At 45.2% G+C, this 105,000-nt stretch overlaps 1 protein-coding gene, 1 long non-coding RNA gene and 1 pseudogene across 6 annotated transcripts; 2 read left to right on the top strand and 1 right to left on the bottom strand.

Moving 5' to 3' along the window:
* The first annotated feature begins 2,237 nt into the window (after nt 1-2,237).
* On the top strand, nt 2,238-15,237 carry LOC146202261 (uncharacterized). 5 transcript variants are annotated; one of them, XR_014703674.1, is made up of 6 exons: nt 2,238-2,440; nt 4,100-4,180; nt 4,615-4,695; nt 8,783-8,855; nt 14,398-14,505; nt 15,154-15,237. It is a non-coding gene; the product is annotated as an uncharacterized LOC146202261 (long non-coding RNA). The 5 variants fall into 5 exon arrangements; XR_014703676.1 differs by having other exon boundaries at nt 2,238-2,456; XR_014703675.1 differs by having other exon boundaries at nt 15,157-15,236.
* A 5,449-nt stretch (nt 15,238-20,686) lies between these two features.
* Nucleotides 20,687-21,770, top strand: LOC146202260 (uncharacterized). The gene is made up of 2 exons (XM_084584323.1): nt 20,687-20,918; nt 21,003-21,770. Exons 1-2 carry the CDS (start codon nt 20,753-20,755, stop codon nt 21,527-21,529), a joined length of 693 nt encoding a protein of 230 aa, XP_084440449.1. The 5' UTR covers nt 20,687-20,752; the 3' UTR covers nt 21,530-21,770.
* A 13,881-nt stretch (nt 21,771-35,651) lies between these two features.
* On the bottom strand, nt 35,652-40,391 carry LOC146202259 (kinesin-like protein KIF18B; annotated as a pseudogene).
* Nucleotides 40,392-105,000: the final 64,609 nt, after the last annotated feature.

Below are 105,000 nucleotides of genomic sequence, written 5' to 3'. Positions count from 1 at the left end.
ACTACACGGCTGCAGTTCTTTCAACTTTTACGCAAAATGAAGGAAAAAGAAAAGAACTGGTTAGGTAAGAGGGCATGTATGAAACATCCTGCGCTATAGCTCGAAAGCACTCAAACTCACCAACACAGGTTAAGAATCTTGTCCGAACTTGTCTGTGTCATAGATAAGCATAATGTTCATTTTGTCTAGTTGGTAAACATTCTTAAAAGGAACAAAATGTAGGGCACCAAGACAGGGACTGAGAAAGAAGACACACACAAAACGCTGTGTGTGTCTTCTTTCTCGGCCCTTGTGCGTGTGCATTACATTTTGTTCGCTTCAGTAGTATACCAACAAGACCAAACATCCGCCCTTCTGGTAAACAATCATAATTGTAAAACAGCGCGAACAACGGTGGACAAGAAGAAGACACGGGACGAGCGCTGACCGTCAACTAGATTTTTAATGTAATCACCTGGCGCTTATAAAGAAGAAACACAATGTACGTCATACGTCACACTATAAATTGATAAAAACAAAACGCAGAGAAACACGCGACTCTCAACGTTGGAAGTCTGTAATGTGATTGGAGCAGCGCTGTTTCGTGAGGTCACAATCACGTAACCTTGCGCGGGTAATTCACACTCCGGTATAGCGGGTCCATCGTGCGAGCCTCCCCTACGGGTCTTCCAATGCCGGTCATCCAAAAGGGCTGGATGGAGCCTACGACCGAACATATTGACTCACTATGACCTTTAATCTCTTTTACACTTGAAGAAAAGAAACATCAGCGCATGTTTGAACCAGTCGGGTTTGAACCCCACCTCTCCTTTTGGTAGCCCAGAGTGATAACCACTCAGCCACCGCGGTGCCTGATCGCGCCCTTTATGCCAGATGGCGACACAAGTAGGGTCAAACTATAGAGTGCCTCGATCGATGCCTTAATCGAGACATCCTGAGTAAAATTAGAGTTCCAGCTCAAACTCCTGCCTCCGAGACCACGCTGGCGGTTGCACCGCAGCTGATCGCAGCATGATGCCGTTTCTCAATCGATTGGATGGGTGGATATATAAGAGCGTCCCCTTTGAAACGATATGCTTGCAGTTTTCAGCATGCTCGGCTTTTTTTTCCCTTTTTTTCATATATCTGAATGCTATTTTAAACGGCTCCCCTATTGCGTCATATCTGTCACTAAATTGTTACTCCTACAATCCCGTCATTTTTCTTCCTTTCAGCCACCAATCCTCTAATCGTATCGTGTGTGTGTGTGTGTGTGTGTGTGTGTGTGTGTGTGTGTGTGTGTGTGTGTGTGTGTGTGTGTGTGTGTGTGTGTGTGTGTGTGTGTGTGTGTGTGTGTGTGTGTGTGTGTGTGTGTGTGTGTGTGTGTGTGTGTGTGTGTGTGTGTGTGTGTGTGTGTGTGTGTGCGTGTGCGTGCGTGCGTGCGTGTGTGTGTGTGTGTGTGTGTGTGTGTGTGTGTGTGCGTGTGTGTGTGTGTGTGTGTGTGTCGCGGGACGCATTTTTTTCGCTGATAATATGTGTCGCGCAAGAAATTTGTTTCACAAAAACATTTAACTGAGTGTCTCCGAACAGGCGCTGTCGGACTCAGACGGTCATTATACATTCAAAACTAATGCACCACAGTGTACCCAGGGTAACATAACCATTACATTTACCGCCGTTCCCAACCTCGGAGGAGAAAACTTTATTGAGGAGAATTTGGTGTGTTTTTTCTTCGTGAGAGGACGCTTCCCCTCAAGCCGCCCCAGGGGTGGTCGTCGTTCGGTGGCTCTCGGCGACCTCCTGGGCCCAGGCAGTGATGGCGTGTTACCGGCTTGGATCAGAGCTAAGCAATGCAGCCTCCCACTGTTCCGAATCGGTAGTGTACAGGCCCTCCGAGGGTTTCAAGATTTCACATTTAAACAATATGTGCTATAGGTCTGCCCTCTGATCTCCGCAAAGGGAGCATGATGGGCAGTACTCACCAGGATACCATTGTGCTAATTTATGCGGACAAAAGCACGCATACTGCAACAATCCACAATTTCAAACTTCCCGCGGAAGGTCTGCCAATGCTTGCCATTGGTTAAAAATTAAGAAAACTAAAGCTTTATTTTGGCTCTCAGAAACCTTTCAGAAACCAGTTTAATTTTTGTTTTAATATTAAAATAGCCTCAAATAATTATTGGTGCGTTTGTATTTATATATATTGTCTGCGCCTTCTCACGAGTCACTGCTCCACAGTTACCGAACTACGCAGCTGTTTGCAAATGGCCGTTTGCTTGGTTGAATCTCGGTGGGCTAGTTCGCGCTTTGTGTTCTCTGCCGTATTTTACTTCTACCTGCGTGTCAAGTCGGCATCAGCTTCTTTCCTAGTCCCAGCGAGCGTCGTTAACTAACAGCGGTGGATCCGTCGTCGTCTCGAGTGTTTCTGTGTCGTCTCGATATGCGGTCGGTGGCAGGGGTGAGTACATCGACAGGTAAGCCTTTCTCTACTTCTGTATGCATTCAAACGGCTCTTATTTAGACATGTTACCGTTGTGAATTCAGTTATTTATATTTGAGGTTTGAAAATCAGTGGAAGTAAATATGCAGACACATAATCCACGACTAGCGCGGATAACAAAGATTCATGAGAAACTTACAGGACAAAGTGTGCAATAGAACCACCGCGGACCCCAAGGGTCCATCATGAAATTTGCGGGGCTCGTTCACGCGATAGCTGTAAAAAACAAAAAAAAAAGTCATGCGTAACTACGGCACAAAGTGTGCAATATAAACACTGCGGACCCCAAGGGTCCAGCTAGAGATTTGTAGGCCCGTTTGCGCGATACCTGTGAAAAAAAAAAAAAATCATGGGCAACTACGGGACAAATTGTGCGCAATATAAACAACCCAACAAGCTATTTGCGGAGTCTGCGACCCCCCCCCCCCCCCTTTTACACACAAAAAAGGGTTGCGCGATAGCTGTGGTCCGGCTAGACGCAGTTCTGGGTTTTGCAGTGAGTTTCATAGCCTACTTTAGTTTCACAAAGTCAAAGAACCGCAAGTGGAGTGCAGATGGAGGGAGTGCACGCAAGAGAGAGGAAAGATCGCCCTACGCCCTATAGAAGCACGAGCTCTGGCTGCACTGTCTCACGGGGCTGCAGTGCAAATCGTCTTGGTGGTCCGACGAGCGTACGGCGAGGTTTTGGAGGTTGTCGAATCCCTGTAGCGGCACGCATACTAGCGCCGACGCGACACGATGCTTTAATTTTTTTTTTATCAATTGACTGATTTTTCGCCTGACAATTCTTTTCAAAACACAATTGTTTCATTATTCATTTTTAGCAACTGACTAGCCTTTTGCCTGACAATGATGCTTTCATTAATTTTTTTTTAGGAATTAATGGCCTTTTGCTTGACAACGATGCTTTCTTAATTTTTTTAGCAATTGACTGGCCTTTTGCCTGACAACGATGCTTTATTTTTTTTTGGCAATTGACTGGCCATTTGCCTGACAACAATGCTTTCATACGATTGTTATGGTGACTAATTAATCTGCAGAAACTAAGCTCTTGTGTAGCTGCTAAGCAGCAGAGAAGTGCCACGGCTTTACTTGCTTTAACAAGGTGCAGAGGTGCAAACTGAATTCTTTTCTTGAATTGCTGCTCTACTGTCCTTATATTTCAATAGCTGTTTCCCACTGACAAGGTTAAAGTTGTTCCTTGAGAGCTGTCATGTTTATGTCATTCATGACCGCTTTGAGAAATGTGCCTCTAATGGTGCCGCAGGTTTTTGCCTTAATACAAATATCTTGGTTATAAAAGTGAATATTTGGTACAGAGCATATTTGCGGTCATCTGATGTATGGCAATCAGTGAAAACCGGACTCACCATTTCCTTTCAGTGCCCTTTTCAATTTAGTTTTCAGTCCCTCTAAGGTGCCCGCTTACTTTGGAGGAGTGTAAAATTGTCCCAGTAGTTTTCAAAAATTGCAAGTACTCAAGCCATGGGAATTAAAAAGCAAATGTAAGAAGCCAGATAGCATAAACCTAAGTTGCAAAAGAGTGAATAATTTAGAATGCTGTGTCAGAGATAGTTGCTGGAAATGAAACCATCTTATGTGCTCTTTAACTTTCAGTCCCAAGCCAGCCTTCAGCTGATGCAAGCCATAGTTCCCCCAGCAGCACTGCACTGGTCACACTTCCACTATAGCCACCAGGTGTGAGCTTTTTCTTTTACAGATATTCTCATGTTCTTCACAAATATGCATAACGTTCGTAAAGTACCTTCCTGCTGTAAATCTAAGTATTCAAATGCATGAACCGACTGCATGCTAAACAGGGTGGTATGTACTATAAACTGTAAATGAATAACCACTCAGACTAGCGTAGTGGCTTTAGGGACATGCTAGTGTAACCTAACTTTTCAGTGTCCTTTAAAACTCATTTGTCAGTGTCTGAAGTTTCCTCTTACAGAGGTGGAGGGTAAAATAGTACCAGTGGTATTCAGAAATAAAAAAAAATTAAGATGAGGGAAATTTACTTCCTTCCCGCTTGAGTTGCATAAACCTTAGTTGCAGAGTGGCAAAATTTCGAAAGTGTCAGAGGTATCTATTAGAAATTAAAGAATTCACTGTATTTCTTTAACTTTCAGTCCCGAACAAGCCTTCAGCTAGTACAAACCATAGATCCCACAGCAGCACTGTACCACTTCTACCTCTGCCACAGCCATCAGGTAGGAAATGTTTATGCTTTTCAGATATTTGCATGCTCTCACAGGCACAGAATTGTTATTAATCTTGCTAAAATCATAAGAGCATAAATTCTTCAGCCTTGTACATACTATCTAGTATATGGTATGTATTGTCAGCTGGAAAACTAAATTGGCCACCACTCATTGCCACAGAGCATCAGTAGGGCTACACTGTTTTATAGTGCCACTTGCTTGTGGCCAAAGTGCCATGAGTTATGAAAAATTTCGCTCTCACTCTTGCATGGGTGATTGCCAGACATAAGTTTCTAGTATGGCATTTGGCAGCTCTGCTGTTCATGGTTGTAATGAAGAGGAGTGTATATTGCACTGTGGCAAAGCAGTTGGACTGCCACGATCAATCAAACCGCCAAAAGAACGAGGTACTGCTGCCAGGTATGCTGGAAAACTACCCGAGACGCAACATCGGTGGCTACCGTAATGTGCACTTCAACCCTGTACAGCAAGAGATGGTGTGCTTTGCTGCAGTGCTGCTTTTTAGATACTGTCTTTATTACTGCCTCTGCAAATGGGCTTGATATTCTGTTCAGTGAGTCCTCTTAGCACTATTTAAATTAGGTACCGTGGCATATTTTTAGGAGCATGTAGATCTCATGTGGTAAGTTATAAAGTTGTTGGATGAAACCAGATAGAGAATCTTATCTGTTATCATAAGAGTCCCCTCAGTCCAGTAAAAAGTTACCGTCAGACTCAATGCCAAGTCTGCTGAAACAAGTCTTTGTTTTTGATAGAAGCATATTGTTACACTAAGTAAACTGTTATGCCTGGTTCACACTGCAGAAACATTTGGTCAACCTTTGTCTGGCAACAGCACATTTGTATAGCTTTGGCAACCATCTTGCCACTTTAACAATAATTGTCTGGAAATATGTACCTGTCACCCAGCTGCACAGTGGAAATTTCTACGAGAATACTTGACGAGCTCCTTGTCTCACTGAAAAAAAAAACTAACAATGCTCTCTTACTGCTCCTCAAGCATAGCCACTCGTATGATCCCATACTGCCTGCGTGCTCATTTCTGAGGTCAAATACTGTGCATGGAGGAGAAAGGGAAACGTGGCATCTTTGGCACAGCTGGTTTCATTGGCAGCCTGTCTGACTGCTTACAAGGCGCCATACTACGGCATGCAACAAAGCGATGAAGAGTTTTCTTTAAGTGCTGTCTTGATGCATGGAAACTGTTAAAAAATGGTCAGTTACCTTTAAGTACATGCTGTGGTAGTGTGTTGTTGCCAGAAGTTTTGCTCAGCTGGCGAAAAAGTCAAATAACGCTGACGGACGCTGTCTGCATTTAGTTTTCGTTGCCCGAGGCAACATCCAGGCAACGTGCCTTGTTTCTCAGCTCTTTGGAAGCAAGTTTGTTGTGAAAAAATTTCTGGCTTGCTGGTAAATGTGTTTTGTTCATGCCGCTGTTGTGTTCCTCCAGTGTGAACTGGATTTTTGGTAGCAGATACTGTTATCACCTGTCATTTTTCATGATGATTATGTTTGTGATTCATATTCTTAACAATCTGCTCATGACGTTTGCATAAGGGACAATGTATCCAGCCATTAAACTAAAGCTGTTGTCAGGGGACTCACTGAAAAAAATGTCGAACCCATTGCAGAAACAATGCTGAAGAGAGTATTAAAGAACAAGTGAGCATGTTAATGGCTGATGCAATGCCTTAGGTCATGTTGCCCAAACTGGCAGGATGGGATGTATGTGACAGAATAACTTCAAGATAATAAAAAAAATAAACAGGAAAAACATCACCTAATTTCGGCCGTCCGATTGCTCTGCGACAGCACGATGCGCTTGCTCACTGGTGGTGTGCGCTCTTCTATGTCATGACCATCAACATCAGGACAGCTGGGTAGCACTATAAATTTATCAAACTTGGCAGGCGGCCTCTAGAGGGAAGGTGAAGTTTGTCATTACTTTTTTTTTTATCGAAAGCTTGCCATAAGGCATATTACAGAAACTGATGTAAATTATTTTCCGTAAGGAACCAGAGCAGGCTCCCGCTCTTATTGTTGTCGGTGAGCCATTTAGAAAAGTGCTCTTCCCTTGTTGTGGTTAGTCCCACTTCCCGCAGAATCTGTGTCCGTGTTGCCTTTGTCCCTGCACAAGTCTGCAGCAGGTGGCGAATGCTCACTTCTTCAGCTGATGTGGAACACTTCGGGCATGTGGTTGGTCCGATGTCTGCTTGAGATTGCCATCAGCATGTTACCGACGGGGTAAGGGCCACCCTAGCTCTTATCCCTCTAAGGGAAACCTCAATCTCGTTAAGTTGAGAGGGAGGGGGAATGTACACGGGGTTATGAGGGCAGGTGTACTTCTCCTTAAAGATGCTAAGATGGGAACTTGAGTACACTGGCACAAGCCAGTGGTGCGATGTAATAGTGTCGAGTTGCAGTCTCACTGCTTTAAGCAATAGTTCTTTACTTTTCTGGCTGTTGCTACTGTTTCACCAATACACTGTCATAAATTTGTTCAGGAGCAGCTGTTCTGGACATGGTGAAACGAATTTTCCACAAAACGATTGAAGATTTTTCATAATATTCTCAAATTAAGGTACATTTTACAGGAATGCATTTGTTTCTTTTAGCACTGGCGTCTCTAGGGTTATCCGCATTGGTGCAAAGGAGCGGGACCCTTTTCCCCTCCCCATGTTTTAAGCACCAAACCGTAACTTCCTCCTCTGTCCTCATGGTTTTCTTTCAAGTCAAGTTTGCTTTTGCACCCAACCACGCAGAGCAAGTAAAGTGTTTTTTTTTTCTTTTTAACCCTTAGATGCAGCGATATTGCCCCACGAATGACAATTCATTAAAACATTACGTCAAAAGAACATATTTCCAAAAAAAGGCAGAAACACTAGCATGTGTAAGTGGCGAGGACATTCACTGACATAACTAAGCAGCTTAATTAAGACAGGTGATTGCCCAGTATGAGAAGTATTGGAAGAGTCCACTTGTACCTCGAAAAGATGCAGACTGATTTCCGCATCTAGACTGCAAAGTTACCAATGCTCATTGGTGCCATACCAACAGAAAATGTTGAGCGCCAAATGGCCTTTTGGAGCTGGGAGACAGTGGGCATCCCCAGGCTAAATCTTGTTAATGCTTTCAGTTGAATTTCTCATTTTAACAATGACTTTGCCTTTTTCAGAGAGAATAATGCACTATGTGAGCACCCTTGGGTACATTCACTCTCAATTCTCCTTTTAAAGCACCTGGCCTTTCTAAAATTGCCCTCCTTCTCATTTTTTTTTTTTAGTTAGCACGTCATGATCTGACTTGCCATTCCACTCAACAACAGGCATTCTGTGCCTTTCAGCGTTTTGAAATTGTGAGGCGGATGGGACTGGATCAAGGAGCGAGAAAGGCACAGGAGATAAATGAAAAAGACAACTGCTGGAGAGATACTGCCAGCAATGCCCGCTTGGGAAAGGAGACTGAACTGCATATAAAAAAAAGAGGCATGGCAGTATGCTGCTGACTGGTGTCATCTAACATGCTTTTGTGCAGGGGTTTCTGATGGGTATCGAATTAATGCTGGTGTTTGCAGGGTGCACCCATGTGCACAGGCCCAGTTCAACATTAATTTGGCATGTAGTCTCTGGCAAAAAGTAAGGCCTGTGTTTTCAAGAACTCCAAACAGAGCAATTATTTTACGAGAAGGTCGCATTCTCCAGTCAGTGTCTCAGCCGTACCAATATGCACTTTTACACAATAATTCATTTTGCTACCCCCACTTCCTTTCTCTCACTGCCCTGCACCCTCTGAGCGCTGCACTCTGTGCAGACCACACCTCACGCACCCCTCTCATGAGCCACTGTCTTTTAGTATATCATAATTGATGTTATGCCGGATCTTGAATATTTCCTTCAAACTTGTTCTGTTCATGCTAGCTGTTCTCTCACTGCTTAAATTTCCTTTTACTGCAGCTTAAGAAAAACTTTTTTTTATACTAAAATGTGCTGGTGCTGTTGTTGCACATTAAAAAAAACCTTTTATGGGTAGAGCATTTGTGTATGCAAAACACTAATTGTTTTTGTTTCAATAACAGTGAACCACCGTGAGTGCCAAGGCCTCTTTGGGTTATGTTGCAGTCTCACAACAGGCAGGAAAGCAGTCAAAAGGTGTGTTTCTGCCCATTATACCAAAAAAAATATTGAAGACGTTTTATGGTAATCTTGGATAATCTTCAGCACTTTAGCACCAGTTTTTATTCCTTAGGAGTGAAAAATAAACATAACTCGAAGTGTAACTTAATGAGTTTGAGCGTTCAATACAAATGCAGTCTTCCTGATTCATGTAGCTTTGGCAGCCCACTGACCACAAGTCACTCCTGCTGAGAGGCAGTGTGATGGTGATATGGGCAGCCTTTCGAGCTCCACATTCTGTCTTCAAGGCTAGCTCTCCGGGCAGTCAATGTAGTTCTCTACTGCACTGTGCAGCTGTCTCATTGATATTTATTTTACATATTTATTGTCGTTTGACAAGATTGTCAATCATATACATGCACCTTCATCATCATCAGCCTGACTACACCCACCGCAGGGTGAAGGCCTCTCCCATATTCCTCCAATTAACCCGGACCTGTGCTAGCAGCATCCATTTGACCCTTGCGAACTTCTTAACCTCTCCACCCACCTAACTTTCTGCTGCCCCTGCTAAGCTTTCCTTCCCTTGGAATCCAGTTTGTTATGCTAAGCGTCCATTGGTTATTCTCCCCTCACACTACATGTCCTGCCCATGCTCATTTGTTCTGGGCACTTTGCTATTTGCTAAATCACTAATTTCTTATTTTTGCCTCTATCATCTGGCACATATGCATCAGCATGCAGCCCTTTTTAACAACCCCTCCTAATTACTCGGCTTAGGGATGGCAGCTGTGATGTCGCTCTGTTCCAAGGGTCAACTTGATGGGCTTATTGCGATCTCACCCTCCCATTCCAGATGAGCTACTCTAGGTTGTAGAAGGGCTTGGCTGCTATAATTAGTTCACAACTAGCAGTTTATGATTCTTATCATTTGTTCAATTATTTTTGCTGCTAAACATTTCTCATATTTCTCAAGTAAGAAGCCAGCAACAGGAACACTAGCTACTGCAATGCAGTCAGCAAAGTATGTGCCAGTAGGCAGGACAAAACTCCCAACACCTCTCGTCTATCCTTTGCACCACTGAGCTGCCGAGCATTGCACCGCTTAAAGCTAGGTTTTATGAATGCCCAAGGCTGTATTGACTGGTGTGGAACTAAATGTCTCTTTTGAGCACCATTGAGTTATATACACCTTTGCTAGAAACATGCCGAGTCCAAGCTGACTGAATTTCTGAGTTAACATGATCAGTATAAATGAGAGCTCACTACCTGACCTCAAGGATGTGTGGTGCAACAAAGACAAACACTATGAATGAAACACAACACAGGCATACACTACCAACTGTAATACAAAACAGAATGCAAACTTCGTCTTTATCGCCCAAGCACAACTTCCTTCTCTACACACAAGTATACTTCACATTCACACACCTCTTCTTTCCTAAGCAGATATGTCTGGCCACCAGTAAATGTTTGCAACCTTCACATCCCAGGTATCGTTCAAGCAGCGAATACAAGACCAAGTCCATCACTCACATCATCCAAACAGAACTGTCATAACTTCTGCCACTGAGACAAACTAAAAAAACCACCACTCATCTGGAGCTGCCACAAATTGTGTTCACTCACAATACATCTAAAAGGCAAATCCAGTTTGTGAGTCTTAACAGGGAAAGAATGCATCAAGGCAAACCTTGCAATCACTGATCACCTTGGCCGATCTGGTCAGCTGCAGTTCATTACATACTGCGATGGCTTTTGATCTACTAGCTTTGTTCTATACAAGCACACAATTCTTAATTGCCTGGGTCACCTTCTGTTAGTATTGGCTAGCCGGAACTACTGCAAAGCCCCCCGGGTTGTGTGTGAGGGGAATATTGGATAAGCTGGATGGTACCCCAAGGACTTCTCGGAAGATGGATCTAGCACTGCAGTCTAAATAATGTTTTTAGTTGATAACCTTCGGTTTCTTCAAACGAAAAAATGGGGCTTCAAAGCGGTTCTGGCTGGCCTATAGGAAGAGAAGGCGACCCTGAAGAATTTTAGGAGGAATTAAGAATTTTCTGCTTGTGCAGAAGAAAGCTAGTAGAGCAAATGTCATCATGTTATGTAATGAACTACAGCTGAGCCGATTGGCCAAAGCGATCAGCGACTGCAAGAAGGGTTGCCTTGATGTGTTTTTTTCCTTTTAAGACTCATGAACTGAACTCTCCTTTTAGATGTATTGTGAGTGAACGTGGTTCATGGCAGCTTCAGATGTGTGGTGATCTTTTAGTTTGCTTCTCAGTAGCAGAAGTTGTAACTGTCTTGCCCGGACAATGTGAGGGGTGAACTTTTTTATTTAGCAAACTTTATTTCTAAAATTATGTAAAGCATTTTCGATAGTATGCCTTATGGCAAGTTTGGGAAATAAAAAAAAGTCCACCCCTCACCTTGGATGGAGGGGTTACTAACATCTATTGTTGGCCAGGTATATCTGCATAATTGGGAAAGAAGAGTTGTTTTAGTGTGATGTACTTGGGTGTGAAAGTGAAAGCTAGGGTTCCGTTTTGTGTTATAATTGGTAGTTCGTGCTTGTGTAGTGTTTCTCTTTTCATGTTTGTCATCATTGCACAGCTGTTCTGGGTATCATGCACCATTTTGTTCCACAAGCTGTTCAAGGAAGTGCATTTTGCTTATAACAAAGGGTGCAGTTTTCTTTATAACTGAACATTACAGCAGTACAGTGCACGCGAAATGTGTTCTATCTTAGAGTAAACAGATGGCTCCCTAATTCTACAGAGGTCTGCAGAGCTAGATGCCATTTTACTCACACTTTTGGTACTATATAGACAAGCGTCAGCCAGTGACGTCAGTGGAGATGCAGTGGCACTGGTGACAGCAGTGACTTTCGGGGTGTAGGCAAAAACCGGAGCCGTCTGTTTTGTTTTCAAGCATAGTTCTGGATATTCCTGCAAGCTGTGGTGCGGTCAGTTACACCACGAGGCATAAGAAAGAAAATGGCACCTGTCTTTATATGTTTCTTACTATCTGATAACGATGATCGAGTGCAAATGCAGCGTGAGCGCTACAAGTAGACCCTTCAGCTACGAATTGCCTTTGCAGCTAACGTGCGTTGCACATCTGCACTGCAACTTGATCAGGTAGTTCACAACTTTTAATATCCGCACCTACTTTTTGGCCACACAACGAAGAGCGCAATAGCAAACACCTGCAGTTTGTGGACGTTTTGTTTTATATACTGTCTATTTATAAGAAGTTTAATCAAAACTCCTTTACAACCCATTCACCTGCAGTGCCCATGTGTTCGTACAGAAAAGGACACAAAAGCTGCTGTGAAGGTAACTGTACTTATCTTAAGCGGTCACTCTAGCCCGATATTGCCGAAACAGGCGTGGTCTTCTGATGTAGCTTTTCTGTTTTCACTTTCACGAGTTTCATTGAGTGACTTCATAACCAGTCCTGTAAAGCGAGTGAACATCATTAGTATCCCGGCAGTTATGCAGTGCTATTTTTCAGATCAATAAATTTACTTCTAAAGGCCATCAGGAACCTGCAGAACGAATTAAATATTCACGTAAAACCTAGCTCTGATCGAGCAATATATTTAAGTATGGTACATATGGGGAGGTATATGGAGTTTAATGCCCAAAAGTGGATTCGGCTATGAGGGTTGCAAAATAAGTAGTATAAGATGACTTGAATTTGATTAAAAATGTTCCAAGTATAATAAAAAAAAATAGCAGATCGCTCAAATTTTGCTGCAAGCACTCATGGAGAACATTGCAGTTGTGTTCATGCACCTCTCCTATATAGCGAAAAGTACAAAATAAGAGCAATCCTAAAAGCCTTCATGTGTATATTAACCTGTGAATGACATTGATGCATCTATACGAGGAAACATGCGTGACGCTTTTTTTATCGACCAGGGTGAAAGCTTGGCAGTGCACTATAAGAGAATGTTACAAAAAACTATACAATGAATTTGTCTCTTAAGTTTCAGATACATAGGGTTAGAAATATGATTCCTAGTTCCCTATTAGTTGCCGGTAATAATTGTTCTTTAGAGTGAATTGGTGCTTGGAGCACTGGAAAGTCTATCAAAAGGAGTCGTCATATGAAAAGCACACTTCCAGTCATTCATATCATTGTCCTCCTTTCATGCGCTAGTAATAGACCCAGACGTTTTACAGTGTTGATCTGTTTCTTATACATTTTTACTTAATCGGTTACTACAGCCACCCATGTACTGTAGCCACACACTGTTGAAGCCACGGCGAAGGATGTCAATGCAGCTCTTTGCCGGGTAATTCCAGCAGTAATCAGCTTCAGAAGTGCTGAACTACTCTCCAGGCATAAACCAAACCATTTCTAAGCACAAGCGGCGGTCGGCGCTTTGGAACTGAGCGACGCTTTCATAATTGGTCTACTCATGAAACTGCCTTTGTGAATCCTAATCTGCCATAGTAAAAGAATGATATGGTTAACTTTTGAAAAGCATTAATCGCAGAGCTAGTACAAGCAGGGCGATTGAGCCCAATTTGCACCGGCAGCAGCTGGCTTGGCTTGAGTAGAAACTTGATTGTCGTGGTTATCGCTGGCAGCAATTTGCCACTGGTCAGCGATTCTCAAGAGTGATTCAATTTTGGTAATCTGCTCAGTATTCCAGACACCAACAAATTTTTCTCTCTTCATTTCTGACATTGGCACTAGCGATACGCTGTTTTGTTCGCGTACGTTTTGTGGGAGGAGGGGCCACCGCAATGATGTTTATGGTGGTCTAGGAGGTGCTGCCCTTGTGTGGTGCTTGACTACGCTGTTGATGCCTCGTCGGACGACACTCCGGGAACCATTTACAAATAGGATATTTGTAAATGCAGCTTCATTCCTCCAATCACTGCGTCGCTTCGGCTGTTGTACTTAATGGGCTGCTGTAACCGAGAATGGCAGTGAGCTGTGTAACAACAGCGAACCATGATTGGCGGTTAACCATGGTTGCGTTCAGTAACCGTGATTAAGCCAGCCGAGTATTTAGGGTATAAGAGAAACTTGTGGTCAGTTTGAGTAGCAGAACAGTTTCAGAGAGGAGGAAATTGTAAGCTGTGAATAGAAAAGAATTTGGTTGGGAGATATGGTTAGTATGCTTGAAGCAGGGCAGATGGCTGCAAGTAAAGCAAAACAGTGATAATTGAAAATCAGTGGGGCAGTACTTTGTCCTACAGTGGAAGTAACCAGCCTTATGATGTCGATAATTGATGCAGACTTACCTTTCAATCCATATTGCACTAGGTTCTGTAGTATATAGTGCAAACAGTGTCACAATTTCTAATTGCATTAAATTATTTGTTGTCCAAATGGTTATAATTCCCCATCCCCTTACAGTATTTGTGCAAATAGTCAAGTTGTATTGGTCATTGACACTGCATGCATTGTTCTTGCTTTCACTTCGTTCCTATATTACTTTGCAGGTTTTATTTGTGCTGTGATATTATGGATGAGTGTTTGTAGCTTTGTACCAAGTCAGATTGTAATATTGATATTTAACCACACTGATATTATGTATTACCTAATTTTGCAGATTCCTTGTGGCACTACCTCAAGGTGAAGGCCTGCCCTGCCGATGAGCTGCAGAAGCGCCACAAAAAGGTGGCAAGGTACCTGGCGAGAAGTGCTGTGACCTGCGGCGGTAAATATCTTCTCATGGCCACATTTAATTCTTCTGTCCAGTTTAGGCAGAATTAAATGGTTGGCTGGTAGGATTTGTTCAGCATCACAGTAGCAGGTAATGATTGTCATCATGGGTATGGTGATTGTCTTCCTCGTCGAGCTCTTCTGATATGTTGCCAGTGAGAGGAGAGCAAAAGGAACATCACCTGTTGCAATCCAGTCAGCAAACTACAAGCCAGCAGGCAGGAAAAAACTCCTAATGCTTCTCATCCATTGCATAGCTTAAATCTAGGAGTTGCGAATACCTGAGGACTGTATTAATTGGTGCACAAATAAGTGCCTCCAATTAACAAGCTTTGGACATCATTGGAGCTGTGCACTTTTTCTAGCACTAAGTTGACAAGCTCAGGATAGGTGAGAGTTCACTATCTGTTATCAAGGAAGCACATTGTGGTTACAAAAATGGTGTAGTTTTCTTCATAATTGGTCATTCGAACTATGCAGTGCATGCAAAATGTGTTGTCGCAGTCGACAGATGTCTTCTAAATTCTGCAGCGGTCTGCACAACTAGGTGACATTTTGTTGACACGTTGCATATATATGAGCTCTGCAATGCTTACGTATATTTCTTATGGGCATGCAGTCTCACAGTCTTTCTCTTCATCAGCAGGGCATGCTGAACTCACACAAGCAGAAGGAAAAGGAACGTCATCAGCCGGGAGTATTGTGCTAATAAATTGTTTTGCCCCAAGTAAGATTTTTTTGATGTGCATGGCCATACTTAAGAATGAATGGAATGCAGAGCTAGACTGGTGCTCCACAGCTGATTGTTAATTTATCAGTAGCAACTACTTGATGAGGCAGACTACAGAAATGCACCTCATTACACAAATGCTACACACGAGGAGACAGACTACAGAAGGACAACACTACAAAAGACGGACTACAGACATGCGACACACTACATAATGCAGACTACAGAAATACTACACAAGAAGAACAACACAATTACGACATGCTGAAAATACGACAAACTACAGGTATTTTTTCTGTAGTATTTCTGTAGTACGTTTTCACTGGGGTGTGTGTGTGTTTGGCACATCATAGCCACAGTTGCTTTTGTGCCATAAAACCCCATATAACTAGCTAACTCAAATCAGGTTATTGCTAATTTACACCACAGATTCATTCACCGACCACTGGTGTCTCTAAACCCTAAGGACTATGGGAGAGTGACTGCCCTTTCATCGAGATCCAATACAATCGCATTGGAGTATAAGTTCAGTTGTTTCTGCGCATGAACCACAGACTACGCATGTGTCAAATTCTTGGTTAAATTTCTTTTTGTAGCGGCGTGTTCTAAGAGCAGCCATTCCTCATGCCCGCTCACAGGCGATGAGATTAATGGATGCCGATCATCCCCTTGAAAGCCATAAGAACTGAAGCAGTTCCATCGACGCGCCCGCGCTTTCCGCCGAATCTGCGGGAACCACGAGCGCTTATATTGCGTGATCCAGTAGGCAATAAACCCCTGCAACGTATAAGCCAGGTTTGCTTACCTACCCATCAAAGTCTAGAGCTTCCGTGCCACTTCTGACTATCCAAACCACTTAATTTTCTGACTTGCGGCACCTGCTGGGGCAATTATGGAGACAGCACCGCAGAAGATTCAAGTGATAGGCTGCTTCTCGTTTTACAAACCGCCATTTAGTCCAATTTGTGTGAGCAACAACAATCTCTGATATAGCACGGTTGCCAGGGTGTGACACGTGCCAGATGCTTCATACCTCCCTTGGCTTTTGCAGCTTTGGCCGTGAAATGCAGCTTTCGTTCTGAAAAGAAGATAGGAACAATGAGTGTTCCCTTCCCCGCATTCTGTTCCAGATTATACCGCCAAGAAAAAGCAAAATAAATAATGGGGCGCGCAGCGACATTGAAAGCACAAGGTATGGTGCATGAGTATTCATGACGCGTGACCATGAACGAACGACGTCCAGAAAGTATCCAAATATGGCTAGCCAGAAAACCGCGAGAGAGGAAATCGGGAGGCGTGAGGGAGACAGAACCGATGGCAGCAGGGTGCCCTAACAATACGATATGCAGAATAAGGAAGCTACACGACAAGAAACGAAAAATCAGCGAGCATGAGCGGAAAGTGGGCCCGCTCTGACCATGAGCAACAAGCAGCACCTTTAAGGGGGCTTCAGGCCCCACAAGAACAACGAAAGATTCTAAAACCAGAAAGGAGTCGATAGCAGGGGAAAAGCGGCTGTGTAACGATCACGGCTTAAACGAAGTTCACGAGGCCGTTATAGTAGGTGATAGCCGAGCCACAGCAGAGGCCGCTGTAGTATAGCACTGGCTACCAAACTCTTTTCATACCATTTATACTCCTTTCGACACTGTCACCGACCCTCAACACGGCTACCGCGATTACACGACAGGCTGGCTACAACTGCACTCCACCTCACTGAACACCATCACATTACGAGGACTCCAGGTCACGAGGGGAACAAGCTGTCAATCTTACCAACTTACCTTAGCGACTTATCCCGAACCTCGTCCCCTTAACCCACCCGTAAGGTTGCGCACTTGTGACGGATAGAGGTGTGCATTCGACCTGAAAAATCCAGCCTCACCTCAACCTCAATTAGATTTTACTGACCTCACTACACCTCACGCATAGAGAGGTTTGTTCGGGTGCCCTCACCTCAATTTTTCAGGGCCCACCATCGATGTCACTCAACCTCGCCTCAAACATAATGTGCGAGACAGGTCAGTTGGTCAACCTGGGGAAACAAAAAAAAAGAGATAGAATTTTTTTTTTTTCAATTGAGAACTGTAACTACAAAATTCCATGGCATGGATTCCGTGCGGACACGTCATAATCTGATGACAAATTTAAAAAACAAATTGAATATGATGAGAATTACTGGTGAAATAAAAAATTTCTATGAGCTACTGATTTGTGGCATACTGATTTAATAACGGTAGTATAAGTGATCACTTTCAACTGCACAAATCTTATTGATATAATTGATATTTTGTTATGGCGACCTTTCATAGGCGTAACCACCCTGTCAAGCTTGTATGTTTTTGTAGCTGCTGGATACGAACCCCTGCGCTAGTCCTGTTTCTATATGTTCCTTGTGTCCTGGTTTTTTTGCGCTCCTGTTCTGCACGACCCTGAAAGTAATTTAGTTTGCATGGGAACTCCGGCAATATTTGTAACCGTCACACTGCGTTTCGGCATGACGAGATAGCATATTAATTTCTTGGTGGAAACCTTTTTCCCGAGAGTTAAAATCTAATCGCAGTACAAAATCACAAGCATTTTAATGTTTTATTTAATTTTTTTAAAATTTACATCTCTTCGTTAAGAAAAGAGATCATTTGCGTAATGATAGATGGAAGATGTAATATTGTATCGACTGGCTTGTCAATTGACTTATCATGTGGAGCGGATGGAGCACAGCTTTACCATGTGCTGAGAGGCATCATTACGAAGAGGTAAAGCGTGCAGTGCAAGAGGCGACTCGCTCTGCAACCGCCATTTCCCATGCTTCCCATGGCCCGTATTGTCATACTTACTGATGCCCTCCCGGTGGCAAAACTACTTAGACGCGTTAGTGGTAGAACAGAAATCTGCCAAAACGTACACAGTCTAGTGGCATGCATACAGCCAGATCGTATTGAATGGACTTCGCATGACCTTTTAAGTGCTCAAAGCCTGGTGGATTCTGCGACCCACCTTGCACCCTCAACCTCGACATCGCCAAATCTGAAAAAACTGGGCAATGCTGCCCTACTTTTAACAAGAAAGGAGCTCCTCTGACGACGTACACGTGCTGTCATACCTCCATGTACGCTAAGCCTCCCCCGCGGTCTAACCCGCGCAGAGGAGGTGGCACTTGCGAGGATTAGAGTTGGGGTGGCCCTAACACCAGCAGTGATTCGAAATTGGCCTCACTACAGAAGCTGACATAAATCACCTAGTGTGGGAATGTCTAGCAATGAAAATGACGCAGATTCGGCACCTGACAACAGCTGGCCTCTTCCTCCATAATCCATAGTCATAGGCCGTTTCTACGCAGGAGCCACAATTCATTGTTCACTCCTCGACTTCAATGCATCGGCCAACCTTTTTCATTTATTTGAACTCCTTGGTAGCATTCTTTTGATGGCCTGAGGCAATAAACATCTAAAAAAAAAAAGAAATGCGTGCATGCTCTGTTCCCTTAACGCTACATTACACATTCCGAAACGTTCCTAACTACGTGAATCTTTGTAGCTATGTTTGGCCTTTCATTCCACACGATTTAGGTGGCCCTACAATGTCTTTAATTAATCTCTGAAGCCGTTTCAAGTGGACTTTCATAAAGATTTTGTAGACTTCATTAGCATTTAAGTCTAGCCTTGCTAGGCACGTGAGAAACAAAGTTTATTTCGCGTTGTTTAGCATACCTGCTGCCTCCATGACAGCCTAGGGGGCGCCACTGAGCCACGGCGCATTTACTTTTGGAAATGCGGTTTTGTACCTAAGATCAGAGGTACAGTCGACATTAGAAATAAATCAGAGATCCGTTGGACGATTAGCACTAGGTGCTCACGGCAAAACTACAAATGAGGCGGTACAGGGAGATAAGGGCTGGGCATCTTTCGAAGTACGGGAAGCTCAGAGTAAAATATATGAGAAACGCCTGAGGAAATTGGACACTAACAGATGGGCAGCTAAAGTATTTAAATACCTGTACTTAAAAAGCGTTGACTCACAATAGAAGAAAAGAACTAGGAAACTAACTAGTAAGTATGCTAGTCACAATGTCGGAGAAATAAAGAGCATTAAGCAACAGGTGAAAAACACAATGTAAAAATTGGATAAATTTGATGGAAAAGAAAGTGTGGAATTATACGGAAAGTGGAAAATGCAGATCAGGAAGGAAGATTTCTTTGATAACTCATGAGGCAGTGCCCTAATTTTTGAAGATAGATCAGGGTGCCTTAGAACACGCAGCTACAAATAAATTTAACAATGGAGATGACGCATGTGCTGTATGTGGTAACTCCAGTGAAACAATTCACCATATTATACTCGAATGTAATGGTATCCATCCGGAAGCTGTTGCAGGCGCAATCACTGTTCCTGAAGCTCTGTGGTTTAGAGAACAGTGGCCGGGTGAATAAACCGGCGGTGGAAACTAGCAAAAAACGACTGGAAGATTGATGGCTTAAAAGCAGAGAAGGGACATAATGTTAGTAATGTAGGAACAAAAATGTAATAAATAGAATGACAGTTTAGTTAACCATTCTAAATCAATAATTAGGATATAGGGAGAAAAATGAGCATGATAGCTACTGCTGCCACCCCGTTTCAAAGGGGACGCTCCTATATTCCATCCATCCATCCATTCCATCCAGCATGTTATGAGAGGATGTCTGAAAGCAGTAGCTAGCGGACGCGCGACGACGACGGCTTCACTAGCTTCACCCCCGCCTCCAGCAGGGAGCGTGACCGGCTGCAGCCGCGCTGATGGTGACGACGATGGGGCCCTTCCTTTTGCATTGGTCGGTCACAATGAATGTGTCTTAGTGCGTTGACTATAGTAACTCTAGCCTCGACCACCACCGCACGCCATCTGCCGGATGCTCTGAAGACCAAGCAGCAAAACGAGCGCACACCATCGCCGCTTTGAAGCTACTGACTTCGAATCCGGTACCGATCGCCCTCTTGCCTTGTGTCATCTGTGGGCTACTGTCAAATAACCACTCAAGAAACTTGCCTCAAAGGCTTTCGCCTTCTTACGCTCAAGGCGTTATAAGTGCCGCCTAGAATTTTTTCATTAACAACTTTGTATCTGCAATGCACCTTGTTCCATCCCCGCCGTGGGTACGCGTCACTTTAATTGAGGACATCGTCGACCATCATCATAGAAAAAAGGATCAGGGACTGCGTCGCGTGTCGGTGCTTGGTGGGAGTGCCAGAGAATTTGTGTTGCCAGAAATGTGTGAATACTTCCACAACTACACCAGAGCTACGGGCAAATTCCCTTGCTAATTGTATTCGAATTTCACAAACTTAAAAACTTCGCTTAGCGCTTTTTCTCATTTATTCAATGCTCTTATCTTGAATCATATGATTTTTTTCTTTTAGTACATCACTAAACTATTAATCTAATCCACTTTATGTAGCACATTAGGAGGTCCTCACTGGACTCTGGCAAATCCCCTCTCGTGGGCATGTGCCATACGAACCGAGGAAGAAAAAGATGGCAGGGGACCTACGTTCGGTCAGCTGCGTTGGCCCGACACTCGAGCCTGCGAGTTCCCAACTTGAGAGCTCACTTTACGGGGCTATACTGCAAGCAAAGGGTGCGAGCATGGAGACGTCGGCTGCTGGAGCGATCGACAACCAGGGCGGGACTCCTCCAGCAGGTACGCCTCATGACATCTCGGTTTCTAGGCATGTCGGAGAACGAGCTACACTGTCGCGTTTAATTTCTGAACTTCATTTTTCAGTCAAACAGCCTGATGTGAAGGAAATTCCAACCGCCGTGGAGTCCGGGGGCGACACGGCTCGCTCCGTCGATCCAGTTCCCGACCATGCACGCTGCATTCGGTGTCGTGTGCTAATGGATCTTGAAAAGATAGCACCGGGACGTATCGTAGTAGTGCCGCTTGAGATGTGTTTCGAGAAGGCATTGGTTATAACGAACAAAAGCCCTCCGCCAGAAGATGACCCAAGAGTAGGTCTGCCACCAGTTCAACCGTCACAGTATTTGCAGAGAGCCGACCATTTGACTGCCACTAACTCATGCATCGAGTGTGGAGGCCCGTTATCCAACCGATCAAATAATGTGAGTCTTGGAAGTGACGAAGATGAAGGACCTCAAAAGAAGAAGTTCAAGGCCTCATCCGAAATTCCTGCTGAAAAAGAGAAAGGAGGAGGAATAGACGGACGACAGGAAGCAGAACCAAGAGACACCGAATTTGACATGACTCGTGACAGGAGCGAGAACAAAACGCTGAGCCATGAACAGCAGTAGACAGTTCAGGATACACAAAAGGAAAACATCAGGAAGAGATTCAGACTCTGCAGTGCAAGCAGACAGTCCACGACAAGACAGACTTTAAGGAAGAATGGAAGCCCTGAAGTGACAAGCACTTTTAATTTTGAATTCCAGCAAGAGTCTTGACTTTATTTCCAGAAAGGGCGTCCTAGTCAAGAGAGTTATCATCGCCATCTGAATGCGGAAAAGTCATTGGCAGAGGTGATTTTTTTTTTTTTTTTTTACTGTAAATAAATGGCACTTACAAAACTGAGGTCTTTTAATCGTCCCTGCGCTGGCATGGAGGTCTTGACACGGTTGCCACATAAGTTCGACACTGAAGGGTCGGCTTTATGTGATACAGCCGCGTTTAGACGACAGGGAGAAATTCGAGTAACTCGTAAAAAAAAAATAAAAAGTACAGTTCAGATTTGGGACGCCATGCTACGCAGGCACTGACAAAAGCCTGTGTTTTCGAATCGCCAATTAACCAGTGCACAACCTCCCTGCTTTTTTTCAGAAATTGCTTCAAACGTCGATTTTTGCTGTAAAACGCGTCAGAATGCAGCCTAGATGCATAGATATGTTTATTGAAAGGAAAGGCAGAGAGGTTAGCCGGAATGATCAAAATATAGCCTGCTACTCTGCACTAGAGATGCGGATCGGGTCAACAACCCTCCTGGTTGGAACAAGTAATTCGAATGCTGCTAGGTATTTAAAAAAAATAAAAAATGTCGAAAAAGAAAATGTTTCAAAGGTATATTTAGCTGAAAACTTCATAAAAACATCCTAAAATCGAATGCACGTTTACCAATGATTGACCAGTCGTTTTTGTGAAGCTAATAAGTAAAAGCGTAAAAGGAAGAAGTTAAAGATTACTGGAAGAACCGTGATTCGAACTGCTCACTCACCGCCGGACACCTACCTATAAAAATGGGCAAAAAAAAATTTCCCCGGCCTGGAGCCCGGCATTCCCACGGCTGTAAGCTTGAAAAAGGTTCTGCAAATCTTCATGAGCTCTTTACCATGTGTCACAGGTTTGAGGACATTTAGTGTCTATGCTTCTTTCACGACGTTAAAAAAGATAGAAAGCCTTGAAATTTCTAGTGCGAAAAATGTTCTGATCGTGCTTGAAAGTCATAAAGCCTTGTGTGCTGTCACTGACGAAGTTCAACTCTCATACAAGTGCTGGCATCGGCGTTCGAAAGTAGGTCCACGGCCCGGTATGATCGGGCACAACTTTTTGGTCCCATACCCTCCTTTCCCAAGAATTCCCCCCCGGAAGAGCCGAGCGCGGGGGAAATCTTGTAGCCATTGAAAAGCGGTGGGTTGCCGGCAACAGTATGGGATGGAACCTGGAAACTCTCGAATGGGAGGCGGATGCCCCACCACAAGGCAAGAACTTCTAAGCAACCCGTATCTACCTTCACGAAATAAAGAACTGCCTGCTGAGTCATCAAAAAAAAAAAAAAAATCTCTGATTTTTCCTTTCCAGTTTCGATATATTTCTACACTCTGCATCTTTTCCAAAAATATTATCGAATGTTTTACCTTCTGTTTCTTTTACCTGATGTTTTACGCTCTTGATTTCTCCGCCCTTGTGCCCTGCATGCTCACTAGTTAGTTTCCTACTTCTTTTTCTTCCTTACAAGTCAATGCTTTTTAGGTGCAGATATTTAAATACGCGCTAGCTGCCGACCTGTTATTGTTCAGTTTTGCTTGCATTCCTTATGTAGTATATTACCCTGAGTTTCCCGCACTTCAAAAGACAGCAAGCCCATATCTCCCTGTACCGCCTCGTTTTTGGTTTAGCCGTCGGAACCTAATGCTAATCGTCCAAAAACACTGATTTATTTCGAGCCTTTCGAGCCTTTAGGCCCAAAAACGCATTCCTGAAAGTAAGCTCTGATAGGTAGCTGCGTGCCGCTGCGTGTTTTGCACTGGCACCGTAACACTTTTTCAAATACCCCTCAGCACTTAATATACCCTTGTATTATCACAATGCTCTATGTTTCATTATTCAGCCACCTCTTCACCCTTTTGTGATAACACACTGTTCGTGCCTTTGCATGTGTCAGTCCTTCGCTTATTCATACCCTGAGATATTTATACTCTGTCGCTGTGGGCATTTCATTGTCTTCTATTTTAAGCTGTGGGGAACCTTCTCCCATCGTCCCCTATGGAGTCGGCTTTCCCCTGCGGTAGTTACTCTAGCTATCGCTGAATGGCGCCAGCATTGGTGGTTAACATTAACTATCGAGAGATGGCACCAGAGTTGCGGCACCTGTAGGCAGCTGGGAAGCCACGGGAGCCTTCCCCCCTGCGCCCGCCGGAAAGCCAGCTCCCTTCGAGCGGACGCATCCTCGCGCGACTCCGCGGTCGTCGCCGAGGCGAAGGCCTCGCGGGACTTTTCGCGCCTTGTCGCCCTGTCCGTCCTCGGAGTTTATCCCCTGCCCTAGCATGAGCGAACATTAGCCTGTAGCCTTGCTGGCGAGTCGGACGACCCATATCAATAGCATGTTTTATTGCCAGCTGGCGTTGTTATTGCAGCAATCAATGCCAAAAAAAAAAAACAATGACAGAGGCAACGGAAATCCCGCAGAGTTCATATGCTAAAGCAGTACATTGCATGCACTGTGACACACCACGAAACACATGCACACACGCATAGCTATGTGTATGGCATATAGCCGTGTTAAAAAAAAAACAGATCTGGATGGATTAACTGATTCCGAGTGTTTGGACCTCTAAGGCCCTTTATCGGCGGCACCAGCTTGCAGACGGCTACCCGGGGGTACCCCCCGGGGAAAATCGGCTGTCGTCTTTTCCTATCCTCCCCTTGGTCTTTCGCTCTACAATTTTCTCCCTTATAACTAACCTGTCTTCTCTTCCCTTCTTTATTGTTCTTTTTTTTTTCCAGACGGGGAATATTATTCAGTTGTGTCTAACAGCCCTCAGTTACGTCAATTGGTTAAACTTATGGTATAGATCTGGTGTTGGCAGGGCTTGCTTTCAAACTGTCGTACCGTCCCAATGTAGGGCTCTATGGTGGGTAGCTCGCAGCTTGGCCCAGCAGGATGTTGTTTTCATGGTTTCCTGTTAAAAACAAACTTATTCTTATAGGATGCGGACCGAAGTGCATCTGAATTATTTTAGAGAATGACAGAAGTTTCCCTCAAATTCTACAGCATTCAGAGTGAAGAATTAGAAAAATCAGCCCGCAATGTATCTCCCTTCCTTGTGCTTGGAAGAACTCTAGGACCTGTACAAAAAGTATCTGAATTGGTCAGCGGAGACCTCTTTCTGGAAGTATCCAGCAAAGTACAATGCCGCAACACTCCAAAGCTTGAGTCATTTGGGCGCGTCTCCATCACTGTATCTACACATACATAGATCCATGCATACTGTCTTCAGAGGTATATTTGGAAATGACTTCATGAATCTCAATGGGAAAAAAATGCACGAAAGACTCTAGAAACAACATGCGACAAATCTCCATAGAATTCAAATAAGAAAAGACGGCAAGAAAGTATGTACATACGAAACATCTTGTCTTTACATTTGCCACATTCGCCCGCCACGAATCGTTAGAAGTTGAGTACAGTGTCAGTCACACTTAGCGAGAACACGGCTCCGCATGGCTGTACACGTGCGGAGAATCTTTTCGCCCTAGCAACTAGCAAATTCACGCAAAATGGCGGACGATAAGAAGCACCACTTGCAGTCCTCGTATTCGTACGCCACTCTGTAATAATTTGTGACTGGGTTATGTGTAGTGGCGCAAACCACGTGCGTGGACACGCAGAGCTGTGCTCCCGCTAAGTGCGATTGACACTACATAAAAATAACTGTTCGATACTATTTTTCCAGCCGCAGGCGTCGGTTTAAGTGCCATCGTGTTCGGCTATATGGTTTTCTGAGTTGACGGGCCCGTAAAACGTGTGCAAGATATGTGGAAAATGATCACATAACCGATAACCGGGCTCCTGTGCCACACTGTTCGAATGTGAGGGGGATCATTCCGTTTACTCCAGGTCGTGTCAATTCCGTAAAAAAAAAAAAAAAAAAAAAAAATTAAAAATAAAGCTTGAACAAAAGGGAACAGTCTCAAGGAAGGATATGAAAACGACTTCACCGGAACAAGAGCATCCTCGTATTCACAGCTAAAACAAATACGCCAGTGGAGTGCGTGGGGGCGGCACACCACACTGGGACCTGGCTTATACCCAGGTAAAGCCTCAGGTAGGACCACACCCTCTCCAGGCTGGGAGAACAAAATTTACCATCGCATGTATGAAAAAGGATCCTTCGACCATTCTCGATTCTTCACTCGCAGCTCGTCTGTGAACTTCCATAGCCTCTGAGCATGGGATGGATACAATCCGCCATCCTCCCCTTCTCAGCGGCGGCATAACTTTTCTGAACGAAATAAAGCGCGAAATTGAATAACGGTAACGAAAAAACCGCAAATATGAGTTTTAGTGACATCCTCTCACGTGGCTAAGCATGGCATTTCCAATACATTTGAACTGCCGCGAACTTATTGCAAACTATACCGATGTAACCGATATTTTAAATTCACTTTCTCCGGTAACTTCATGCCGACAGGCAATATACGCAGGAACTAAACACAGAAACACTCTAAAAGTACGTAAAATAATTCAATGCGATCGAGAGCAAGCTAGTAGGCTTTCTGAAGGTGTTTCTGTCGTAGTTTAAAGTGGTCCTGCAACTCGTAAAGCCGACCTTAAACCAATTATGAAGCTTTTGATGCTGGCATTCTTCATTTTTAAAAAAGTAGCAATATGTTACATAGACTTTGTACCTCATTTACCTTTAAAAATGAATTTTAGAGAACCACTTCTAAAACAGCAGTCACAGCCTTATCTGGTATTTGGGAAGGTTAATGCGCGCTTCAGTTTTCGTTTAAATGAACCAACGGATAAAAGAGGCCATATTATAAAAGGTTTTATCTTGTGATGCAGTACATCCTTCCTCAATGTCGGAAAGCACACGTTCTGCTCTACAGGCACTGAAAAGATGAACTGGCTGGATTTATGTTTTAATAGCTCTAGATTTGTTTTTAATCACAATAATTAGGCTGTCCACTACTGTCCATGTGGCATGGAGCATTTTCTGGTTATATATAATTCAACATCTTCGCCATTCAGCACCCTAAACAAACCCAGGAGGGGGAAACTTCACTTAGCTTATTGGCCTTGATTCAGTTCCTAAGCTAGATTAAAAAATAAATAAATAAATTACGAGGGACTTTAGCGACTAAAGTAGTGAAAGGCGAAAGCCTGATAAGCCTCATCTTGTCTATAGTTCCAGCCATCTGCAATTTCACACTTGAACGCGCGCCAAGAAACGCCACGCGACAGCCGCCGCAGAAGCGGGACACACTTTGATCACGACAGTATGAGCCATTAAAGGCCTTTTGCCTTGAAAAATATTTTCGGATAACATTTCAGCGTAGCTGTGCAAAACGAGCAGTTTACGGCCTTGATTTTTGCTTCAAGACACCTATAGCTACTGTAGAGCCCTGGGGGTTGTGCCAAAATGTAATGCTTTCTATTCGGGAAGATGCGAGGAAGAAAAAAAAAAACAAAATAAAGCCTTAGGAACATTTCGCAAATACACAAAGACAACACCAACAATAACACCATAAACTTCACACAGACAGGAGGTAAAGCACGATATGTCTGTGACGATGTCAAAGAGGCTTCCTGGGAAAATTAAATGTCATCCATAAACAGTTCAGTCGCATAAAAAAATACTCGTGAGAGTAATTGGCTGCTTACATGCGAGAACACAAAAGAATCCGTTTTTGCGGGCCCGACGTTTCGCTGAAATATTTCTAAAACCATTAACGTTTTTCTTACGATGTGTTTGTTGCATGTCAGGGAATATTCGGACCCTGTCGCTACAAAGCGACGAGAGTTTCTGGGTTTGGACAACCTGGTAGTTGGCGTCTAAGTGCATTCGAGATTTGATCTGTATTTCATGCAATGTTTCAGCCGAGACCTGCCATATCATCAGTAACTGCGTAGGCGCAGCCAACACGCTCCCCAGTTGCATTTTACGACTGTTATTCTTGGGACATGAGTACGCATCCCTGACGCACGTTTGCGCCGCCATGGTGGTGGAGTGATTAGGGCGCTCGACTACTGTGCCCAAGGATGCGGGCTCGAATCCCGGCCGTGGGGACTGCTTTTGGATGGAGGCGAAAAGCAAGGTTCCCGTGTGCTGTGCGAGGTAAGGGATAGTTAAAGAACCGGAGGTGGTCAAAATTTCCAGAGTCCTCCACAATAACGTCTCACATAGCCTGAGTCGCTTTGAGACTTAAACCCCATAAGCCAAATCAAACCAAAACAAACACTGATTAGTAAATTATACGTGTCCCAACATGTTCACGAAATTCCCCTCTAAACCCCCTTCCCCCCTCCCTCCTCCAATCCCCCAACCCACCACCCCTCGTGGTCTATGAGCTGCGTGCCCTCCTGGCGCTGTCGTGACGCTGGGGCTATGTCGACCCGGCCTTCACTTGGTAGCGTGCAGAGACTCGGGGTTGAAGAAGGATTGAATCTTCGAAGTTGGTGAAATATATACAAGCAGGTGTAATGGCACTTTAAGAAAACTTATTTACAAGAAAAAGAAGGGTACATCAGCAAAATGGCAAGCGTTAAGAGTTCATAGCGAGAAGCGACTGGATGAGCCGTTTACCCAGGGCTCAGAGCGACATTTCGTGCTCTGCAGCGTCCTTAAAACCCCCTATGTCCAGCCCCTCTCTGAAGATGCTGACCAACCAAATCCAGGGCACGCCCCTCAGATATCGGCATCCAATCGAACACATCACTGCACTGATGGTCTGAAGCTCTGACTGGTCCGGCATTGTTTCGTTGGGCGTGGTCACTAGTTGGCGGGAAAAGCTTGGGAACGGCGAGGAGGTACATTTCTATTCTTCAGCCAAGAATCGGTAGGCTGGTTCCGGCAAGTGGATTTACTTCTCAGAAACCCAAGTGCACGTGCGCGCCGCATACGGCTCCCAGCATTGTCCCTTTCCAACAATTGCAAATCTTTCCTGCATTCCCAGAAAATCCTCTAATGGCCGTATGCGTCATGCTCCTTTCTTGTCCTGCACGTCAGCGGACGTGTCACTCTGTCGTCTCCTTTGTACAGTAGGCATTCCTCACTGGACGATAGGGCTTCTCGACGGGAAGGTGAACAATTGAACCAAAGCACTTCCTGCTATTTCCCGCAGGGGGACATTTCTTTGTGTTTTTCTAGGTTCTCTTGACAGGGTCAATTTGGCATTTGCAGGGTGTCCACAAAGCAAAACAGGCTTACACAAAAGGATTCCTGGAAACAGGCTCGCTTAGCGCCCTTGTACCAACAGCACATATCCACAGCACTTATCCTATGCCCACAGGCGAACAATAGAGCGCGCAAGTGCGGATGATGCACGGTCGTAACAGCGCGCATATGATGGATCTGAACCCAATCACTGGCCGAATATAATACTTCCTTTTTCCGGACGTGGTACTTGCCGCTATTTTTATAAGTATCATTGAGTGTTGCCCACACCAGCAATGATGGCGACGCCGTAAAGATTTTTTGCGCAATGGCGCTAGTAATGCTTTCGCATAAAGAAAATGTGGGAACGAATTCTTAGATTCAAAGGCGTCTCCGCCCCTTTCGCAATTCAATTTCCAGCAGCCCTATCCATGCAAACAAGTATACAGAAACAGGCAGACCTTTTAGGGGAACATTTTCACACAATTTAGAGTTTTTATGTTGCATAAGATCTTTATGGTGTATAATAATAATAATTGTTTCACAGGAAGGGAAAGGCACAGTATCTGTCGCACTTGTGTCTGTGGACACCTGAACCGCGCCGTAAGGGAGGGAGGAAGATGGGAGTGAAATTGGAAAGAGAAAGGGGAGCCGTAGTGGAGGGCTGCGGAGCAATTTCGACCACCTGGGGATCTTTAACGTGCGCTGACATCGCACAGCACACGGACGCCTCTTCGTTTCGTCTCCATCGAAACGCAGCCGCCGTGGTTGGGCTCGAACCCGGGAACTCCGGACAGTGGTCGGGCGTCTTACCACTGCACCACCCCGGCGGGCTTTATCGTGTATATAAAGAGAAATTGCGAAGTGCAAGATGTGCAAATCAATTTAACCGCTGATATTCAGGTTCCCCGACCTAGCCACTTGAGAGTTGACTATAAATGAAAAATGCCCTCCGGAAGCAGATTGGCAAGTAGGCAAGGCCAAGTAGGTAATGTAACACCGGAATCCTGTCCCTTTTCAAGAAAGGTGTCTGCACCGAACCTGTTTGAGGTGCTGACTAACCATCCACCCCGCACTGTAGCTTTTCCTGGGGCTGCCGCTTTTTATTTCTTCTTCAGGCCACAGGATCACCGCTTCCAGGCTGAGAAATATATACTGAAGAAAAAAGGTTTTCACTCCTTGACTTACCTTCTTATCCCCCTCCCTCTCGGCCAGCGAACTGAGGCTCCCCCCCCCCCCCCCTATTCCATGTTCTTTCATATAGACAAAATTAGGAGATAAGGTCTGGTAAAGTAGGTAGGTATTGGTATGTAGGTAGGTAGGAGTTAGCTAGGTAGGCAAGGTGGTAGTAGATAGGTCGGTGAGTAGGTAGGTAGATAGGTGCCATCTTTGTTAAAAACACCCGAGCAGCCTCCAATCGACGGAGCAGGCACGGTGCAGAGCGGTGGCTCTAAGATCACCATGGCTGGTCGCTGCTCTCCGGCTGCGAGTGTAAGCCGGCTGCCAAAAGAACGCTCCCTCGCTCTCTTTCGTGGGATATAATACGTAAGCGAGCATCACGTGCGGCGTCCGATTTTGCGCCTTCAGTGTGCTGGGATACTGAGGAAGGGCGCCCTGCATATAGTATATAGCTCGCACAACAATCATTCGTTTTTTGGTGGCGCTCTTTAATAGAATGCATTCAACACGAAGCTGCCGTATCTGCAACCATAGGGCAAACATTTGCTTTTCTGCTCATTTCCAATTCAGTAAAGCAAAACGAGGACCGGATTTTAAATATTCGATGCTGGTTTTTCGGCAGTGGATAGTCTGCTTGCGTGATCACTACTGACTTTGTTGTGACGCTTCGTTCATCGCGAGGAAGGGTAAAATGAGGCTAGGTTTCCAGCTGTTTCAGTTGCGCCTGTTATACATACTCTATTTCGCGCCATTTGGCAGTGCGAAAAAATGCGTAATGCTTTTCGCGTTGGTTGTTCCGTTTTCGTGCTTGCTTGTGTGTTTACTGTTCGCTTTATTTGCCCTGTGTTATTTCATAAACGACGGTTCAAAATCTGCGATCAGAACAGCGTGGTCTGAGACGGTTTAGCACTGAACCATTTCTCCACCCGTTCTCTATTCCCCTGAGGAAATCAGAGAACAAAAATGTTCAGTTCGCTTGGTGTCATCGCTTCCGGAGGCCTTGCAGTCCGTAGTGCACGCATATCGCTCTCGATGTGGAAATTAAAACGTGCGATGAAGCTTGCCGAAGGAATTTCAATCAAGTAAATTTACTCTCAAGTGTGTGAGGCGATAGGTGGGATCCTTTCGGAGCTCTTGATTTGCATACAATGCACGAAAGTTTCATATAAATTCATGAGAGCGCAAGCGGCGTGTTGTTACAAAAAGCTTCTTAATTAAAGCGCTTCGACCTTGCAACTGCCAACTGAAATGACAGCAGAAAATTGTAATTTCAAACTGAAGCTCAAAGAGCACGTGCTCACAAATGTGATTTACAGACATCCTACATGAGATTCATACGTCGGAGACAGTGCCTGAAATATCACAAAAGCATTTCGAAACTTGGAAAAAAAAAATCTTGACATTTGTAGATGATATGGTAACTAGCGCTGGTTTTAAATCTCCCTTCTACATCTTGATCATTTTTTACTTAGTGAGCAAGAGCTATGCTGGTCACAGTGATTAGTTTGACCATAGCGGTGAAGATGGCGGAACTCTATTGATAACACTTTTCCTAAGCTTATTACCCCTTTTGCAGAGGGCGCCGACGGCGACCCCTGCGCAGTTGCTCTACACCGTGCTTCTTCTACCGGCGGGCGGGGCTCCATCGAGTAACATAACCTACAAGAAGGTTTGGCTTGTGGAGTTTATAGTCACAAAGTAACTCAGGCTATGAGAGACGCCATAGTGGATGGCTACAAAAATTTAGACCGCCTGGGGTCCTTTAACGTGCATTAACATCGCTCAGCACACGGGCGCCTTGCTTGTCGGCTCAAGCGAAAAGCGGCCGCCTAGGCCGTAATTCGACTCCGCACTATCGGATACAGTTGTCGGGCGCCCTAACTAATGCCATGTCATGGCGAGTCTCTTACAAGAAAATACACTTTGGACCCTTTCATACCCGAGCGAGGCGTTTTAAGCCTAAGCCAGACGACGGTGCTTATACTTGGCCACCGATATTTGGCGCCAAGCACTCTTATCTCTATGGGTTCTGTAGGTTGGTACGCTTCACTATCTCCGTTAGGTGCGCAGTGAGCCAAAATCAGCCGCAGATGGCCTATGCTAGTGTCCCTTCTTGTCGGTTATGTTACTCTATGGGGGCTGCTGGGTCAATTTTGTCAAATATGATAGCTAAATAGGTTTGGTAGGGCGGTAACTGTGTAGGCAGGGAAGGTATAGGTAATTAGCCCTGCGAAGGGCATTGCTGCGTAACAAGGGCCTCCGACTTAACGGCTGGGTATAAGTGCGACATTTGCGGAAAGCTCCCCGCACTGGCAGTAGCGGCAGTGTCACAACCTTTCCAATGCGCGCAGCATTCTTCAGGCAACACAATCGCACATTCTTCAAGGCACTTTGCTGCCCTGGACCAGTTGTCAACACTAGGTGGCAATGTCCAAACAGTTTTCACGTACGTCTGCGGAGGGAGGCGATATGTGTGTGGTCACGGCCGCTCTCGTCGCAGGACGGATCCAATGGAAATTGTCGTCTCTCCCCAGCATACTGAGTAGCCGCCTCGGTGGCATTCCCAACGCTACTTTGTTTTTCGTGTATACGAAAGCCATCACTCATCCAGCGCTCTCCCGACGCGAGATGATCGGCCGCATAGCGACAGGGAGGGAAACAGGTTTCAAACAGATTACAAAGCGTATATAGAAACGCAATTGTCGCGAATATAATCGTACGTGAATATTATAAGTCACATTAAGAACGATTCCTACCGCTATCTAGGACCGTAAATTTGTATGACATCAGCGCATCTCCTCGTTTTCATGCTCTGGCCGAAAGCGAAGCGAAAGCTGTGCTTTTGGTCGCTAACTCAGCCAGTGACATCATAGAGGGTGTAATGTGCCAATGCAAACACGAGCCAGGAGGTCATCGCTATCATATGCTACTATCAAACCTGACTGTGCAGCGAACAGGGAGGCACATCAGAAATGTGTGAGAGGTTCACAACCGTGCAAGTTCCACTTAAGGCATACAGACAAGGAAGAATTCAAAAGCATTTATTAATCCTGCGTTCTCAAAACGAACACCTGCCTACAATGGGACGCAGCGCGTGCGCACACAAGCAAAACGCCCGGCCTTCATGATATTGTCCCAATGGTTGCAGACAGGTGGCGTGGACGATGCTTCAATTCTTGCGTCCTCCGCCAGCCAATTCGTTATACGTCGTCACTGGGGCCGTAACATTGACGCCACTGGCAGGAAGAAACAGAAAATCAGAAAACCTGAATTACATTGAATAAGCGGCCCAGCGCAAGCAGCCCTAATATCGTAAATAATATTGCACTCCGTGATCTACTGAAGCTTTATTTCACTCCAGTCGAATGTACGACGGCCTGAAGGTCAACAAGAGAATGTGCTCATATCATATGCTTAATACATACAAATGAGCCTGCTCTTAAATGCATTCGCTTTCTTTGACTCACGGGTATTTTGATGAAAAAAAAATTGTTCCGTTTTTCTGCGTTTATTGTATCATCGGTTAAAGCCCCATGCATTCAATAACTACCCATAAGAATCGCCCGTCCTATTCATCATTGTTAGCGCACCTTTCATGGTAAGCCGCTGGCACTTCGGCCTGTTTCAAAAATAAAATAGAAAAACGAAGAGAGGTTTTCAACCATTGCACAATTTCGAAGTCTAAAAGACGGACATTGCGCAACACCCTCGCAATAGCATTATTAGTGTCGCATTGGCTGTGAGATTTGTACTTGTTGACCTCTGAGTTTGGAGAACAAGATGCTTAAAAAATACAGGTCGCCGTATAAGCGATTAGGTAACGTAAATATATTTGCACATAGGGAGTTTTTAGCATTTCTGGAGGCATGCAATGTCCATCACGCTGTCACGAGTGCAGTCGGCTGACAATGCGTGTTTCGTCAAAATTCTTTGAACAACAATGTGTTGCGCCTATAGCGGCTCCTCAAGACTAAACACACCCTCTTCCACCACTCCATCACCATGCCCTTCTCATCATCCACCACCATCATCCATCATGGGCAAAGCTAACAATGAGGACAGAAAGAGCGGTGTCAGAACCGAATCAAAATCTTAACTTGTTAACCTCAGCCAGAGGAAACACTAAGCAAACAGCGCGAAATCAACGTTAATACACCATTCCACAAACAACGTCTAGCTTAGTAACAGAGAGAAGTGACTGCACTGCGATTGACGGTTATACAGTTTGGATATAACATATCTTCAAAGTCAAGGGGCACAGTTCCATCGCTTCAATTATCAAATGCCAAACGCTTAGAAGTAAACGGGGCTATATGATATTGAGAATTAGGCACCTGAACGTTACCCAACGCGGTCATTCTAATTTCGCAAATATAAAAAGCATGACGAGAAAGACTACGATCAAAATAATCCCTGAACGTCGCTTACCGCAATCAGCAAGGCGGACATGCCTTAGAGAATAAGTGCACTTTTTAACAGAGGAATATTTTGGGTGGCGCTTATAAGACACCATTCACTAGGGTGGTCGCATTTGAACCATGTATTTCAATGACGTTCCTCGTAGACAAAGCGTGGATGAACACGCTCTATCTACGATAAATTCCTTGCATGGGGAGGGGACGGGAGGATTGCACCGCCTCACCGCCTCCATCGCCTAGTCCCCTACGCCTTATACATGCTCCTCTGATTCTTACTCGTGAAGGAAAGGGAAGTGAAGTCAAAGTCGTCTTACCGGATGATGATAGGGCTGGGCGTATTTCGGATCACCTGGTGCCGTTGAAGTCCGCATGGTCCGGTACCGTATACTGTCAACAGCGTCCGCAGCTGCGACGAATTGAAAGAATTCTCTGTTACAGTTGGCACTGAATAACATGCCTATAGACGATCGCTCAGCATCTCCTCTATCATCAGGCAAAGGGAGTAGGGAACTCACAAGCCTTAGAAGCACCCGCCTTGAACGATTATGAGATAGTTTACGTTATGACTGCTAGAAAATATTTAGCGGCCATAAGATCAGTGGCCGTCGCAATGCATGTCATTGAAGGTGTCATACGCCTTCTTGCCGCTGAGCTACACGGGACTCAGGATCCTTAATCGGCCAAAACGACTACTTGACCACCTAACCATTGTGACTCATGGGTTAGGCCACTGCATGAATGAGCTCTATGCACCTGTGTTCGGTCCCAATCGCGGTGGCGATTTCCAATGAAGGAGAGGCGCAAGGCACCCGTTTACTCTGCCCTTCCTTCAATACGGTTTCTTTCATAGCCTGAGTCGGCTTGGCACGCTTTACCCTGTAAACAAAGCCACTTCTTGAGCTTGCTGGAATGTGCATATTTTTGTTTCCCATGTCTCCCCCTCACGCACAAGACAGTGTGCTTACTCAAGTCCTGCTAATTATATGGACCTCTTGACATTTGTAGAAAGCAAAACTATATCACTAGTCGTTATATGCTAATGAACACAGGCAGAGAAAAAAGCCTCTGTTCTCAGGGATTTTCAGTATACTTGGGTATCTTAAAAATGAGTAGTCATACCAACAGCTGGCAACACTTTAGATCACGAGCAGGTGAACGCACGATACTAAAGATTATGTGGATGCTCGTTCTTTCACTTCACAAATAAAAGTCTCCGAGTACTTCGTTTAGAGGTCACCCGAATGGTTGAGCTGCAAGTAGGCGAATAAGACTTTGTTATGAATTGTCGAGGATGTCGTCGCCAGAGCAAATCACGCAAAGGCGGCAGACCAACAGCTCACAGGATGTTTACCAACTTTAACGCGAATTTCAGCGCCATTGCGGTAGCACGTACTGCTGGTACTCACAAAAGTTTTCGGAATACAAATTCACAAAGAACTTGAATATCACCACCGCTTATACGTATAGCCAAACAATGAGTGGTACGTTGTGCAGATCTCGAAGGAATACTCATCATTGCCGCATGCCTCGACTGCACACAAGACCAGCTTCATAATAATATGCAAGAAAACAATGATGAAGATAGTAAAAAAAGACTCAAGATGAGCCTCATGTTTTCGCCTTAACGGCGAGTAAGAAACCCTATAAATGCCTTCCTTAATTACCTTTGCAGTTTTAGTGTTCCGAAAACATAGAAAACGTAACTGTAGACACGCGCACACCGCATCGATATGCATCTGGTATGTGCGTGTTATGTGAAGCAGAGTAAAGGAATCACAGACTTGTCCTCTGACGACAGATTCGCCACACCAAATGTTCGCCCCATATATGCTGCGATAGCCAGCGCACGCTGGCTGCCTCAAGAGCGGTTAAACGATGATGGCGTCGAATAACAGCGCGCATGTGCGTAGACCAAAGCCCGTTTCAGAACTCGCGCGTCTGGTTTACACGCTGCGACCCCAGCACGGGCGTCTTAATGAAACAAATGACGACGCCGTTCCTCCTCGTAACCGCCCTTGAGCGCCTTCCCCTTTACTCTCCACTTTTCATTCCTTTCCTCTGCCAGTGCAAGATAATATAAGGATGTAAGGCGTCGATGTAGGTATTTCACTTTTATGCAGACAACGTAAATACAGGCATGCCAGCGTCGCATAGATTTGAATCTGGTAGTTCAATGCGATACTCGAAAGACGTGAACTTCATTCGTGAGGGCCGGCCTTCTTTATCCGTCCTCGGACCCGTCCTCGTAGATACGCTGGAAAGGCGCAGCGCTGTGGCGCCCGTACCTGCATTTCGCGTCGACGTCGGCGTTGTCCCTCGTAACAAGCTCCGCAGATAGGCAGCGCCACTCTTGCCTTCCCCTTCCTCAGTGGCGTCGACCGCGCGCGGTCTTCGTTTGCTGGGCGAGCTCCTCCCACCACCTTTCGCCGCTGTGTGTACACCCCCCCCCCCCTCCGAATTCATGCATTGCGGCGACGGTGTTCTCCGGTTGCCGAAGCGACCGCTCTCTGTCAGTGGATCACGGTACGTACATTCCAAGCCAGAACGCAGAGCCACGTTGTCTTGACTCGCTATCGACATCAGCGGCATCAGTTTGTCGCGTCTATCTCTTCGCCGCGCAACTTCCTATGGACCCACGCGCTGCCTCCCGATAACTTAATTGCTCTCTTGATTTCTCCGACCACAAAGCTTCCTTCGACCAGAGAGCTTCCTTCATGACAGTCAAAAACTTAGTGGAGTGTTTCTTGAAGAAATATGTGTGAAACATTTAAAAAGTTTTCTCTAATTGTACATACATGTCTTGCTCGATATCTTTGCCTCACTCTGCTGAAAAAGTTAAAACAGCTGATGAGGAAATCATTTTTCAGTTCAAGGAAAAATAATGCAAATGGCAATATGAAAGAATTTGCGATGTTTTTTGCAAAGTGCGGAGATTTCCAAGCTTGGATGACCTACCCATGACAAAAATGACGCTTCGCGCAGTGAAGTTCTACGTCCTTATGCGATTTCTTTTTTTTTTCCTGAGGACACTAAACAAAGAGCACAGCTCGAAAGCAGAGGAGTTAAATCACCTGAAGCTAAGGAGATGCAAATAATTGGGTTTTATACGAGGGCTCTATTTAATTTCTCTGCGTGTGTCTTGAGTGTATTCATATTTAGCCCCATAATTCATTCATCTTCTCCTAGTTCAGTGACATTTTCATGTATTTTTGCAGTGTTTTATATGTTGGTACCATTTGCTAGAACTGCCCGGTGGTGGTGCTGTGGTTAAGGCGCTTGACTACTGCGCCCTAGGACGCGGGATCGAAACCCGGCCGCGGCGGCCGCTTTCCGATGGAGGCGAAAAGCAACGCGCCCGTGTGCTGTGCGCCAGGTGGCCAAACCTTCTGGAAACCTTCACTACGGCGTCTCTCTTACCTGACACGCTTTGGGACGTCAACCCCCTAAAGCAAAATAATATGCTAGAACTATTTATTTATATTCAAATAAGTCGCGTCATTTTTTTTTTCCTGCTGGTTTTTGAAGTCGTGCGCTATGTAGCTTCGTGCATTTGAATGAGCTCTTGCTGATCTATTTCGTCCTGTATACAACCGCGTGTTCTACAGACGAGCGCTCGCACAAAGCACACCGCGATTAATTAAATCAACTCCCGACATGACGGGCGTGACCGTACTCATTTTGTTCGTTCAGCGGGTTGCGGGAGAGACACGTGGCGGCTAGGCGTCGCTCTTGCCCAGCGCCAACTCCAGGCTCCTTTCGAGCGCCAGCACCTTCGCCGCCAGCACTGTTTTTCCGGCTCTGCGCTGTCGACCTTCTTCTGGAGGCAGTCGACCTTCTTCTTGTACTCTTCAAAGAGTGCGCTGTAATTAGACAAGTGCACGTCACATTCAGAATGTTGTTCTTGGTCTGCATTTCAATAATCATTGCACGCTCAGCATGCTTGAGCGTGCTGTACGTGTCTGCGTAGATGAGCTTTGACGGCGTCACAGCGGCGATCTTCAGTGTCCGGCACGTCTCACTCAGAGTGTCCTTCAGAATGTGCGTCAGCTTCGAGCCTCGGTAGAGAACCTGCTCCATTCCATTCTTGTAAAGCGCATCTATGCATTTGCAGAGGGCCAGGATGGACAGGTTCTGTCTTGGTGCCCTTGCGCAGCGCAGCCTAGCCATAATGTTCCTGTTGACCGTGCCACAGCGCGCTCTGAGCCGGCGAGATCGATGAAGCTCATCTTTGAAGCGCGGATGCCCTTGCTGGTGCCTATCACCGTCTCGGTCTGCGTCGCATACACCTGGCAGATTGCATGTGAGCGTGACGATTCAGCGTTGGCGTCAGTGGCGTGCTGAGTTCGTTTCTTGTTGCCTTTCAGCAGCAGGTCTAGAAGAGCATCAGCCTCTCTCATCTCAAACCTTTCCAAGGTTTGAGATGGCGATGCCCTTGGCGGGGTCGTCGCGCACATCGATCGGTGCTCCACCGGCAGAGAGCAGGTCGCGCACCACCTCATTGTACACCTCGAGGTAGGCCACGGCAACGTCGCAAGACTGGCCCTCAGGGTGTAGCTGATCCACGCGTTCGTACAAGTGGCTCATGATGGGGAACACCACGCCAGGCCAGTGTTCCGTGCCGAGCATAGCGAATATCGTGCCTGCACCGGTAGCACCGTACGCAAGCACTGAACAGTTGCAGTCATCCACGTGCGTTGTTGTCAGTTCTTTCACGAATTTATTTATTTATTCATTTATTTATTTATTATGCATATACCTACATCGTTCGTGTAGCATTATTGTAGGGGTTTGGGGATTGCAAACATTTTGTCTCATAATTAAGAAAAGTTAGGGAAAACAGAAAAAAAAACACCAAACACAATGCCAATAATGAAAAATTCAGAATACTATATGCAATGAAATTCACAACAAACAGTGATAAATGTGACAAAACTCACACACTTCAACCAGGGCTGATGAAAAGATGGTGGATGGGATATTGACTACACTTTCGGGCAGTCGATTTCATTTGTTTACGGTAAAAGGAAAAAATGAATGGGCAAAAACTTTCGTGCTAGCCTAGCCTAAAACACCCTCCGTTGGGTTTTCAAGACAGCGAGCGTCGAAGATGGACTTCAGTGTAGCTCACATAAACTGGCGCATCCAATAATATTTGAGGTCGTAAAAATATGGTAGACATTCGTCATTGGACACGCCATTAACGTTCGAGAAATATAGTGCCCAATACGTTCAGGAAATCGGCATAATGTATATATCTTGCATTGGCTATATGTGTCTTAATTGCCGCTTATACACATTTTACACGGCGACGGTCGCTTTTATACGAAACTAGTTTTTATTCATGCACAGAATCGCTTTAAAGCATTTAGGCAAGCATGTGGGAGCTAAAGCGACACAATTTAATGTCCCTCGCCTTCGGGATCCGAAGAACTAGAGTTCGCGGAGACGGTTCACCCAGCTGTCTGCTCGGCACTCATTGCACTCTTCTATAGGGTGCCGCATTCCTTGTACACACAGCGCCCTATCATGCCCGGAGTGGTCATCGCTGAAACGACCAGCTCGCCGGCGGCAGACGAAACTCTTTTCAATTCTATAGGACACTATAGTAGTACATACCTCGCCGCCAGACGGTGGACAGTGCCGGCGACTGGCCCCCACTTTTAGGGTGTGAGCTGGCTCCTGGAAAGGGGATTCCACTGTGTTCCTTCGTCTTCCTATTGGGGTACCGGCGCGGATTTCTGGTATTCCTGCGGGCCTCACGATCTGCTCTACGGTAGATGCATCCGTGTGTGGCGTCCCTCGATCGAACCGCAGTCACCGTCTTGTGACCTGCGTAGTGAGCACGGTGAAGTTATGTTGTGCTGGTCTGTTTTTTATATTGCCCTCTATTACGCGATTAATCACAGTTTCTTCATACTGGCTTTTTCAGAGTCCATCGATTTTGTAGGCGCTGTGTTGACAGCCATGGCAGAATCGCGCAAATGCTGAGAAAGCGCGCTCAAGCCCGAGACAACGTCTTTCAGCACAGCAAAAATGAAATTATTACTGGCGCCATCAATATTAGGGGCTGGACCACTCGTAGACAATGGTAAATTACCGGGCTATTTTTATACAGCACCGGCCATGTGAGTACGCTCTCTCGCGTCGTCTCGTCATTGAGACGTACGGATGACTATAAAGCATTAAGCCACGCTGTCCTCGGCCATGCACACTATTGCTCAAAGAAGACCTCAGCACATTCGCGCCCTTGAACAGCTGGATTTTGATGCACATGTTATGTCCCGCTATAAGCTCTGGATCTCTTAGCGTGGACTACTGCAAGAATCTTCGTTTAATCATCAGCAAGGACAGACCCATATAGCGCTAAGCAGGTGCTGTCAATGACCTCTTAATTCTTTAACGTTGTCATACTCGCTGAAGATGTGGTAGACAGCCGGTACCTCGTACCTGAGAGGGGCTCTGTGGCGGAAACAATGCTCTCCGCTGAGTCTGACTCCCTCTCAGAAGTGTAGGGTGCCAGACCCAGGCTGGTAAGCTTGTTCACGTTGCTTGTGGAAGAAAAAAGATGTTAGGTGGTGTCAGATGCGCCGAATGGCTGGAAATAGTTACTTTTCTTCATTTAAACTGCAACGAAAATCTGTTCAGAAGGGGTGGCTATTTGCGACATGAGACAACTGAACTGCACAGCGATAAAACTGTGTATCGTCTTTGCCAAAAGTAACCGAGTAGCCCCGACGACAGTCAGAGCAGTCGGGGCGCGAAGCTGTGTCGCGGGGCTATTGGGCTACCGTCGCTGGCACTGGCCGCAGCACTCTGGCAGCGACCGTAAGCTAGCTGACGTAAACTTGCTCCCTCGCGCTAATTCGTGGGATGATAAAATGTAGGCGCGTAATCGTGTGCAGCGTCTGATGTGGCGCCTTCGGAGTGTTACGCTTTTGTGGAAGGTCGTCCGCAAAGCGTAACTCGCTCGACGCTCCTTTTATACTGGCGCTGTGAAGATGCGTTCCTCATTACAAACCTTGTGCGGCTAATACCAGCACGCAGCTCCTATGGCTGGATCGATAGGGCAAATACTTGCTTCGCTGCTCTTTTGGAATATCGGGAAAACATTTGCGAGTAAGGAATCTCCACAATCCTGTGCACCGTTCCCTGCGGCTCCAATACTTCTTTGCCCATGCCCAATTTTGTTATGTCGCTTCGTTATGCTGGAGAAGTGAAATCTGACATTTAACGAAAACTCGCCTTGTTGGACAGCAAAATTCGTCTACTAGATTAGTGGGAGTAGATTACTGCGACGCACTTAAGCTTCGTGCATTGGGCTTTCAGCGGTGTGATGAAGGCTTCCTTATGAAAGCCGAAACGGTTTTGTGTTATTAACAACGACCTTTGGTCGGCGTTCCTTTTCTTAATACACGTTATGCTGGAGGTAAGAAAAATTGAGCCAAGTTTTCCAGTCGTTTCACGTTCCATTGGTCATGTGCATTGTGCAGAAAAGAGCGCAATGCATTTTGCGTTATTAATGTTGTTTTGACCTGCACTACTAATTTTCACAATGCGAGAGACAATGTAACTCACGCGCCTCAAACTTAGGTCACTGCTTTCCACAATACGTGTGGTCGTTTCTTTACGAAAACATAATCCGAGCCTAATAGCAATATGTTTCTGATATCACAGAAACCCGGACAAGGACTGCGAACTAGTTTAGTGTTACGCCTTGTTCCTGAGGCACTTGACTGATGGCGCAGTGCCCGCTATTAGAGTGGTAACATCAGTAATTCGTTTAAAATAACGCTGGATGCAAGCATGAAGTGCTGCAGACAATTATTTTCGGAACCTGAATTCCCCGCCCTTCCTGAAGTCCCCTGCCGCAGCATGGTCGACTTAAGGGGGAGGTTCAATTCAACTACAACAATTTGTTTATGCATTCTTAGGGATCTTATGTTTGGGCACATTTGCGTTCATGTCATCCATTCGCTATAATGCTTATTATGCTTGGGCAGGTATAAGCCTTACTCAACCTTCCCGCATTGCATTCGGTTTGACGCCACAAACGTCAAGACAGTAATCCTGGGCGTTAGCAGGCGGCTGCAAATGCGACAATTGCGGATTTGATTCGTTACTTATGTAGCAACAGCGCGAGACCCAAAAATGAGGGACATATCCCCTAGATTTTATCTCCTCAGGCTCAATGCAGCGTCACAGACGAAGACTACCGAATCGTGAGAAAAACCACATCTATTTTTTGAGAACCGTAAATCATCTTACTTAACCAGCACTCCTAACAAGAGAACAGCAGGTGTTTTGCAACTACAGGAGCTGCGTACTGATATTAAAGGCGCAAGGTGTTCTAACAAAGAGGGCATGGTTCACAACACCAGTCAAAAATATTACCTGGGGTTTAGCTTTAGATAAGCCCAGTAGGTTTCGAAAGCAATAATAGCATGGCTACGCTATAGTTCAGCTCGTAGTGTGGCCGCCCTTGCCGTTCTTCTGTTTCCTGAACGCGTCGTTGCCGCCTAGTTGCATTCCTACGTCCTTGACTGCTGAGTGAACACGTCGACAAAGAGTCTTCACTGTTGAAAGCGTCCATTACATTCCATTCTGCGTCGTCACCGGTTGAGGACGATTCAAGAGAAACGCGACGCACTCGTCTAGCTTCATCTTGAGCGCACCGCCGAGCGAGACGCTGTTCCCGTTCTTCATCTGTCTCTGTAGTCCGCTGTTCCCGTTCTTCATCTGTCTCTGTAGTCCGCTGTCGTTTGCTGCCTTCATCGAGACGGCGTGACTTTTCTTTCTGTTTATCAGGATGCATAGCGAGTGCCTCAGCTGAGCAAGCGCGAATATTTATATACACATCGTTTTCCTCCTCCTCCTCTTTATCCTCCTCTCAACTGCAAGATAAGAGGTGACAGCAGCGCCTCTACTCGGTAGCCGCGCCGCTCCAGCTGCAGCGCGCCGTGCCTACCGATCGCCGCCACCCGACGACTCGACTTGGTAGCCCATCTCTCGTAGCTGGTATGACGGCCCAGTCATCTGGGGTCATTAAAGGTCAAACGTGCCTACCGACCGTGGCAACGCGAATGGCTGAAAATGAGAGTAGTATTGATTTCGCAATAAAAGATCATTGAGCGAGTTTTGCTGCTGGCAGCGCGCTTTCTCAGTAGCACAGCGCTCCGAAGGTGCGAAATCAGAGGCCGCATGTTACCCACTTACATTTTATCGTCCCATGAAAGATAGCGAGGGAGTGGAATTCAGCTACTTTACACTTGCCGGCGATGCGCAGCAGCCACCGACCACCGCACTGTCGCTCGGCCCCGCGCCTGCTCCTTCAGCCGGCGGTGCTGCATTACTTTTGACAAAGACGATACATAAGGTTTGCGAGCCTAAATAATAAAGCGGGACATATGCAATAATTTTCGCGAAAGCCTTTTGGTTCGATATGTACTAAGATGTCCTCATTTCAAGTCTGTTGGCTGGTTTATCTTAAAACATTATAAACAGGTTTCATGACCAAAGCCCTGTTTTGTGGTAACTCGACCTAATAAGAATGCCCATATTCAACACGTGCAAAGTGGATTACATATTTCTGAAAGAGCATCGATAGGGCTATATCAGTTTGTTAGTATGTCGTGAAGGACCAGTGGCGTCGTATTTTTATTCCATTAGGTTCGAGCACAATGGTTTCGCGATAGCATTATTTGCTGTGTTAGCTTGTGATGCATTAGCAATGCTGAGTAGGAATGGCGAATCTGTCACTCCCAATTTTGGAAATAGCTGTGAAACCTTCGAGCGAATACGGGTTAGGCGATGAGGTCAATCGATTCCCACTTATTTCCCGAAACTGCAGAACAAGTTGTTTCCTCTCAGATGTAGTTACCATGAGACTGCTTACATGTTTCCGAGAGAGTTGCCACTACGACCACGGGGAATATAATAGTGGAAAGCACTCTCAGAGACGCCAGGAAGGACCCCTTCCAGTGAACGTCCAGGAGCCGCCAGATCGAGAACTCCAAGCCACTGTTGCAAGGGAGCGAAAGGCCCAACTATGTCTGAGTATGAAAGTAAGATGCAGTTTTAGTGAGTAAACTGCGTAGCTGGTGTGAGCGATGCAAGTGAGCAGGGAAACACTTCGGCTGGTGAAAAACCAAGCACCATATTAGACAAAGAGCACCGTGACGGTCTGTTGATACTTTCCAGGTGAAATGAGAAGATAGGATGCGTTATAATGAGATCTTCATATCAGTCGTGTGAAGAGAGCACATTATGAGCGTAGTTCTCGGTCTGTGTTACGCTCGCTTTCAGCAGCCAAGCATAGCTAGGTTAACGGGTAGATATTATTCTTAAACCTACCTGCATTATATGTAATTTTCAGTAGCACAATCGTCCGTTACTATGCTTCTAAATTAATATCAGCGATGTAGGCCATGTGAATTTAGCACATGTAGAGCCTTTGCCAAAAGTGTAGAGCCTGTGCGTCTGCTTCTGAGCCGTGTAGTGGCGCTGATTTAGCATTACTGGAGGTCCTTCCCACTGGAGAGGATAGGACAAAAGATATTCTTACCATAAACAGATTCGGAACATTGAAAATGCATTACAAGAAGCACGAAGTAGCTCAGAAGCAGAGCCTCTGGGCTCTGCTTTGACGTTTGACTTTTGAAACAGAGTACGCGTAACTTAAAGTGCGCCGGAAAAGCAGATTTTGGAAAAATACGTTACGTCTGTGTGACATTTAAGAATTTCACTAGATTAGCGTAGTCGGACATATCGCACATGCGCGATTTTTCTCCTCCTCTTTTTAAAAAAACTGGGGGAAAAGTTTAGGTTTGCGTTTGTATTAATGAATTGCACTTTCGTAATAAAACTATTAGGGGTGGTGAAAGCAACGTGCTGAATTATTGCGTTGTGACTTTACATGATAACGAAAATGTCAAAGTGGGTTTATTTCTATCTTTTCCAATTTTAAGTTCAGAAGAAGGCACCGGCAAAGGACAGTCGGAATACTTGGCGACACCATGGGAAGAAATAAAAATAAGACGCTGTCACCGTTATTTACAGGTCTGAGCACGAACTGCGGTGCAGAACCGACGTAGCACATCCTGGGACCGCCCATAGATGGTGCAAGTTGCACTCTTTTAATTGGTCTGGGCATGGTTTCACTCATTTCCCTTCGCTGCTCGGCATCATACTGCCTTCGCCAGGATCTGTATATCGTTCTCGGCATCGCGCTAAGTGTCTCCACACACTAGCACGAAATCGTCATACCAGTCGGCTTTATTCTGCACCCAATAAAATGTGTGCCGTGCGTGTCCACATAGTCTTTTTCTATAAAACAAAAATTAGCCATCTTTTTTTCTTCCCCAGGAATGATGCGCATTATTGTCCATGACCGACGGATACTAATTCACGGTACATTCGCTGCACATCTGCGATTGTGAAACGCAGACAAACGTTTTTAACGTTACTGATGCTTAATTAGCTCAGTAGAGAGATTTTTCATGGGGCAGTGCACATACGAAATGCTGAACCTTCGTACGTGCTATGTTACACTTAAGAGAACTTTATATCTGCAACTCCAAAGAATTTCAGGGTGAAAGGAGGAATGAACAACATACTCGTATTCGAACAGGTGCTCATCTGCCCGAGAGCGGGTAATACAGTGGAGTTCCTCAAGGTTCAGTACTAGGCCCGCTTCTCTTCTCCGTTTTTATTAATGATGTTTCCTCGGCGATAAAGAACTCCTCGTTTCTTCTTTGTGCTGATGATATAAAAATATTCAAGGTAATACATTCTTTTCAAGATTGCGGGTTGCTGCAATCCGACATATCTGCTTTTTCTGATTGGTGTGCGAAGAATCGACTTACCCTCAATTCTTCCAAAACTAGGGTTGTGTCCTTTACTCGTAAAACACATAGCTTTCTCTACCATTATTCTGTGAATTCTGTGCTGTTGGACAGGGTTGATGAAATTAATGACCTTGGTGGACTTTTGTACCGCACCCTCAGCTTCTCCTCTCACACTAAACGCATTGCTCAGCGGGCTATGCGCACACTCGGATTCGTTTGCAGACTTTCGAGAGAGTTCCGCACTCCATTTTCGTTCTTAAAACTGTACCTGTCCATATGCTTGCCGCTCTTAGAGTATGCGTCGGGTGTTTGGAATGGCACTTGCAGAATCGAACTTGGAAAAGGTTGACAGAGTACAAAAAAAAATTTTACGGATATTTCATTATCGCTTTCCTTGCGCAACTTCCTCCTCTCGCTCCACCAGGAGCGCCCGATTGAATCTTCCTTCTCTTCACTGCCGTCGTATCAAAGTTGATATCACTTTTCTGTACAAACTCCTTCATGGCTACATTATGTGCCCTCGGCTCTTAGAGTAAATCCTACTGCGCGTTCCGCGAAAGAGCATGAGGGAATTCAGACCATTTCAAGTTTCTGCGTCTCTTCATTCCCATTCCCCTCTCGACAGAATGAAGTGGTTATTTAACTCTTTTTGTCCTCACCTCGATATCTTCCAAAACTCGCTCTGTTGATTGATATTGGATGTTCGTAGCGTTGTATTCTAAATAGTATTTTTCACATGTAACTCCCACTCTCTAGCCTAAAATATTGTATTTACTTCACTTTTTGCTTTTTCTCCTGTTCAATGCTGTCTGTATCTTGAACTGCTTTTTATCCGTTTCTTACTTATATTTCAACTTTAAACTTTATATTCGAATCTTACTGTCCCGTGTTCAATTCTATTTCTTTATTGTGTTATTCTGTATTTCTAGCCTGTGTTTTAAGTACCACGCACTTGTGGTGCCTGGAATGGTTATTTATTTTATGTATATTTCTATTGTACTATAATCAATGTCAGTTATTTCTGTTGTTTTTTTCTCTCTATCTACCGTTTTTTTTTTCTTTTGTGATGTGCTCAACAATTCTCTGACTGTGTATATAAATGACGCTACTCATTGGTTGCTTTCTTTCCGTGATAATTTTCGTCTCAATTTCATTTCATGTGTTATTTATTTCTTCTTTGTGTTCTCTCTGTGTATGTAAACATGTTTGTGCATTTTCATTTTTCTTTCTTTTTTTTCAATTTTTTATTTGTGCTGCAGCACAAAGACCACATGCTTGTTCCTGCGCACATTAAATAAAGATTGATTATTATTATTATTATTATTATTATTATTATTATTATTATTATTATTATTATTATTATTATTATTATTATTATTATTATTATTATTATTATTATTATTATTATTATTATTATTATTATTATTATTATTATTATTATTATTATTATTATTATTATTATTTATAAAAATATTCAAGGTAATACATTCTTTTCAAGATTGCGTGTTGTTGCAATCGGACATATCTGCTTTTTCTGATTGGTGTGCGATGAATCGACTTACCCTCAATTCTTCCAAAACTAGGGTTGTGTCCTTTACTCGTAAAACACATAGCTTTCTCTACCATTATTCTGTGAATTCTGTGCTGTTGGATAGGGTTGATGAAATTAATGACCTTGGTGTACTTTTTGACCGCACCCTCAGCTTCTCCTCTCACACTAACCGCATTGCTCAGTGGGCTATGCGCACACTCGGATTCGTTTGCAGACTTTCGAGAGAGTTCCACACTCCACTTCCGTTCCTAAAACTGTACCTGTCCATATGCCTGCCGGTCTTGGAGTATGCGTCGGTTGTTTGGAATGGCACTTGCAAATCGAACTTGGACAAGGTTGAAAGAGTACAAAAAAAAAAAAAAATTACGGATATTTCATTATCGCTTTCCTTGCGCAACTTCCCCCTCTCGCTCCACCAGGAGCGCCCAACTGAATCTTCCTTCCCTTCACTGCCGTCGTATCAGACTTGATATCATATTTCTGTACAAACTCCTTCATGGCCACATTATGTGCCCTCAGCTCTTAGAGTACATCCTACTGCGCGTTCCGCGAAAGAGCATGAGGGAATTCAGACCATTTCAGGTTTCTCCTCTTCATTCCCACTCCCCTCTAGACAGGATGCAGTGGTTGTTTAACACTTTTTGTCCTCACCTTGACATCTTCCAAAACTCGCTCTGTTCATTTACATTGGATGTTCGTAGCGTTGTATTCTAAATAGTACTTTATCACTTAAAACTCCCACTTTCTAGCCTTAAATTGTATTTACTTCACTTTTTGCTTTTTCTCCTGTTCAATGCTGTCTGTATCGTGAACTACTTTTTATCCGTTTCTTACTTATATTTCAACTTTAAACTTTATATTCGAATCTTACTGCCCCTTGTTCAATTTTACTTCTTTATTGTATTATTCTGTATTTCTAGCCTGTGTTTTAAGTACCATGCACTTGTTGCGCCTTGAAGGGTTGTTTATTTTATGTATATTTCTATATTACTATAATCAATGTCAGTTATTTGTTGTTGTTTTTTTTTTCTCTTCTATCTACCGTTCTTTTTTTTTTCTTTATTTCCTGGTGTGCTAAAAAATTCTCTCACTGTGTATATAAGTGATGCTGCTCATTGTTTGCTTACTTTCCGTGATACTTTTCGTCTGTTTCATTTCATGTATTATTTATTTTTTTTTGTGTGTTCTCTCTGTGTGTGTTAACATGTTTGTGCTTTTTCATTTGTGTTTCTTTTTTTTTTTATTTGTGCTGCAGCACAAAGACCACATGGTTGTTCCTGCGCTCATTAAATAAAGATTGATTGATTGATTATTATTATTATTATTATTATTTGACATCTTCCAAAATTGTATTTAATTTACTAAACATTTTTGCTTTTTCTCCTGTTCCGTGCTATTTAAAGTATCTTGTACTGCTTTTTATCCGTTTCTTATTTATATTATAACTTTAAACTTTATTTTCGAATCTTACTGTCCCGCGTTCAATTCTATATTTTTAATGTATTTCCCTGTATTTCTAGCCTGTGTTTTAAGTACCACGCACTTGTGCCTGGAACGGTTGTTTATTTTTTGTAATTTCTATTTACTATAATCAATGTCAGTTATTTGCTTCATTTTTTTTTCTCTATGTATTGTTTTTTTTTGTTTTGTTTTTTTCGTGATGTGCTTTACAATTCTCGGACTGTGTATATAAGACATGCTACTCATTGATTTCTTTCTTTCCGTGATACTTTTCGTCTCAGTTTCATTTCATGCGTTATTTGTTTCTTCTTTTGTGTTCTATCTGTGTCTGTGTAAAACTTGTGTGTGCATTGTCATTTCTCTTTTGCGCTGCAGCACGAAGACCACATGGTTGTTCCTGCGCACATTAAATAAATTAAGAGTGATTATTATTATTATTATTATTATTATTATTATTATTATTATTATTCAATTCTTCCAAAACTAGGGTTGTGTCCTTTACTCGTAAAACACATAGCTTTCTCTACCATTATTCTGTCAATTCTGTGCTGTTGGATAGGGTTGATGAAATTAATGACCTTGGTGTACTTTTTGACCGCACCCTCAGCTTCTCCTCTCACACTAAACGCATTGCTCAGCGGGCTATGCGCACACTCGGATTCGTTTGCAGACTTTCGAGAGAGTTCCATACTCCACTTCCGTTCCAAAAACTGTACCTGTCCATATGCCTCCCGGTCTTGGAGTATGCGTCGGTTGTTTGGAATGGCACTTGCAAATCGAACTTGGACAAGGTTGACAGAGTACAAAAAAAATTTTTACGGATATTTCATTATCGCTTTCCTTTCGCAACTTCCCCCTCTCGCTCCACCAGGAGCGCCCAACTGAATCTTCCTTCCCTTCACTGCCGTCGTATCAGACTTGATATCATATTTCTGTACAAACTCCTTCATGGCCACATTATGTGCCCTCAGCTCTTAGAGTACATCCTACTGCGCGTTCCGCGAAAGAGCATGAGGGAATTCAGACCATTTCAGGTTTCTCCTCTTCATTCCCACTCCCCTCTGGACAGGATGCAGTGGTTATTTAACTCTTTTTGTCCTCACCTTGACATCTTCCAAAACTCGCTCTGTTCATTTACATTGGATGTTCGTAGCGTTGTATTCTAAATAGTACTTTATCACATATAACTCCCACTTTCTAGCCTTAAATTGTATTTACTTCACTTTTTGCTTTTTCTCCTGTTCAATGCTGTCTGTATCTTGAACTACTTTTTATCCGTTTCTTGCTTATATTTCAACTTTAAACTTTATATTCGAATCTTACTGTCCCTTGTTCAATTTTACTTCTTTATTGTATTATTCTGTATTTCTAGCCTGTGTTTTAAGTACCATGCACTTGTTGCGCCTGGAATGGTTGTTTATTTTATGTATATTTCTATATTACTATAATCAATGTCAGTCATCTGTTTTTTTTTTTTTTTTTTTTTTCTTTTCTACCTACCGTTCTTTTTTTTTTTCTTTATTTCCTGGTGTGCTAAAAAATTCTCTCACTGTGTATATAAGTGATGATACTCATTGTTTGCTTAATTTCCGTGATACTTTTCGTCTCAGTTTCATTTCATGTATTATTTATTTCTTTTTATTGTGTTCTCTCTGTGTGTGTAAACATGTTTGTGCTTTTTCATTTTTTTTTTGTGCTGCAGCACAAAGACCACATGGTTGTTCCTGCGCACATTAAATAAAGATTGATTGATTGATTGATTGATTGATTGATTATTATTATTATTATTATTATTATTATTATTATTATTATTATTATTATTATTATTATTATTATTATTATTATTATTATTATTATTATTATTATTATTATTATTATTATTATTATTATTATTATTATTATTATTATTATTATTATTGGTGAAGAACTACGTTGTTGCTTTAGGCATATAACCTGCGCTCTACAGCTCATGAGCATCTGCATTATTGCCACAAATTAGTAATGCAGTGTTGTGAGTGCCATTATTTGTCGCTGTTCCCGCAGGAAGCTGGCTGACAGCTTCTGGCTTGCGACAAAGTGGAAGTTTAAATCAGCTCTGAAAACGACTGTCTCGGCCCCAGCGCTCCTCTTGTGACCGGATTTTTTGCTTATCCCATATTGCAGTGCGGTGTGGCTAATGATCCATCGAAATTTGTTTTAGAGAGGTCCTCGTTTAGTCGCACGGCGTGTATAAAGTGAGACGTAGTTTTAATCAAGATATGCCCCTTAAATGCAAGTCCTAATAAAGCTGGACCTCTGTTGTATGGGTCTGAAACTAGCACAACCTCATGCGATTGCACTGTCATTGGCCGTACTGCCCAAATTTGTGTTTCAGTGAGGCGATGTTCCTTCATCAAGCGATGACATCGTACCGCACGCATCATATAATGCGCTATATGGGCGTGATGCCCAATGAGCAAGCCGTTTTGTGGTTGGTTTGGCTTCACAGGGCGTAGTACAGGCGCACTATACGGAGTAAACCGGTGTTTGACCGCAGCTGCTACGTTCGTAAGTTCAGAACCGAAAGATTATGTTATCCCATTTAATTCTCGTCGTAACAGAGAGGTACTCTTTTAACGGAACAGCATTCAAGACCTCGTTCTTCAGAAACTCGAGCTTCGGCGTTGTTATAGGAAAATGGCAGGCGTATACGTGCCTCTGGCAGGTGATCGTTGGCAGATGGAATGGCCTTGCACTGACGTCGGGCTATGTGAGGGACGCCACAAGTTGGCAGCTTGGCGCTGCCAATTCTGACATCGCGTTTGACATGGGAGGGTGATATCGTAATACAGCCCACCAGAATCCCGAGGAATACACGCTATCCTAGGTAACGTAGGCACCACCGTACGGCGCAGTTGAAGCGCCGCCCAGCTATCCATACCAAAAAAAAAAAAGGATTTTTCTTAAGCCCTGAAACACGATGAATTTGGCATTTTCTCCACGCGATAACTAAACTTTGCGCATTGGACGCACAGGTAGCGTAGCGCAGACGCCACGTCATTTGACAACCGATCTAGGGCCAGCGACGCCCAGTTAGATCTGCAATTGGTGTTGCGTCACGCCAAATACAGTTTCACACCTTGCTCCGAAGAAAACCCCCGTCAATGCGTGGTCGTTATTTTTGAGAGCGACGGGAAGTGCATGAGGCGACACGATAGAGGGGGCAGTTCAAATTTGGCGCCATTTACATTGCAACAAGTCAGCAGCGGATGTCAGGTCCGCAGCCAGCATCGCGCGCGTCCAGTGCGCTCAGTTTTGATTTGATACAAAAAAAAAATATATTCTTTTTGACAGCGCTTCAGGACTTTAGACAACTGTTATTTTTTTTTTTTGTCATTTCAAGAGCTAATATGGCATCGGTTTGTCCACGATTTCAAATGTCCTAATGACACTAACAATTTATGTGCGCTAATTAAAAGCTAGAGTTTTATTTAATTTTTCGTCTAAATAAAACAGCTTTCCAGAAAACTGTCAACTGAGGCTGAGAGCTCGTTCCTAGCTGCAAGTGTTTGGTTTTTATTTTGAACTTCTTATTTTTTGCAGTTCTTGAAAGTGTTCACTGAAACACTCGGTATATACTCGCCAGTGATTGACCTTCATGTGTCTGCAACGCTTCGAATTTATTTTGAAAACTGTGATGGAACCGTTCCTCGTAAAGAGCTCCAGTTGGTGTTATACGATTTTCTTCCTGGCAACAGGGATTAGGCCTGACGGTATATATAGCCTTAGTTAAAAGTACACTGCACAAGTGGTCTCCTAAGTTCAGTAACGTACCTTGTGCGCATCTCCAGCGTTCTGGCTCTTGCATTTGAGGAGTTAATTCTTCCACACGCCTATCTACCATAGGTATTCTAGGTGTGTTCCCATGAGCAATGTTCCATGACTCAAAAGCAAACTACCTGGGTTGCATTTTTTTTTTCGTAATGACTTTACCCCAAATTGTACGCCTTCAAGCCAAGGTATCGGCGATTAATGCTCCCAGACGTCGCGTGAAGCATGACAATCAACGTCGAAACTGCAAACTTGCACACCGAATACACTACCAGCCCAAACGGACTGGGATGGATGTCGCAAAATTCACTTGAAAACTTTTCACCCGCGAGGATATAATGCTTTGGCATTTGATGCCCTTAAGCATGCCTTAAGTGTCCAAGGCGATTTTGTTTTTTACTGCAATTCCTACGGTTTTCAGACAAACACACAAACATCGGCTTATCGTCTGAATGAGAGCCCTAGTGCTAATGCACTGAAAACCTCCACCGAGCAGAGAGGACACAAATAACCTCCCTGAGTGAATTAAACTTCCATGCTTCACTCAGTAAGCCCCAAAGCATCAATTGGTTGCAAAATTAATTCCAAAGGCTACATTTATAAATACCGCCGAAGTGGCTCAGGGCTTAGAGCACTTGGCTACAGAGCCTGGCTCCGGCGGCGGCGTTTCGATAGAGGCGAAGGCCAAATTCGCTCCAGCACTGTGCGAATTCAGCGAACGTTAAAGAAGTACAGGCAGTGGAAATTTTCTGAAGACCTTCAATACGACGTCCCTCATTGCGTGAGTTGCTTTGGGAAGTTAAACCCCTTTACCCAAACGAAGCCAAGTCTTCTTTTGATATTTCTTTGCCCGTACGAAAAACATGTCCTCAGCGACCCGTACCACTTAGTAAATATATGCACTGCACGAGAAACAAAACCTTCGAAGGCATGAATAAGTGTTTTTCTTTTGACGGAATGTGTTTGCTTTCAATTAGAGAATGCGCTAAAGGGCAAACATGCCAAGAAATCAACGAATCAATTTCATGGTGGCTTTATCTGAAATAAATTACTCAGAGAACGATAAATAAAGATGTAGAGAAAATTAATAACAAAATTGGAGTCAAAGAATTTTCCCTCTCTTCGCCTTTAGTAGAGCTTTTATAATAAAGTGTAGTCATATCTATCTGTGAAGGGCACTGAGCAGAGGCGGCAATCGGATTCCTCAAGTTTGGCTCAACTCGGGATCTCGCGACCTCTGCATTGTGACGGCGTATAATTAACGAACCAATGATATAAAGATATTAAATACAATGCTCCGCAAGCCTTGCGGTTTCATTCGTTTATCTACGGCCACACTGGGGTTATTGCCGCTTGGTCGGCTTTTCATGAGCTTCGTGGAAAGCGCATAAACAAGACTTCCGTGTTAGCCCCCAGGTGCATTACTTCACTTGTTTATCGTTTCACCTAGCTTATTACTTGTGCAAGTAAATTGCAGAAGAAATTTATTAGCCCTGATTACTTCGACATTCACGGTACTTTGCAAAAGTATTATAGTGTGCAAAGTGGGCACCGAACGCACCTTATAATGACTTGTAATTAATTACGTGTTGCTTTCTCCTAGATGTGATGCTACGGCAGCGGGATCAGCTAAGGCAGATTTTATTTCGCGGAAAAATTCTACGGGGAAGGGAGCCTAACCTTGTCACATGACCTGGGAGGCTCAGCCTGTGATTTGAAATGAATCGATGTTTTTGAAGTTCACTTTGCGCAGTCACGTGTCGAGGAATATGTCCCACCTTTTCCGGAGGTAGCCGAAAAGGGGTGAATGCTTCCCTGCTTGTACACGTAAAGAGCAAAGCTAAGCGAGTTAGCGTACGTGTCTGATTCCTTTCAATAGTCCTTCTACAAAACTCACACACGGATCTCTTTACTTCATTGACAGTGCCAGCCTCTTAGAAGGAAATTTCTAGCCCAGTGTATGTGCTTTGATACATCCCACAATTGCACCGTGGGGCTGCTGAGAAGAAGGAGATTATACTGAATATAAGCCCGCTGGTCCGGCAGTGTGTAAACGCAGCGAGCGACTGCTCACAGTGTCCTCAATAAGTAATTACACTAATTAAAGCGGGCTCATGCCGTCCAATGCCCCTGTGTGTGTAAAAGCGCTTTCAGACAATCCCCTTTTCCTAAGAACCCGACCAGCGCAGGACAAGCTCTTCGACTCCGCGTCTGAGTGCCACCACGCAGTCTTCGCAGACGTTAGTCGTTGTCTAGCTCGTCACACGGCCAGTGAGACAGTATTTTCGACAGGCTAAAATGAAGGTGGAACTCTACGTTGATCACATTAACATTTGCTGCAACTTTATACAAGTGATGACCCCACTGCAACTTATCCGCCATGCGAGCCCGTAGTTGAACTCGAGAGCTTTTAAATTCCACGAATTTCTCACGAGTTCGCCTTTTAATGAAAACATAAATCACACCCCGGGTGAGGCGTGTAAATGTTATGCGCGCGTATATGCTCGCTTTGGCCACGCCAACTTGCTCGCCGGCTGCAGCGAAGCCATGATCCCGGACACCAATAACCTTGTCCGTGGAAACTTAAACGTCGTTATCAACATCATCACAAATGCACCTCAGGAGTTTTGTTCAAGACACGTGAAACGTCTAGAAATGCTCTAGCGCTTATTTGTTACCTCAGAGTGTGATATCATAACTGCGTTATAACCTGCACTTTAACCATGTAGCGCACAACAAAAAGTGGTCGACGCGTCACTGCACTACCTTTCAAAGCTTTAGGCACACAGGAACACCATGCCGAAGCGGTGCTATAGAGCATGCGCAGTTCTTCAACACACGGATGTCACAGCTGTCAGTGAGCGTAGCCGTCCGATGTGATAAATCTGATTGCGGCAAAACATTGCAGCCGCTGCAGGGGCAATGTCTTTCCAGTGCGGCATGAGTGCTGGGAACTTGCGTTCAATTTCCGAGGAAATTAAGTGGTTTTTTCGCTGTTTCCATGGTGTTTCCGCATGATGCGGAGTTCCGGGGCCTGGACTGAAATAAAGCGTCTATAACGCCCACTCGTCCCGATAACGTGTTAAGTACGTGGTTTCAAGCACCCTTCCCGCGAGGTGTTCCGTGAAGCGTAAAGCACGAAAAAGAAAGCGGATAACCATGTGGCGTTTGCATGCGTCACGTGTAATTTAGCCCAGCGTACGGAGATTTCAGCGTTCTAGGACCCCGCACCTAAAAGGGAAAATTTATCCATTAGGTTCAAACCTTTGTCCTGCTTTTACTAATTTCTTCAGGCTTATTTGAACTTATTGCCTATAATACCTGCTGAGGGACAAGGCACCTGTTTCTTAGCGTTACCGTCGCCTCGGCGAAAGAGCCCCGCCAGAGGCAGAACGCTCGCCAGCTGAATGCCGAGGGCGCGAAGCAGCGGGTTGCGTTCGGAAAGCGTCCCCGTTGCTTTCAAAGCTTAGGCAACCGCAGGGAGTGGTTTTCGATGATGCAATCTTGAAAAGGGGAAAAGTCGTCCGGTGCCTGGTATTTCTCATAAGCTCTGTAATGCAGGCGTCATGCGCTGGGAACTCCGTTCTAAGGCGCTTATGAAGACGGGTTCGACGAGCCGACCAGCGGCTGCGCTACACCTTGATCTTCTTTTCATTTCTGACGGACATTGCCAGGAGGTCAAATACCGTCAAGCCGCGAAGCGATGACTCTTCAGTAGTCGCGGTTGCAACGATACCAGGTGATTGCTGAACCGGAAATTGCCTCTTTCCGATTTCCTGCCTCTTTCGGCAATGGACGTGATTGATTTTGATTAAATAAAAATGATCGCGGATGATTTTCTGGCTTCTGCCTTGCAACAAGGGCTGGAAATGCAGGAACCAAAATAAACAAGCTAGGTTAAAATAGAATAAACTTTCAGTAAGAAGCAAAACAGAATCAAATCTACGGGACTCCCTTCACATTAACGCTAACGTGGCTGAGTAAACCGGGTCCTGTGACTACCCAACATCGCGAATGACAGTACTTGTCTACTGTAGGTAAACGCAGTACCTCAATATACCCTCAAATATGAAAAATGCAAACGAATAACAACACAGAGCGTGATGTGTGGTCAGATCGATATGCCCGCAAACCATTTAGAGGCCGTTCTGTGTGGCTGAAGGGCTCACTATGATAACTCTTTCACCAAAGTTCTGTATTCTCAACGCACCGCGAGTTTGCTGTTCTCACTACCGCCCATGGTAGCCGCATTGCAATAGAGGTGATGGAATACGCACCTATGTAGGAGATGCAAGGTGTTGGGTACATGCCAAGCATGCATATTCTTCTGTTAAAATAGGACTCTTTGGAACGTAAAAAAAAAAAAAAGAAATTCACCGCGAAATTCGAAATCTCACGTGGGTCGAGATTGAGTGGTTTTCATCAGTGACAATTTATTTGTAAATTTACATATTTATATATTTCACTGTGAAAATAGGGTTTCCGGCACCCCCAGTAATTTTGATGTCTGTTGAAGTGAGGCATCCAGCCCAAACGAATTGGCGTTCGTCGTTGTCACCAAAAATTCTGTGTGCGCATATATACTTAATACACTGTGTATGCACCCATTCACACGAGGATTAAAATCCAGGGACGAGGAGATTTTTCCGAAACAAATATTTGCGAGAAGCCTCTGACGCCAGTATTTAAAAACAAAAAAGAATTTTCCCCGCTTATTAAATATGCTAATTATGTAGGGCCCTCAAACTTTCGGATCACGTGATTCCGCACTCTTTTCTAATCTCAATATGCTTCTTTCGGCTCATTCCTGTTACAGTATATATAAGATGTAAAGAAAAAACAAATCTATTTTAGACCTCTAAATCCTACAAGCTTGCAAAAAAGAAAAGGAAGTGAAAATTGACTCTCGCTGGATGCATGCCATAACTATCATAAACCACTGACCCATTCAATCGGCAAAACAAATTGTGTTAATACCTTGATACTAAAGAGTGTTCACACGTTAGCGCAGATGTTATATTTTTCATTCACAATTGAGAAAACTGCGAATTTTAGCAGGCGAACTCAAGTGGGAACCAGAACCATCCGCTCACTGAATGGAGTAATGAGATAATGGACAGCATGAAGTAAAGAAAAATTCTCCGTACCGCAGAACTCCGGCCCACTTAGGGCGTTTCTGCATTTCGCCTCTTTCGAAACACAGCAGGCGGTGGGGTTTGATCCCTTCATTTTATTTTTCAGGAGATACGCTGAAAACGCACCATTGCGGCAGGTGGGAGAGTGAAAAGAGAGGCTCGCGCGAAGTAATCTCCGTGAGCGAACGCCTATTACCCCCCCATATCCTTTGAGAGAGGTAAAGTGTACGCTGTAGATGGCGACGAAAAAAGCGTAGGATTTCCTCGGGCTCTGTGATGCAGAAACGTGCTGCACTGCACAGCTAGCCCGACGTCTCAGTCATTGCCTCCCTGGCAAGCTGATAGTGACGCGCACTTCATACTCTTCTCCATCGAGGACTTCGAGAATTTTTCAAATAAACTCTGGGCTTATTTCGAAGAATCCGTATGTGTACGGTTGATGCTTGTGTCCGGACGACTGCGATAATTGCCTATTAGCGGGAAGTGTCAGCCATTGCCCCCCCCCCCCCCACACACACAAACACACATTTGAGGATAATTTAATAAATCCACTAAATGAAGCGACCCACCATGCGGCACTGTGTTGTGTACAGGAAGTTCTTACATCTACTCCAAGGCTACGTGCCTACAATGCACATCTCGCGGAGGATTTGCTGTGCAGCGCCGTGTTCAAATGGCCAGATAGTGTGGACCTATATTTAAGATACACTTTGCAATAGACGATGCAATTTTATTTTAAAAAACAGGTCTTATGGTCTTCGGTAGGCAGAAACGTCGGAATGAAAGAAGATTACAGCCGCACACTTCTGCCACACACCATGCATTTCCACATGGGATGCTCGGATCTGTATTCAAAATATTGCCTGTGCACAACTCCAGATATAAATGTAGAGCTAAGAACACAAGGACATAAGGTTCCTCAATTTTGAGTTGCATTTAATTTTTTCTTTGTAAATTCTTCTGAACAGTGTTTACGCTGCTTCAAAAGATGGTAGGCGGGGCACAAGGTTCAAAGAATAAAGGCTGAGACTGAAATCGATTATTTTCTCAACAATCGGCAATTTTCTAATTCAATGCTGGGACACAGAGGCGAAAACCGACACCATGTCTGTGGTTCTGGTCTAAGGACCAGATATAACTCGTCTTCACTAAGCCGAGGATGGCGATTTACAATGTAGCAGAATACGGAACATCTGCACAGTGTGCCCCGTATCTGGGTGTTAGAGTGGCAGTGAAACATGACTACCCTTTTACCTGGTGCGAATATCATGACACCTTGAGAACACCCAAATGTAGCGGTAGCTACGTTTTTCTTTTGCCTTTCTCCGAAACTCCACTGTCAGCTACAGCGGCAATCTGCTTCCGTAACATCATGAGTGCATGCACAGTCGTTCCACTATTTCGTCCTAAATGATCTCCTCCGCGATACCGGTTGCTGGATTGGACGACGCTTCAGACCGCATCCACTCGGGGGCTCCAACATCATCGGCCGGTGCATGCTCCTCCTCGTCGCTGCTGGACCAAAAGAGAGACGACCAGACGGCCTTGTACTCAGCATGAGGCGAAGTCAATTCGAGCTGGGCAGTGGCATAAGAACTTTTACGGATTGCAAGCTGCACACAAACACATGCCTTAAAGTCAATAACTTCGTCTCCTCCTTCCAGTCAGCCAGCCCTCGCATTTCTTTCTTATATAGGCGCATATGTTTCAAAGAAGGCTTTCAGGCTTCCAGCAGCTTTCGTTTTTAATAGACTAAAGTGTTGTTGATTCAATAGTTCTGGCTCTTCTTTTTTCTCCCTCGTCCTCGTGTTGTACACCTTTTTCAGTTAAGAAAATAGATAGCTCAATATATAGCTGAATGTTAAACGCCGCGTTTGCCCTTTTGCACCTTTCTGGCCTAGTGCCGGTGCGCTGCTTCACTTTTTACGCGTTTAGGCAGCGCCTATTAGGGGCACGTATGAATCTAGAACGCTAGTAATGGTAATATATATTGATGTCATGTGCTACCAGATGCTCAGACCAAAGCGCCAAGAACTGAAACCTAATAATGTCCGTAAAAAGCATCCTCACTGGACGGCCCCACACTTTCAGGATGGACCGAGGAGTCTTATAGGTTGAACTTGGCTGTTAAACTTCACGGGATTATGAATGATTTTCGAAAAGTACAACATGCAGGGGACCGTTATTGCGTTCATTTTAAGTATTAACCTTATGCCTGCGTAATATTTTCTTTCAATCATTTCTATACCTTGACACGGAATGTAACAAGATCGAAGAATGAAGAGCAAAAAAACAAAAAACTCAGAGCTCACTTGTTCCCAGGGCCCGATGCTGAGGTGACCGATTCTCTAATCACCGCCCCCATGTGGCCGTTGTGGGTGAAGTAGTTACGGCTGCCTGCCATCCGGACTCCTGAGAAATGATTGAAAGCATGCGTTGTCCCACCAGACAGTTCGAAAGTACAATCACACCAACGAGTTAGGGATCTTGGCCCCGGTAATGACAGATTTACAGTGGCCCTGGGAGTTGAAATAACTTCCCTGACCGCTTTCTTGCGCCATTGGAAATGGCCACCTACCTACGCGACCCTTCAGTAGCACCTATAAGAACGGCATAGCAAACGAGTTACGTTAATGAGCAGAGTGATTTTTTGGGCGTGTTGGTGACACATGATGCAAAGTTGAAGTGCACAACCAGACGATGACGGTGAAAAAGACTAGTCTCTCGTCTTCCTTTGTCTCTCGTCTTTTTCGCTGTCCTCATCTGGTTGTGCGCTTCAACTTTATATCACGCTAATGAGATCAGTTTTCCAGTACCAGTGACGCGTATCGTTAGATGTTCATAGTGATGCGCCATCTGATACCTTCAGAAAATGGACAATTTTGGCGCCATGAATTCTTTCCAAATAAAAATAAGAATAGCCTTTAAGACTACATGAGCGGAAGTTTACATCGTGTGTATAAGGCGTAGAAAGCAATCGACAGAGCTGAACGAGGTGCACCAACCCCCTCCCGCGTAAGGCTTCGAGTGGCCAGAGGCGGCTGCTGCCAATCACTCTGTTGTCGTTAGCACAACAGCCGTTAACCATCACCAGTTGCGTTATCCATACACGAGACCAAGAACGACAAGGACACCCTCGACCCACGAGCTGGTCAGAGCGAGATGCGGACCGCGCTTTCAGCGTTGCGCTCCAAGACTATGATCTTAGGCAACCATAACCAGAAACTCCTGCATAATAGTGCACTCGTATTGCGTAGGTCACAGCAAATATTACATCGCGATTTCATGCGCAGGTCGATCAGCATCCACAGACTTGAGCACATACTTGGGCGTCGGGCCGCGGCAGCCGGAAAGGCTACTGTGCTCCTCAGCGTAGTTGGAGTCGCTTTTGCTCTGAAGGATGCGCCCATTGTCCTCCTCCGCACAACTGGAATTTTCACTCTCAAGGACGAGCCCTTTGTCCTTCTCCGCGCATTTGGCGTTGCTTTCGCTTTTAAGGACGTGCTACGCACATCCTTCCGAGGACGTCGGCGCAACGTCCAAGTAGCCTCATGATCCTTCGCTGACGCTCTCCGTAAGGCTCTGCGAGTTCTAGCCGTAAGCTTTGGAGTAGCCAGCTGAACTGCAGTAACACGGGCTGCAACCATAGTGGAGCATCGTTTTCGTCTCAGTTTGTTATGCACCCTTCTTTTTTGCATCGAGTATAATTCCGGTGAGTGTTGTCACACTAAGTGATAGAGAAAAGCAGTTGCCGCTTTCTTTGTTCTCTTAAAGCTTTCGAGGACAAGTTACAGTATACTCGTATATGGGAATAAAAGTTTTCTTACCACCATAAAGAAATTTCAGCCGAAGAGTACACCAGTTGGCTAGCCACCATGGACTGAACATTATGATGGAGAGTTTGGCAAGATCAATGACTTCATTCTGGACATGAATAAACAGTGAAATAAATTTGCTTTATAGACAGCAGATGAGGGTGATATTCAGTGATGTTCTATGCCGTGATCAAAAATTGTCTTCATTAGAATCAAAAATGTTTTTGACAGTCATTGAATGCAAAAGGTAGGACAATCTTTGCAAATTCCGCCGCATCGTTTTATAATATATTTTACTTGCATTGTTTGTAAAAGATAAGGAGCGGAAATTTTCAGGGTATGCGACCTATTGAGCGTATCCGTATTTTATTTGCTGCGCTTATATTCAAAACGTTCATTCAAGGGTGACCTGAAAAGAAAGCTTGCCGCTATCACAGACTACATAATAAAGAAGACCGTGCAAAGAATCTTCTTGAAAACTTTATTGAATCAGAATGCTCTCTAAGGCGAGGCCAGAGAAAACAAATGCGTAAACGGCTAGCATGAATTCTTACATTCCATATACATAACATATTTAAGTTAGAGTGGACTCCGATGGACTTGGCTTCGATATTGCCTACGTATTTGCATCTATGTTGATGAAGTCTTACAAAATGGTACCGTGATTTCGGAGAAAGGAAAAAAAAAATACTAAGTTGAGTTTGTTAATAGTGCATTCGTCGTCAAAATAAATTTTATGCCATCAAAGTGCGCCTGAAGTGATCGGGACAGCATACCGCAAATTACTGTACTAGTGGTGTCGTGAGAATGATATTCCTGAAGGCAGCGCTTTATTCGCGCTCCACTCATAAAAAAAAAAAAAAAGCAAACGTAAAGATCGCGACGTGAAGGATAACGCGACAGTAGAGGCGGGCGAACGTAACTCCGGCGCCGACGGGAGCGCCGCTCGCGGCGAGGGGCGCATGTGTTTCAGGATACGCTCACCGGCCGCGCGTAGGAGACGGCTGCCATCCGTTTGCTACGAGGATGCTGCTGCATTCTCAGTTAGCAAAGACAGCCGATTTTAAACATAAATTGTTGCATTTCCAACTCCGCAAGGCATGCATATATAATATTTCTCCATCAGCCCTGTTTGACAGCTTACACTAGTCATTAGGTTAAGACTGATCTTGTGGCAAACGTTACCTCAGGCTGGATACAGCGCTTTTCGATTACCGGGGATGAGTGCTTTCTATGCAGCTTACGCAGTAGAGAATAGGGAGAGCAAGCATTTTGTTTTTGTTTCGAAGGCAAACTAAGCTCCCATTCCTACGTGTTATAAAACTGACACTCGTACCAATTACTAGGTGATCACTATATAATATTAAAATATTTCTAGAAAAAAAATCGTCCAGAGTGTCTGCCTCGTTATACGTCTACCATCACAAATACGTTTGTTGTGCCTGCTGTAGTTCGATCGTTCCCATTCGATTGCAAATATATGCCGATTTCAGAAACAACGGCACGCGGGAAAGGCTGCTGCAGAACCAGATTTTACCTGAAGCGTGCTACTGAGCCCGTCGTACGTGTTCTAAATTAACAGCTGGCAAACCTTTAGGGTAGGCTGTGAGAGTGCGAAAAAAGATATAGTTTACTAAGTTTTTCCAAATATTCATGCTTATTTGTTTATGTTGTCCCAAAGAATTATCACCCGTCTCCTTCAAGGTGAAAATATCTTCAGTGGTGGCAATGTGTGAAGGAAGCTTATTACAGCCTTAGTTCAGCTGGAATCAGCTGTGCGCCAACTTAGAATATTTCATTTCACCTTAGCCAGATGTGAACTAGCGGCAGCTTTTTTTTTTCTTTTTCATTTGCATGCCAATGTCCTAATATGTCCAACAATTCTTCCGATAAAAAGTTTCTTTACCAGTGTAAACACGCCAGACGTGCAGGTTAGTCATCGAAATTTCGTGTATTGAAAGAGTAGCGCAACAGCTGCCCCATGGTCACATATATCAAGTACGCTAGACTAAATTTAACACAGTCGAAAGAGCTTTCGAAAATGAGCGGATTCGAATCCAGTAATTTCCCGTGGGAAGCGGATTCTTTGAAGTCCGGTAGCTATCCCCGCGGCCGGTCACCCCGCGTGCACAGTGCAACATACTCTCGCGCTCTTCATTGCGTGTCGTCGTCTACATCAACTTCCATCTCTGTCGAAAAGCGTTCGCCCGTGCCACCGAATCAGTTTACCTATGTTAAAATTGTACTATTTTTGTTGTTCTTGCTGTCCTGCACTCAGCCTCAGGACGCCCACAGTACTGTGGTGTCCTCACGTACTCTTATAATTCTCGTGTTATAAATATGCTAAAAACTACGGCATGACGGCTTTTGCAGCCAGATACGCGGAACAGCATGATGCCGTTTTCTCAACGGTACCGTCCCAGAGTTTCTGACTAAAGAGAGGCACAATTTAAGTTTCATTCAGACAAGCTTTAGCCGAAATCGCCGTTTAAAATGTTTACAGGCGACCATGCATAGGGAGTTCGGGTACCGCATCCTAGAGACATCGAAATTATGCCGCGTCGCCATACGATATAACAACTGTTACGCGTCACGGCGCCAGCAGTACTAGCCATGCGAAAACCCTTTAAAAGCAGCCAGAACACTAAGCCCATTTAATACGGGTGCTTTTAAAAGGAAATGCGGCTGCGCGTTCATCCTAGGAGGCGTGCAATTCGCTGTGTTTCCAGAGGAGCCGGACGAACACCACCTCCTTCACTTAATATACGCGTCCTTCAAAAAAGCGCGCCTCAATTTTAAATTGCCACAACAAAATAAAAGAACTGGTAATGAAAAAACCTAAAGCATAAATTGCTGCCGGAACAGCCATTTGTTCGCATGCTTTCTTTTGTGATGTCTTCGATTTCACGCTACGCTACCCAGCCTCCCAAGCCAGCTGCAGTGCGACGGAGCGATCCTACAATACTCTCCCCGCTGCTGCGCGGGGTGGCGCTGGCTTGCTAGGCGATCGCGGCGGTTTATAGCGAGTGCCCGTTGCCTATAGCCGGCAGGCAGGCAACCTAAGCTTTCTGTGCGCCACCGATGCGGCAGTAATTTATCGGAAACATTGCCAAATAGACGAGAGGGAGGCGACAGCGTGGCGCGGCTCGGTGCAATCGCCGTATCTCCTTTACCTTATCTCGGAGTGTTTTTCTAGGCTGTCCTAAAAAAATAGAAAGCTATCATTAAGCTTCCGCATGGTACAAGCGGAAGGTGCGAAAACAAACATTAAAAAATGTTTTAGCTACTGATTTGCGATTACGCTGCCCTCTTCCTTTCCTGATCTTGCAGCCGGGTTCATACTTTGGAGTGGCCGTGATTTTTGCACTTAGCCGGCCAAAATAATCCCCACTCTACTACTCAATATTAAGATTATCAAAACGCTTTGGAGGACTTCATTATTACATTAAACCTAAGTTAGGCCGTAACATTTTTTTTAGAGAAACATTGTGCGTCATGAGGTAATTATTTCGTAACTCTTCGAAATCAGGCTGACAGACATTATAAAAGTTTTCAGTACGACAGTGCTGTCGATGAATTACTTAGGCTCTTAATACCCTTATCGCACGGACAGTTTCAATGCCTATTGAGTTGATGAAGATCGAACTCAATGGGGATCGGCTACTGCCACACGGCGGTTTTCAATGACGATTGAACTCGATCCTCATTGACTCAATGAGGTTCGCGAATGGCGATTGGAATGCCGAGGAACATTGAGAGCAGCCCCGCATTCACTTTAAGGTGAAAAACAATACATAAACTTGAAAGAAACATTACGTATTCTGGAATAAATTATTTAGACTACATTAAACACTTGACCAACTAGTTTTTCATAAGTCAGTGATCGCTCTAGAGAATGTACGGCGTTCAGTTATAAACAAACTGACGCTGCTCTAGGCTGTCTAGGTGCTGTTCGATGTCAGTGCGGCATGCTGCAGTGTTTCGCTCATGTTCGGCCTTAACAACGCTTTGCGACAACCGAGACCAAGAAGAGCTAGCCCCATATGTGCTTCTAACGAGAGCAACTACGAATGCAGCGAAGACTGCCGAGCTGTGGCAGCATTGCTGGCGCAAAATGAATGCGGCGATTGCACATCGTTCGTCGTCGTTCCGCTCTTGCTTCCCTCTGGGTTATGCCGTGTTGTGAGGTGTTTCAATACCCTTCTCTGAACTAATTTTCATTTATTAATAGCTGTTAGTGCGATATCTGCCTCGTTTTATCCTGCTTTACTTCATATTTTTACTGGGATGGATGGATGGATGGAATATAGGAGCGTCCCCTTTGAAACGGGGTGGTGGCAGTAGCTATCATGCTCATTTTTCTACCTATATCTTAATTATTGATTTAGATTGGTTAACTAAACCTTCATTCTATTTATTAAATTTTTGTTTCTAAATTACTAACATTATGTCACTTCTCTACTTTTAAGCCACCAATCTTCCAGTCGTTTTTTGATAGTTTCCACCGCCGGTTTATTCACCCGGCCACTGTTATCTCTACACCCCAGAGCTTCAGAAACAGTGACTGCGCCTGCATCAACTTCCGGATGAATAGCATTACATTCGAGTATAATATGGTCAACTGTTTCACTGGACTTACTACATACAGCACATGCGTCATCTTCATTGTTAAATTTCTTTTTGTAGCTGCGTGTTCTAAGACACTCTGACCTAGCTTCAAAACGTAGGGCACTGCCTCTTAAGTTATCTAAGAAAGCTTCCTTCCTGATCTGCATTTTCCACTTTCGGTATAATTCCACGCTCTGTTTCTTTTCCATCGAATTTGTCCAATTTTTACCTCCTGTGTTTTTCACCTGTTGCTTAATGCTCTTTATTTCTCCGTCCTTGTGACTAGCATACTTACTAGTTAGCTTCCTGTCCTTTTCCTCCATTGTGAGTCAACGCTTTTTAAGTACAGATATTTAAATACGTTAGCTGCCCATCTGTTACTGCCAATTTCCTCAGGCGTCCCTCATATAATGTTTTACTCTGAGCTTCCCGTACTTCGAAAGATGCCCAGCCCATATCTCCCTGTACCGCCTCATTTGCGGTTTTGCCGTGGGCACCTAGTGCTAATCGTCCAATGGCTCTCTGATTTATTTCTAATGTCGACTGTACCTCTGATTTTAGGCACAAAACCGCATTTCCGAAAGTAAGTCCGCGCACCATAATTCCTTTTCAAACACCCCTCAAAACCTCATACCTGTTGTATCCCCACAATGCCCTATACTTCATTATCCCGGCATTCCTTCGACCTTTGGCCTTAAATGATTGCTCATGCTTTCCAATGTATGCCAATCCTTCGTTTACCCATACCCCCAGATATTTATATTCTGCTACTCTGGGTATTTCATGGCCTTGTATTTTAAGACCCTTGTATTTTATTACCCGTGGCCCCATCCCTCGGAGGACACACTCACTACTCAATAGTCATTAACTTGCCGCGTGGCTTTGGTGCATCTCGATGACCCTCGAAAATTCCAATGGCCATTTACTCAATGGGCACTGAGATTGCCCGTGTGACAGAGGTATAAGCCACGCATCTGTAAGCGAACAAACGTAAATAATGGACACCGGCTTGCTATATTTACTGATTTGGGTTTCATGCTCCCGTTAGGAAGCAGCCATCCGTCCACGTGGATTATGAGTTAGTACATACTTAGAAATACCCAAGAAGAGGGTTGCTTATATAGCACTAGCAGCGACACTTCATTCGCAATGGTACCAAAACGGAGGGCTTCATCGTATTCCTTTCTTTCCTGAAATGATTTTATAATTACAGAAGTGGCTGTCTCATTCCTGAAAAGATCGAAATAATTTGAAATTCCGCAGGTAGCATGGAAGTAATTCGTCACTAATCGCCAACCTCCGGTACTTCGCTTGTTTTTATGAGAATATAAAAAAATGCCAGCAATCAAAAACCAGGTCTATTCGTCCTCGCACAGGGGCGTGGAAGGAGACGACTACAACATGCATGAAAAAATTCAGCTGGTAAATTAGAATAACAAGTTGTGACACTGAACCCAGAAGCACAGTATAGATTTGACAATTTTTTTTTCTTCTTTTCAATTCACAGTGGGAGAAGGTCTGTCCTGCCCATTATGGTAAGGAATATGTGAACTTCACCTCTACTTGTTGCTGGGATGCTGATGGCCTGGAAGTTTTCACGTGCCGCCGCTGCAACCGCTGGCTGATCTTTTTCGAACTCGTCGGAAAGAAGCTCTGCTTTTTCAGCTTTCTGGCCTGTGTTGAGAGTGAGAAAAAAGATAGATTCGCCGCTTCGCTATGAAGCAAAGCTTTGCTAAGGATATCTCACCATTTGTTTTTGTTATGATCTTTTAGTAGGCAAGTTTGCTTTCTAAGTGGCAAATTAACGCTGAGATTACCTCCGAAAAGTATGATCATTTTCAAATGGTTACTAAGAAATATCTCAAAAGAAAGGAAAATATTTGTTCCCGCCGTGCATCTGCCATGGCGCTTGGAGTCACCTGAGCAGCTGTGGCGGAAACAAAGAAAGGGGCAATAAGAGAGGGGTGCGATAGGGACACAGTACAGGGTAGGAGTATGGTAGAAAAAATAATTATATTAAGAAGTTATGAGAACACGATGCCCTTCCGCTAAAGCTTGTCACTACAGCGCGGGCGTCCACCGGTAGCATATAAAAAATTTCATTAGAAAAAAAAATAAATAAAACGAAATGGCGTGTGAGAAATTTTTATTGGCGTACTACAAACTGCGTTTTGTATTATGAACCTAATGCAGTTAGCCTGAAGATAGTTACAGCAGCTCCGCCATGTACAGGTGGACACAACATAGCTAGGTCATTCCGAAATGCCCTCCGTATTTATCGGATAAATACCTGTCTGCAGTAGCGACCCGCTCCTAAGATGTGCGCAGTCCCCACGTCAGGAGTACAGTTTCCCGTATAAGTTAGTTAACGAGAAATTGATGTCTTCATGGCAGAGGAAAGAATGGCTGACGGCCGCAGTCTAGGAATTAGGTGGGGTGGGCTGGGTCTTTGCTTATCCCAAGGACATCTGTCTTCTTGCTATTGTGCGCTATAAACGGCAGCAGATCTGAACCAAATGTTTCTCATCCGCTCAGAGCTAATGAACACTATTGGGTTGCCGCAGAGCAGAGACATATGTGGCAACTTCAAAATGTCGCGGTCATGAGTTCGATTTGAACCGCGGCGACCACTTTTTGCTGGGAGCAAACGCTGACACTTTTGCACTGATGCTTCCAAGTGCATGAAAAAAACCAAAGCGGCTGAAAACCCTGAGCATTCTACTCTAGGGCTTCTCCTTGTACTCTCACTGAACATACTGAGTTCAGTTTTCTGGCAGAAAAAATCAAACTGCCCACAACCCCCACTCCACCTCCAAGAATGCATGTCCCATTAATCTGCATTCGACGTATTCTTAGTGTAGCCTGGCGGTCCCTGCCGTTGATATACATGCAGTCACAAGTATTACGCGCGATTCTGAGAGAGCGTTTGGCAGACCCGGTTTACAACGCCACCAATACCTGTTCCCAGAACGGTGGCGACGGTGACCAAGATGAACACGAAGAGGCCTATCGCCGCTACCGTCAAGAAGAAAGGGCTGATGTAGAACCTGGCATCCAGGAGCCGCTGGAACGAGTACAGGGGATCCTCGCTGAACCGTGGATGAAAAGTGAGATGCCCCAACAGTGGTGACAGGTCCGCGTTCCGAGGGAGAAAGAAACGAATCTGTTAGTGGGCCGAGCAGTGTGGGTCGAAGAGTGCACAATGCTGAACGTGGCGCTAAATTAATCCGTGCATTGGTGTTGACGTTGAAATATACTGTGTTGGCATTGGTTTGACTGCCTCATACATAAATATCTAGCAGCACTCTGCAATCATAATTCCCCTTAACCCTTCTCTGTCTCTTTCTCTCTTGCCGCCTTGCGCATAATTTCCAAAGAAAAGCTACTTTTCTTACCTTTTCTTGAATACCGCCTCTATGCACCTCGTAGTAGGCGACAAGCGCAATTCGCCTATCTAAACTTCCACAGCGCACTCTAAAAATGGGGTGTCCTATATTCAGAGGTTCGCTGCTGGATGAGCCCCTGTAAGGTTTGGAGCCTCAGCCGGGTTCTTATGAGGCCTCTGAGGGATCCATCAACGTGGAAATTAGAGAATTCGTTGGCACACAACTGAATTTCTCGGCAACGTGATCGAAGATAATTTGGGTGCCGTCCTGTTGGCATAAAGAGAAAAAATCAGTCTCCACCTTCTTAGAATCGATTCACAGAGCACCGATAGGTGTTGACGAGACATAAAAAATGAAAGCAGTGCGCAAAGCACACGCGGAGCCTACTCTTGCTTCAGTTGTTCATTGTAGAGAAAGGCGACCGGTTCAGTTTGGGTGCTACTTTCGGCGGGCAGGTCGGTCTGCGTGCTTCGTGACCACGCTTCCGGCTCCCAGCACCGCGCACAGTAGCTCTGGAATGGCAGCCGCGGCGCTGATTCGAGCGCCTTCAGCTGCCTGCACCACAGGCAACCATGAAATAACGAAACTGATTAAACACTGGGACAAGATAGTAGCAGAACGTCACAAACGCGTTTTAATTCGATACACATTTAGCGCGTGAAAGTGACATTGTATGTTTTACCCACATGTAAGCGATTCCCTTGGACGTGGCATTTGACCACCTTTTTGAGCTCAAGAGCCAGAAGGCACCTATACTCTATCAGCCGCACGTAACATGCGTAATCTCTTTGTCCATGCTCTCCACTGCAGTCTCGGCTGCCGTTCTGAGTGCAGCGAGAATATTGGGTCATCGTAAAAAGCGCCTTAATCGAAGACATCATGATGGCCCTCCGGTTCATTGGGTTAAACGCCTCAAACCGACTCAGCCTGTATTGCTCGTATATGGAAAGAAGTAGAGGCGAAAAGCAAAACGAAACGCGGATGCAAAGAAATTCGCCTTACTTCCGGCTACTGCACGACACCTGGGTCTCGGTCTCGCACCGTCTGGGCGCTGGTGTGGGTGTCGAGCGGGCCGACAGCAACTCGGAGAGGGAACAGGGCAGGAAGCAGAAGGACAGCTTGCTCGTCGCCCTGCGGGGCTGTGCTGACAGCGGAGTAAGAGCCGACACCGGTGGCGGGGACGAGGATCTGCGGGGCGACCTCGGGCTCGGGCTTCTTAGCGGTGTTTCCATCGCGTCGGACCCTGCGCTGGAAGGCAAAGGCGCTCGGCGAGCACCAGCTTCGGCTAGGGCAACGATGGTCGACCGCGCGCCGGAGGCGCGCGCCGCGAGCCAGTAAACTATGTGAAGACAAGAAGGCGAGCTTTAACTATGCGTGTAATAACTGGACAATTTCTCTCGTCAAGCTAGCCAAATATACGGAGGCTAAATAAGCTCAATAATTTCAACGCCGTAATACTTTAGGCGGACTTTCAACTTGACCTCCGCGAAAGAGATCATTGTCTCTTCAGATATTTTGGCTCATCGCAACGTTTGTCTTTTCATGCATGCCTATTTGTGTGGATATGGTCGAGCCGCGCGTGCGTATCGCCGGGGGAAAGAAAAGAAGGTAAAGTGGCAGATCTGAAGAACAGTTCGTGTGAGACGGACCAATTTGCGCTTCTCCTCCTTCTGTCATGGATTGGCGTAAGTAGTCTGTCTGTCGAAACTGAATCGCTTCATTTTCAAGAACGCACTGTCTTTACCGAGCGGGTTGCCTCGAAACTGCGGAACACCCACGAAACTAGGGGCATTATGGTACCATTATGTAACTGCGATAGCGTCAAGTGCATGATGCGCCATTTGGTCATCACGCGCACTGATACCAGCAGTGGATAAGCGATCACTGATTAAAAAATAAGCGCCATTCTTTTGTACTGCACCACCTTTCGCGGTTTCTTTGGTGCGGTCGCTCGGCTGCCCACGCTACGACATTTCACTGGAGACGAGGCTGGGACCGAAAAGGATGGCTACTTTCTTCAGCTCCTGCTGAAGACGAATGACTGGCGGGTGCTGCAGTGGCGAAGGGGGGAAAATTTCATTCTCTTGACAAAAGGAGCGACAGCTTCGAGTCCTACTTGGAAATATTTGAGCTTTACGTCTTGGCAAATGATGTGGCTGAAAGCTAGAAGAAAGCTGTATTCCTGACTGTAGTAGGACCTCGAGTGTATGAAGTATTGAGGAACCTGTAGTTCCGAACTCCCCAGCAAGCAAACTTATGACGAGGTCACGACGCTGCCGAAAACCCACTACGGTCTCCGAAAGGCCGTGATTGCGTAGATGTGCTGATTTAACGGAAGATTGAACTTGAGCAAGAGAGTGCAGCCGAATTCATTGGGCAGCTGAAGCACCTGACCGATGGTGCAAGTTTGGCGGATTTCTCGACGAAGCGCTTAGAGACATGCTAGCCGCCGGGCTACGCTGAGTTGACGCTCAGAGTGAGGTGTTTGCAGCGTAAAAACTGTCATTCGAAGAAGCGCGCAAAATTCCTTTAAAAAGTGAACTATAGCTTCTGTCCAGAACAGGTGAAGCTAAAGGAGCTCCTAGGTATACTACAAAGGCGCTGATGACTAGAAGTTGATGTTCTGAGCCAAGGCGACCGTGCTAAGGACCACTATCGAAGCAAGACTGAGCCCGTAGAGTGCTTCCATTGCGGTAAACGCCATGCGGCCAATAATTGCCGATATCGCAAGTACAACTGTCATGACCACGGCGAGCAAGGTCCCTTGAGATCAAAGTGGAGGCAGCGCACAGGCAAAACGAAGACACTGAATGCGATCAATACTCTGGTCGACGAGTCAGACGAAGAGCAGGAAATATACACCATGATAAAAATATTTCTGCTTACTATATCACCGTTCTGATGGATGCACAGGCCGTACGGATGTAAATAGGCACCGTCATGACAAAGTCAGATTTTCATCGCAAGTTTCCCCATCTAATAGTAACGATGGCTACTGTTCCGTTAAGGACCGTACATAGGAGAACTAGTGCAGGTCGTAGGATCGGCGAATGTGCATGTTGAGCATGCTAATCGAACTGACGTTTTACCTGTTCTGATAGTAGATGACGGTGGGAATGTGTTGCCGTGTCTGCTTGGCCGCATTGGCTGAGGAAGCTGGAATAAAACGGCAGGAAGTTCAAATCATACAGCAAGATGACGCCGTGGAGGAACGTAAAAGTTTGAGGCTTTGCTTTCAGCGCAGATGGGGTTGATAACGGGCTACAAAGAACAAATCCTCTTGAAGGCAAACAGTGAGCCAGTATTTTGCAAAGCCCGTCCCGTGCCTTTTGCATTGAAGCATGCCGTGTCCGAGGAGCTAGGCGCCTTGGAACGTGCAGGGGAACTGAAAAGTGCCACCATAAGCGACTGGGCGACTCCTTTGGTAGTGGAACCGAATCATAGAGGAGCAAAAGGGCGGTTATGCGGTGACTACAAAGTCACGAAACCTGTGCTGCTGACTGAGTATTACCCTCTTCCCTTGCCAGAAGATTGCTTCACAAAATTGGTAGGCTCAAATGTATTCTGCGTTCTAGACCTTGCTACCGCTACCGCTACCGCTTAAGTGGAGCTTAACGACGCGAAGATGATTTTAACCCACCACAGCCTTTGCCAGTATCAGCCGCCCTCTTATAGCAACGCAAGTGTTCCTGCAATATTCCAGTCGCTCTTGAAAGGTCTTCCCAAAATTATCCCTTAAGCGGGGGGTTATATTGATGATGTCATCATCGGAGGTTCAAGTGTGAATAAATGCCGGCAAAGAATGGAAGAGGTTTTGACACGGTTGCAAGAGCATAATGTGATGCTGCGCATGGAAACATGCAAGGTCTCTTTGCAGTGAAGTCCGCTATCTCGGTCACATAATTTCAGCGGATGGAATAAAGCAACTGGGATTGAAAACAAGGGCAACAGAGCATGCACCAGAACCTACGAATGGCACCGAACTGAAGTCTTTCCTGGGAATTGTAACATTCTTCTCCGAAGACTTATCGAACTTGGCGAATGTGGCGTCGCCGCTCTACAAAGAAGGGCAAGCGTTGGGAAGGGAGAGGCGAGTGAACTAGCGAGTTTTGAAAACAAATAACTTGCTCATGACGAGTCCGGTACTTGCTTGCTACGATACAAAGCAACTCTTGGCTCTAAGCTGTGATGCATCTCAGTATGGGTTCGGCCCGGTTCTTTTTCACATACTTCTAAGTGGGCTAATAAAGCCTGTCGCTATTGCTTCCAGGACGTTATCGGAAGCTGAGCGTGGATATGCTCAGATCAAACGAGAAGCACTGGCGATATTCTTTGCTCTCAAGGGTTTCATTGCTCCCTTTATGGGAGGTCATCCACGTTGTTCACGGATCATCAACCATTACTAGGCATCTTAGGGTCACGGAAGCAGGTCCCATTTTTGGCGGCTGCTCGAATGCAATGATGGGTGTTATTGCTGGCTTCTTATCGCTACGAACTGAGATATCGACAATGATCTCAAATGGAAGTGGCGGAGCGCTGTCCGGACTGCCTGTTGCAAGCGAAAACAATGTGTACCAGTCGCATAAGCTCGCCATTTTGAAACTACGCCACTAACGGCTAAGGACGTTGCTAAAGTTAGCAAGTATGACGGCACACTCAGAAAAGTCTACCGATATATGCTGCAAGGATGGCCAGTACAAATCAAAGATGCTCAACTTGTGCCGCACTATAACAAACGTGCGAAGCTGTCCCTGGAAGCGGGATTTGTCACACAGGGCAGTCGTGTTGTTGTGCCGACAAAGCTGAAAAATGTAGTGTTGGATCTGTTGCACGCGGAACACGTCGGGGCTGAACTGTTCTTGAAACGAACTCCGCACACTAAATTGTCATTAATTAGGCCATCATTTCGGGATGACATGTAGAGTAAGCAAGAGCGTTGAAACAGCAGCATGACCAACTTTTCGTTCATTTAAGGAAGGATACTGGGTATACGTGAAACTGTCAGGCAAGAGAAGCTGTCATGGACGGAAGAGCGTATAGTGCAGCTAGTCGGCCCTATGACCAAACTCGTAGAGACGCAGAACACAGCTGGGCGCGTTCACGTTGATCATTTGTGATCGTGCAGCTGTTTCCCGTATGCAGGACTGGACACTTGGACGGAGACCCCCTCGCCACCAAAGGAGGTCCAGCAGGACGCGGACCCGCCAGTACCGGCAGTACCGGCAGTTCGCAATGAGGCAGAAACTCCGGCTCCGCCACCACCAAACGGGCAGGAATTACAACTGCCAGCTGCCCTCAACGGCCATCCACAGGTGGAATCTGAAGCGCCTTCCGACCGTCAACCAACACTGCGCAGAAGCCAGCGCGTCCGGAAACCACCAGAACGATATACTTCCCACGATTTCCGTCGCTGAAGCTAATGAATGCAGTTCACGAGATTGGGAGGAAGTAATCAAAAGCGTCAAGTGAATGACGGGACATTTGTCCATCCCACAAATAAACCCGCATTCCTTGTCCTGTACCGGCCTTCGCTTTTTGCTTTGGTGCGGCCGCTATGCTGCCACACGCTACACATTTCGGTAACATCAGCATCATTTACAAATTTGCTTAGCAAAACATAACTGAGGTTGTGGATCTTATTCTGGAAGATATTTCGCGCTGCGTTTTCGGCTAATAGCAATCAACTATTCAGCCCAGATTAAAGCCCTTATTCTGTATCTAACCTGCGCCGAGAGTCTTGTGCATCGCGGAATGGTGGAAGATTCAGTCTCGGGCGCCTCCAATAAGCTTCCCTTAATGGTCTAGCGTACCAGTATACACTTTAGTGTGCAGCTCAACTCGCACAGAAGACTACAGAGTAACCACCAGTCTCAGCATGCTTCCCAAAGGCCAAATAGCACTCTTCACGAATATTACGTACCAAGCATTCATAGACCCGATGTTCAACACTCGTTTATTGTCTATTTCTGCTGATATTTTCAGGTAGTCAAGATCCTGCTTGTCGTTGCTTCGTCGGAAACGTCAAGTGCAGCCGTTCTTTCTGCAATGGACAGACCACAGTTCAAAATAGTCGCAAATTGGAGTATACCGGACGTAATGTGTGCTAGTATTTCGCGCGTTGTTACGTTCTGATATAAAAAAAAAAGAAAAACATTACGCGACGCAGTCCGAGAAATACATAGCATGTTTCATTTTATCATGCAGTATAGTTACCCTTTAACTTTCGCAATTTACGATAGTTGTTCACAGCGCTGTTTATATACTGCCTCTGTATAAACATAAAATTTTCTCCTCGGGTGTCACTGTGTTGCTCTATGGACTGTTGCGTGCACACGGCGAAAGCATGGAGCCGGTAAGGCATAGTGCCTTTACGCATCAACGTGACAGTCCAAAATATTTGTTGCCGTTTAGCTCTGCTTAACCCTAGTTGAATTGCGAAAGCAACGACGGAAGCTTAATTTGCCTGCTACAATATTCCCCTACCACGCCCTACCAGTGTAACGTGCTACATTATTGGGGATACTTAAGCTCATCCCTTATTGGTATGACGAGAGAGCGTAAGCTACCAGCCCACATATAAAATCACGCTTCAACGAAGCCGTATATGGACGTGCCTGTGCGTCGTACGGGTAACGAGAATGCAAACGGTTCTGGCAGGCTGATTCTGATATCACCCTCCCATATGAAAGGAGCGACCCGAGTTGGCAGCTCCTTCCTGTGGCATAGGGGTAACGTGAATTCAAATGTCAAGGCAGGCTGATTTTTCTTTTTTAGGAGACTTTAGCTACGTCTCTCACGGCTCAGCTGCGGCCACCCGAGGTCTCGTTTTGGCTGTCGTAGTATTGCTTTCGAAATAAAATTGTCTTTAACAACTGCGGTCATGAGATGCAGTTTTCTATGGGCGTGCTTTGTCATACCATTAAAGGCGTAGCTTAATTGTCTCCCCGTACTTTTATTCTTATTAACCAGATTATATTAATGGTCCCGCTGCATATAAAAACCGCTATCGGCCTCATCATCGTTGCGAGCAAACAATCACAATTATAGTTCTGGCAGTGTTTGGCTGGCGGTGACCATACATGGCAAAATTACTTTTGAAAAGGAAGAAATTACATTAATAATTACTCTGCCGAAAATCGCAGAAAAGTTATTAAATACATTACTCATTATAAAAGTAATGAAATTACATTACAATTACTTCTACTGAGTATTTCAATTACTTTCAAATTACTTTCTAGTTTCCATCCATGCAAAACCTAAGTAAAGCTAGTAGACAAAAGAACAACTTGTTCTCCAGACGAGAAGCACACAAATTATTTCATCTTCCCGCCAAATTCCGCCTCAGAGAGCTATTCCTTCCCTCTTTCCTACAGCACTTGCCATTACAAAAACAAGACAACAGCAAAAGAAAAAAAGAATGACAACTACAACAAAAGCAAATACATGGTCGAACGATCGTAAAATGACCGGCAAACCCAGCGTCATGCTGGCCCGGAGCTGTCTCCGCCATTTGAAGGGCCCGAAGACGCTAGCTTATTTATTGTTTCCGCAGTCCCAAGAATCCACGTCGGCACCTTGTGCTCACTGCACAGTAATGCTCAAACAACGGTGGCTCACGCCATAGACCCGCCTATCTCCCCCAACCCTAATCCTCCCTTGCCCCGTGGTGGCGACTGTACCCAGTCACCACAGTGCCCTAGCGAACGCAACAGGGAGTGCCAATGCGCCGGGCTCTCAACTAGTTTTCAACCAGCCTTCTTTCACCATTTCTCCCTTCGGCATTCCCTTGACGCTTTGTATCCTATTGCTTGGAACATGGTTGCCATGGGATAGCCGCACTAAGTGACCCTGTTACAAACGAGGTCTCAGAAACACTGTTCTGCTCAATTCCGTCTCCACTTGCCGATCCGTTACGCTGGCTTCGGCTTGCCGCACGTCGCTCCTGCTTTCGCGGCACTCTGCTTTGTTGTCTATTGGAGGAGTAGTTGCGCAATTTATTAAAAGTATTTTCGAAAGTAATTAATTACTTTTAATGCGACGCTATCACCAAAACGTAATTCATTACATTGCTAAATTGCCAAACCAAAGAAGTAATTTATTACATTTTATCACCGGAAGAAGTAATTAAATTACAGTAATTGTATTGTTTTAATTCAATTACTGCCATATCTCCCGGTGGCATGGCCTTGTACTGGCTGATCGTCGGATTGGCTGACGTCACAAGTGCACATGACGTGACCCGTGTAGCAGGCGCTTTCACACAGGCTTCGCCTTCGAGGTGAGTGAGTGTCCTTGGAAAGCAGCCTTCCCGGAATCTAGAATCACGAGTGAGACAAGCTGCGGCTAGGTCACGCAGTCACGTTCGTACATCAGTCTTGTGTTAAAGCCAGTCTTTATATTTACAGCGGACGGTCTATCATATAATCTGGTAGTAACTGAATGTATACTAATTAGTATATTTGGGACAAAAATGGGGGAGGGGACAGTTTCCGCCTTTGAGAGTAGGAGAAAGCGACTCTCATTGCTGACTCTCGTTCGTGTTCATGCCCTTATCTACTCGGTAAATCAGTAGCTTGTGGTTAAATTTGTGGTTAAATTTGTTATTTTTAAGGTGCTGTTTTCACGAAAAGCAATCAGGACAAGTTGCAAACGAACTGATCAAATTTCAGTGCAGAAGTGCAACGCACGTTAACTGCCAATGCAACCTGTCGCCGAAGGGTCTGCAATTGTAGCGCTCAACGCCTCTGTCATTCGCTCTCATCTTGTTCCGACCGCAAGAAACATGTGAAAACAGCTACCGTTTTCCTTTATGTGCCTTGTGGCGCAACCAACCACACCTCACATTGCAGGAATATCGGGAATTATACTCGAAAGCGCAGCAAGAGCCGCGCATCCAATGCAGACAGCCTATGCTTTTGCCTACACCACGAAAGTCACTTCTGTCACCAGCGCCACCGCTTCCCCACTGACGTCACGGGTTAACACTTGTGTATGGGCCCTATGCTTTCGTGGGCCCATATGATTTTTTTTTTTTAACCACAGGAGATTTCACAAGTCACTTCCAATAATTACGCTGATAAAGAGTAGGTAGGATAGACATTGGCGCACAGATGCTATCCCATAAACAACGCAGGTAACTGTTAGCAACTAGGCAGGTAAGAGTAGAGAATTGAAGGTATCATTATGACACATGAAGGCAGCCAACTATATTGGGGCCTGGTTAACGATAAATTAATAGGGCAATCATATACATAAAAGATAACTGAATATAATAATAATAATAATAATAATAATAATAATAATAATAATAATAATAATAATAATAATAATAATAATAATAATAATAATAATAATAATAATAATAATAATAATAATAATAATAATAATAATAATAATAATAATAATAATAATCAATATTTATTTATTTATTTAATGTGCGCAGGAACAACCAACCATGTGGTCTTTGTGCTGCGGCACAAATAAACAAAAATGAAAAAGCACAAACATGTTTACACACACAGAGAGAACAGAAAAAAAAATAAATAAATAATACATGAAATGAAACTGAGACGAAAAGTATCACGGAAAGTAAGCAAACAATGAGTAGCATCACTTATATACACAGTGAGAGAATTTTTTAGCACACCAGGAAATAAAGAAAAAAAAAAGAACGGTAGAAGAGAAAAAAACAACAACAAATAACTGACATTGATTATAGTAATATAGAAATATACATAAAATAAACAACCATTCCAGGCGCAACAAGTGCATGGTACTTAAAACACAGGCTAGAAATACAGAATAATACAATAAAGAAGTAAAATTAAACAGGGGACAGTAAGATTCGAATATAAAGTTTTAAGTTGAAATATAAGTAAGAAACGGATAAAAAGTAGTTCACGATACAGACAGCATTGAACAGGAGAAAAAGCAAAAAGTGAAGTAAATACAATTTATGGCTAGAAAGTGGGAGTTATATGTGATAAAGTACTATTTAGATTACAACGCTACGAACATCCAATGTAAATGAACAGAGCGAGTTTTGGAAGATGTCAAGGTGAGGACAAAAAGAGTTAAATAACCACTGCATCCTGTCCAGAGGGGAGTGGGAATGAAGAGGAGAAACCTGAAATGGTCTGAATTCCCTCATGCTCTTTCGCGGAACGCGCAGTAGGATTTACTCTAAGAGGTGAGGGCACATAATGTGGCCATGAAGGTGTTTGTACAGAAATATGATATCAAGTCTGATACGACGGCGGTGAAGAGAAGGATGATTCAGTGGGGCGCTCCTGGTGGAGCGAGAGGGGGAAGTTGCGCAAGGAAAGCGATAATGAAATATCCGTAATTTTTTTTTTTTTTTGTACTCTTTCAACCTTGTCCAAGTTCGATTTGCAAGTGCCATTCCAAACAACCGACGGATACTCCAAGACCGGCAAGCATATGGACAGGTACAGTTTTAGGAACGGAAGTGGAGTATGGAATTCTCTCGAAAGTCTGCAAACGAATCCGAGTGTGCGCATAGCCCGCTGAGCAATGCGTTTAGTGTGAGAGGAGAAGCTGAGGGTGCGGTCAAAAAGTACACCAAGGTCATTAATTTCATCAACCCTATCCAACAGCACAGAATTCACAGAATAATGGTAGAGAAAGCTATGTGTTTTACGAGTTAAGGACACAACCCCAGTTTTGGAAGAATTGAGGGTAAGTCGATTCATCGCACACCAATCAGAAAAAGCAGATATGTCCGATTGCAACAACAAGCAATCTTGAAAAGAATGTATTACCTTGAATATTTTTATATCATCAGCATAAAGAAGAAACGAGGAGTTCTTTATCGCCGAGGAAACATCATTAATAAAAACGGAGAAGAGAAGCGGGCCTGTACTGAACCTTGAGGAACTCCACTGGTTGCAGGGTAAACGAAAGAAGTCTGTCCATTGACACTGACAAAGCAGAAGCGATCAAGGAGAAAGTTGCGTAGGAGGGCTACGAGTGAGACTTCAACGCCAGAGAGTAGAAGTTTTTCAAGAAGTAGTGAGTGAGTAACAACGTCAAAAGCTTTGCTCATATCACATACACAGTGTCAACCTGACCCCTCTGAAGGACTGCTGCAGATGCATACGTCATAAACGTGACTAGGTTGGTAGAAGTAGAGCGACCCGACATGAAGCCATGTTGATTCGGTACTGTGATATGTTTGAGATGGAAGGAAAGTACGCTGTGCAAAGCTAATTCGAAAAGCTTAGAGGTTGCACATAGAAGAGGAATCGGACGATAATTGGAAACATCAGATTTGTTTCCAGACTTGAAGACAGGAAACACGCGTGCCATTTTCCACACGCGAGTAAAGGCAGCATTTTTGAAACAGTTATTAAATATGGCAGTCAGTACTGGCACAAAGATATAACTGAAGGCTTTTATTATGGCAGCTGGAATGCCATCAGGTCCAGGAGCAAAGATGGTCTCAGACGCTTAAGACTCTCAGTTATCAACTCCTCGTCAAAGAGAATGGAATTAGATAGTGCGCCAGATGGGAGGCAAACGGAATCACAATGTGGATGTTTGTAAACGGAGGAAAAATGTTGGGCAAAACTGTCGGCAATATCCCGAATAATAATAATAATAATAATAATAATAATAATAATAATAATAATAATAATAATAATAATAATAATAATAATAATAATAATAATAATAATAATAATAATAATAATAATAATAATAATAATAATAATAATATAATAATAATAATAATAATAATAATAATAATAATAATAATAATAATAATAATAATAATAATCATTGCTTCACAGGAAGGGAAAGGCGCAGTATCTGTCACATTTGCTCTGTGGACACCTGAACCGCGCCGTAAGGGAAGGGAGGAAGGTGGGAGTGAAAGTGAAAAGAGAGAAAGGGGAGCCTTAGTGGAGGACTAGAGGAATTTCGACCACCTGCGGATCTTTAACGTGCGCTGACATTGCAGAGCACACGGACACCACTTCGTTTCACCTTCATCGAAACGTAGCCGTCGAAATCGACCACGGCGGCTGCGTTTCGATGGAGGCGAAACGAAGTGGCATAAATATATGTTGCCATTTGTATGTGAACACCCCTCCACCCTGCCCTGCAGCAGACAAATGTGCGTCTACTAAAACCGCGAGTGTTTTGGTTCACACGGATCTCTGTAGATGCAGCTATTAAGTAGCCGGTAGCGAAATCTTAGACTTCATGGCTGGCTGAGCTCAAACAGTATTTGCTGTCGCTTAGTTCTCCAATGGTGCGAGGAGCCGTGCTGAAGCGGAATTCCGAAAAATGAGAAAACAGGGTGTTGCGGAAGGAGTTCTGGACAATCTTGCAAATAATTTCGCTTTTGATTCTGTAGAGAAAACCTGCCCCACCCCCTAGATGCATTGTGCAGATCCTTTACCTTGTTACGAGCTCTTCTGTTTTTCGGACGAGGACTTTGTCAAGAGGCATATCCGGTTCATTTTTACATTTCCTTAGAGAAGTAAACATGAAAAAATCTTGCAACATGATCATCTCTGCATTCGCATTGTCGCAGTACCTTACGCTATCTGAAGGAACAGCCTACAAAGCGTTACACAGGAACCTATTAGGAGATCGATTTCATTATCTCATTGTTTAACCATTTTTGCGGCATGCCCTGAAAGCAGAATAATCAAATAAATGTGGATTCATGTAGTCATTTCCAGTCGGAGCAAAGAAATGAAGAAATACATTTTTAGTTTCGTATCGATGAGGATACAGTTTCAAAAAGCAAGTGAATTGAAAATTTATTGCACTGTCGAGCTCTACTGGTTCGGTAAATTATTCGACCACAATTTGCACTTCAGCTTGCGGCCTTACTTCGAGGAGCAAATCGTCTAACAAAGATTAAATTTTTTTGGGATGCTACATCGCTATGAAAAGGCCGGGTTAGTGCTCGCATTTCTCCGTGACGCGGAAGTATATTTTCTGCCTTAGCCCTCAGGTGGTGTGACTGGTTCTACAAGACGGCTGAGGCAGGAAAGCAGCCACAATCAAGCAGGTCGAATGCAAATCAAGTCCCCTTCGATTTTTTTGTCCTCTTGCTGTTAGGAAGATTATCAGCAGGTAATGCTTCAACCACTGACAAAGCAGTTGTTTTCTTTGACATTACGCAGAACAGAATAATTATTACGCTGCTACGTTGAGCACGGCAGGTGTCACCACCTGATAAGTACAATATCCTAATGCGAATATCTAAAATGACTATTACAAAAATATATCGCAGTGTGTTAACAACAACCACTGATTTGCATTAACGCTGCATAAACAGCTCAGCGTTATTATTTTTTTTTTTTAACAAATTGAACGCTTGGTCATTTTGACCATTCTGTGCGTATGTTCTTTCATTGGCGGGCTTGCGCTTTTACCACAACGTATTCTACTTAACGTAGACGAATTCTGGTGGCACAAAATAGCCTGATTTTGTCCCATGTTCGGTTGTTAGCAGGATCTGACAAAATTGGAGCAATCTGGGCTGATGATGCTCGTGAACTTTTGGTCCTTAGGAGGCAGCCTCGGCGTTGTGCTCATGTACTACACCACTTACGCATCCCCGGTACACACATTGTACCCCTGGTACCTGTTTTAGTTAGCAGCTCTACAGGCAATGCCCAGATGAGTCGCGCTCTTTTAAGTACATCGTGTTTTTTTTACCTTCTTTCAATTTCCCTCGAAAAAATATGACAATCCGTACGAACGTCACGCCGAGTCAAAGAACGGATTGTTCATTCGCCTGCTAAAGGAGGGCTGAAAAGGGCGTGGATTGAAGAGTAAACAAATTTCGGGGACACTGTAGGTAGCGTTAATGGGACCAGTAAGTGACTTCTCGTGCCTACACGTGCACTGTTTCTTCTTTCGCAATCCTGTATTGCATTCCACACCCCTCATCACACCACAGTCACCGTCTCTTCTCAACATTCGTCCTAATCGCATGCCAGCAGGCAATCATTCGCGTACATTTATCTATCAGCGGCATGTTCTTTGCGTTTCGTTTATGCGCTACTCTCTAAAATAATGCTTCTGTAATCACAAGCATGCGCATTGCATACAGTCATAGGGTAACGCTTGACGTGAAAGACCTCACGACATATGTACCCGCTGCAGTAGCTCAGAGGTCACGGCTCTGAACTGCTGAACCTAACGATGCAGGATCAAATCCCGGTCGCGGCGGCTGGTTTTCGATGTCTGATGTTAGACCGTATCAAGGAGACCCAAATGGACAAAACTATCCGAAGCCCTCCACTACGACATTCCTCATAGCATAACCTGCTTCGGGACGTTAAACTGTATAAACCAACTAAACACATGTTTACAACTCCACTTTAGCCAAGGAAGCCAAACATGCCTGCGTGGCTAAAGACAATGCCGTGTATCTTCCAAGCAACGTTCGAGGGTTTGATTTCTACCTTAGTACCCATTTTTTTTTTCAACGTAACTCATTCATTTCATATGCATGCATGTCTTAGTGTGATTGTTGAGTCATGTGCCGAGCCTGTACTTACCCGTCCTACTCTTTTATTATTTTCTGGTTCCACAACCCCACTTGTGACGTCACAACCCTCTTTACCAATCAGGACTTTCTCGAAACGCTGCCGGTGCCACCGGATTCACCGTTGATAGGGACCCTTAAGGCTACAGCATTAATTGTTATCTCTGAGCTGATTTAAATCTGGAGGCCGGTTCCTCTTGTGTTGGTATCGCTAAGGCGCCGATAATGATGTCGCTACACGAGTTCTCTGTTGAGGATGCATAACCACTCATTGAATGTTCGTTTTCTCCTATATATATTGTCTGACTGTTGCAAATTTCTTCAGTGAGGTCTAAATCCGGGATGCTCAGAATAGGGATGTTTTGTTCTGGCTTGACGCTGACATTGACATCGCGGGTTAATTGGCGGCCTAGCTTTAGTTGTAAAGCAGCAAGTAATGACCTGCCAGAGTTGTTTTGCAGCATCACCCGTCCCCACCTTGTCATCATCATGCGGCAGCCTTGGTAATTTGACGGGGCCTGCAAGAAGATTAAAATGAGCAAAAATTTCAAAAAGTTGTTTCTGAGTTTAGGTTGACTTTAGTCGTTTGATCACGTCACGGAGACATTGTCATGGTCTTAATTCATAAGAAATGTGATGCCGTAAGCCGATGGCGTCATAAGGAATGCGACGTTATGAGTATGTGACGTCACTTGTGACGTCACTCCCAGTGACGGGAGTTGTTTGATGACGTCACGCAGTCAGGCATTATGAAGACTGCACCAAACTATACCCTGAATGCCGCGAAACACTGAGGCCTGACTCCAAAAATTACACATCGTCGAATAGTATCGGAGGTCGAAGAGTGGCGGTCGGATGTTAGCGGAGTGGCTGAGTATCGATCCACAAAGGCGCCGATTAGGAGTCGACAAAGTCGCTGTAGCGCCAGTGTTTTTGCATTCTTTAAATGCAGTTTCGCAGCGACCTCTCAGTTTCTGTATTATCTCTCTCGCTAGTTTTATTATGCTTTAGCGCTCCGTTTTGCAACACAGCCATATACAGCTGTTCGTTCCAAGCTGTTGTGACGCTATTAAAGACTTAGACAGGGGGGCTTTCATACAATTTTACTAGTGGGCAAATTCAATTCTTAGAAAGGGATAATCAGTTCAGGCATACGCGCAATTGTGTGCACTTGTGGTTGACCATATAGTCTAAGTATCCTCAAGTTTATATCACTTCTTTATTAAATGTTAGAGTGCGCTAAATTACAAAATTGCCTTCTTTGCACCACACCACACTTTTGCTTCGCTCTCCCCCTAAGTTTCTTCCCGTTCTAGTCTCATGCCCAATATGCGCCTATATAGTTTTTTTTTTTTCGGCTGTTTCTTTCCTTGCTTTCCCCTGTTCTTCAGTATTACCCGTCCCCTCATTTTGCTTTTCCACCAGGATTGTTTTTGTTGTGGCGCGGTCTCTCGATGGCAGCTTGTACAGCGCGTCTGTACGATAAATTCCCGTTCATGTTTGAAGCGAGACAAAACGGACACGCCATCCCTCATTTGACGGTAGTATATGCTCTTTACGACTAGACATCACTGAAATCGTTATCAAAACGTTAATGTCAAAGCCAGGAAGTGTCCGCTGGATCATCTTGCGGCTGCATTTTTCGGAGCACGCAGAATGCATGGCGCCCAAGTTTTGCATGTGCTTGGCGAAGCGGAACTGGCGGCCCAAGCCGGGCGCGGGGTTTTTTGCCCATACGCTCTTCGAAGCTGGGTGCTTCGAGTGGGACTCCGGAGCCCATGTGCCCATGCCGGTCGCCCACACACTTCGCGGACCTTGCTCTCTGCCGCCATCATTGCTACCGCTGTGAGGCGCCTGCACTGAAAGCGATGCCATCACATATATACGTGCCTAATTGATTCTAAACAAACATTCGCTGAAATGGTACCTCCAGAAATGTGGGCACTATCGCCTTCTGAGAATGCGACCAGGTCGCTACATTTTTAAAAGGAAAGCTGCGGTGCCATGGCGGTTGCGACTGCTGCAGCTTTTGCGAGCATATCGTTACAACGCCTAGTCTATAAACATCCCTGATATGGATAAAATAGTTTGGTGTGCGAGTATTCGGGCCAGAGTATGTTGTCCATATGTTATCTCAACAGAACATGTGTGTACGTCGCGTTCTGCACACATATCTTCTCGTAAATTACAACTTTGTCAAGTGCTGAACCACGCTATCAATCTTCCTTGGGGATTTTTCTTACAAAAATATTTTCTTTTTTGTTTCCTTGGTCTGAAAGGTTCCTCCAGCGATGCGCTGCTTGGGGGACCTGGTACATATTCCACTGCACCGCGAGAGCGCGCCGCAGGCGCCAAAGGGGCGGCGGACAGCCTCATCTCTCTGGTGGTTCTAGGATCCGTTTCGGCATCGGTGTCAGCATTGGGCAGACTTGATCATCTTCGAGGTCTTCCCTACTTTCGACGGCTGCCTCAAGAGGAGTCTGGCGCACTAATGCTGGGTGACCTGCGCAGCTGCTAGTGCGCTGTGCGCGCCCCCGTCCACTGTCGATTGCATGCTTCGCCTTTTCTTCAACAATCGCGGATCTCTCACGCGGAAGCGTCGAGGAACGTTTTTTTTTTTTTTTTTCAATTTCGATTTAATGTTCACTGTATTGCTTTTCGGCTAACGCTGAGGCTCCAATAAAAAAAAAAAAAAAACGTAGCAGTGACGAAACACGCTTGTTTTTTTTTTTCGATTTAAGACTTTAGCTGCGTCAAACCTGTGCTGAGCATGAGCTTCGGAGGGAGCAACAACATATGCCTGCGTCGGCTACATAGATCACGGCATACGCTCACGTGAGTGAAAGGGTTCATTACTTTTGTAGGGGCACCAAACGCGCACGTCCTAGTCCACAGACGTCCGGTACGCGTGGCTTCGACAAAGCTTGGAGGTTTCTGCCTCCAAGTTGTCGAGGGAGCAATCCGGTTCCTGATAAAAAAATTTTTCATCAAATCAGAATTGCTTGCTTCTACGCGGGAATTGTTTAGTTCATCTCATTTCTAGAAATACCTATAATTTTGTTACTTAAAGTCACTTTTAGTTTGCAGTTTTAGCCTTAGATTTCACGTCGTAGGATTTTTTGAACACAGGCGCTCGAATAGCCAGAGGTTTTGGCGCTTTGAGATAACCATGCCTGACGGCTGCTCTGTGGTCGACCATTACGCCAAATTAAGGAAACAAAAGTAAAGTAGAACAGCGTTAGGAAGATGGCGAGTTTAAATTATCCAGAAAATGTTTCTCGCAGAACCTTCTGTAGCAAACCTTTTCACCCTAAAAATTCAAATAAGCCATGTAACGTGTATTCGGCAAGTGACTATAAAGTGAGCAGAAAAAATCTATTGGCACATTAAATATGTGGCGAGTACTGTCCGTCATGCAGTTCATTTAAGCTAGCGTTCTTTTCTTACGGGGCCATCCTGCTGTCCTGAAATTAGGCTTTTTGTCATCCTCTTTCTGTCAGCAGCGGCATTTGTTTGTCTTTACATCGCACATTTCCAACCTTTATAGTGCACGTTCCAGAACGACATGTTCGTCCTATGGAGTACTCCAGGTTTGTTGTGTCCACAGTGCCTGCGAATTTATACCACTTCTCTTCCTCCCACTGTTCAATTACTGTTGCAAACTACTCCTATCTGACTGCACCATCTAAACACCGATACTGAAATATTCCTGCGGGGACCTCTAGCATCGAAATACGACGGAGATTCCAAAATAAAATTCTTTCTCTTTCTCTATGCAAATATATCTAAGCAGTTTGGCATAATTTCGCTCAGGGTGCCCTGCGGCGTTTACGCTAATTAGGTTGCTTCCTCTAAAATGTACCAGGGCAAAAACAAAAATTAAGAGGGCAATTTATCTTCGCCTTAAGAATAGACGCGGCAGGGCCTGTAACACCACCTTTTCATTCCGAGAATGTTTGACACGGACAGGCTGGCACACGGGCTGGCAAATTGTCAAACGTCTCTGTTTCGTTTGGGTTTTGGGAAAATAAAGGCGCAGTATCTGTCTCATTTCTCGATGGACACCTAACCTAAAATGAATGGCATACAACTGGAGGTACAATCGTCGATTCGAATTTCTATTGCAAACTGGTCTCTAACTTGACTTGCATATAGATGCTGAATAGGAAGAGAAATGTCATGACACTGCTTTAAACGCTGCAAAAAGATGGGTTCCGCCAGAGGTTTGATCGAGAATCATGTGTGTATTTTTTTCCGACACGTTTTTCTCAGTTCCGGTAACAGAAACTGCGTCTGCGAAGCCTTTTCAACCGAACGAGGTATGTACGCTTCGCGTGAAAATGAAATTATCTTCCAACCCGTATTTTATTAAATATGAAGCACTCGTCTTCAGCTGCATAGGCTGCCAAATTTAGACTGACCAAACGAATCTAATTTACCTCCTTTCTCGTCCAGCGGCATTAACTCAGATGAGTCATGATACTGATGAAGACCCTTGAAAACGATGACAACATGGAGAACATATTGACACGTAGCCGTTTAGGCCCGTAACCAGAATGTTGGTTTTAATTAGGGATTTGACCTAGTAAGCACAGAAGAGCAGGTCCAGAGAGCACTGAGTGACAGCAGCAGACTTCAGCTTCTTCTCGAACGCCACGGGGCCACTTCTTCGAGTCCGCGCACGAGACTCTCGATTAGCAGCCGCCTAGCGGCTGCTGTTGCACACGCTACAATATTGTTACGTACGCAGTACGTGAGGGGGGTATTTATTTGTTGTCCAGGCACTGCGAGTCAGGACACGCAAGCTGCTGTATGTTCGTCTCTTTCTTGCTTCTTCGTCTTCCTTCTCATGAGTCTCAAAACACCTGACAATATCAAAGGCTCATCATATCTAGAAATATGTTAATGGCACATTTACAGCACATTGCAGATATCGCAGCTGATTTACTGTTTGCAGGAGCCTGAATCAAAGGACGCTGCACCGGCGGCATTAGAGGAGAAAGGAAGGAAACGTTGGAAGGTTATCAGCTACTGGTTAAATCCAGAGACTACTAAAGCTAAGTAGAGGGAGAATCCAAAACATATATGCGGGATGCTTGCATGCATCAAAACCAAACCACTGCTCTTGCAAAACAAGCCAAACACAACAGCATGATTCAAGTTCAAAAATTTCAACGTCGTAATGCTTTGCAGGTATTCATAATTGGATCTTCGCGAATCAGCTAATCGTCCCATCAGACATTTTTCTCATCTCAACTTTTGTGTTATGAGGAGCGGCTTTTTGAATCGCTCTAGTGTCGAACCGTCGAACCGCGCGTGCAGATCATCGGCCGAGAAAGAAAAGAAGATAAAGTTGCGGAACTCAAGAACATTTTTTTTTTGTGACACTGCTCAGTTACAGCGCGGCTCTCTTCTGCTATGGATTGGCGTAAGTACTCTGTCGGAAACGAATCGTTTCATTGCTTTGCACGAACGGTTTTTAACGAGCATTCAGCGAAACCCTCGAACAAAGGGGCAGCAAGCCAACCAGCACTTAACGTCAGCATGAATTGCAATATTGCTTAGCGCTGTTCTCAGTGCCTACCACCGCTATTCAGACACAGCGTGATAGAACAGGAACAAACGCAGGCAACACGTAATGAATGTCGTCCGTTCATTATTCTCGTTCTTTCGAGTTGTGTTTTGGTTATAGCAATGAACTATCTAGCCCAGATCAGAGACCTGAGCTTCTGCCCATTTAGTGCTCGAATTTTGTGCATGGCGGATGATGGAAGATGTACAGTCTCACGCCACCCCCCGCAAAATTTCTTGAATAGTCCAGTTGTTCGATCTACACCTAAGTGAGCAGCTCACGTCTTACAAAGGGCACAGTATTTCCGCCAGTTACAGCACACTTCCTAGGGAGCGATCTGCATTTTTCACGAATATCTCATCCTAAGAATTCTTAGGCACCATGACATATCAGCGCTCTTATATAGTCCATTCTTGCTGGCATCTTCAGAGGGTCAAGATCCTTCTTTTCTTTTTTTCGTCATGTCCTTGCAGTACAGCCCTTCTTTCAGTGGTGCGGCAGTTCAAGATAAATTCGTAGCTTTGGTGCTGCCGTGGCGTAATGAAACGAATGCTTTGCAGGTTGTTACATTCCGCTTCAAAAGTTAATATCCACGTGGCAAAGCCGGAGAAATACACAGAATGTGCATCACGGTGAATCAGGCGCGGTTGTTAGCTTTTCACGTCCGGAATTACGATAGTGGTTCACAGCGCTGTTATTAGGCTGCCTGGGGATAAATATTCCGAACAATATCTCCCTAAGTTGCGCTGTGTTGCCGACTGGACTTTTCAGCGTGCATGGCAAAAGCATGGAGGACTTTGAGCAATAAGATGAGTTAAAATGATGCCGCGGGCGCCATTTTATGGTGGAGAGGGCTTCTGCAATGCACGCCGGAGTACAGGGAGATGCACCTACTATGAAGTAGGTGTATACTCCCTGTACTGAGGTAGCGCATGCTCCGTGAACCTATTCGTGACAGTTAAAAAATAATAATAACGTGTGTTGCGTGCATTGTATGGAGGTGTCTATATAGTCGTGCACGTTATACCTTTAAAGGCGTAGTTAAAGTGTGTCCTCTGAATTTAATTGTTGTTGTGATTAACGCGATGGTCCCGTAACCGAGAAAAGCCGGCTTAGACGTTGTCGGCATTTTTAGCGACAAATCACAGGCGCTGCTCTGGCAGGCCGTACGCTGACCGATCCTTTAGCTGACGTCACAATTCTACATGACGTGGTCCATATAGCACGCGCTGTCAACTCGGTCTTCGCCTTCTTGGTGGAAGGCTGTCCTTGCAATGCAGCCTTCCTGGGCTACTCCCGAATCCATAGAGACAATCTGACGATAGGCCGAGAAAGCACGTAAATTTACATTGCTTGTTTAAAGCTAGGCTTCATATCTACGGTGTGTGATGCTTCATTCAATCTGGTATATAGCTTACGACTGGATGCCAATTAGTTTGTGTGTGATAAAATTTGGGAAGGGGGACTGGGGACACTTAACCTATTGTCTTTAAAGTAATGACGTGATGGCGTTAATGCTTCCTGTTTTCGGCCTTGCCTCGTTCGCGTTCAGTCAGTTGGTAACTCGCTTTATCTGTAGTATTTTATTCGTGCCACATACATGCCTACGTGACCTTTCTAAATGGGGATCAAAGGGTTCTGGTAAGTGGGATTGCGACCTGAACCACCCGTGTCAAAGGCGAAGCCCGTGTTGCCAATTTGCCCATGTGAGGTGGTCGGATAGATCACACAACCCTACGACCATTCAGTCATTCAGTGGATGGCCATGTCACCTTCCAACAAACCACTTTTAGAGGCTGGACCGTGATTTCTGACTCGCAATGCCATTGCAAACGCCGACAACGCCAACCGAATCTTCTGGAAAATGGGGCACTTAACACTGTCGCGTTATACCTTGTGGCAGAGGCATATTATTTTCCATTACTTTTGGGTCGCCTCACCATACAATATGTGGCGTTAATAGGGGCCACAATTATAATAGTAGTGGCATACGAGTAGCAAAGTGCAGGCATAGGAATGAGCAGTCGGAAAGGGAGCCGATGAACGGGAGCCGTTTACGCTGTCCCCTCATACCCTAACATTGTTATTATTATTATTATTCGTAGTAGTAGTAGTAGTAGTAGTGGTAGTAGTAGTAGTAGTAGTAGTAGTAGTTAGTAGTATTGCTTTTCGTCATTGCTGCAATTCTCGTTCATGGCTTGCTACTGTCCATGGCGTTCATATCCAAACTCTTTTTGTTATTTCAGATGGACTCTCGCTTCGCTTTTATCCTGTCGGGGATGAGGCCGAGTTGTAAGTATTCGGAATTAATAATACCTTACAGCTGTTTTAATGTATTTTTATATGGCAGTCGAGGGCTGGCCAGCAATTGTGCCAAGATATGCGATTAAATGTGTAGGTTTTACGCTGCTCTGCCCGAAGGTCGGAGCTTCTCATTTACCTTGCTACGCACAGCCGGCAAGGTAGGCGAGCTCCCGTACCAACTGCACGCAGGCGCTACTCGTACGCGACACGTGTTCCCATCCCGTGGCGCAAAGTCGCAGCCACGGCAGGTCCGGACGAAAAGGGCAACGAAAGAAAGAAAGAAAATAAACTCCAACTCCAACTCCAACTCCAACTCCAACTGGGCACGCTAGGTAACAATTTCTTAACCATAACGCAAGGCAACAACACACACTGCGGAAGAATGTTCTATCCGATAACATGAGTTCGTGGAGCTCACCGGATCGTCGTAGTCGTCCACTGGTAGGCAGGGCCAAGGTTATCCGTCCAGGGTCTCCGGGTGCGGGCGAGGCAAGAGATTTTCCTCTCCCGTGCACCGCGGTTTTATTCCTCTCAGTTTATCCCTCAGTCGTTCCTCCTCGCGTTTGGAATGTTACCCTTCCCTAGGTTACCAGCGCGATGCTGTGGTGTCGCAGCATTGTATGGGGAGAGAGGAAAACGCTAAGTGCCTTCTATCCCACCCTCTCCTGGCGAGCGCGCGCCGTCTCGTGACTCGGCTGCGCTCGTCGCTGGTTAGAAAGGACAGTGCGATATACGTGTATCCCCACAACTGTCGAGACAGCCGCTGACAGTTCAGTGCATGGCTTGACTCCAGTGTGACGTTGAGCCTCCGGCCTTGCTTCGGGGAGCAAAGCCTCCGGCAAAAATGCAATGTTTTGGAGTGTCACATCGCCGTGGAAAGGATTTGTGCTCGCACGCCGTCCGGACGCGGCAGTATATTTTATGCCTCGTTCCACGAGTAGGGCGACTAGTACCGCAAGGCGTTTGAGGATGGAGACCAGCCAAGCGTGACGAATGGAAGTTGCTGCTAAGATTTTCCTCTTATGCGGCTATTAAGGAGATTATTAACCAGCTAATATGCCACAACTACAGACAGTGCAGTTGCTTTCTTTGGCCCGGCCTGCACTGAACGGAATAACTATCACGCTACTACGTCGAGCAACGCATATGCCATCAACTTGCAAGTACAATATTCTATTGCGAATATCTCAAATGACTACTAAAAAAAATTATCGCAGTGTGATGAAAAGCCCTGTAGTGTTTTTAACGCTACAGAAACTGTCTGGATATTTTTTTTTGTCTTGAGAGTTTTACATCACAATCTTCAGAAAAAGAAAAAAAAAAGGACAGTTTAAATGCTTGGGCATTCTGACCATTCTTTGTGTACGTTTCTTCGTGAGCGCGCTCGCGCTTTTGCCCCAGTGTACTACCCCGCTTAGCGTAGACGACATCTAGCACAAAAAAAAAAAAAAAAAAAGGTGGTCTGGATTTCATTGCTTTTTCGTTTCTTGGCAGGATCCGGGAAAAAGTGGAGCAACGCGTGCTTATGATGGTGGTGAGCATGATGTTCTTAGGAGGCTGCCTCGGCATCGGGCTGATATACATCACCTGCGCATCCCTGAGTACGTATTCAAATGGTATCGCTGGTACCTTTTTTTCGATAGCGGCTCATAGATGCAATTCCAGCTGAGTCGCGCAACCTGTTACTTATATGACACTTCGTGATGTGCATGTCGTGTTCTTTTGTCTTTTTCCACTCCACTTGAAAAATATCACGACACTCCGTACGAACGTAGCGCCGAATCAAATCACTCATTGTACATGTGACTGCTAAACAAGGGATGTAAACGGCTTGGTTTTTTGAGTAAAGTATAAATTTCGTGGACATTGCAGCTAGTGTTGATAAGTCCATTCAGCGGCTGCCCATGCCTACGAACACACGGACATTATTGTTTCCTCTTTCGCAATCATCTTGTGCGCAGTACGCCATTCTCCCAGCACAGTCACTCACTGCACACCATCTTTTTTTCAATGTTCGTCCTAATCGGACACGCAGTCGGTCGGAACATCTATTCCGGCAGGGACTTTTAGTACTCGTTTATGCGCTGCTTTCTTAATAAGTGCCTATCTAATCACAAACATGGGCATTAGCATAAAATCGTTGGCTAAAACGTGACGTGAAAGATGACATATAAAACCCTCTGCCAGGGCTCATTGGTCACGGCTCACGACTGTTGAACCCAAGCACGAGTGATCAAATCTCACAGGCGGCGGTGTTTCGATGGAGAGGAAACGCAAAGGCGCCCATGTGCTGTGCGATGGCAGGGCACGGTGAAGTATCTCAGGCGGTTGAAATTTTCCAGTGCCTTCCGCTATGGCATCCCTCAAATAGCATCACCTCTTCTGAGACGCTAATCGGTATATGAACCAAACCAAACGCATATTTACAACCCAAGGAATACAATCCTGCCCGCGTATCCTATAGGGCCTGTATGACTCACCAGCCAACATTCGTGGTTGTGATTTCCGACCTATAACGCGAATTATTTTTTCGCAGTGAAATTCATCTTGTTTGTATACTTGTATGTCCTATAGTGACGATTGAGTAATGAGCCGGCCTTCTAGAGACCTGTTTTGTGATGTTTTAGTAGTTTCACGTTCTAAAAACTCATGTGTGACGTCACGATCCTTTCTACCAATTCAGATTTCCTCGAAATGCTGTTCTCTGCTGAGCTTAACGCTACAGGCTTAAAGTTCCCCCTCTGAACTGCTTTACGTGCGCAGGCCAAAGTTTTTTTTTTTTTTTCCAGATCCACAACAGCCAGAACTTTCATAATAACGACACCAATACTACAGCAGCGTTGTTTCCTAGATAAGAAGAAATGTGAGGACGTACTAAAGCGAATGGAATGACCTGGGCTTGAGTACGAAATACTTTTTTGCCTAATAAGAACCAGAGGCGTTTACCCCCCACATGAAGTTTCTAACAAAAATAATGGAGAAGTTGTTCTCAAATCAAGCCACATATTTCGTCCCACTGCAGCCTTCGACTCGAATAAAGAAATCATTCCCAGAGCTACATTTATAGCTACCTAACATCGGGAACCCTGATATAGCTTTGAAGAGACGGGGACAACATCATGAGGTTACCTCATGAGGCTGCATAACTCTTCTAAGTACCGCGCAATAGGTTAGATCCTTGAAGCGCGCTCATTTGCCACAGATCTTATGGCGTTTCCCCGTGCATTGAAGCGTACCGCATCCAACCACCGGCCATTTTTACGGGTTTCGTTTAAAGAGGTGCGTTGTGAGTTTGCTTGCTGAAGAGGAAGGATAGATTTGGACATAAACACCTCGAGATATCGGTGTTGTGGGCCCATCAACTGTCCGCCATGAGAGCTCGAACGATTCCAATCGCCTCAGGGTATACGCTAGAGGTGTGCATGGGCCGAAATCCTGAGCCCGAGCCCGGCCCGGACCCGACGCTACAGGCCCGAGCCCGGCCCGGCCCGACACTGAAAACGCCTTAGTCCGGTGCGGTCCGGTCCTTTGCTCTGACTTGAAGCCCGGTCCCGGTTCGGCCCGGCCTGAATCCGGATCATGAATCCGGCATCGCTGAAGCTCTTGCGCTGCTCTCACTTGTGACTGGAATTACTAATACGTTCTCAGCAAAGGACAAGTTTTGTGCATATAGCTTCCTTGCTTCTCTAAAAGCGCGCAGGCTTTAACTATGAGCAAAGGGTTAATTTTCTTGCCGACTACTCGGTGAGCTCGTCTCGCTCACCATGTGCCTTTTATAGCGCCGCAACTGCATTGTCTCGACTGAGCAATCAAAAGGCGACGTTACTCAAGGTGCGTGCTTTGACTACAGGAGTTGTGCCCCGTTTCTAAAGAGGCTATGTCGACTCCAGAAGCAAGACACTAAAGAGACGCGAGAGGCGACAACGTGGCGCGTATCTCGGAAATGATAATGAAACGTCTGGAAAAGGCGGGGGCGCATGGTGGGCAGGCAGGTCAACGTAGGGTACGAACTGAGACGTTATCGGCTTCGGAGGATAAAGGAATAATATATATATATATATATATATATATATATATATATATATATATATATATATATATATATATATATATATATATATATATAGCATTTAAAGGAGCGAACAGCCTAGAAGTGTATATGGTTTGATTTGGTTTGGTTTGGGGGGTTTAACGTCCCAAAGCGACTTAGGCTGTGAGAGACGCCGTAGTGGAGGACTCCGGAAATTTCCACTACGTGGGGTTCTGTAACGTGGACTGACATCGCACAGCACACGGTTGCCACTCCCTTTTGCGTCCATCGAAGCGCAGCCACCGAGGCCGGGATTCGATGGAACAGTAGTCGAGCGGGCGCCTTAACCACTGCTCCACCACGGCGAGGCATATATATATATATATATATATATATATATATATATATATATATATATATATATATATATATATATATATATATATATATTGCTACGAAGATGATGAAGCGGGCAGTGGCGCGGGGCGGAGCGCTCGCGCCAGGCCCGCTGGCCATAAAAGCATATTTCATCGTCATGTCATCACGTCGTTCTGTTTCTGTTGTGTCGCCGTGTTCCATCGCTTGTCATGCCACCACGTAGCATTTGGTTGGAGGTGCGGTTCATCCCCATCCTCACCTTGCGCCGTCGAAGCTAACCGTACGCCGGGTCCATCTGTCTAAAGCCCGTGGAGATAGCCGCCCAGCTCTGCCCCAGCCCTTTTTGCTCAGACCCGACCAGCCGCTGTGCCCAGCCTCGTCCCCAGCACTGACCACAACACACAGCGACCAGGAAGAGCCCAAAGCCGACCCTACTGACCCCACGACGAAGCGACCTCACGACCACTCGAGCGACGACAGCACCCCCGCCCAAGCCATTCGACGTGTCCACGAGCCTTGGCCTTCGGAAAACGGTGAAGATTGGACTTGATGCTCCGGTGCAAGCATTCATCCCATCTTCGCGTTCACTGTGATGTCCAGCGTTTCATGTACTAATCATGTGTCTGTGTTCATTGTCACTTCATGCAATGGATTTCTAGCAATCGATCGGGACGATCGCTCGGTGGCCCCGGGTAGTGCTACGAAGATGACGAAGCGGGCAGGGGCGCGGGGCGGAGCGCTCGCGCCAGGCCCGCTGACCATAAAAGCATATTTCATCGTCATGTCATCACGTCTTTCTGTTTCTGTTGTGTCGCCGTCTTCCATCGCTTGTCATTCCACCACGTAACAATATATATATATATATATATATATATATATATATATATATATATATATATATATATATATATATTGTTACGACGGGGGTAGGACGCCGAAGCGCTGCACAACAAGACGATAGGGCAGGGAGCTCAGCTGGTCAACGGCAGCGCGTCCGGCACGAGAGTATTTTTTTCAACGTCTTTCTCCTTCACTTGTGTTCTAAGCATCATCTTCTTCTGTACTGTTGCATTTTCTCCCTGGGCAGACGAAGCCCCGGGGAGAGGTAGTTATTCGTTTCCACGAGAGTGACACGGCTTCATCCGGGCGACGTGGGCAACTTCGGTTCTGACTGAACGACGACCACTTGTTTTCATACGTGCTATTTGGTAGTTGACTTCACTGACGCGTTCAAGCACAGTGTAAGGGCCAGCGTAATGCGCAAACATTTTCTGGGCTAAACCATGCTTTCAGAGAGGTCGCCAAAGCCATACCAAATCTCCAGGGGCGTAAGACACATGGTTATGCCGGCTGTCGTACCGAGCTTTTGAACGCTCTTGTGAAACGAGAATTCGCAAACGGGCGGGAAGGCGAGCTTCTTCGGCTTCTTCGGAAAGAACGGGCTGTAGCCAGTTGTCTCATGTGTTGCAGTGTTGAATGCAAACGTTATAAACGGCAGTATATTATCCCAATTCTTGTGGTAAGATGCGATGTACTTAGCATGTTTGTGAGTGTGCGGTTTGTGCACTCCGTCAAGCCGTTGGTTTGAGGGTGATATGGTGTGGAATGCCGAAAATGCGACGCACACAAAGGAAGAAGCTCTTCCACAACATCTGCCATAAACTGGCGACCTCAGTCACTGATTATCACTCGCGGAGGTCCATGGCAGAGGATCACAGAACGGAGCAAGAGCAGGGACACGTGGTGAGCGGTGGCTGAAGGAAGAGCTGCCGTTTCGCAGTAGCGTGTGAGATAGTCGGCACAAACCACGACCCAACGATTTCCGTCAGATGACTTTGGGAAGGGACCCATAAGATCGATTCCGATTTTCTCAAATGCGCCACGTGATGGAGTCACGGGATGCAGCAGGCCCTGTGGCGTGGACGTAGGACGTTTGTGTCGTTGGCACTCAGTGCAGCTCGCCACATATCGCTCAGTCGTCTGGCGCATCTTTGGCCAATAACACCGGTCGCGGGCACGATGGAGCGTTCGTGCAGAGCCCAGGTGGCCGGAAGTGGGGTCGTCGTGCATGGCACGTAAGATTCACGAGCGGTAGCTCTCGGGAACCACAAGCAGAAACTTCGTGCCGGTGCTTGAGTAAGCCTTTTTGTACAAAAGGCCATCACGGAGACAAAATGGGCTGGAAGTAGTGGAATCCCGCGCCTCCGCAAGCAGTGGCTCGAGGCTTATGTCGGTCTCTTGCGCAGTCCGCAGAGCCGAGGCGTCGGGTAACTTGGGCACGACGGAGGTGATGTAATGATCGAAATCACCAGAGTCACATTCGGTCGTAGGAAGAGGAGGACGTGAAAGACAGTCTGCATCGGCGTGTTTGCGGCCACTCTTGTACGAAACAGTGAAGTCGCACTCCTGCAGACGAAGGGCACAGCGTGCCAGACGACCAGATGGATCACGAAGGTTGACGAGCTAACACAGGGCATGATGGTCCGTCACAACCGTGAAATGGCGTCCATATAGGTAGCACCGAAACCGCTGAACAGCGAAAACTACAGCGAGACACTCCTGCTCCGTAACAGTGTAGTTACGCTCAGGTTTGCTGAGGGAACGGCTTGCATACGCAATTACATGCTCGCCTGTTGTCGAACATTGCACAAGCACAGCGCCAACACCAATCCCACTTGCATCAGTGTGGACTTCAGTCGGAGCGGAGGGGTTGAAGTGCCGTAGTATGGGATGTGACGTAAGCAGAAACTTTAGTTGGCGGAAAGACGCGTCACAATCTCAGGTCCAGTCGAAAGGGACGTCCTTTTGTAGAAGGGATGTCAGAGGGTAGGCGACGTCGGCAAACCTTGGGATAAATCGTCGAAAGTAGGAACACAGCCCCAGAAAACTGCGGAGCTCATTTTCAGTCTGTGGTCGTTGGAATGCTGCAACTGCTGCAGTCTTCTGTGGATCTGGCCGAACTTCATCGCGGTCGACGAGATGCCCGAGTACCAGCGCTTGACGTTCACCAAAACGGCACTTTTTGGAATTCAGGACTAGGCCAGCCTTCTGTAGGCAATCTAAAACAATAGCGAGTCGCGTGTTATGTTCAGTAAAAGTCCGGCCAAAAATAGCAACATCGTCTAAATAGCACATGCAGATTTCCCACTTGAGGCCACGAAGTATTGTGTCCATAAATCTTTCAAATGTGGCCGGCGCATTACATAGGCCGAAGGGCATCACGTTAAATTCAAATAGGGCGTCCGGCGTAACAAATGCAGTTTTTTCCTTGTCAGCAGAGTCCATCGGAATCTGCCAATACCCCGATCGCAAATCAACTGAAGAGAAATAAGACGCGGAGAAACGGCAATCTATGGCATCTTCGATGCGCGGGAGAGGATACACATCCTTTTTAGTGATGGAGCTGAGGCGACGATAGTGAATGCAGAACCTCCATGTTCTGTCTTTTTTCTTTACGAATATCACGGGAGCAGCCCAAGGACTGGAGGATTCCTATATTACGCCCCTGTCCAAAATGTCTTGGACTTGCTCGGTGATTATCTTACGCTCAGATGGCGACACACGGTACGGCTTTTGGCGGATCGGATGGGCAGATGCCGTGTCAATCCTGTGGCGTGCGCGCGACAGCGGAAAACGTTACGAGCCGTCGGGCTGCGCGAAATCAAAGACGGATAGGTGCTGGGACAAGAGGTTCTTCAATATCTGTCGTTGTGAGGTGTTCAACGATGCGCTGATCATCGGAAGAAGCTTTTCGTCAGCAGGTGAGTTAGTAGCGGGGTTGTCTAGGGAAGCAGTAACGACAGCTACACAATTCGGGAGAGTTGCGCTACATGAAGCTAGTTTGGAGCCCGCTGGAAACATAACTGGTTCCGATGAGCAATTTATAGTCCACAGTCCGGTACGGCCCTCTTTCACGCGAACCAAATAATGCGGCACTAACGCATTTTTCTTTACGCACTGTAAATTAAGAGGCGCCACAGTAGCCTCAAAAGAGTCGTTAATAGCACGGGAGAAGGACACCTGGACACACACTGCAGAATGTGGCGGTATGACTACTTCATCACACACACAAACAAAACGTCTTCATAATTTCACGTCTCTTCCAAAAGTTCACGAGGAAGAGAACCACTAACATTTAGCTCTTCCGTTCGACAATCAACTGTAGCGCCGCACATACGCAGGAAGTAAATTCCCAAGATTACGTCGTGAGTAGATCGGGGCAGTATTGCAAACTCCGCCGGAAATACTGTGCCCCCCAAAGAAATTTTAACGCTGCATACCCCAACCGGATACAATAACTCTCCACTTGCTCCATAAAAATTTGCAGTTTTGTCCCAAAGATAACTTTGTTCTTTCAAAGGTTCTTAAAATCTAAACTCATTACTGAAACTGTAGCACCAGTGTCTACCAACGCCATCGTTGGCAAACCATCAACAATCACATTGACCTTGTTCTTTAACATGCGCACAGACGGAGGAATGATAGGTATCAGCGCACATTGTCCAGCGACCTGTCAGTGCACGTTAAAGAACCCCAGGTGGTCGAAATTTCCGGAGCCCTCCACTACGGCGTCTCTCATAGCCTGAGTTGCTTTGGGACGTTAAACCCCACAAACCACCACCACCATCACCTCCATTGGCCGCGCTGGCTAGTTTTCCGTCACTGGTAGCGGAGATCGGCGCCGTGGAGACGGGGAGCGGCGCACACGAAATGACGGAGGTGGTGTCACACTACGGTCAGACGCTGGCGAATGGCTGCGGAGCCCGTCGTTTTGAAAGCGGCCCCTCCAGGAGGGATGTTCCGGCCGATAGCTGTCTATGTAGGGCTGGACGGTGCGTCGGTTCGATGCCGTCGGGGGATTCCGGAACTATGCGCGCCGATTGCAGTCGCAGGAAATGTGACCCGCGACACCACACCGGTAGCACACTGGAAGAGGTCGGTCAAAAAGTGGCATGTCAGCTGGTTCCTGCATGGTAGGCCGCGACGAATATCTAGATGGTGATTCCGGGACGATGTAGTTGTCCGGCGGTCGGCGCCATGTACGACTGGAGTAAGGGCGAGGATCTCTACGCTGATGGCAAGAGAATTGTTGCAAACTCTCTTCTGGTCTTGGTCGCGGAGTGTATAGGTCTTCGCGGCAGGCAAAGTCGGTGGCATTCGCGGACATCGGCGGGCACGCACCCCCATAAGTTGGAAGAGCATATACGTCCCCTCCGAAGCCATTGGGCCGGGCAAGCTGCTCACGTTGTGACATCTCATCTCGAACAATTTCACGGATGGCGCACAGGAGGCTTTGAGATGGCGATTCTTCAATACTAGCCACTGTAGTGACATTACCGAGCCGTCCGAATTTCGGTGTATGCGGCGAGTCTTTAGGGCCTCGAATGTTCGGCAGTGCCGGATAATGTCAGAGACCGAACTCAAGTTTTCCTTGGAAATGACGAAGTGGTAGACATCTTCCGCAATGCGCTTGAGCAGATGGCCTACTTTATCGTCTTCAGTCATCCTGCTCTCGACGGTCTTGCACAACTTGAGTATGGCCTCTATGTAGGTGGTGCAAGTTTCTCCGGCTGCCTGGGCCCTCTGAGCAAATGTCTGCTCGGTCTGTTTCTTCTTTGCAGCTAGGTCACCGAAACATTCCTTGATTGCTTCGACAACACTTTTCCAAGTTGTCAGGGAGTCCTCGTGGTTCTCATACCACATCAAGGCGGTTTGCGGAAAAAGACGACATTGGCTAGTTTAGCCACTGAATCCCAGCGGTTATAGCAGCTCACACGATCATAATGAGTGAGCCAGTCACCAACATCTTTCCCTACTTGGCCGGCAAAGGAACGAGGCTCGCGAAAAGGTAGCGTCGCATTCGTGGTGGTCGGCGGCACATCGCGAGACGGGGGTAGAGGGTCCCGTGTTGATGTTCGGGGCTGCTCGGTAGTCTGCTGCATTCTTGTTGAAAATGGTGGGAGACCAGCGAGGCGACGGCTCCGACGAAGCTCCAGCGGTTGAGGATGCGTCTTGAGGGTAGTCGTACCCAGCACCTGACCACCAATTTGTTACGACGGGGGTAAGACGTCGAAGCGCTGAACAACAAAACGATAGGGCAGGGAGCTCAGCTGGTCAATGGCAGCGCGTCCGGCACAAGTCTTATATATATATATATATATATATATATATATATATATATATATATATATATATATATATATATATATATATATATATATATATATATATATATATATATATATATGTGTGTGTGTGTGTCCGGCCCGACTCGGGCCTGTCCCAGCCCGAGGCAGAGGGCTTCAGAGGGGCCGGAGCTCAAGTCGCGAGCCGGGTCGGGTGAGGGCTTTAAGGCCAGCCCGTGCACATCTATAGTAGGCGTTGATCTCCAACGTGATGTCTGCCGCAACTGACGCGTTCCTTTGTCTGCCTTCACTTTGCGCAGATGTCAGCGGCAGCTACATCGCCGTCGTGCCTCGCAGCAACGAGAGCCTGTCGGTCCGGTCTATGATATGGCCATGGCAGAGTGAGTCAGAAAGTGCATGTTTTCTTCAAAACTTTACTATCATTCATTTTGTTTTTCGTTGCTTTTGAAGATAATATAAGCAGGAAATTGAAATGAAGTGAGTGGTTTAGTGAATATTAGGTGCAACTAAGTCGAAGTGTATTCTTTCTTTATCTGCGAATGGCCAATGTAATGATAGGCATCAGATGACTCTCACCATATTGAAACTGACTCCTCAGCTCCCCCAAATATAACTCACTTTCGCACAAACTCCGCCTACCTCGTGCATGCTGATCGACGCCTGCTACCAGCCTACGGGCCAAGGACCTCGGACAGATGCAAGCCTGCATCTCTGCTCGCGTAACTTTTTCAACAAAAACAAATGGAAGTCACTACGTCGCAGGGGTGGCCAGAGTAGGTCAACTCCTTCTTAAAGAAGTATTTGGAGTTGCAAGGAATACTGGCATTCAGTGGAACTATAAATAGATACGAACGCGGTAAGGCATATAGCCATCTCAGTATCAGAAACCAGCGTACACTATATGAGTTAGGTTTCAAGCGGAAGTCACCAAATTACAGGAGAGAGAAAAAAAATCTAGTCATGAACAAATGCGACGAACTTAAGGAATAAGGCGCGAACTTATTTTTTTTTTCCAGTGAACGCTTACATAGGACGAAGGTATAAGAAAAAAGCTGCTCATAGCATGATACTGCCTTGAAATGATATAGTACGGTCGTGGCGATGGTTAATCAAAAGACTGCAGATCATCATTTCGTGCGACGGTGGCTACAAGCGGAGAGGGGGCAGTGTGCACAATGCGCTACCAGCTGTTACTTATATGAAAAAGATGTGTCGTCAATTTCCGCGGTCAGTGGCTATGTCTTTCTACAACATGTTTTCGTAAGCCTTACTGGCTCCTAACGCTTCAACCATATACAGTCAGAACTCAATACAAGAAAACTCGATTTAACGAAGATATCCCAATTCCCTCTCAGACGCTTATATGCTCTAATGCTGTGAGTAACTTAAAATAACGAAACTAATTTCGGTATTCGTTCCGATTTAAAGAACCTTTTGAAAAATGGAGGTGGAAATATCTATCTATGGTCTATTTCTCGCAAAACGCTCAAGGATGTACTGACTGCGAGCTAACGGTAACATCGTGCAGCAACTACGTCCTGCTTTTGCCAAACTGCGCTGTGCAAGACGTGAGTAGTATTGATTTTAATTCATGAGATTTCGCCAGCGGTAGAAAGCTGGCCCGTCGACCCGGTGTCGGCAGCGGTACCGTATGCCAACACCGGGATAAACCATGGTTGCCCTTAATCTGTTGCGACAGTTTGCCTGAACATATGAGGGAAGAACGTAAAAAAAATACGAGCAGATGTTGCTTACATACCCCAAGCAAGCACAGGTCAGCGACATCATTTTTGGGAAAGAAATTTAATCCCTTTTCCTGAGGTAAATATTTCATTGCTACATTTCATATGCGCTATCGGTGTCGGTGGTTGAGCGGGCTGCAATTTTGTTGTAGCAACATAGCATAGTTGGCAAGTTGGTATTGTATTTAAGGATTACTTAACAGTACAGTTTCCCTGGGCCTTCGCTTGAGTTGGCTGTTACGTCCTTCCAAACGACTTCA

This window comes from Amblyomma maculatum, chromosome 1 (genome assembly GCF_055883805.1).
Source record: "Amblyomma maculatum isolate TAMU_Amacu chromosome 1, ASM5588380v1, whole genome shotgun sequence".
NCBI lineage: Eukaryota > Metazoa > Arthropoda > Arachnida > Ixodida > Ixodidae > Amblyomma > Amblyomma maculatum.
Note: the sequence above shows the minus strand (reverse complement) of the source record. Positions and strands in the feature narration are given on the sequence as shown.

Excerpts from the sequence above, each read along its gene's own strand:
- LOC146202260 (XM_084584323.1), top strand. The coding sequence starts at position 20,753 with ATGGCAGGGGACCTACGTTCGGTCAGCTGCGTTGGCCCGACACTCGAG. Across the intron at positions 20,919-21,002 it reads GGGCGGGACTCCTCCAGCAG|TCAAACAGCCTGATGTGAAG; the intron begins GTACGCCTCATG and ends TTCATTTTTCAG.